Source organism: Pogona vitticeps, chromosome 2, assembly GCF_051106095.1.
Source record: "Pogona vitticeps strain Pit_001003342236 chromosome 2, PviZW2.1, whole genome shotgun sequence".
Taxonomy (NCBI): Eukaryota; Metazoa; Chordata; class Lepidosauria; order Squamata; family Agamidae; genus Pogona; species Pogona vitticeps.
In genome coordinates, this window is record NC_135784.1 from 1,769,116 (window position 1) to 1,911,653 (window position 142,538).

The 142,538-nt window shown below is 46.1% G+C and overlaps 5 protein-coding genes and 1 pseudogene across 12 annotated transcripts; 2 read left to right on the forward strand and 4 right to left on the reverse strand.

Annotated features, from left to right (window-relative positions):
• Positions 1 to 1,879: 1,879 nt before the first annotated feature.
• LOC144587219 (uncharacterized) lies at positions 1,880 to 30,068 on the reverse strand. Of its 4 annotated transcripts, none has more exons than XR_013542407.1 (4): positions 29,891 to 30,044; positions 27,093 to 27,214; positions 6,935 to 7,221; positions 1,880 to 3,191 (listed from the first exon to the last, which is right to left on the reverse strand). XR_013542407.1 is itself a non-coding variant. In XM_078387076.1 (3 exons), the coding sequence occupies exon 3, from the start codon at positions 6,743 to 6,745 to the stop codon at positions 4,889 to 4,891; it is 1,857 nt and encodes a 618-aa protein (XP_078243202.1). In that variant the 5' UTR covers positions 6,746 to 7,221; positions 27,093 to 27,214; positions 29,891 to 30,068; the 3' UTR covers positions 1,880 to 4,888. The 4 variants fall into 4 exon arrangements, 2 of the variants coding, with proteins under 2 accessions (XP_078243202.1, XP_078243201.1); XR_013542406.1 differs by lacking the exon at positions 29,891 to 30,044 and adding an exon at positions 29,155 to 29,297; XM_078387076.1 differs by having other exon boundaries at positions 1,880 to 7,221; positions 29,891 to 30,068.
• Positions 30,069 to 37,662: 7,594 nt separating this feature from the next.
• LOC144587074 (uncharacterized) lies at positions 37,663 to 41,045 on the forward strand. Its single transcript, XM_078386422.1, has 3 exons — positions 37,663 to 37,793; positions 37,889 to 38,148; positions 40,447 to 41,045. Exons 1-3 carry the CDS (start codon positions 37,663 to 37,665, stop codon positions 40,959 to 40,961), a joined length of 906 nt encoding a protein of 301 aa, XP_078242548.1. The 3' UTR covers positions 40,962 to 41,045.
• A 463-nt stretch (positions 41,046 to 41,508) lies between these two features.
• On the forward strand, positions 41,509 to 73,609 carry LOC144587201 (uncharacterized). 4 transcript variants are annotated; one of them, XM_078386978.1, is made up of 4 exons: positions 41,509 to 44,656; positions 45,319 to 45,434; positions 49,637 to 49,730; positions 63,672 to 73,609. In XM_078386978.1, exon 4 carries the CDS (start codon positions 63,787 to 63,789, stop codon positions 65,902 to 65,904), a length of 2,118 nt encoding a protein of 705 aa, XP_078243104.1. In that variant the 5' UTR covers positions 41,509 to 44,656; positions 45,319 to 45,434; positions 49,637 to 49,730; positions 63,672 to 63,786; the 3' UTR covers positions 65,905 to 73,609. The 4 variants fall into 4 exon arrangements, with proteins under 4 accessions (XP_078243104.1, XP_078243105.1, XP_078243106.1 ...); XM_078386979.1 differs by lacking the exon at positions 45,319 to 45,434 and adding an exon at positions 45,490 to 45,807; XM_078386980.1 differs by having other exon boundaries at positions 44,624 to 44,671.
• A 7,067-nt stretch (positions 73,610 to 80,676) lies between these two features.
• Positions 80,677 to 97,858, reverse strand: LOC144587297 (uncharacterized). The gene is made up of 4 exons (XM_078387371.1): positions 97,735 to 97,858; positions 96,238 to 96,353; positions 90,138 to 92,212; positions 80,677 to 83,409 (listed from the first exon to the last, which is right to left on the reverse strand). The coding sequence occupies exons 3-4, from the start codon at positions 91,790 to 91,792 to the stop codon at positions 82,707 to 82,709; spliced, it is 2,358 nt and encodes a 785-aa protein (XP_078243497.1). The 5' UTR covers positions 91,793 to 92,212; positions 96,238 to 96,353; positions 97,735 to 97,858; the 3' UTR covers positions 80,677 to 82,706.
• Positions 97,859 to 102,233: 4,375 nt separating this feature from the next.
• LOC140703861 (uncharacterized) lies at positions 102,234 to 109,492 on the reverse strand (annotated as a pseudogene). Its single transcript, XR_013542423.1, has 2 exons — positions 107,869 to 109,492; positions 102,234 to 104,419 (listed from the first exon to the last, which is right to left on the reverse strand). The product of XR_013542423.1 is annotated as an uncharacterized LOC140703861 (transcript).
• Positions 109,493 to 131,916: 22,424 nt separating this feature from the next.
• Positions 131,917 to 136,803, reverse strand: LOC144587205 (uncharacterized). The gene is given in 2 exon segments (XM_078387013.1): positions 131,917 to 135,018; positions 135,021 to 136,803. Coding segments are annotated over 2 exon segments (1,980 nt in total). The 3' UTR covers positions 131,917 to 134,821.
• Positions 136,804 to 142,538: the final 5,735 nt, after the last annotated feature.

The following is a 142,538-nucleotide window of genomic DNA, read 5'->3' on the forward strand; positions in this document are numbered from 1 at the left end:
GTTCTTCCTAACGTTTCGCCAGTCTCTGTGGCCGGCATCTTCAGAGGACAAACTGTGCTCTGGTGCAGTTTGGCTAGGGTGTGGAGTATTTATGGCTGTGAGATGGGATGATTAGTGTGTATTGTTGTGGGTGTATTGTTTTCTGTGGATGGGTGATTAGTGGGTGTATTGTTGTGATAAGGAGATTGTCACTGTGGTTGATGGTAGTGATCCCCTTGACCTTGTGGTTGGGTAGAGTTCGTGACCTTTTGCCTGCTGTATTTTTGAGAGCTGGGAGCCAAGTTTTGTTGAGTTTCGAACTTTCTTCTTTTTTGTTGAGGTTTTTCTGGTGCTTGTGGATTTCAATGGCTTCCCTGTGCAGTCTGGCATAATGATTGCTGGTGTTGTCCAGTATTTCTGTATTTTGAAATAGAATTTCATGTCCAGTTTGTTTTAGGGCATGTTCAGCTACTGCAGATTTTTCTGGTTGTTTTAGTCTGCAGTGTCTCTCATGAGACACTCTCATGAGACACTCTCTCAGACTGCACAGGGAAGCCATTGAAATCCACAAGCACCAGAAAAACCTCAACAAAAAAGAAGTTTGAAACTCAACAAAACTTGGCTCCCAGCTCTCAAAAATACAGCAGGCAAAAGGTCACGAACTCTACCCAACCACAAGGTCAAGGGGATCACTACCATCAACCACAGTGACAGACAATCTCCTTATCACAACAATACACCCACTAATCACCCATCCACAGAAAACAATACACCCACAACAATACACACTAATCATCCCATCTCACAGCCATAAATACTCCACGCCCTAGCCAAACTGCACCAGAGCACAGTTTGTCCTCTGAAGATGCCGGCCACAGAGACTGGCGAAACGTTAGGAAGAACCACCTTCAGAACACAGCCAAGAAGCCCGAAAAACCCACAACAACCAATATTGTTTTGGAATATCGTCAGTGGCAAAAGAACAAAATGGTGGGTGGTCTCAGTTTGTTGGTGTCTTAACTGAGGCTCTGGAGGTAACTTTGATGCCATTTCCCATGTTGAAGTCAGTGCCACTTACATATTCATCTATTTAACACTATAATTCATCTGGTCCCAAAGCCTAATCACTTCGATTACTGTTTATTTATTTTTATTTATTTATTTATTTATTGTATTTATACCCCGCCTATCTAGTCATTTGCTTAGTCATTTAGTGGTGTCCAACTCTTTGTGACATCTTCATTGATGACCTGCAGAGAGAATTTCGTCATTCCATCTTTCTAATTTTCCCGAGCTTATCCTTAATGTGTGTTACTGTATATCTAAATTATAATGGATCACTTGTTGAATTGCCTGCTTTTGTAGCTTGTCGAAAGTGCTGTAACCATGGTTTAGGTTTCTGGCTATGAAGCCAGAGGTCACGAGTTTGATTCCCCACTTCGCCTCCTTGACGGGTGCTGGACCTGATGATCCCTAGGGACCTCTTCTGGCTCTTAAGGAGTGGTTTTACCAGTTCCACACCTTGCATGGCTCAGCAGGAAGGGATTCAAACCATGGTCTTCAGTCCAGTCCATCACTATCCACTATACCACACAGGGTTCCTAAATCTCAATTGCCAATATCAGATCATGGCAATCCATCAATCAATGAACAGCCAGCCGACTGCCGTCCTCGGAGCAACCCCCGGGCAGCCAGGAATAGGGTCCTTCTGGCTGCCTCCTCTCCCCTTGCGGCCCCTAACCTGGTGACAAAGAGGCGCTTCCCCCAGCCCATCTGTGGGGCGCTCTTGATGATGGGGTCTGGCTAGAACTGCCAGATACATGGGTACCAAAAGGAGGACATAGAAAAATAAAAAAAGATGACAGAGGATGTATTAAATATTCATTTGAATTGTTCTGGATTAATCCCACAATCAATACAATTTTATTACAATAGCTGCCAATAAATGTCTCTTAAGAAACAGTAATGGTAAAAATAAATATAAATTCAGTGGAGGCTTTTTTTCAAAATACAAAAAAAATTTATACAGCCAATTGTACAATTATTACCTTAAAAATCTTTATTAATTATACCACATATTTCTCGGAGGAGCCAAATTTTCACAGATCTTCATTAGCAATCACATATGCATCAAACAGTTCACAGATAATATTCTTCAAATTGGACTTCCAAGTGGGAGCAAAGCAAATAAACCTAAATCCACCCTGGCCTGGCTGCACAATCCCCCAGCCAGTCACACTCTGCACAGGCTCAGAGGCAAACTTGCTAATCTGGATACCCAAATAGGCTCCAGTGCAGTCTGAGAGAAAACAATGCTGGGGAAAGCCAAACAAGGCAGCCTCCCCTCCCCTGAGGGTCATCAGTTCAAGCCTGGGGAGTGTGGGAGTTGGAGTCCCCAAAAGGGACTTTGAACACACCCAGTCCGGGCGCTTGCCTTCCTATTGATGCCCTTGGGTGCTGCTTGCTCCTGGGTGGTGCGCCACTTGCACTGCCTTTCTGGTCTCCATGTGGGCTGGACGGGCATGGCGGATCGCAGTGCAGCAGCCACCACAGTGGGAGGGGCCGAGGGCTGCACTCCAGCACCAGCGGCAGGTAATGGGTGGATGAAGGTGGGAAAAGACAGGGGGTCCTTCCACCTCTCCCCCTCCCATCCAAAAGTATAACATAAAATATACAAAAGCCAGACATTTTAAACATTTTTATCTTTGCCTGCTGGACGGAGGACATTAGGTTAAATGGAACACATGTCCTCCTTTTGCCGGACATTGGGCAACTCTAGGTCTAGCCTGTTTGATCTAGGCTCATAAGCCGCCTGGCCAAGAAGACAGCGTGTCCTAAAAGGCGGATTAAAAACAAATGGGCTAAATCACAAGCAGGATCAGTCTGGCCCAGTGGGAGAAAGGTCCAGAGGGGCCTTGTGGGGCCAGGACATATCTGGGAAGGGGGTCCAGCTTGTCCCACGGGGCCTCCCAACAAGTGGGGTGAGGCGCTGGCTTCTGTTTCAGTGTGTGTCAATTTGTTAAATAATATATATCTATATATTTAGAGAGAGCCTGATGGAAGAAAGCACGAGAGCCAGGCGCTTTCCCCCTCTCACCTTCCCCAGAGAGCACGCCAGAGGAAGGCATGGGCTGAAGGGTGTGCTGGCCTTTTCCCCACTTACCTTCCGCGGATCTCGGCCGTTGTGTCGCTGGAGAGGCAGGCCAGTGAAGCTGTGTGGTGGAAAAAATGACGATGAAGGCAAGCGAAAGAGCGGCTCCAGCTGCTCCCTCCTTCTTGAAGGGGGTGTGTGAGGGGCTCTTTCATGCTCCTTGGTCGCTCTGGGCACCCTTCCCCAAGTGTCCCCCCTCAGTTGAAAAGCCCCCTCCTTGGGATCATGCAAGGGAAGATTGGGGGCTCCCAATAAAAAGTGGGTTGGGGGAGGGAGGACTGGAAGGGGTGGAGCCTCAAAGGGGGGCAGAAACAGGAGAGGGGAGACCCACATGGGGGTTGCAAAAGCCTCCTGATTCCTCCCGCCCTCCAACTGGGTCTGCCAAGCATTTCACGAGCCATTCACATGTTGGGATATGTCCAAGGAGCCATAATTTCTAAGAACTCAAGAGCTGTGCCTGTGGCCCCAGCCTCAGCCCAAACATTAGAATCTCCCAGGACAAGAACCCTCAGGGACCTCAACGCCAATGCTGAGACAAGGCCTGTCTCTGGACAGGAGAGTGCTGGGTTGCAAGGAACATGGTAAGCCAGCATCCTCTCAAAGCTGTCTCTGGCTCACACTGACACATGGAATGTGTAGGATCTTAGTTTAGGGCTCCATCTTGTGGCTATTAAGGGGTACAACAGTGGTGCTTAGCCTAACCAAACATTGTTCTGTGATTCTCTCTCTGCGCATGTGTGGAATTTCTGGAATGTGTAGAACACGATGTTTCATTGGCTATCTCTTATCTTTTATTTAAATGATGATACTTAATAAAAGGACATGCCTCTGGGGAGGAGGAGGAACACTTTGTTAACAGGATTCGTTGTTAACAGGCAGACATCCTCCTCACCGGTGATATGCTTCATAACTAAAGACTGCAGTCTGCCTGTTTTATTCTATCAGAGATCTCTCCCTGGTATTTAATTCAACTGTTGCCTGAGGATGGTCCTCAAGTAACGGTTCCCTGGGAATTATTAATTATTCCCTACAGGAATGCAGGGAATGCTTGTCAGATTTGTGGATGAGATTAAATTTGGTAGAATCAGGAATACCTGGAAAGACTGAAACAAATGATCTTGATATGCTGGAGCACTGGGCTGAAATCTCCAAAATTGGAACAGATCGTAAAGCGGGCATTGTGCTAGCACCTAGAAAACAAGGCAGTAATAACTAGAAGCCAACATGGATTTGTCAAGTCCAAATCCTGCCAAACTTATTCAATCACTTTTCTTGATCATGTCACCTCCCTGATATATACTGTAGATGTATTCTATGTTAACTTCAGCAAAGCTTTTGACCAAGTGCTCCATAATCTTCTAATTGATACAGTTAGCTACAGAATCGTACTCAGAGGATGATGATTAATGGCGCCTTCACTAACTGGGAGAAGGTCACAAGTGGGGTACCCAAGACTCTGTCCTGGGTTGGGGATGCAGATAATGCTAATCAAATCTGTGAATATCACAAAATTGGGTGGAGTAGTTATTATCCTGGAAGACAGAAAAAAATTCAAAATGAGCTTCATAGGCTGGAGCCCTGGGCTGAAAGCAACAGAATGAAATTTGAAGATGAGAAGTGCAAAGTACTGCACATAAGAAAAAGAAACCAATTGCAGTTACAAGATGGGGGATACATGGCTCAGCAAAACTATGAACGAGAAGGATCTGGGAATTGTTGTGCATCACAAACTAAATAAGAGCCAACAGTTTCATGTGGCTACAAAAAAGGCCAGTGCATTTTATGCTCACTGTGAGTTCGTTGATGGGAACTCAGATGACTTTTCTGAGTGAAGTTCTTTCCACATTCCATGCATTTATATGGTTTCTCCCCTGTGTGAGTTCTTTGATGGGAACTCAGGTGACTGCTCTGACTGAAGCTTTTTCCACATTCCATGCATTTATATGGTTTCTCCCCAGTGTGAGTTCTTTGATGGGAACTCAGGTGAACTCCTTGACTGAAACTCTTTCCACATTCCATGCATTTATATGGTTTCTCCCCAGTGTGAGTTCTTTGATGTGAACTCAGGGCACTGCTGTGATTGAAGCTCTTCTCACATTCCATGCATTTATATGGTTTCTCCCCAGTGTGAGTTCTTTGATGGGATCTCAGGTGACTGCTATGACTGAAGCTGTTTCCACATTCCATGTATTTATATAGTTTCTCCTCAGTGTGAGTTCTTTGATGTTTACTCAGGGCACTGCTGTCAGTGAAATTCTTCCCACATTCCATGCATTTATATGGTTTCTCCCCAGTGTGAGTTCTTTGATGTATACTCAGGGCACTGCTGTGACTGAAACTCTTCCCACATTCCATGCATTTATATGGTTTCTCCCCAGTGTGAGTTCTTTGATGGGAACTCAGGTGAACTCCTTGACTGAAACTCTTTCCACATTCTATGCATTTATATGGTTTCTCCCCAGTGTGAGTTCTTTGATGTAAACTCAGGGCACTGCTCTGACTGAAGCATTTCTCACATTCCATGCATTTATATGGTTTCTCCCCAGTGTGAGTTCTTTGATGGGAACTCAGGGAACTGCTGACAGTGAAACTCTTCCCACATTCCATGCATTTATATGGTTTCTCCCCAGTGTGAGTTCTTTGATGGGAACTCAGGTGAACTCCTTGACTGAAACTCTTTCCACATTCCATGCATTTATATGGTTTCTCCCCAGTGTGAGTTCTTTGATGTGAACTCAGGGCACTGCTGTGATTGAAGCTCTTCTCACATTCCATGCATTTATATGGTTTCTCCCCAGTGTGAGTTTTTTGATGTGTACTCAGATGAGTGCTTTGACTGAAGCTCTTTCCACGTTCCATGCATTTATATAGTTTCTCCCCAGTGTGAGTTCCTTGATGTTTACTCAGGGCACTGCTGTGACTGAAACTCTTCCCACATTCCATGCATTTATATGGTTTCTCCCCAGTGTGAGTTCTTTGATGTAAACTCAGGGCACTGCTCTGACTGAAGCATTTCTCACATTCCATGCATTTATATGGTTTCTCCCCAGTGTGAGTTCTTTGATGGGAACTCAGGGAACTGCTGACAGTGAAACTCTTCCCACATTCCATGCATTTATATGGTTTCTCCCCAGTGTGAGTTCTTTGATGGGAACTCAGGTGAACTCCTTGACTGAAACTCTTTCCACATTCCATGCATTTATATGGTTTCTCCCCAGTGTGAGTTCTTTGATGTGAACTCAGGGCACTGCTGTGATTGAAGCTCTTCTCACATTCCATGCATTTATATGGTTTCTCCCCAGTGTGAGTTTTTTGATGTGTACTCAGATGAGTGCTTTGACTGAAGCTCTTTCCACGTTCCATGCATTTATATAGTTTCTCCCCAGTGTGAGTTCCTTGATGTTTACTCAGGGCACTGCTGTGACTGAAACTCTTCCCACATTCCATGCATTTATATGGTTTCTCCCCAGTGTGAGTTCTTTGATGTATACTCGGGGCACTGCTGTGATTGAAGCTCTTCCCACATTCCATGCATTTATATGGTTTCTGCCCAGTGTGAGTTCTTTGATGGGAACTCAGGTGACTGCTCTGACTGAAGCACTTTTCACATTCCATGCATTTATATGGTTTCTCCCCAGTGTAAGTTCTTTGATGGGAACTCAGGTTACTGCTCTGACTAAAGTTCTTTCTACATTCTATGCATTTATATGGGTTTCTCCCCAGTGTGAGTTCCTTGATGGGAACTCAGGTTACTGCTCTGACTAAAGCTGTTTCCACACTGTAGGCTTTTCTACTGTCTCTCACCTCTCAGGGATGTTTCACGTGAAATACAATCATGATGCTCTTTCCTTGTTCAATGCATTGGCTTTGTTTCTCCTCTGGGTGGACTTTGTCAGGTCTATTGTTATATGAGGTTCCCTTGAATGTTTTTTTCTGCCCAGGGAACCTTTTCTCTTTTATTTCCCCCCTGTTGATTTTTTCAGATGATCAGAAGTGCATCAACCTATATAGCAGATGCTGGAGATTTCTTTTTCCCTCTTGTTGTCCAGCCTCCTTTTTTTCAGTTTTTCGCCATTTGTCCTCTTCATCACCTGATGGAGAGAGAAAAAGAGATGAAAGAAGATTCCTATCTTTCAAAAGAGGAACCAGGGACCTGCAGACCTCTCAGCTTGACATCCATCTTAGGGAAAATTCTTGAGGAGATTACAAAGCAGACACTCTGCAAGCAACTGAAAAACAATGCAATGAGAACTAAAAACCAACATAGAAAGAAGGAAAGAAATCGATGTATTTAGCTTTGAGAAAAGAAGCCTCAGGAGAGAGACATAACAGAACTCTTTCCTAAAGATGGGGCTGAATTAATTTGGGCCCCAGCTGACAAAATTCATGTGCGCAGAGAATTAGAGATGCAGCACATAAACTCTCCCACACATTGGGTCTTTCTTCTTCAGTAGTGCGCCAATCCAGAACGGAGCTCTGCTGGCCTTTCCTTGCCTCTTCCTGCAGTCAGCCAATCATTTGCTTAGTGGGGAGAATCCTTGTCTTGCTTCCTCATCAGAGCGGTCAGCTGCTGGAGGAGGCAGAGAAGGGCAGTGCCACTTTGCAGACTGGATCACCAACAGAGAAGAAGGACCCTGGTAGTTCATGACAAATTGTGAGTGGCTCGGCCGACCTAGGGCATATGAAGAGGTTATGAATTTTGTTGGCGGTTGGAATTAATTTGGGCCCCTCTCTCCTTTCCAGACATGATAGCATTGAGCAGGGGATGGGACTTGATAGACTGATAGCCTCCTTCAAAGTAAAATGATTCTATCATTTGACACCACGGCTAGGGGACTTGTAGTTGCATAACGGGGAATGTCAGCAACGTCCTCTTCATTCCTAATCATCTTTATTACTCTGTCTGGCTAAGCAAAATAACACAGGGGGAAAGTTTCCACTGTGCTCATTAACCTTAAGAACAGCACCCTTCCAAAATGCAATTACAGCCTCTTCCATGTGCCACTTCGGATGGAAACTGTGGCAAGTTCTAAAAACTTCAAAAAAAAAAAAAAACACACTAAAACTCAACAAGATTAAGTGCTAAAATGATTCCACCACTCCCACCCTGTTAAAGGTGCTATTCCACTAGGGGAAGGGGCCAGTGTGAGTTCCCAGTTTCACCAGCCTTTGGACTCTAGGCTGAAAACTAGAAGGTGCGGAAATGGACAAAACTTCTAACCCTAGATTCCCACTTATCCCCTTATTTGGGGACAAAATACTGTTGACTGTGTACTTTAAGCCCTGCACACCATCCTGACCAGGTTAAGACACCCGAAGAGCAAAAATAGCCCACATCGCTCTGTGGCTAAGGCAGTTTCTTTAGACACTCAAACTCTTGTTTCCCCGAATATCACACTTGGGTAAACTATAAAAAGAATCATGGAATTATAGAAAAGTGAAGTTGGAAGGGGCCTAGAAGGCCATCAAGTCCAACCCCTTGCTCAATGCAGGAATTCAAACAAAGCATATCTGCCAGGTGATGATCTAAGTTTTTCTTGAATGCCTCCAGTGTTGGAGCACTCACCAACACCCAAGGTAACTGACCCCACTGTTGTACTGCTCCAATAGTTTTTTCGATATTCAAATGAAATCTGGCTTCCTTTCACTTGAGCCCATGGTTGCATGTCCTGCTCTCTGGGAAGACCGAGAACAGATCCTGCCCCTCCTTTGTATGACAGCCTTTCAAACATTTGAAAAATGCTATCATATCATCCCTCAGGCTTTTTTTCTCAAGGCTAAACATGCCCAGTTCTTTCAGCCTTTCCTACCAAGGCTTGGTTTCCAGCCCCCCGATCATCCTTGTCGCTCTCCTCTGAACTTCTTCCAATTTGTTAACGTCCTTCCTGAAGTGTGGTGTCCAGAACTGGACACAATACTCAAGGCCTCACCAGTGCTGAATAGAGGGGGGCTAGCACCTCACGGGATTTGGAAACTCTACTTCTACTAATGCAGCCTAAAAAAGCATTTGCCTTTTTTGTAGCCACATCCTGCTGTTGGCTCATATTTAGCTTGTGATCTACAATTCCAACATCCTTCTCAGTCGTAGTTTTGCTGAGCCTGGTCTCTCCCATCTTGTAACTTTGCAATTGGTTTCTTTTTCTGAGGTACCGGGCTTTGCACTATAAGCAAAAATTATTCATGATAGATGTAAGCTTTGTCCTTCTCCTAAGAGAATAAGACAGCTCAGAATAGAGAGAGTCCAGAGTTCAGTGTACTCTTATTTAGGATGAGATGAGTCCTTTTTCCCATCCAGGCTGTCCCACTGCCCAAAAATTAACCATGAGTCTTAGAGTCATTTAGATCTCTCAGAACTCAGGAAAATATTGGACTCAAGGTATTTATTTATTTATTTGATTTATTTGATTTATATCCCACCCAACTGGTATATTTATACCACTCTGAGCGGCTGAGGTAGTTAATTCGTGGCCAAAATGTTTAGTAGCAAGTCTGGTAGCAGCTTGTTCTGTTCAAGAGGCCAATCATAAGTTCTTAAGTATAATTGTTTTTTATTAGAAAAATAAAGATTTTTAAAGAATTCAGTTTATTGCAAAGCATAGCATTCAATAACATTTCCAAATATAAGTCTTTGGAAACCTAACAAACTCCAGCTATAAAAATAACACAATAAAAATAGCTAACCTAAGTAAAATTAGGAAAGGCAAGGCCTCCTCTCCATCTTCTATGAAAAACTACATCCTAACAAATTTCTGGAACTCCAAAGTCCTTCAAAAACCCATAGTCGAAATAGGCATCTCTCAAAAATCCATGATGTAAAAAAGCATCTCTGTCTCTCAGAAATCCTCCATTTTCACTCCTGTGCTGTCATCCCCCTTTTCTTCTTCTTTCAGCTGTTGACCAATCAGGATGAAGAAAAAGTTGTTTCTCCCCGCCTATATTTCTCCTGGAACCCAGGTGTTGTTTTATTTTCTTTGCAGGAATGTTTAATCTTCAGAGGCCCTCTCTGTAGTATCATAGCAACGAGATAACGGACTGGGAGCTAGGAATGAAACAGCATCTGGCTATTTCTAGAACAGACTCAAAAATGGATTCAAAATGGATTCCTTCTTCATAATTGCATAATTACATATCCCATTTAGAAAACACACTCTAACTTCAATAACACATATGATCACAATAGACACTTAATATGAGCCAGCAGTGTGATGCAGGTACACTATTTTAGGCAGGATTAACAGGAAGAGAGTCTCTAAATCCTGCGAAGTCCTGGTTCACCTCTATTCAGCATTGGTTTGGTCTCATCTACAGTACTCTGTCCTGTTCCGGACACTGCACTTCAAGAAGGATACTAACAAATTGCAGCAAGTTCAGAAGAGGCCAAGAGTGTTCCACGAATGGAGGCATACAAGGGAACATAAAAACGTTAAAAAGAGCCCTGCTGGATCAGGCCGAGGGCCCCTCTAGTCCAGCTTCCTGTATCTCACAGTGGCCCCAAGAGATGCCTCTGGGAGCCCACGAGATCCCTGTCTCCTGATCCCACCCTCTTGCATCTGGCCTTTGCAGGGGCCTTCCTTTTAAGCCTGGAGATTGTACATCCCCATCATGACTTGTCCTCCTGGAATCTGTCCAGTCTCCTTTTTGAGGTAACTAGGCCAGATGCCATCAACCGCATTATGTGACAAGGAGTTCCAAAGACTAATAACACGCTGGGTCAAGAAATATTTTCTTTTCTCTGTTCTCAGTCTCCCAACACTCCATTGGAGGGGTGTGGTATCTGGGATGAATTTTTTTTTTGCAGAAAAAGCCCCCCCCCCCAATGGATGGCTACCTTGTTGTGGCAAGGACACACAAGATGGGACAGGTCATAGTCGAGAGTTCTGAGTAAACTGCAGCAGGACCTTTGATAGCTCTGTGTTTTCCTGAATGAAAAGGGGGGAGGGGAGGCCGCATAAAAATGCGGGTGGGGGAGGAATGTTTTCAAGAATATCTCCTCACTGGGAAGATGGTGTTTTGTCAGCTGTAGGGGTGGTGCGGCCATGATGTGGAAGTGTTTCCTGGAAGGCTGGGAAAGGGGACTTCTTTTTGATACTACGGTGAAGCCTCCCTGACCTTGTCTAGATTTCCTCATGCCTGCTTGTGTTCACTCCTTGCCGAGGTGGCCACTCACTCCTTCCTTCCTTCCTTCCTTCCTTCCTTCCTTCCTTCCTTCCTTCCTTCCTTCCTTCCTTCCTTCCTTCCTTCCTTCCTTCCTTCCTTCCTTCCTTCCTTCCTTCCTTCCTCCCTCCCTCCCTCCCTCCCTCCCTCCCTCCATTTTCTCTCTTTCTTTCAACAAAAGAGCGGGAAAAGCTGTCCTGGGATACAATATCAAAAATAATAGAATGATTTCAATACGAATCCGAGGCAGATCTTTCAACATCACAGTCATCCAAGTTTATGCACCAACCACCGATGCTGAGGAGACTGAAATTGACCAATTCTATGAAGACTTACAACACCTTCTAGAACTGACACAAAAGAAAGATGTTCTTCTCATTATAGAGGACTGGAATGCTAAGGTAGGGAGTCAAGAGATAAAACAAGCTCTTTTCCAACAACCCAAGAAGCGACTCTACACTTGGAAATCACCGGGTGGACAATACTGAAACCAGATTATATTCTCTGCAGCCAAAGGTGGAGAAGCTCTATATGGTCAGCAAAAACAAGACCTGAAGCTGATTGTGGCTCTGATCATTAGCTTCTTATAGCAAAATTCAAGCTTAAACTGAAGAAAGTAGGAAAAAACACTGGGCTAGTCAGGTTTAATCTAAACCAAATCCCTTATGAATACACAGTAGAAGTGGAGAACAGATTCAAGGAACTCGATTTGGTGGACAGAGTACCTGAAGAACTATGGCTGGAGGTTCGTAACATTGTATAGGAGGCAGCAACAAAAAACATCCCAAAGAAAAGGAAATGCAAGGAAGCAAACTGGCTGTCCAACAAGGCCTTACAATAAAACCAGAGATTTGTTCAAGGAAATTGGTGATATTAAAGGAACATTTTGTGCAAATGTGTTTGCCAGTGTTTTGATTCTTAGATGTCATGGTCATATGCAAAACTGACCTCCTATTGGGACACAGGGTCTACAGAAAATCCACCCACACAGACCGGTACCTACACAAAAACACCAACCACCACCCACGACAGAAAAGAGACATAATCAAAACACAAATAAGGTATTTCTGCGATACATCAAAGGGGTCACGGACCGCATGGGGAAACTTCTGAAAAAACACAACCTACAAACAGTATTCAGACCCACCACAAAATTACAACAAATGCTACCATCAATAAAGGACAAAAGAGACCCCCTCACTACTGCAGGAGTATACCGGATACCTTGAAGTTGTGGACAGGTATATATCGGGACCACAAAACGCAGCATTCACACCAGGATCAAAGAACATGAGAGACACTGCAGATTAAAACAACTGGAAAATTCAGCAGTAGCTGAACATGCCCTTTAGCTGGACATGAAATTCTATTTCAAAATACTGAAGTACTGGAAGGCCTAAAACTAAACATGGCCTGGCACCCCATTCTGAAAAATACAACCTGCAAAAGGTCAATGAAATCTACCCAGCCACAAAAAAGACCAGCTAACGACACCCATCAATCACAGTGACAGATAATCTCTTCCACCCCCCTTATCACAACTAAAACATGCTGATCACCCCATCTCCTGAAAAAAGACTAAAAGCCATTCCCACAGTTATAAATACTATCAAACAAACACCAACAGAGCATGGACAGAGTTCCTACTCCAGTCCTCTGAAGATGCCTGTGGCGATCCCCCTTGGAGTCCCTTATTTCTTTGGGCTCCACAAAGGTAAACTCGCCCCTTTTCCGCTGCCACCAGGTATTTTCCTAATACCACTTTGAGTCCCACACACAGGAGTTGCCAACCAAAAGGGTCATGTTACTTAGGAATCATGGGTTTTGATCAAATATTCTTTTATTGTTGAACAAATCATAAGGAAAATCAATATATAACTCTTTCAGGTGTGCATAGATCATGTATTCAATCACTGGTTTTCAGAACTATTATAAGTTTTAAATCAATATATATCATGTTATGCTTAAATGTTCATTCCTGCTTCTTCAATATGATGTAAATTGTTCTATTTCATTTCCTAACTCCTTTAATTAATTCCTAAACCCTAACACTCTCTCAACATCTTCTGGTCGCTGACTCTCTATATCCCTATGTGACTCCAACTGTCTCTGTCTCTTCCAACTCTCAAACTGTCATTCTGGCTCCGCCCCTCCTGCTCTATCCATCATCTCCCCCTTAGCTGCTATGATAGACAGGCAGAAATGACGTCACCTTTGTGGGTTCCACTACAATGCCGGCCACAGACTGGCGAAACAGCAGGAAAAACAACCTCCAGAACATGGCCAAAGAGCCCGAAAAACAACAACGAAAACAGATTGATTATGTTCTCTGCAGCCAAGGATGTAGAAGATCTATCGTTTTCGTTTAGTCATTTAGTCGTGCCCGACTCTTCGTGACCCCATGGACCAAAGCACGCCAGGCCCTTCTATCTTCCACTGCCTCCCGGAGTTGTGTCAGATTCATGTTGGTTGCCTCGATGACACTGTCCAACCATCTCGTCCTCGGTCGTCCCCTTCTCCTCTTGCCTTCACATTTTCCCAACATCAAGGTCTTTACCAGGGAGTCCTCTCTTCTCATGAAATGGCCAAAGTATTGGAGCCTCAGCTTCAGGATCTGTCCTTCCAGTGAGCACTCGGGGTTGATTTCCTTTAGAATTGATAGGTTTGTTTTCTTTGCAGTCCAGGGGACTCTCAAAAGTCTCCTCCAGCACCACAATTCAAAGGCATCAATTCTACGGTGGTCAGCTTTCTTTATGGTCCAGCTCTCACTTCCATACATCACTACAGGGAAAACCATAGCTTTGAATATTCGGACTTTTGTTGGCAAGGTGATATCTCTGCTTTTTAAGATGCTGTCAAGGTTTTTCATCGCTTTCCTCCCAAGAAGCAGGCGTCTTTTAATTTCGTGGCTGCTGTCTCCATCTGCAGTGATTATGGAGCCCAAGAAAGTAAAATCTGTCCTTGCCTCCATATCTTCCACTTCTATTTCCCAGGAGGTGATGGGACCAGTGGCCATGATCTTAGTTTTTTTGATGTTGAGTTTCAGACCGTTTTTTGCACTCTCCTCTTTCACCCTCATTACAAGGTTCTTTAGTTCCTCCTCACTTTCTGCCATCAGAGTGGTATCATCTGCATATTGGAGGTTGTTGATATTTCTTCCGGCAATCTTAATTCCAGTTTGGGATTCCTCCAGTCCAGCCTTCCGCATGATGTATTCTGCATATAAATTGAATAAGCAGGGGGACAATATACAGCCTTGTCGTACTCCTTTCCCAATTTTGAATCAATCAGTTGTTCCATATCCAGTTCTAACTGTTGCTTCCTGTCCCAAATATAGGTTTCTCAGGAAATGGATAAGGTGGTCAGGCATGCCCATTTCTTTAAGGACTTGCCATAGTTTGCTGTGGTCCACACAATCAAAGGCTTTTGCATAATCAATGAAGCAGAAGTAGATGTTTTTCTGGAACTCTCTGGCTTTCTCCATAATCCAGCGCATATTAGCAATTTGGACTCGAGTTCCTCCGCCCCTTCGGAATCCTGCTTGTACTTCTGGAAGTTCTCGGTCCACATATTGCTGAAGCATAACCTTGCTAGCATGTGAAATGAGTGCAATTGTCCGGTAGTTGGAGCATTCTTTGGCACTGCTCTTTGGGATTGGAATGTAGACTGATCTTTTCCAGTCCTCTGGCCACTGTTGAGTTTTATTTATTTATTTATTTTTATTTATTTATTTGATTTTTACCCCGCCCCTCTAGACCATGTCTACTCGGGGCGGCTTACAAAATAAAACAAAACAGTATAAAAATATATAAAATCATAAAAATTACAACTACAGTTTTCCAGACTTGCTGGCATATTGAAAGTAGCACCTTAACAGCATCATCTTTTAAGATTTTAAATAGTTCCACTGGAATGCCATCACCTCCACTGGCCGGTCAACAACTACTTTATTTGGCTTGTCCGGGATATCCAAATCTTTCTGATATAATTCCTCTGTGTATTCTTGCCACCTCTTCTTGATGTCTTCTGCTTCTGTGAGGTCCCTTCCATTTTTGTCCTTTATCATGTCCATCTTTGCACAGAAGGTTCCTCTGATATCTACAATTTTCTTGAACAGATCTCTGGTTTTTCCTTTTTTGTTATTTTCCTCTATTTCTTTGCATTGTTCATTTAAGAATGCCCTCTTGTCTCTCCTTGCTATTCTTTGGAAGTCTGCATTCAATTTTCTGTAGCTTTCCCTTGTATTTAGTTTCCCTTCTCTGCTATTTGTAAGGCCTCGTTGGGCAGCCACTTTGCTTTCTTGCATTTCCCTTTCTTTGGTATGGTTTTTGTTGCTGCTTCCTGTATAATGTTTCGAGCCTCTATCCAAAGTTCTTCAGGCACTCTGTCCACCAAATCTAGTTCCTTAAATCTGTTCTTCACTTCCACTGTGTATTCATAAGGGATTTGGTTTAGATTATACCTGAGTAGCCCAGTGGTTTTTCCTACTCTCTTCAGTTTAAGCCTAAATTTTGCTATGAGTAGCTGATGATCAGAGCCACAATCAGCTCCAGGTCTTGTTTTTGCTGACTGTATAGAGCTTCTCCATCTTTGGCTGCAGAGAATATAATCAATCTGATTTCGATGTTGCCCATCTGGTGATTTCCATGTGTAGAGTCGCCTCTTGTGTTGTTGGAAAAGACTGTTTGTGATGACCAGCTTGTTCTCTTGACAAAACTCTATTAGCCTTTGTCCTGCTTCGTTCTGAACTCCAAGGCCAAACTTCCCTGTTGTTCCTTTTATCTCTTGGCTCCCTACTTTAGCATTCCAGTCCCCTAGAATGAGAAGAACATCTTTCTTTGGTGTCAGTTCTAGAAGGTGTTGTAAATCTTCATAGAATTGTTCAATTTCAGTCTCCTCAGCAATGGAGGTTGGTGCATAAACTTGGATTATTGTGAGGTTGAAAGGTCTGCCTTGAATTCGTATTGACATCATTCTATCATTTTTGAGATTATATCCCATTACAGCTTTTCCCACTCTTTTGTTGACTATGAGGGCTACTCCATTCCTTCTACGGGATTCTTGCCCACAATAGTAAACATGATAGTCATCTGCGTTGAATTCACCCATTCCCGTCCATTTTAGTTCACTGACGCCCAGGATGTCAATGTTTATTCTTGCCATCTCCTGTTTGACCACCTCCAGCTTCCCAAGGTTCATAGATCTTACATTCCAGGTTCCTATGCAGTATTTTTCTTTGCAGCATCGAACTTTCCTTTCACTTCCAGGCACGTCCACAGCTGAGCGTCCTTTCGGCTTTGGCCCAACCACTTCATTAGCTCTGGAGCTACTTGTACTTGTCCTCCGCTCTTCCTCAGTAGCATGTTGGATGCCTTCTGACCGGAGGGTCCCATCTTCCAGCGTCATATCTTTTAGCCTTTTGTTTCTGGTCATGGGGCTTTCTTGGCAAAGATACTGGAGTGGAATTGCCGGTTCCTACCCCAGGTGGATTGCGTTTAGTCGGAACTCTCCACTATGACCTGTCCGTCTTGGGTGGCCCTGCACGGCATAGCTCATAGCTTCTCTGAGTTGCTCAAGGCCCTTCGCCATGACAAGGCAGCAATCCGTGAAGGGGTTAGAAGCTCTATACGGTCAGCAAAAACAAGACCTGGAGCTGATTGTGGCTCTGATCAGCAGCTTCTTATAGCAAAGTTCAAGCTGAAACTGGAGAGAGTAGGAAAAAACACTGGGCTAGTCTGGTATAATATAAACCAAATCCCAGAGGAAGTGAAGAACAGATTTAAGGAACTCAATTTGGTGGACAGAGTGCCTGAAGAACTTTGGATAGAGGCTCATAACATTGTACAGGAGGCAGCAACAAAAACCATCCCAAAGAAAAGGAAATGCAAGAAAGCAAAGTGGCTGTCAAACTAGGCCTTACAAATAGCAGAGAAGGGAAACTAAATACAAGGGAGTTGTACTCATCATAATTTTTAATTAATTCCAAAGGCATCTCAGCGTAGATCTCTGCTAGTCCTCCACTAATTTGAGATCTCAGCACTATCATTCTTTCAGATCCCCTCACATCAAAATCTTCACATGCACTCTGAAACATCACCATAAATGATTCAGTGTCATCCCCTTTTCTAAATACTGGGAATCTTTTCAGGTCTGCCTTTGACAAATGCCTCTCCTTAGAATTAGATTGGCCATCGTTATTATTAGCCTGCACTGCCAGCTCCAGCCTCCTAATTTCAAATGCCATTTGCTCTTTTTCTAAGGCAATTCTTTCTAGTTCCAAATTCTTATCTATCTGTCTCATTTCCAGTTGTCTTTCCTCAGATCTGGCTTTTATTTCTAGCTGCAATTTCCACTTTCTGAATTTTATAGAGTCCTCCTCCCTTGAGGCCCTCATACCTTGATCTGAGGTACTTTCTTCCTCAGAATCCCCATTTCCTTTATCTGACCCAACTGCCAATTCAATGGGTACAATTTCAGCTTTCTTTCCTCTTGTGGAAAGCATGTTTCTTTACTCAGGCTTATTATTCAGTTTTCAAGCCTCGATTTAAAAAGCACACTTTTTTCCTGTCAGTGAGAGTCAGTGTTATAAAGTTGCTTCCAGCCAGGCCTTTCACCAAAGACAGAGTTTCTCTCCCTGCCTCATGCCCCAAAATAACTCAAAATAACAGCTTCACCCTTTCCTAGGTTTAGCTGACTTGAGCTCCCTCAGCTTATCTGCCCTTGGCCTCCGCTTTGTTCCCTCAGAACTCTCTCCTTTGAGCTCAGGACAAGCTAGACAACCAGCCACAGATTCTGCTTGGGGTAACTCTTTCCAGAAATGGTTTCCACAGACCCATTCCCTATCTTAGCCACCCCAATCTGAGTTTCAGAGCCTTTCCACTGGACTTTCTCCCCTTGAGAAAAGTCCTAGGAAGTTACCCACTCGTCCACTCAGATTCCCTGACTAAAGATCTTTTCTGCTCTGGGCACCTTTCTGTTCTCAGGCTTTAATGGATCAAGCACGCATCCCACTCGCTGGACACCAGTTTATGTAGCGGGCACGCTGGAGCCTCTATTATCTCAGGCCTCCAATATGTGCTCACTCCTCTTCTCAAGTAGCTGCCACCAGGTATTGCTGCTTCAATACCAAATATTCACTGACACTTATATTTACTTTAAAACTTAAACTTATTTGATTACATAAAAGAAATAAATAAATCACAAGTAGATAATCAATTTCTTTCAATCACTGAACTCTCTAATACACAGACCCTGCTCTCACTGTTAGCCTGGCATACAGTGTCTGTGCTCCTGCCATTCCCATGGTAACAGACTAATGTCTGAAGCGTAGGGTTATTGAATAACAAGAGTACATTAAAGGGATGCTAAGATTCATATTTTCAGCCGCTCTCACATTGGGGCAGACCTCAGAGGAATGGCCTTAGGAGCAGATTCTTTTTCCAGGAGTGGTCCGGACACCCATAACATTTGCAAAAAGAGAGGCATATAGGCATCCCCTTCTCCATCTTCCCCACCCCCTTCCAAGGGATGCTTGGCAGAAAAGGCCTAATGGGGTGTCCTTCAGTCGGCAGTCTGTTGCCATGGAAACTTAATCACGGATGTATCGTGACTTCATCCCAACAAGGAGCCGGAGTGTGTGTGGAGAAAAGAGAAGGGTTCAGTGATCAGATCCTTTGTAAAATGATAGTGTGGGACCAGCCCTTGAAAGTAGGCAGAGGGAGTGGATTTTATGGTGCAGTGGAGGAGAGTAAGGTATGGAAACCATGTGCCTGGCTTCCTCATGAGGAGTCACTGGATTTCCCTCCCCCTCCCCCCCTTATAATTTCATGAAGTTGGTGGCTTGTGATGAGACGCGGCCTTTGAAGCTTCTTCCAGCTGCTGGGTTTGTGAGGTTGAAGTGGAAAGCCATGAAGGAAAAAACAACAACAAAATGGTGGCAATGAGGTTGACTTTTGAGACATCCAGTCTCTTGTTGGCTGTTTCGAAAGCCAGATGGAAAAACTGCACCTTGGTGGAACACAGAATGGCAAGAACTTTTGGGGCCACCTCTGTAAAGGCCCTGCTTTTGTTGAGGGTGGGTCTTCTTCACCTTACGTGCTGTTGGAGAGGGAAGCTGTGCGTGATCCGGAAGCGTCACCCCAGGGGTGTGTACATGTTGGGAGAAGCACCTTCCACCGCCTGGGTTTAGCTTTCCACGGTTTGCCTCCATTCCTTCAACGGCCACCTTCCAGCGCTGCCTGGTTTGAATATTTAGAGGTTACGGGTGGGGTGGGGTGTGTACCGTGGGAGATATTTGCTTCCCTTGCTACTCACCCAAGCAGAGCCATTTTTCTTTGTGCTAATTTATGGGCAAGGCCCCTGCAAGGCTATATTTGTGTGATCTGCTGAACAGTCCATCTTATATCAGTGATGTTGCTTTATGGAAGGTAGGCATTTTGTGGAGGAGTCTGTTTTTTTCTCTCTCTCTTTGTTCTGGCTCGTCACATGGCCTAGTGGGAGGGCCTTATAGTTTGAATCCTGATTTTACTGGAGCCTGTGTTCCTTTTCCCTAAGGGTTTTTGGCTAGGAAGGAAGAGGAAGGTAGGCATTTTGTGGAGGAGTCTGTTGTTTTCTCTCTCTTTGTTCTGGCTCATCACATGGCCTAGTGGGAGGGCCTTCTAGTTTGAATCCTGATTTTACTGGAGCCTGTGTTCATTTTCCCGAAGACTTTTTGGCTGGGAAGGAAGAGGAAGGTAGGCATTTTGTGGAGAAGTCTGTTTTTTCTCTCTCTCTCTTTGTTCTGGCTCATCACATGGCCTAGTGGGAGGGCCTAGTAGTTTGAATCCTGATTTTACTGGAGCCTGTGTTCATTTTCACTATGAGTTTTTGGCTGGGAAGGAAGAGGAAGGTAGGCATTTTGTGGAGGAGTCTGTTTTTTCCTCTCTCTTTGTTCTGGCTCATCACATGGCCTAGTGGGAGGGCCTACTAGTTTGAATCCTGATTTTACTGGAGCCTGTGTTCATTTTCACTATGAGTTTTTGGCTGGGAAGGAAGAGGAAGGTAGGGATTTTGTGGAGGAGTCGGTTTTTTCCTCTCTCTTTGTTCTGGCTCATCACATGGCCTAGTGGGAGGGCCTACCAGTTTGAATCCTGATTTTACTGGAGCCTGTGTTCATTTTCCCTAAGAGTTTTTGGCTGGGAAGGAAGAGGAAGGTAGGCATTTTGTGGAGAAGTCTGTTTTTTTTCCCTCTCTCTTTGTTCTGGTTCATCACATGGCCTAGTGGGAGGGCCTAGTAGTTTGAAACCTGATTTTACTGGAGCCTGTGTTCATTTTTCCTAAGAGTTTGTGACTGGGAAGGAAGAGGAAGGTAGGCATTTTGTGGAGAAGTCTGTATTTTTTCTCTCTCTTTGATCTGGCTCATCACATGGCCTAGTGGGAGGGCCTTCTAGTTTGAATCCTGATTTTACTGGAGCCTGTGTTCATTTTCCCTAAGAGTTTGTGGCTGGGAAGGAAGGGGAAGGTAGGCATTTTGTGGAGAAGTCTGTTTTTTTCTCTCTCTCTTTGTTCTGGCTCATCACATGGCCTAGTGGGAGGGCCTTATAGTTTGAATCCTGATTTTACTGGAGCCTGTGTTCATTTTCCCTAAGAGTTTGTGGCTGGGAAGGAAGAGGAAGGTAGGCATTTTGTGGAGAAGTCTGTTTTTTTCCTCTCTCTTTGTTCTGGTTCATCACATGGCCTAGTGGGAGGGCTTAGTAGTTTGAATCCTGATTTTACTGGAGCCTGTGTTCATTTTCCCTAAGAGTTTTTGGCTGGGAAGGAAGAGGAAGGTAGGCATTTTGTGGAGAAGTCTGTTTTTTCCTCTCTCTTTGTTGTGGCTCATCACATGGCCTAGTGGGAGGGCCTTCTAGTTTGAATCCTGATTTTACTGGAGCCTGTGTTCATTTACCCTAAGAGTTTGTGGCTGAGAAGGAAGAGGAAGGTAGGCATTTTGTGGAGAAGTCTGTTTTTTCCTCTCTCTTTGTTCTGGTTCATCACATGGCCTAGTGGGAGGGCCTAGTAGTTTGAATAGTCTTTTTTCTCTCTCTCTAACTCTATCTCTAACCCCAATATGCTGAATATGGATGGCCTGAAGGAGGGCAGAATTTCAGCATTAAAAAGAGAATGAGGAGGAGAGTGTGTCACATGAAATTCCCTAATCCTATCTCTTACTTAATTTGGTAAAAGAGAGCAGGCTGGGTAGGTGGGGCTCATCAGCCCTGGAAGGCAGCCCATCTAGGAGAAGGAAAACTCCAAATTTAAACCTCCACTGCCTTGTGGCTATATCCACTTATGGAAAGGGCTTCAGGAGATAACCTTGAGGCAAAATCCGGAGCCGGAGTCCCGGAGGCATTTTCTTTCATTCTGCCAACTCCTGCGACATTGCTGGAACCAGTTGTATTGGCTCTTGCCTTTCCACTGGACCATTTCAGCGATGTGGAGAGGGGGGATTTGCTGCTTGGGTAACAGCCTATCCTCCATATTATTTTACCCAGGCTTCGTGCTCTGGAGAGGACACTCCAGCTTCGCATACAACGTCGAAACAACACGGGAAGTAGCAGTTACCGGTTATAAGTCTCTGCTCAATTGGCGTACAGCAGGACGCCAGGGGCTACTTCTGACGGCGGGAGAGGTCATTGCACCTCACTAGGTAGATACCGCCCGCCTTAAGCTGGGCAGCCCCCAGCCAGTAAGGTGCTACCTCGCCACGGTCTGTTAACCTCACGGGGTGCGTGGGGTTTAGGGTGAAACCCGACAAGCAGATCGACAACTGTGCACCATGCAACAATCATAAGAAAACTTCTGCCCTTAAGCTGGGCACCTGAAATGTAGGGACAATGACCCCTGGCTTTCCTGACTACGGCTTTCCTAACGACCTGCAAGAAATAGACGATGTGCGCAAGACAGCTGTCATTGACATGGAACTGAGTAGACTGCAGATGGACATTGTTGCCCTGCAAGAGACAAGACTGCCAGACTCGGGATCTGTCAAAGAAAAAAACTTCTCCTTCTTCTGGCAGGGAAAACCATCGAATGAGACAAGGGAGTATGGTGTTGGCTTTGCAGTCAGAAACAACCTTCTGAGATGCATTGTTCCACCCACTGTGGGGAGTGAAAGAATCCTGTCTCTGCAGCTCCACTCATCAGCAGGTCCAGTAATCCTCATTAGTGCATATGCACCAACACTGTCATCTACTACAGAAGTGAAAGACAAATTCTATGACGATCTGGCAGCTACTATCAAAAAAGTCCCTGAAAGAGAGTCACTGTTCATTCTTGGAGACTTTAATGCTAGAGTTGGTGCTGATCACAATTCTTGGCCCACTTGTCTAGGCAGTTTTGGCATTGGAAAGATGAATGAAAATGGCCAACGCTTACTGGAGTTTTGCTGTTATTATGGTCTCTGTGTCAGCAACACATTCTTTAATACGAAGCTGCAACACAGTTTCCTGGAGACATCCAAGATCCAAGCATTGGCATCAGCTCGATTTGATCCTCACTAGACGTTCTATCCTTCCTAGTGTTACGATCACACGCAGCTACCAGAGTGCTGATTGCAATACTGATCACTCCCTGGTGTGTAGTAGAGTAAAACTGCGAACAAAGAAATTGTATCACACGAAAAAGGAAGGAAGACCACGTATTGACATCAACAAGACTCGCGATCAAAGAAAAGTGAAGGAATTTGCCCAAGCACTCAAGGAAACCCTTCCAGGTTCAGCTAATGTAAATGCACCTGAACAATGGGAACACTTCAAGAACACTGTCTACAACACCGCCTTGTCCACCTTTGGCAAGAAGACCAGAAAGATGGCTGACTGGTTCAAAGCCCATTCGGAGGAATTAATGCCAGCCATTGAGGATAAGAGAAGAGCTCTAACAGCATACAAAACCTGTCCTAGCGAGTACAACCTGCAAGCTCTTCGAGCCGCTCGTAGCCAAGTCCAACAGGCTGCCAGGAGATGCTCCAATGACTATTGGGTTCAGCTCTGCTCTCAGATACAGATAGCAGTGGACACAGGTAACAACAAAGGAATGTATGATGGTATCAAGCAGGCCTTAGGTCCATTACAGAAGAAATCTGCTCCCTTGAAGTCTGCTATAGGTGTGATCATCCAGGACCAAGCACAGCAGATGGAACGCTAGGTGCAGCACTACTCCGAGCTATATTCCAGAAAGAATGTAGTAACCGAAGAAGCATTAAATAACATTGAGTGCCTGCCTGTCTTGGAAGAGCTGGACAGTGAACCAACCCTAGCAGAAATAAATATGGCCTTGGATTCCCTCACCTCCGGCAAGGCACCTGGAAGGGACAACATCCCTGTTGAAGTGCTGAAATGCGGTAAGGAGATCATCATCACCGAACTGTATGAAATCTTTTGTCTTTGCTGGAGGGAAGGTGGAGTCCCACAGGACATGAAGGATGCAAACATCGTCACACTGTACAAGAACAAAGGTGACAGGGGTGACTGCAATAACTACCGTGGTATCTCTCTTCTTAGCGTTGTAGGGAAGCTGCTTGCCCATGTGGTGCTGAAGAGGCTCCAGGTGCTTGCAGACAGAGTCTATCCAGAATCACAGTGTGGATTTTGAGCTAATAGATCCACCACTGACATGGTATTCTCACTCCGACAGTTGCAGGAGAAATGCAGGGAACAACAACAGCCACTCTTAGTGGCTTTCATAGACCTTACAAAAGCATTTGACTTGGTTAGCAGGGATGGCCTTTTCAAAATACTTCCCAAGATTGGATGTCCACCTCGTCTCCTTAACATCATCAGGTCCCTCCACGATGGAATGAAAGGCACTGTAGTTTTTGACGGCTCAACATCAGATCCCTTTGACATCCGAAGCGGAGTGAAACAGGGCTGTGTCCTCGCACCAACACTTTTTCTTTTTTGCTGTCATGCTGAAGCATGCCTTTGGAACTGCAACGGAAGGTGTCTATCTCCGGACTAGATCAGATGGAAAGCTCTTTAATCTCTCTAGATTGAGAGCGAAGACCAAAGTCCAACTGAAATGCATGCGGGACTTCCTCTTTGCAGACGATGCAGCCATTGTTGCCCACTCTGCTGAAGACCTCCAACAACTCATGAATCGTTTCAGCAAGGCCTGCCAAGACTTTGGACTAACAATCAGCCTGAAGAAAACACAAGTCATGGGCCAGGGTGTGGACTCACCTCCCTCTATTACCATCTCCACACAAGAATTGGAGGTTGTTCATGACTTTGTGTACCTTGGCTCAACCATCTCTGACACCCTCTCTCTAGATGCCGAGCTGGATAAACGCATTGGGAAAGCAGCCACCATGTTTTCTAGACTCACAAAGAGAGTATGGCTCAATAAGAAACTGACAACACATACCAAGATCCAGGTCTATAGAGCCTGTGTCCTGAGCACACTCCTGTACTGCAGCGAGTCCTGGACCCTTTGTGCCCGGCAGGAGAGGAAGCTGAACACCTTCCATATGCGTTGCCTACGACGGATTTTTGGTATCACCTGGCAGGACAGAGTTCCAAATAGAGTAGTCCTAGAACGAGCTGGAATTTTCAGCATGCATACATTACTGAAACAGCGACGTCTACGCTGGCTTGGGCACGTTGTGAGAATGGCTGATGGTCGGATTCCAAAGGATCTCCTATATGGAGAATTAGTGCAGGGAAATCGCCCCAGAGGGAGACCACAGCTGCGATACAAGGATATCTGCAAGCGGGATCTGAAAGCCTTAGGAATAGACCTCAACAGATGGGAAACTCTGATATCTGATCGTTCAGCCTGGAGGCAGGCGGTACATCACGGCCTCTCCCAATTTGAAGAGACCCTTGTCCAGGAGGCCGAGGCAAAGAGGAAGTCACAAAACCAGGGAGCTGGACAGGGGACAGATTGGATTTGTCTTCAGTGTGGAAGAAATTGTAACTCTCGAATTGGCCTCCTCAGCCACACTAGACGCTGTTCCAAGTCCTCCATACAGAGCACGCTACCATAGTCTTTCGAGACTGAAGGATGCCTACTGCTGCTCTCACTGTCTCATTAACACACTGCCTTCTCACTCAGATCTCTACACTCTCTCTCCTCTCTCACATTCTCTCCCTAAACATCATACACGCCCCTTTTTATCCCAGCCCCTCCCCCTGTAGCATCACCTCCCGTTCACTTATTGGCTCTTTTTACACTACTCAGCTGTGACGGACAGGTGAGGGCAGGGCTGAACGCCACAGGAAGGAACAGATAGAACTGGATATGGAACAACCGATTTGTTCAAAATTGGGAAAGGAGTACGAAAAGGCTGTATATTGTCTCCATGCTTATTTAAATTTTATGCAGAATACATAATGAGAAAGGCTGGAGTGGAGGAATCCCAAAATGGAATTAAGATTGCCGGAAGAAATATCAACAACCTCAGATATGCAGATGATACCACTCTGATGGCAAAAATTTAAAAAACTTTTCAATGAGGGTGAAAGAGGCGACCCCAAAAAATGGTCTAAAGGTCAGCATCCAAATAATCTAAAATCATGGCCAGTGGTCCCATCACCTCCTGGCAAATAGAAGGGGAAGATATGGAGGCAGTGACAGATTTTACTTTCCTGGGCTCCATGATCTCTGCAGATGGTGACAGTAGCCACACAAAATCCTGAAACTGAGGCTCCAGTACTTTGGCCATCTCATGTGAAAGGAGGATTCCCTGGAAAAGACTCTGATGTTGGGAAAGTGTGAAGGCAAGAGGAGAAGGGGATGACAGAGGATGAGATGGTTGGACAGTGTCGCTGAAGCTACCAACATGAACTGGAGCAAACTCCGGGAGGCAGTGGAAGACAGGAGGGCCTGGCGTGTTCTGGTCCATGGGGTCACGAAGAGTCAGACATGACTTAACAACTAAAGAACAACAAAGTATGGATCAGTTTCTTAATGATTTAAGTATTAATGTAACTGAGCTGAAACACAGCATGTTTCAATTTATATGTGAATGCAAGTGTAATAGGTAGAAACAAACACATATGTACAAAATACTATGATGGAAGGCAGGCTGTAAAAGAGGGAAAAGTAAAAGTAGAATTTTGCCCCAGTAAAGACCATATTGCTGACCTATTCAGAAAACCTCTTCCAGAAGGAAGACATGTAGTTTTGTCAAGTAGAACGGGAATGTTCAAAACCAACGCAGAAATGAAAGAACCTGCCCGGGAAATAAAGTGCTGGAGAGCAAATGGAGTCGATGATCCAGAGGGTCCCTTCCTGCTCGGCAGTTCTAACAGGATGGGTAGACTCCAGAAGCGACATCTCCCACCAGTGAAGTTACAATTTCTAACGCACCTCTCTAGTGGAAAAAGAGGTGAATTTCAAGATTTCTGAGGGCTCTGGAAGAAACCAGAGGCATTTTGGGATATTTAATGAAACCAGAATGATTGCTAGGCAAATCTACTTTTTAAATTTATAAAATCCATGTTAGATGGCCAGAATATCACACTAGAGGAAAAATTAACAACAACAACAAAAACCTTCAGGCAGCCAAATGAATGAAAGCTCCCCAGCCCCCCCTTTAATTTATTTATTGAGGAGGGGGAACCTTTCATAGTTATTGATGAGTAGCAAAGCGAATATCAGCCTCTGAGGCTCTTGCTTTTGGGGGCATCGAGAGCCAGGTTGAAATGTGAACATTTTAAGAGCATGTTTCGAAGCTCTTATATCCCACGTCTGCAACGGGACAGAGAGTGGGGTGGGAGGAGGGAGTAAGTAATGAGAATGGCTATTGCTTTGTATATGTACTAGACATTTTTTTTAAAAATTAAGTTACCTGGAGAGACGTCGTTCCCAGAAATCTCCAGCAGGAGGTCCTCGCGCAGAGATCTCAAGCCTCGAGCCAGAAGATCCCAGGCTCTGTTGGGGTCAATACGAAGGTCACCTCCTCAAAGGCCACTGGAAGGAGGAAGGAGAAAACAGTCTTACTAGGTGGAAAAGGTCCCACAACATCCCAACTCCGTTTGTTTAAAAGGTTTGAAAATAACAGGCATTCTCTGAAGTTCAGCTTCAGTAACGTGAGTCCCAGTTTTCTGACAAACAGGACAATTATGTCTGACTGATTATGAAACACTGGCCCAGTAGAAACGAGTAGTAATTCTATTCAAGGTCCTTTGGAGGCGAAGGTGGCCAGAAAAAGCAGCAGGGTGGGCTAAGGCGAACACCTTTTCTCGGTAAGGCTTTGGCACTGTGTTGGGGGAGGCAGGAGCTCCTCATAAGAAAGTCCCAGACCAACCTTGACACAGCCAACCACATTTATTGGGGGGGGGCTGTGGTGAGAGGGGCTCCCCAGCCTCATTGCAAGGAGAGAAGGATGTGGGGTGAGTGGGCAGGAGAAGGGAAGGAAGAAGAGTCTAAGCAAGAGACAGAGATGCCCCACCCACCCCAAGGCTCCTCCTCCCAAGGGGTGGGGCATCTCCTCCTCCTCCTGGATCCTCCCCCCTCAAAGGGAATCCAAAAGGCACCACAGTCAGGTGTGGGCAAAGGAAGGCCTTGGGGGGGGGCTCATCAGGAGAGTCGCCATCGCTCCTTCTCTTTGGACCACCCCCCCAAAAGAAGGAAGGAAAGTAAAAAAGGAAAAGGGAGGTCTCTATGCACAGGAGAGAGAAAAAAACAACCACTACCGGAGAATGATTCCCTGTATGCTCACACACACACATGCATGAAGGAGATCCCAGCAAGCTTCCTGCCCCCTAGGGTGGGATTGTGACCCTCCCCCTCTCCCTCCCCCCTGTAAATCATCCCTGTAAAATCTACATATGAGAAAGACATGCTCTCATGTTTCAATTTCTTTATTATTACAGGGGCATAGTCAATTTTCATACGGTAACATCCCTCTAAAACTGCAGATGGAAGGGAGTTAAATCCAGCTCCTGGAAAGGCCTGCCGGTATTTTTGGGATGGTTGTTTTCCAGGCATAGTTCACTCTTTGGTGGAATTTGAAATTTAGACCAAAGATGCTTTTGAGACGGAGCCCCCTTCCTCTTCCTCCTTGCAACCCCATCAGGCTCGCTTCCCACCCCCACCCTCACGCCGGAAGACTTGCAGCCTTGACCAAGATTTGACAGAATGGGGTGGGTGGGTTGGGGGGGGATGTTGAGTTTGGGTTTCCCTCTCCCCTTGGGGGTCCCTTGAGGTTTTGGCTGGAGTGGGGGTAGGGAGAGAGCCAGGCCCCTTCCCCTCCTTCTCCTTTGAAACCCCACCGGGAGAAAGTGTGGTTTTTTTGGTTGGGGGGGTGGGGTGTCACCATGCAGGAAAACCCAGGACCGACCCCCACCCCCAAGGGTGCCTTGCTCAGAGGGGGATCTGGGCTTCTTTCCCCCCCCCGAAAACAACCCCCCTCCCTCCCCTCAAGACAGACACCCGCCTCTCCCTCCACACAAAGGGGGGGAGACCCAGAAGAAGCAAAAGGCCAGCCTTGGGGGAGATTTGCCATCTGGGTTCCTTTTCCCTTTTTGTTTCGGGGAAATGACCCCACCCCTCTCTGTCTCTTCCCCCCCCACACTGCTTTCCCTCCCTCCCTCCCTCCTCCCACCCACCCCCCGCGCCATGCCCACCTCCTGCCCAGACCCAACCGGGGGGGGGGGGTAAGATCTTCGGAGCCCCATAGAGTGGGGGGGGGCAGGAGAGGGAGAGAGGAGGGGGGGCGACCTCCGGGGCTTCCGCTTTTTGTTAGAACAGCGCCTCTTCCGTCTTCATAGCTGTAAGGTCCTCTCTTCCTTCTCCCCCCCCCCGCTCTCTACCCCCCAAGAATGGAGAGAGAGATAGAGATAAAGAAGAAGGGGTGGGGAGGTCATGAGTGGCCTGCGATCTCTCCCCCCCCCCCAGTTTGTGCATACCTCCTCTTTTCTCTCCAAAGGGCCGGAGGAGGCCATCGTCTTCCCCCCCCTCCAGAGTTCCCCCCTTCCTTCCTTCTCTCCAACCGCCGGCCTTGAAGGGGGGAGGGGAAAAGGGCGGGAAGGAAGAGAAAGGCCCCAAAGGGCGCAGGCGCGTCAGGGACCAACCGTCCTCTGGTGGGGGAGGGGGGAGAGCAGGGGGGAGGGGCCTGGAGGGGGGGTTTGGTCCCTATTTTCCCCCCAGGAAGGGTAACTGAGGCGAGCGCGGGGGGGGGGTCTCTCCCTTCAGGCTCTTCCCCGTTTGGAGCCTCCTCTGAGGGGGATTCGCCTGAGGTGTTTCCCTCCAGGAGCGAAACGAGGCGCTTCCTTTGCCAAGGATTTTTTTTTCTGCCCTCACCGTCAACCTTTTGAGATCCCCCTCTCTCCCCCTTTGAATCCCCCCTCCGCCCCTTCCTCTGGAGGAGACCCAGAGGGGGGAAAAATTGCCTTCGTTCCCACTGGAAAAAACAGGCCTTTCTCGAGGAGGAGCTCAGCCAGGGGGAGAACCGGGGGGGGGGCTTCCACAACGGGGGGTCCCCCTCCTCCCCCCTCTCCTCCCCCCCTCCGGGCCAGGCTCTCCCTTGAGGGACGTTTTAAGCCTCCCGCCTTGCCCGCGATCCTGAAACCTGTTGGGGAAAACTCAGCCCCCCAAACGCCACTCTCCTGGGGGGGGGGACGGGGGGGAGGGGTGGCTACTTACCTGAAGGGCCACTAAAACCGCCTTCTCTGAGGGGAGACGTTCTGGCCGCCTTCTCAACTGCGCACGCGCCACACTGGCTAACCCATGCTCCCCCTCTGTGGGGGGAAGAGGAGCGCATGCACGGGAGGGAGAGGGAGCGGCGCAGCCTGTGAGAGGATCTCGCGCGTGCGCAGAGAGGAGCCGTGGGTGGGCTTGGAGGGCAGCCTGTCAGTCAGTCACTGGAGAGGGAAGTGAGGGGGGGGGGAATGGCGGTTCTTCCCCAGAGGGATGGGCTTCTGCCCAGAGACAGGTGACGTGTAAGAAGCAGGAGGAGGAGCGAGCTCTCATTGGGTCTCTCCCTTGTCTTCTGGACGGAAACAGAACCTCCTCCCCTGTGCCTGGCAGGGTTGCCAGGCAACCCCCTCATAGACGTCATAAAAACGGCAGGGGGACTCCCAAGGAGACCAGCTCTGGAGGGCTTCCGCCCAGCAACGGGTGACGCGGGAGAGGAGCGAGTTCTCATTGGGTCTCCATTGTTCTTCCCTGGGTGGAGCCGGAGGAGGAGGATGGCAGCCAGGACGACCCCTCAGAAAAGGAAGCAAGGAGGGGGAGGAAGGTTTTCAGTTAGGGATGAGTTAAGGTCAGAGTTAGGATTTCAGTTAGTCAGGAGTTACAGAAACAGCTAGAAAGTCAAAGTTAGATGTGAGACTAGTAACGAGTAAATACACAAGTTGGTTAAATGGCAAAGTAAACAAAAGAAGACATTTCAATGATTGTGATTAGGAGTAAATAAATAAATGAACATCTGTAACTTTAAAAAAAGTTTCAATGGTTGGCAGCCAGTGTTTGAGTGAAATAATTTACATAGTGGATAAAAGAAATCCACTGGTGGCAGCGAAAAAGAGTGAAAATTAAATGTCATGTTAGCACCCAATTTTAGGTTTCAATTCTCCGGCAGGGAATAACAGATAAAGACAATTCATCGGTTCAGTCCATATATAAGCCAATTTTATTCATACATATGGCTGGGCCTCGTTCCTAAAAAGGTGGATCGGGAGCCCTCATCATACATAGGTAAAGCCTTTTATAAGTTTAGCACAGCGTCCCCTTGTTGGTCCCTTGAACCCTAATCTTAAAGCTCATTGGTTAATAAATACCCGTATTGGGTCATTCTACTAGATGTAAGAAAATATCTAACTTGTATCTCAAAGATCCCCCTTTGGACCTGTGAGTTAGATGAGTTAAAAATTTGTGACCTATTTCTGTATTTGGAAACATCACCTTATCTTTTAATGACAGATTATGGGCCATCTGAGTTAGGGTAGTTAATCTGTGTTCCCTGCTTGAAGGCTGTTAATTAGATTCAAACTTGGGCTTGAATAGACACTTCACACAAGGGTTACAAAGGCAGGCTTGTGTTAGATTTCCCCAAGCGTGAAGGGTAGATGTTAGGAGTGCCAATTCAGCTTCACCAGCACAAAGTATAATCATTTTGTGGTTGTTGTGCTGCCCAGAGTGATAGAATATACCAGATGGGCGGGGTATAAATCAAATAAATAATAAATAATAATAATAATATATAATAATAATTGTGGGTTTCTTGGGCTCTTTGGCCGTGTTCTGAAGATGGTTCTTCCTAATGTTTCGCCAGTCTCTGTGGCCGGCATCTTCAGAGGACAGCAAACTGTGCTCTGGGTAGGCTTGGGAATATGGCTGTGAGAAGGCTAGTTTGTGAGATAGGCTATTGTCCTAATCAGGAGATGGGTGATTAGTGTCTTTTGTTGTGAGTGTATTGTTGTGATGAGGAGGGGAGATTATCTGTCCCTGTGGTTGATGGATGTCATTAGCTGGTCTTTTGTGTGTAGTAATTCCCTGTCCTTGTGGCTGGGTGGAGTTCATTGACCTTTTGCACTCTGTGTTTTTGAGAGCTGGGAGCCAGGTTTTGTTAAGTTTCAAACTTTCCTCGTTCCTGCTGAAGTTCTGTCCATGCTTGTGGATTTTATAATCCACAAGCACATATAATCATTTTACATTTGAGTAATGGTAAGGCATCATTATTTTATAATCATTTTACATTTAAGCTATAGTATTCTATAATCATTGTACTTTCAAACAAAGTTAAAACTTAGATTCATTGTGCCTTGGTAACAGTCATACCTGCAAGGGAACCTGGATGTGTCGAAGAACAAACAGGGGAACTGGGGGTATGTGACATAAACTGTTCATGCTGTTCAACATGCTGTTCAACATCTACATGAAACCACTGGGAGAGGTCATCAGGAGGTTTGGGCTGAGGAGTCAGCAATATGCTGACGACACTCAGCTCTACCTCTCGTTTTCCACCAATCCAGGTGAGGCGGTTTCTGTGCTGAACTCGTGTCTGGACCTGATAATGGACTGGATGAGGGTTAATAAATTGAAACTCAATCCAGACAAGACGGAAGTGCTGTTAGTGGGTGCTTCGCCGGACAGGTTGGAGGGCCATTTCCCTGTCCTGAATGGGGTTACACTCCCCCTAAGGGACAGGGTCCGCAGCCTGGGGGTGCTCCTGGACCCCAGTCTAACTTTGGAAGCTCAGGTGGACTCAGTGGCCAGGGGCGCCTTCCTTCAGCTGCAGAAATTATACCAGCTACGGCCCTACCTGGACGAGCGGAGTCTCATGACAGTTACACACGCACTGGTAACATCTCGTATTGATTATTGCAATGCACTCTATGTGGGGCTGCCTTTGAAGACAGTCCGGCAACTGCAACTGGTCCAGAATCGAGCTGCGCGGCTGGTGAGTGGTGGGGCCGCCAGAGAGCACATCAAGCCGATTCTGTACAATTTACACTGGTTACCAGTTGCTGTCCGGGCCCAATTCAAAGTGCTTGTTTTGACATATAAAGCCCTAAACGGCTTGGGCCCTGGATACTTGAAGGACCGCCTCCTTCCATATGAGCCTACCCGGCTATTAAGATCTAGCCAGGGGGCCCTTTTGAAAGAGCCATCCCTCAAGGAGGTAAGAGGGATGGCTTGTAGACAAAGGGCAGCTGCCCCCAGACTATGGAACGCCCTCCCAACTGAAATTCGCCTGGCGCCGACACTGATGATATTTCGGCGCCAGGTCAAAACCTTCCTGTTCCAGAAGGCTTTTAATTGAAATAACATTAACTGTGGGACTTGATGATGGCAATTTAAATTTTAATTTGTATTTTAATCGTATTTTAATCATTTTATATTTTATTGTGTTGAATTTTGGTTGTTGTAAGCCGCCCAGAGACCTTTGGGTAGAGTGGGCGGCATATAACTTAAATAAATAAAATAAATAAATAAATAAACTCTAATCACACCTCAGAATCCCCCAAACTCCCCACACTCTCTATCCCCTTCTCTCTCACACACACTCCACTCTTATAGCATCTCTCTCTCTCTTTCTCGGCTCCACCTCTCAGCAACAGGAATATGCATGAACCATTACATAAAACATGCTTCTCAAGATGGTTGCAGTGGTTTCAAAATAAGGTAGGGCGGCAACAGAGACAGGGAAGAAGGAACGAACCATAAAGTTTGTTTAGCAGATAATTTTAATCTTTTCCATGTTTTAATCTTTTAACTTTAGTTTAAACTATATTTATTTAATTTGCCTTTTAATATTTAGCGTTTTGTGTTTTAATTGTGTTAATTTTAATGCTGTGAGCTGCCTTGGGGCCCTTTGTTGGGAGAAATGCAGCATACAAATAAAACTGATAATAATAATAATAATGAACCATTACATAAAACATGAACCATTGACCAAATAAATGGGGACCGCTACAGACCTCCCCCTTTAAATATGTTTGTTTGGGAGGGGAAACAAGTTTTTCCTCCTAAACAAGCAGGCACAATTACATAACTTACGTAACAATTCAAAGTTTTATAGGTAACATCACATCACATTATTACTCTAAACATTTTGCATTATTAGTCCTGCCTCCCCCCTTCCTCGCCCCTCCCTGGGAGTAGGGGGGTGGGATCTGGGCCCCAGAGATCTCCTCTCCCCTTTGAATCCCCTCCCTCTGGAGGAGATCCAGAGGGGGAAAAATCCAAACCGATTCAGGGTCCAAAACGGGGGGGGGGAGAGCCCCCTTGGGTGGGGGTGGGGGGGCAGGAAGCTCCCCTGGAGAAGGCAGGCTGGGGGGGGTCTCACCTCCGCCCCACCCAGGGCCCCACGCGGAGGGGAGGAAGTAACGCGTTGCCCGCCCTGCCCTGGCTTTCGGGTGTCCCAGGAACGGCTCGAAGTTCCTTTTCAAGGACGTTTGAACCGCTTTGAGGGACATTTTGGCCAGGCTCCCGCATCCCCCCCCTGGTCCCCTGAGTGGTTCTTTGGCTTTTTTTCTTTTGCCACCCAGTCATACAGCCAGTTTCCCCGAAAATTGAAGGGAAACAAGAGGAAAGGAACGATTGTTAAATCAATACAATTACTTTTTCCCTTATGCAGAGTTACTGTAAGGAGCCTTCAGAGGATGTGGTGATGGGAAGGAAGCTCCTTTTTGCAATCAATCAATAAATAGCTTTGCCACGCATGGCCCTCCAGAAAATACCTCCAAAATCAAAAGACTGTTCCCTTATAAAACACACAAACACACACACACAGCAGAAAGGGTCTCTCCGACCAGCGTTGGGATCCCCTTTCCCCTCGTTCCTTCTCAACCATTTTGACCGGAGCTTTTTACTTTAACAGAACAAACCCCCCCCCGCCTCCCTTTTTCTCCTTGACAAGATTATTCCCCAGGCAGGGCTGGTATTGCTTTCTCTCCTTGTTGTGTAAACGTTCCCGTGTGTTTCACTTCCCCTTTTCTTGTCATACTTCCAAGGTTTATTTTCAGAAGTCCAAGAATGCGTCACTCTTCAGCTCTTACAAATCTTTTAAAAACTGCATTTAGTTAGGGGAATATGGGTGTATTTACAGCTCTATCTATGTATCTATGTATGTATCTATGTATGTATCTATGTATGTATGTATGTATGTATGTATCTATCTATCTATCTATCTATCTATCTATCTATCTATCTATCTATCTATCTATCTTTCTTTCTTTCTATCTATCTTTCTATCTATCTATCTATCTATCTATCTATCTATCTATCTATCTATCTATCTATCTATCTATCTATCTATCTATCTATCTATCTATCTATCTATCTATCTATCTATCTATCTATCTATATCTATCTATCTATCTATCTATCTATCTATCTATCTATCATCTTAATTAACCCACTGTTCCATCCTTCAAGAGCTGGAACACCAGTTTCACCTTCCCGAAAGAAAGAGTGTGACTACACCATGAAAGAAATGCTTGTTCACTCGCTGTGACGTTCACACAGGGAGAGTTCAGATTTCCTGGGGGTCAGTTTGTGTTAGCCGGCCACTCAAGGAGAACAAAGTTGGTTAAACAGCTTTGTTGGCAGCTTGTCGAGGCAGCTCTCTTAGAGGTGAGGTTCCAGGAGAAGCTGTAAACAAGGGTCGTGTGGCCGTTTCCTCTTCTTATTCTGTTTTGTCTTGGTGCGCTAGCGCAGCAGTGCAGGCACCACGTTGGGCTCAGTCTTTGCTCCTCCAACACCCACTGCTGTCTTTGTAAGCTCTCAACTCTCCTAAGAGAATGCTGAAGGGTGAAATAGAGAGGTTCCAAGTCCAGTTGACCCCTATTTAAGTTGAAATGAGTCCTTGTCTCAACCAGGCTGTCCCACTGACACCCTTCTACCAAGTCTATTCCCACTTAAAAATCACCGAGAAACCAAGTTAAAATCGTGAGTCTTAGAGTCATCCAGAACTCTCAAAACTCAGGAAATTACTGGACTCAAAGTAGCGTAATTCATGGCCTTAAAGAAAAACCAGTTAAGTATGATAGCAGGCTATCTGTTCAAGAGACCAAGCATAGGTTTTAAGTATTATTGTTTTATTAGAAAAATACAGATTTAGATATATTCAGTTTGTTGCAAAGCATAGCATTCCATTAACTAAGGTAGTTAGAAATCTAGCAAATCCCAGCTAACAAAAAAAATAATAATAAAACTACTAGCTCAAAAAATAGGTAAGGCTGAGCCTCCCTTTCTATTCTCCTACTATGAACTACATCCTAGCAAATCAATGGGAACTCCAAAGTCCATTCAAAAATCCATAATCCAAGGTAAAGTCCAAAAAATCCATAAACACAAAAAAGTCTCTCTCTGTGTCAGCATTCCTCCATTTTCTTCTCATGCTGGAATTACCCTCCTTCTTCACTCTCCACTGACATACGCCAATCAGGACGAAGGCTTGCTCGTCTCTCTCCACCTCCTTTTCTCATGAGATTGCAGGTGTTGTTGACATTCCTCCTCAGATGTTATGGCTCGCCTCTTCGTCTTCGGTCTCAGCCACACTACCTACATGATAACATTCCTAACTAGCTGCAAGAGAAAACAGCTTCTCGATGCTTCTAGTAAAATGACACAGACCAATATGGATTCCTTCTACACAATTCCATGACTACAATTCAGAAATTACATTTTAGCCTTAATAACCTAAACCATGACAGGACTATGGTGTTGAGAGAGGTCAACTGGTGGCCAGTGTAAAGGAGAGAACATGTCGTGGGCCTCAGGCTAGTGAAATAATATGGGCACACGTAGTGGCATATCACAATTAATATTAATATCTAATATTAATATTTAATTTAAATATGAATCAATTAATTAATTTTACTTATTAATTTAATATTTCAACAATTACTCAATCATCCTATCCTTGCAGGGACTTGCAAAAGCAGCCTTTACCTTCCTCCTTTTCTCTCGCCAGATTGGTCCATGCACAGATATATGTGAAGGCTTGGGGTGTGGCAGATGTTTAGGTTGCCTAGGTATTTATACCCCCTTTTACCTGTTCTATCTTGTCCCCATTCAGATTCCATTGAAGTTGCTTACATGACTTTGAGAAAATCAAAATCTTGGATTCATCCTAATTTAGTTGCATTTTGTTTTTGTCCAAGTATTCCACAGTTCTGATGATTAAACATTTCAAACCTGGACTGGAGCACGAGATGATAACAGCATCATCCGCGTCCCCAATTTTGGTGGTGGCCCTCCACACTGACTAGAAAGGGGGATAGATAATTCGTAAAGAGGTTGAATAGAGAGGGAGCAAGAATGCAGCCTTGCTTCACTCCCTTGTTGGTTGGAAATTGATTAGATAACTCCACTTTCCAAGAGACACAAACTTGGCATGTTGTGCCAGAGTATGAAATTCCTATGAGGGAAAGGAGTCTTTATGCTCATATTTTTGAGTTTTTCCCAGAGAAACTCTCTGTCTACAGAATTGAAAGCTGCCTTTAAGCTGAGGAGGCTCTTGAGAGTCCCCTGGACTGCAAGGAGAACTAACCTATCAATTCTAAAGGAAATCAACCCCGAGTGCTCACTGGAAGGACAGATCCTGAAGCTGAGGCTCCAATACTTTGGCCATCTGATGAGAAGAGAAGACTCCCTGGAAAAGACCTTAATGTTGGGAAAGTCATGGAGGAAAGTATAGCCAGTCTGACCTCTCTGGGTGAGCGTTGTGTTTCAGCTCCCTTTGCTTCATAAAACCCATTTTGCGAATAGGATCAAAGAATAAATCCTTTGTGCCTAAATGCTTTCTCCCTTTACTTCGGTTCATTCCCTGATTGAGGAAGTGCTTTTTTCACTTCGGTTCCACTTTGATTATTTTTCTCATTTCAGTTTCCGGCATGAAAGAAAAGAGGAGTGAGGAGGAAGAAGAAGAAGAAGAAGAAGAAGGCACCATATTATTGCAAGCTGTGATGGACAAAAGATGGGGAAACCCCATAAAAGGCAGTACGATCTTCAGTGGTGGAAGCCTTCTTGCTTCCCATCAGCAGCTCCATGCGGGAAAGAAGATGTTGACATGTTTGGATTGTGGAAAGAGCTTCAGGTAGTGTCTATCTCTTGCTTCCTACAAAAGGATCCACACAGAGGAGAAGCCATTTCAGTGCCTGGACTCAGGAAAAGACTTAATTGTTTGGATAGCGGAAAGATCTTCAGTCACAGCACAGATGTTGTGCAACATGCTAGCATCCACCCAGGGGAAAAACCATTTAAATGTGTGGAATGTGGAAAGGGCTTCCTTCAGAGAGAAAAGCTTGATTCTCACATGAGAATCCACGCAGGAGAGAAACCGTATAAATGCATAGAATGTGGGAAGAGCTTCAAGCACAATAGTGATCTTAGTTCACATCAAAGACGTCATACCGGGGAGAAACCATTTCAATGCATAGAATGCGGAAAGGGTTTCTTTTTATTTTATTTTTTTGGTATTTTTATTTTTTATAAGGAATAACAAAAAGGAAAAGGGAATTGGGATTGATGAGGAAGAGGGGAGACAATAACATACTTTCATCCATTCTGTACCTATTGCCATATCAAGATTTTAAATTATTCTATTTACTCTTTTCTGCCTTCTAGATTCAGTTCTCCTTTCAATATGTACTGTTCACAAGCTGCCTGTTGATTCAGTCCACTTGTTAAATAAATCCCATCTTTCTGTTGCCTTTTGGAAGGGATAGTCCTTCATAACTTCTGATAAAATGTCCATTTCGGCTATTTCCCGTATCTTTTCAATAAGATCTTCTTGTTTCGGTACCGTTGATCTTTTCCAATTTTTAGCATATAAAATTCTAGCTGCCGTAACTATGTATATAACGATATAATTCTTTGACTTATCTATATTTTCAGGTATCATACTCAATAAAAACAGTTCTGGGGTTAATGGCACTTTACAGAGCAATATTTGTTCCAACATTACATGTACTCTTTTCCAATATTGTTTCGCTACTCCACATGACCACCACATATGATAATAGCTTCCCACTTGTGATTCACATTTCCAACACTTATTTGATACATCTGTATACATCTTTGACAATTTTTCTGGGGTCATGTGCCATCTATAAAACATCTTATATATATTCTCTTTAAAGTTCACCGATCTTGTAAGCTTTATATTATTTTGCCATATTTTCAGCCATTGATCAATATCAATGTTATGCCCTATATTTTGTGCCCACTTAATCATACATTCCTTAACCATTTCATCTTGCATCTTAATTTCCAACATATAATTATACATTTTCTTAACAGTTTGTTCTTTTGAACCTAATAAAAGTTTGTCAAAAATCGTTTGCTCTAAGTAGATGCCTTCTATTTTATCTTTTGTATATCTAGATTCTAGCTGTGCTCTAGGCCACCACTCTATATATATATTCTGTGACTCTAGCTCTTCTTTAGACTTTAGTTCACCATCCTTTTTTAATAGATCCTGATATTTTAAAAAGTTTGTTTTTGTCATAAGACTGGGTTGGATAAAGGCCTCTAACGGTGACACCCATACAGGTATTTTGTAATAAATTTGTTGTACAATTTTTCTCCACATTCCCAGTAAAGCTCTTCTTATCATATGTGAATTAAAATTTTTTTGTTCTTTGTCCTTTTTATACCATAAATAGGCATGCCAGCCTAATTGCAAATCATGTCCCTCCAAGCTAAGTAATCTATCATTTTCTAGAGTTATCCATTCTTTTATCCAATCTAGAATACAAGCTCTATAATACAGAACCCAGTCAGGAAGACCAAAGCCACCCCTCTGCTTAGCATCTTGCATTGCCTTAATTTTAATTCTTGGTTTTTTACCTTGCCATATAAATCTCATGATTATCTTATTAAATTCTTTGAAAAATGACTGTTTTAATATTATAGGGATTGACTGAAATAAGAATAGGATTTTTGGTAAAATAGTCATTTCAAATGCTTTTTCCGCATCCAAGAATATCATAGCCATCTGTTTCTCCGGGTGTACTTCATAGTATTCCAGGGCATTTAAAACTATCCTTATATTATTCTTCATCTGTCTTTTAGGGAGAAACCCAGACTGGTCTTGATGTATCAAGTGGGTTAAAATTCTTTTCAATCTAGTTGCCAGGATAGTCACATATATTTTGTAGTCCACATTCAACAATGAAATTGGCCTATAATTTTGTATTTCTTTACCTTCCGTGTTTTCCTTATGTATAAGAGAGATTGTTGCTTCAGTCCATGTTGCTGGTATTTTCCCTTCTTCTTCAATGCATTCTAGAAGCTTTTTAAATGGCTGGAGAAGCACCTCTTCCAGTTCTTTGTAATATTCTGCTGGTAGTCCATCTGGGCCTGTTGCTTTCCCATTTTTTTGTTTTTTAAGGGCTTCTGTAATTTCTGCATACGTTATAGGCTCATTTAAGGCCTGAATTTGTTCTTTAGTCAATTTCATTTTATTGTGCTTCAACAAATATTCTTCCTGGGCTTCTCCATCCACTTCTTTTTTCTCATATAACTTCCTATAAAAATCTTCAGCAATTTTCTTTATTTCTTCCTGTTTGAATTTTTCTGTTCCCTTTTCGTCTTTCAAAGTTTGGATTATTGTCTTCTCCTTCTCTTTCCTTAATTTGTATGCTAACCATCTTCCTGGTTTATTTGCATTCTCAAAAAAATTTTGCTTTGCAAATTTGAACTTCTTTGCGGTTTCTTCAGTGAGCAATATATTTATCTGATGTTAGAATGCGGAAAGGGTTTCAGTCATAGCGGAAATCTTACTTCGCATATGCGAATCCACACAGGAGAGAAACCATATAAATGCTTAGAATGTGGAAAGGGTTTCTGTCATAGCGGAAATCTTACTTCGCATATGCGAATCCACACAGGGGAGAAACCATTTATATGCTTCGAATGTGGGAAGAGCTTCTGTCAGAGAGAAAAGCTTGATTCCCATATGAGAACCCACACAGGAGAGAAACCGTATCAGTGTATGGAATGTGGAAAGGGCTTCACTCAGAGCAGCAGTCTTGCCTCTCATATGAGGGTACACAAAGGGGATAAACCATTTATGTGCCTGGAATGTGGAAAAAGCTTTAGCCATAGCTCAAACCGTTTGAAGGCAGCGAATGTGGGAAGAGCTTCAAGCACAATAGTGACCTTAGTTTACACAAAAGATCTCACACGGAGGAGAAACCGTACAAATGCACGGAATGTGGGAAAGGCTTCAATCGGAGTGGAAAGCTTTATTCCCATATGAGAGTCCACACAGGAGAAAAACCATTTAAATGTCTGGAATGTGGGAAGGGCTTCACCCAGAATGGAAACCTTTCCTCCCACATGAGAATACACAGAGGGGAGAAGCCCGTTATGTGTTTGAAATGTGGGAAGAGCTTCAATCAGAGCTCAAACCTTGTTTCCCATATGAGAAGGCGCTCACAAGAGAATCCCTTTAAATGCATAGAATGTGGGAAGAGTTTCAAGCACAAGAGTCATCTTAGTTTGCATCAAAGAACTCACACTGGGGAGGAACGAAGAGCTTCAGTCAGAAGGGTAACCTGAATTCCCATCAAAGAACTCATACTAGGGAGAAACCCTATCAATGCATGGAATGTGGAAAGAGCTTCAGTCACAGCAGTATCCTCCGTTCACATAAAACAACTCACACAGGGGAGAAGAATCGAACCCACAGAGAGAAAGGATTCAAATATTTGGAATGTGAAAAAGACTTCTGTCCATTGGACAACCTTAGTTTGTATGGTTTCTCACACCAGGGAGAAACCCTATGAATGCATGGAATGTGGGAAGTGCTTCAGTTGTAGCAGTTACCTTCACTCATATTTAAAAAAAACACCTACAAAGGAAACTGTTTAGATCAGAAAATTTGGCAAGGGCTTTCATAGAGATCTCGGACATTTCTTGTCATCAAAGAAGCTACACAGAGGAAAAGCATGTAGATTAGGAAATCTGAGAAAGGTTCTTGGTCACTCATCCGGCATCTCATCAGAGACTTCATGGACCTATGGTGAAACTGTCCTCATTGCTTGGTACATAGAAAAACCTTTAGGCAGAAAAGATATTTGATGTCACTTCATGAAGTTCACCATGGTGTAAATACGTGGATCTTTTTCCGTAGTCTGAGTGTTGTTTTTCTAGATCCGGGAGGAAATAATGAATTTTGTAGAGGTAGGAAGAACAACGAAGAGAAATGCAGGGAGCTTCTGGACAAAGGCACTGATAGCCATTTGCTTATACAATCATATAAAGCTCATTGAGTGGGAAATATACCAAACATCCTTACTAGAAATGGGCATAAACCATGTCTTGGCAGTTCAGCCTGGTTTGGCTCAATGTCCACACAGGTTTTCTGCAGGCCCCACATTCTTCCCTCCCTGCTTCTTTGTTAGAGTTTAAAAAACTGATTTTATGGGGTACAGAGGAATTGCCTTAAAATTGAAAAGTTCAGAGACATACGTGAAAAACAAACGTATTATTGAAAAACTACAGCTGGGGACAATTGTTTACAAAACAGCCCATTTTGGGGGCAACATAAAAGTGATACGATAACAAGGCAGTCATCACTCATTCAGTTTTGTGCCAGTTTCATAGTGAAAAATGTAAACAATAGAGGTTTTACGCTGTTGAAAAAGCTAAACTCTAAACAGAGACAAAAACGGTGGGAAAACAGAAAAAATTAAAATTATAGATTGCGTTGTGTTTAACTATAATGTTAATTAGCAAAGAGGCATCACAAAATACATGTGTAACCCTGTGTTGAATTAGAATAACCACGTATTGTATAAAAGAAGTTTCTACAGAAAAGTGTAAAAGGAGAAAAGGATGAATGTTATTTAAAGCAGTTTTAGTAATAAGGAAGTAAAGGGAAAGAAGGCGTCATTTGTTTCAAAAGGTTTTAATCTTGTGTTTAATAGTAACGTAAAGTCTGAAAAGTTCTACCCGTGACACTCGCGCGAGAACCTTGTAATGAGGGTGAAAGAGGAGAGCGCCAAAAATGGTCTGAAGCTCAACATCCAAAAAACTAAGATCATGGCCGCTGGTCCCATCACCTCCTGGCAAATAAAAGGGGAAGATATGGAGGCAGTGACAGATTTTACTTTCCTGGGCTCCATGTTCACTGCAGATGGTGACAGCAGCCCCAAAATTAAAAGACACCTGCTTCTTGGGAGGAAAGTGATGCCAAACCTCGACAACATCTTAAAAAGCAGAGACATCACCTTGCTGACAAAGGCCCGCATAGTCAAAGCTATGGTTTTTCCGGTAGCGATGTATGGAATTGAGAGCTGGACCATAAAGAAGGCCGACCGCCAAATAATTGATTCTTTTGAATTGTGGTGCTGGAGGAAACTCTTGAGAGTCCCCTGGACTGCAAGGAGAACAAACCTATCCATTCTGAAGGAAATGAACCCTGAGTGCTCACTGGAAGGACAGATCCTGAAACGGAGGCTCCAATACTTTGGCCATTTCATGAGAAGACTCCTTGGAAAAGACCCTGATGTTGGGAAAGTGTGAAGGCAAGAGGAGAAGGGGACAACAGAGGACGAGATGGCTGGACAGTGTCATTGAAGCGACCCACATGAATTTGACCCAACTCCGGAAGGCAGTGGAAGACAGGAGGGCCTGGTGTGCTCTGGTCCATAGGGTCACGAAGAGTCGGACATGACTTAATGACTAAACAACAACATGGAGAATTAGTGCAGGGAAATCGCCTCAGAGGGAGACCACAACTGCAATACAAGGACATCTGCAAGCAGGTTCTGAAGGCCTTAGGAATGAACCTCAACAGATGGGAAACCTTGACCTCTGAGCGTTCAGCCTGGAGGCAGGCGTTGCATCACGGCCTCTCCCAGTTTGAAGAGACCCTTGTCCAGCAGGGCGAGGCCAAGAGGCAGTCCCTAAAGGGAGCTGGACAGGGGACAGATTATATTTGTCTTCAGTGTGGAAGGGATTGCCACTTTCGAATTGGGCTTCTCAGCCACACTGGACGTCGTTCCTCTTTGGAGCACATTACCATAGTCTCTCAAGCCTGAAGGATGCCTACACACACTTCCCCATGGTCTGAGTAGGCTCCTTAGATGGACAAAGGACTGGGGGTGAGGGACAATCCCCACTTGGGTAAGTAATGAAACGTTTCAAACTAACAAGAAAAAAAAATCCAGTAGCCATGACTCTAGTTCCAGATTCTTATTCAGATCTTGTTTCGGAAACCTGAAACACCAGGAAGCCCATAGAAATCTTGGGTCTGGTTTTATTGTTGATTTCAATGGGATAAGAGAGCAATCTTTTTTTTTCTTTCCTGTATCTGAATTTCTGGATTCACAAAGAGCCCTGTCTGTCCTGATGAACATGTTATGGTGGGAAGGGAAAAGAGGGTGCACTTTGGAATCAGCGGAGGAGGAGGAGGAGGAGGAGGAGGAGGAAGAAGGAGAGAGACGCTCTAGGAATCAAGATGTCCCTTCCCTTCTTTCTTTGGTACTCTAGGAACGGCGACTCTATCTATCTTTTATTTCCAAAGAGGCCCCAGAGAATATTTGGCTTTTATTTTCTTGGTTTCAACATCTTTCTCTCTGAAAGAGATTTTTTTTTAAGGCAGAGAGGCTTTTGGAAAAAAGATAAATAAAAACAACTCCTCTTCCTATCCATTCCAAATAGTTGTCCTCCTTACTCTATTCCTTAATTCATTCCTAGAACGCCCCCATAGGAAGGCTAGAAGAGAGGCAACGACCGGCCCCTTCCTTCATTCCTGGAATGGACGTCAGAAAGGCAGCGTCCTTCCTAGAGAGGCATCCCAAGAAAGTGAGAGAGGTGGGGCTGCTTCCCTCCTAGAGTGTCCCCCTCAGGGAGAAGATGAGCCGTGGAGAGGAAGTGGGTCCTAGAGCGTCCCCACACACAGGCGGAAATACATTTCTTCTTCCGCTGAGGGAGCCTCTTTAGAAGGTGGGAAGCCTCCAGGTGGGGAGGAAGGAAAAGGGGCTCCTGGTTAGGATTTTTTTGGGGGGGGGGGAAGGAGCGTTGTGGGGGAAGTGGGGCGGGTGCGGGTGGGGAGGCCTTGGAAGAGCCTGGGATGGGCAAGAAGGGGGGGGAAGGGGTCTGGCTAAAGGAAGTCTGTCCTTCCCCTCCCCCCCCATCCTCCTCCTCCTCCTCTCATCTTGGCAGGGGGGGGGGGAAAGAGAGGCCCTCTGTATTTCATTGCTTTTTATTTTCCTCCCCCCCAACTTCTGGAGACCCCCCCCCAAATATGTGTGGTGTGTGTGTGAGAGAGCGCGAAGGGGTTTTCCTCCTTCTCTCCCTGCCATTCAAAGGTGGTCTTTAAAACCACCCCTTTCTTCCTCCTCTTGAGGAGACCCTGGCAGGCTCGAGGGGGTTCTTCAAAAGGGGGGGGGGAGGAATTCTGGGCTGCTTCAGGTCCGACGGAGGAGCTCCCCCACCCCACTCTCCATCTTTTAATGCTCTCGGCTCTGAAACCAGGCCTGAGGGAAGGGGCTTCGGCGGGTGGGTCTCCTTGGACAGCTGAGGGGGACCCCTTCTCCCGGGAAGGGTGATGTTCCTGGGGAGCCTTTCAAACTAGCCTGTTTGGCATCTTCTGCCTTTATTTTCAGACGTTTGGGCTGTCACTCACCTTTGCCATCAGGCCAGCCATCTTCTTCCTGTTGTGATCGAAGGCAACTCCTATCAAGCACAATTTTCGTAACTACTGAAGGGATTCACAGCAAAAGTAAGCCTGTGGGATGATCTCACGGGTAATCCATTTCTTTGGTTTGTTTTTACAGAGAGAGTCTCTGGAGTCTCAGTTTGTGTCACCCTCAGATCATCACCGGCAAGAGAGTCCTCGGAACGTCCTCCAGGCATCGCCTCTTCCACTCTGCTGTGGGTCTCGCCGGCTGGGTTGGCTGGTGCCACCCAGGGTGGAGGGAGGTGAAGGCTGGTGGCCCACCGGATTCTCGATGTGTTGAGGATCCAACTTCTGAGAGGCAGAAAGATCCGCATGCCCTGCTTTGGAGGCCAACGAAGACCACTCTCCTGTCAAGCAGCGGGCTTCTAATGACCTTAACGCATCGGCACCCGCTGTTCGGCAGGCCCAGTGGCAGGTAAAAGGTTTCCATCTGAAAGTGTGCTCCTTTTGACACTTCAGTTGTTGTCCTAGAATTGGCTTTCCCCAAATGGCCCACAAAGATTCAAGATTTTGTGTGTGTGTGTGTGTGTGTGATATGAGACAGCTACAGACATTTCACTTCTTAGTATAGAAGATTATGGAAATAAGGTACATATTAGAAGGTTGAGAAGTGTTCTTCTTAAGCAGAGTGGTTAAATCACAGAATTGTTGAGCTGGAGGAGACCCCAAAGCTTCATCAAGCCCAGGTCCCTTGTTGGCCTGGCGTCCTCCAAGCATCGCCTCTTGGCCCCTCTCCTGCCGAAAGAAGAACCGAAAGGCCGGTTGGGGAGATGTCAGGAGTGGCTTGTTTGCCCCCTTTGAACTCCGTGGCTCCTCTTTCTTTCCTGCCCTGATGGTGAGGCTGTTCTCCCTCAGGCTCTCTCCGCACCATGAGTATCCCAAGAGCCTGTTTGGTAAAAGGGAAAAGCAGCGTGGTGTAGCGGATGGAGTGTCAGGCTAGGAATCGGGAGACGTGGGTTCAAATTCAGGCTTAACCAGAGAAGCTCACTGGGGAGGTTTGCAAGGACAAATAACTCTTCGCATATTTCCCATAAGGGTTCCTGTAAGGTGGAAGAGGTAGGCTTGTGTGTAGGTCCACTCTGGGTAGTTTAGAACAAATAACAAGAAAACAACCAAGTAACAAAATAGCAAATAGCGACATTAATACATAGGGGTGAAAATCAAAAATAAAGTCAAGTGAGGATAAAATTATAATACAATAAATACAATTAAAAGCATAGAAGGAAATAAAAACATGGAGTGTGGCAGTATGATAGAAGTTGTATTATTGGGCATTATTTATCAGAGGTTTGTTCAGGGAAGACTTGTCTAAATAGCCAGGTTTTAAGTAGCTTTGTGAAGGGGCTGGACGGACTTCGGGTAGAAGAGAGTTCCATAATTGTGGGGCTCCTGCCGAGAAGGCCCGGTTTCTAGTGGTTGTTTTCCGGTCTTCTCTCGGGGTTAGAAATCTCAGCCGTTCTGCTTGTGACGATTTTATAGGATGGGCAGGCCTAACTGGGAGGAGGCGCTCAGCCAGATATCGAGGTCCATGTGAAATGGGGAGACATGGAGAGTCCTAAGGAAAGGAGGGAGCCAACTTGAGACAGGTAGCTTTACGTACGTGGTTGGTTCTAGCTTTGTTTTTTTTTTTAAGAAGCCAAAGTGGTTTGTATCCCCAGATGTTCTTGAATGACAGCTCTGAAAACTCCTGGATATCACCGCTTGTGGTGAAGGCTTCCAAGCGTTTTTGTCCAAGAGCATCTGGGGACACAAAGTTGAAAACCACCGGGATGATCAGAGGGATTCGTCCTGGAAAGCGGCTGAATCCAGGGATTCGCTGCAGGCTTCTCTCTCTCTCTCTCTCTCTCTCTCTCTCTCTCTCTCTCTCTCACACACACACACACACACACACACACACACACACACAGAGAGAGAGAGAGAGAGAAAGAGAGAGAGAGAGAGAGAGCTGTAGCAGGCTGTGGTTCACACAGGTATCCTATGTCTTATCCTGGAGCGGAAAGAGTGACGGCCTGGCCCTCCAGAGGGCTCCCTGACCCACCCTGGCAGATGTCTGCCACGACCCTTTGGGGTCCTCCATTTATGATTTTTCTATCCTAGGCCTGAGGAAGAGATTTTTATCCATGTCTTTTGCGGTGGGGAGCATGCCAGCCATTGCACAAAGGCACAGGGACACTCCACCCTCACCACCCCACCCTTATGATTCCGGTTCCCATTCAAAGAGAACCCTTGGTTCATGCATGGGGTGGGGATGGAAAGAGTCGTTCTGCCTCTTTGTCCCCCTTCCTCTTCCAAGGGTGTGGAAAGACCTTCTTGTTGTTGTTTAGTCATTAAGTCGTGTCCGACTCTTCGTGACCCCATGGACCAGAGCACACCGAGCCCTCCTGTCTTTTACTGCCTCCCGGAGTTGTGTCAAATTCAAGTCGGTCGCTTTGATGACACTGTCCAACCATCTTGTCCTCTGTCGTCGCCCCTTCTCCTCTTGCCATCACACTTTCCCAACATCAGGGTCTTTTCCAGGGAGTCTTCTCTTCTCATGAGATGGCCAAAGTCTTGGAGCCTCAGCTTCAGGATCTGTCCTTCCAGTGAGCATTCAGGGTTGATTTCCTTTAGAATTGATAGGTTTGTTCTCCTTGCAGTCCAGGGGATTCTCAAGAGTCTCCTCCAGCACCACAATTCAAAGGCATCAATTCTTCGGCGGTCAGCTTTCTTTATGGTCCAGCTCTCACTTCCATACATCACAACAGGAAAAACCATAGCTTTGACTATTCGGACTTTTGTTGGCAAGGTGATGTCTCTGCTTTTCAAGATGCTGTCAAGATTTGTCATCGCTTTCCTCCCAAGAAGAAGGCGCCTTTTAATTTCAGGGCTGCTGTCTCCATCTGCAGTGATCATGGAGCCCAGGAAGATTTGTTCTCCTTGCAGTCCATAATTCAAAAGGATCCATTCTTCGGCTGTCAGCCTTCTTTATGGTCCAGCTCTCAGCAGAGGATGTTACAGTAGTCAAATTTTGAGATTACCATACCATGAACCACTTTGTCTCTGTCCCAAATGAGCCTGCAGCTAAGTTGCATGTAAACGTGAAAGATGTTTTTCTGAAAGGAAACTGGAGCAGAAACAAGCCTGAGAAGCGGATTGCCTTCTCTTCATGGGGTGCTTTTCAGGAAAAAGCTTGAATAGATCTCCCCAGGAACAAGATCTTTTGCAGGTTCTCCTAGCTGTAACAAAGAGTGTTTTCTGGTGTGGGTTGGGGCTTTTTGTGTGTGTCCTGAATGCACAGTTAAGGGCCATCCATTTTACAGAAGGCCTGATTTTCATATGTTAATATGGATCTTTCCCCCCCCCCCCCACACACACACCGCTTACATTTTGGAGTTCTCCTTTGGGCCGAGGGAGGGCAGAAGGACAGAAACACAACCCATCAGGAGTCTGTTCTCCCTGGGTCACCTTGGGTCTCCACCCTCAGCCTTCGCCTTGAGGGGAGGGTTTCCTTCTCCCAGCAAGTGAATGGCTCTGAAGTCTCCATTCTAGACCAACTCTTGCGACGTGACAGCAAGGGAAGCCAGATGCAAGACTCCCAAAATCGGTGTCTGTTCGATGCAACCACTGGAAATCTCTCGTGGCAGTGGGAAGGTGCCTGTTTCTTGTTCTAAGCAGACAAGTTGGCAGAGGCAGGAGATTGCAACGCAATAGATTTGGGGGTGGGAGGTGGTGTGCCGTGAAGTTGCTTCTGATATTTGGTGATCCTAAGAGGGAAGGGAGATGTTCCATCCTGGCTGAACGAGGATTTGAACCCAGGTCTCAATGATCCGACACTCTAAACTTGACACAACACTGCCTCCCTGAGAGGGTTTTCGGGTTGGAAAAAAATTGCTTCCTACCCCCAACTACCATTAATGGAAGATTTTTGTCTCAGAGTTCGTGAGATGCCCTTCCTTTTGTCCATCACCAGCTCCTTCCTTCCTTCCTTCCTTCTCTCCTTCCTTCCTCCCTCCCTTCCTACCTTCCTTCTTTCCTTCCTTCCTTCTTTCTTTCCTTCTATCCATCATGAACTCCCCCCTCCCTCCCTCTGCTGTTCCTTTGTTACCAGCCTTTTAAATCATATTTTTCTGCTCACAGAAGAAGCAAGAGACATATGGAGATGTAGCCGCACCCCCACCCATCCAAAAAAGCATAGGGGCAAGTACTGTTCTTGGTTTCCTTTGTCCAAGAAGCCTCTGGGCTGATCCTTTTTCTTTTCCCCAAAGGAGGCGGATGAAACTGCAGTGATCTCTCTTGGCTTTGATGAGGACCAACCATGAAGAATCAAATTCTAGATCCTTCCCAACACGTGCAAGGCAGGTGAGATCTTTCTTTCTTTTGATCAGAAGCCCCACGGTCCAGTTAATAGGATGCAAGAAGTTGTAACACTTCGGTAAATATGTTAGCTGAGTAAAGGTCTTGGGGGGCGCTGCGGAAGCATCCTTTAATAAACTCAGACATTCACGTTCACAGGGGAGAGCCTTCCTCCTGCCCAGGGAGGCCGCCCCCTCTGCCAGCCCGCGGCAGCTGGCTCACACTGATCTCTCTCCCCCCCCCAGCTAAATATATTATATATTCATTGTCAGAGTACCCCCCCCGGTCCTTCCAAAACCTAAAGGGTCGATCATGTGCCATCAGCCCCTCCATCACCGATGGTAGAATCAGGACTTTCATGGGAAACCGGAAAGGCGGGAAGAGTTCTTGCAGGCCGTGTGGGGTGCTTGGGATTCCTTCCTTTCCTTGAGGCAAGAGCAGAATTTAATCCAGGGCTGCATCCTCTGGGGCCCAGCTGCCCTTCCAGGCCCTCTGCCCCTCCCGGGATCCCCCTTCTCAGGTCCGACCAGGACCTCCGGCTCCCTCCCAGCCCCTCCTCGGGTCACGAGAGGCTTCCTTCTCCTCCTCCTGCTTAACGAGAAATGCCAAGGGTGGGGGGTCCTGCCAAGGGTCCGCCTGTTCATCTTCCTCCTCCCCCCAAAAAGCTCTCCCCTCCCTCTTGCTAGCCCTTCTCCATGGGTCCAGGAGTCCAGAATATTGGGGAGGGGGGGAGCCTTCTGCCCAGGGAGGGCGGGCCACTCTGCCAACCCGCAACAGCTGGCTCACACCCATCTCTCTCTCTCCTTCCCCACTAAATATATCTATATCTACATATGCATTAATTGGCAGAGAGTATTAATATATTATGTGTTAGTGGTTGTTCTGGGTTTTTCGGGCTCTTTGGCTGTGTTCTGAAGGTTGTTCTTCTTGATGTTGTTCTTCCTGACGTTTCGCCAGTCTCTGTGGCCGGCATCTTCAGAGGACAGCAACATTTTGGCCCAGAGGTTGAATAAATTTGCAACAAATTCTGTCCCCACAGATCATGAGGTCTTTGTGCCAGGCAGAGAAAGGTCAGGTGCAATGATGCCACCATTTGGACTTATGCAATACCCATGGCAATTTGCATAGAGGAGAAGGAGATCTACTCCTGACGATGCTGTGTCCTTTGTACTTCCTACTGTATTGAGTCACTTAGAACAACAGGGAACTTATGCAAGGCTGTTGCTTGTGGATTATAGCTCTGCTTTTAATACCGTTCTACCCACTAGGTTGTTTTTTTTAAATGCTCAGCCTCTGATTACCTCAGAAGATTTGCATGCGGGTAAAGGACTTTCTGACAGAGAGGCCAGAGTCAGTAAGGATGGGATCCCACCATTCTTCTACCCTGGTCCTCAGTACAGGAGCTCCCCAGGGCTGTGTGCTAAGTACCTTCCTCTGTTCCCTGTACAGACATGATTCCACCCCACTATATATAACACTAACACAGTTACTAAATTTGCAGACAATAGGACAGTGGTGGGGCTCATAAACAAGAACAATGAGTCTGCTTATAGAAAGGAAGTACAGTGGTGCCTCGCTTGACGATGTTAATTCGTTCCAGCAAAATCGCTGTACAGTGAAAACATCAAACGAAATTTTCAAAAACCCATTGAAATGCATTGAAAACCGTTGAATGCTTTCCAATGAGCTGAATACCTGCTCGTCCAGCAAAGATCCTCCATACGGTGGCCATTTTCGGTGCCTGTAAAGCAAGAAATCCGTCCTAGAAAACAGCAGGGGGGCATTTTCTTCAGCCAGCGGTCATTTTGAAACCCGATGATCAGCTGTTTGCTGATCGTCGTAAAGCGAAAATCAGTTCCTGAAGCAGAAAACCAATCATTGTTAAACGAAAAAAAAACATTTAAACCATCATTTTGCAATTGTAAAAACCTAATCGTACAGCAATTTCCTCATTAAGCGAGGCAATTGTTAAGTGAGGCACCACTGTACAAGGGCTGATACTCTGTTGTAAAGAAAATAATCTTATACTTAACTTCAAAAAAAAACCCTAAAGAACTCATAATTGGTTTTAGGAGGAAGAAAAATGTACATTTACCACTGTACATAAATGGCGAGGAAGTGGAGAGAGTTGGTCGTTTTAAATTTCTGGGCACTGACATCTCAGAGGACCTCTCATGGACTATAAATGCCAACATGCTAGTAAAGAAGGCACAGAAGAGGCCGTATTTCCTGAGAACGCTCGAGAAGTTAAAGTTATCTCGTCCGACTATCGTAGCACCATTGAGAGTGTCCTCCTAACCCAGTGGTCAGGGAACAGGGGTAAATTACCCCAAATGGGGTAAGAACGAAAATCCTGGGGGTAATGAGGACGCGACTCTAACCTCCATCCCTCCTCTTCCTCCTCCTCTGCCTGGAAGGGGGGGTTCCCAGATGCCCAATTGCCCCCGTCCCGCCCCCTTCAGCCTGGCTGCAACCGAGCCATGGCGGATAGCAACCGGCAACAGGCCTGAGCCAGCGACGTACGGCAGCCATGGTGGCGGCAGCAGGGCTGGCCATGGCGGGGAGGGCGATGCCGGGACAAGTGGCCGGAGCACCCCAGCCATGAGGAGCCTCTCCTTCCAGTGCCTGGAGAGGTGGGTTGCAGCGGAGAGGGGCGGCTGCGGTCACAACAGCAGCCTGGGCCAGGCTCAGCCTCCTGGCTCCAGGACGCCACCAACGTCTGAGTTCAGCAAGGTGGTCCTTAAGTGAAGAATGGCCGGAGTGCTTTTAAGTACTTGGACATGAAAGAGGCTCGTGGCGCAGAGGTTAAACTGGAGCCAAAACTCTGCTCAAGACCCGGGTCCAATCCCAGGGAGCTGGCTCGAGGTTCGCTCAGCCTTCCATCCTTTCAAGGATGGTCAAATGAGGACCCAGCTGGCCCTGGGAGTGGGTCGGGCCAAAGGGTAGCCAATGTAACGACACCACCCAAAGAGTGCTTTAAGTGCTATGGGGTGGACTAGAAGCATAAGCATGCTTTGTTTTTTAAAAAACTTCTGAAATTGGTCCTTTTTAAATAACTTCTGAGAATTAAGAAAGGACCTCTTTGCATAGCCTCGCATTCTGGCCAATCAGAACAGGCCTCCAGTCGCCCCGCCCCCAGGGTGGGTGTCAGTTTTTCTCTTTTAACCCTTCCATGGCCTTCAGTGGGAAGGAAAGCATTTCACTCCTCCTGAGGCACTCAATCTTAGTCGTGCCCATGGGAAAAAACATTTAAAAGTTTTAAAAATACATAATAATTAATTATCTTACATAATTAATTATGTGTGTGTGTGTTTAGTCGTTTAGTCGTGTCCGACTCTTCGTGACCCCATGGACCAGAGCACGCCAGGCCCTCCTGTCTTCTACTGCCTCCCGGAGTTGTGTCAGGTTCATGTTGGTTGCTTCGCAGACACTGTCCAGCCATCTCATCCTCGGTCGTCCCCTTCTCCTCTTGCCATCACACCTTCCTAACATCAAGGTTTTTTCCAAGGACTCTTTTCTTCTCATGAGATGGCCAAAGTACTGGAGCCTCAGCTTCAGGATCTGTCCTTCCAGTGAGCACTCAGGGTTGATTTCCTTTAGAATTGATAGGTTTGTTCTCTTTGCAGTCCAGGGGATTCTCAAGAGCCTCCTCCAGCACCACAATTCAAAGGCATCAATTCTTCGGCGGTCTGCTTTCTTTATGGTCCAGCTCTCACTTCCATACATCACGACAGGAAAAACCATAGCTTTGACTATTCGGACTTTTGTTGGCAAGGTGATGTCTCTGCTTTTCAAGATGCTGTCAAGATTTGTCATCGCTTTCCTCCCAAGAAGAAGGCGTCTTTTAATTTCAGGGCTGCTGTCTCCATCTGCAGTGATCATGGAGCCCAGGAAGATAAAATTTGACACTGCCTCCATATCTTCCCCTTCTATCTCCCAGGAGGTGATGGGACCAGTGGCCATGATCTTAGTTTTTTTGATGTTGAGTTTCAGACCATTTTTTGCGCTCTCCTCTTTCACCCTCATTACGAGGTTATTTAATTCCTCCTCACTTTCTGCCATCAGAGTGGTATCATCTGCATATCGGAGGTTGTTGATGTTTCTTCCGGCAATCTTAATTCCGGCTTGGGTTTCTTCCAGTCCAGCCTTCCGCATGATGTATTCTGCATATAAGTTAAATAAGCTGGGGGACAATATACAGCCTTGCCGTACTCCTTTACCAATTTTGAACCACTCAGTTGTTCCATGACCAGTTCTAACTGTTGCTTCCTGTCCCACATATAGGTTTCTCAGGAGACAGATAAAGTGGTGAGGCACTCCCATTTCTTTAAGAACTTGCCATAGTTTGTTGTGGTCCACACAGTCAAAGGCTTTCACATAGTCAATGAAGCAGAAGTAGATATTTTTCTGGAACTCTCTGGCTTTCTCCATAATCCAGCGCAAGTTAGCAATTTGGTCTCGAGTTCCTCTGCCTCTTCGGAATCCAGCTTGTACTTCTGGGAGTTCTCGGTCCACATACTGCTGAAGCCTACCTTGCAGGATTTTGAGCATAACCTTGCTAGCGTGCGAAATGAGTGCAATTGTTCGGTAGTTGGAGCATTCTTTGGCACTGCCTTTCTTTGGGATTGGGATGTAGACTGATCTTTTCCAATCCTCTGGCCACTGTTGGGTTTTCCAAACTTGCTGGCATATTGAATGTAGCACCTGAACAGCATCATCTTTCAAGATTTTAAATAGTTCAACTGGGATGCCATCACCTCCACTGGCCTTGTTGTTAGCCAGGCTTTCTAAGGCCCACTTGACTTCACTCTCCAGGATGTCTGGCTCAAGGTCAGCAACTACATTGTCTGGGTTGTCCGGGATATCCACATCTTTCTGATATAATTCCTCTGTGTATTCTTGCCACCTCTTCTTGACGTCTTCTGCTTCTGTGAGGTCCCTCCCATTTTTGTCTTTTATCATGTTCATCTTTGTGCAAAATGTTCCTCTAATATGTCCAATTTTCCTGAACAGATCTCTGGTCTTTCCTTTTCTGTTATCTTCCTCTATTTCTTTGCATTGTTCATTTAAGAAGGCCCTCTTGTCTCTCCTTGCTATTCTTTGGAAGTCTGCATTCAATTTTCTGTAACTTTCCCTATCTCCCTTGCATTTTGTTTCTCTTCTCCTCTCTGCTATTTCTAAGGCCTCGTTGGACAGCCACTTTGCTTTCTTGCATTTTCTTTTCTTTGGGATGGTTTTCGTTGCTGCCTCCTGGACAATGTTACGAGCCTCTATCCAAAGTTCTTCAGGCACTCTGTCCACCAAATCTAGTTCCTTAAATCTGTTCTTTACTTCCACTGTGTATTCATAAGGGATTTGGTTTAGATTATACCTGAGTGGCCCAGTGGTTTTTCCTACTCTCTTCAGTCTAAGCTTGAATTTTGCTATGAGAAGCTGATGATCAGAACCGCAGTCAGCTCCAGGTCTTGTTTTTGCTGACTGTATAGAGCTTCTCCATCTTTGGCTGCAGAGAATATAATCAATCTGATTTCGATATTGCCCATCTGGTGATTTCCATGTATAGAGTCGCCTCTTGTGTTGTTGGAAAAGAGTGTTTGTGATGACCAGCTTATTCTCTTGACAAAACTCTATTAGCCTTTGTCCTGCTTCGTTCTGAACTCCAAGGCCAAACTTCCCTGTTGTTCCTTTTATCTCTTGGCTCCGTACTTTAGCATTCCAGTCCCCTAGAATGAGAAGAACATCTTTCTTTGGTGTCAGTTCTAGAAGGTGTTGTAAATCTTCATAGAATTGTTCAATTTCAGTTTCCTCAGCAATGCTGGTTGGTGCATAAACTTGGATTATTGTGATGTTGAATGGTCTGCCTTGGATTCGTATTGACATCATTCTATCATTTTTGAGATTGTATCCCATTACAGCTTTTCCCACTCTTTTGTTGACTATGAGGGCTACTCCATTCCTTCTACGGGATTCTTGCCCACAGTAGTAGATATGATAATCATCTGAGCTGAATTCGCCCATTCCTGTCCATTTTAGTTCACTGATGCCCAGGATGTCGATGTTTATTCTTGCCATCTCCTGTTTGACCACCTCCAGCTTCCCAACGTTCATAGATCTTACATTCCAGGTTCCTATGCAGTATTTTTCTTTACAGCATTGGACTTTCCTTTCACTTCCAGGCACGTCCACAGCTGAGCGTCCTTTCGGCTTTGGCCCAACCACTTCATTAGCTCTGGAGCTACTTGTACTTGTCCTCCACTCTTCCTCAGTAGCATGTTGGACGCCTTCCGACCTGAGGGTCCCATCTTCCAGCGTCATATCTTTTAGCCTTTTGTTTCTGATCATGGGGTGTTCTTGGCAAAGATACTGGAGTGGCTTGCCATTTCCTACTCCAGGTGGATTGCGTTTAGTCGGAACTCTCCACTATGTCCTGTCCGTCTTGGGTGTCCCTGCACGTCATAGCCCATAGCTTCTCTGAGTTACTCAAGCCCCTTCGCCACGACAAGGCAGCAATCCATGAAGGGGTAATTAATTATAGTGCAGCAATAATTAATGGGTCTTTCCTTGAGGGCAGGGTTTGTCCTGCCCTCAAGGAGACACTCATTAGGCCCATAAGGACGAAACCTAATTTGGCAGCGGACAAAATTGGGAATTATAAGCCCGTTGCCAATGTTTCATCAGCAAAGTGGTTGAGAGGGTGGTGGCTGACCAGCTTCAGGCTCTTTGGAATGAAACAGATGCCCTGGAACCATTTCAGTTGGGCTTCAGGCCGCGCCACAGTACAGAGACGGCATTGGTTGCCCTATACGATGACCTGTTGAGCAAGGCTGACAGGGGTAAAATCTGTTGGTCCTCCTTGACATCTTGGTGGCCTTCGATACCGTCAACCACGGTATCCTCCTGGGGAGGCTCTCTGGGTTGAGAATTGGTGGCCTTGCCCTTGCATGGCTCCGTTCCTTCCTCGGGGACCGTCCTCAGAAAGTACAGCTTGGGGAGAATGTGTCGGCCCCGTGGACCCTCAATTGTGGGGTTCCGCAGGGCTGGATATTTTATTAATCAACTGTGCTTTCATAAATAACGTATTTGCTTAGATAGAATCATTTTAATCAAGGTATTTATTCATTTCATATCATATTCTCTATCTCCCTGTTCTTCTCTAACACAAGACGGGTCCTAAGTGTCTAAACTACTTCTCTCTAACTGAGGTCCCTAACTCATCCCTAACTGAAAACTTCTCTAACTGCTAACTGAACTTTTTAAATATCCTTAGTTCTGCCTCTTCTGTTCACCCATTGGTTGATATGTCAAGGTTCTATTGTAATGGACAGGAGTGGTTACTGACCTGTCTGTCACAGCCACCAATTTCCAACTCGGAGAGCCTCCCCAGGAGGATACCGTGGTCGACGGTATCAAAGGCCGCTGAGATGTTGAGGAGGACCAACAGAGACGTTTTATCCCTGTCAGCCTCCCTCAACAGGTCATCATACAGGGCGACCAATGGCATCTCTGTACCGTGACGCAGCCTGAAGCCTGACTGAAATGGATCCAGGGCATCCGTTTCATCCAAAAAGCCTGAAGCTGGTCAGCCACCACCCTCTCAACCACTTTGCTCATGAAAGAAACATTGGCGGCAGGGCTATAATTGCCAATCTCGTCCGCTGCCACATTAAGTTTCTTTCTAATGGGCCTAATGAGTGTCTCCTTGAGGGCAGGTGGGAACCTGCCCTCAAGGAAAGACCCATTGTTTATTGCTGTGGCCCATTCCATTGTTATCGGCCTGGTTGCTTTGATTAGCCAGGCCAGGCAAGGGTCAAGAGAGGAGGTGGTGGCACAGCAGCTATCAAGTGCCCTGGCCACAGTATCCGGCGTCACAGGCTGAAAGAGATCGAGAGTCACCGGGCAAGACGGAGCACTGGACATCTCAGTTCAACTCACTGTATTCAAAAAAGGAGAGAGCTCCCGGCGGATGGCCTCCACTTCAGATTTTAAAAATGTTGCAAATTGGTCCGGTGAAAACTAGGGGGAGGCCCATCACTCAGACCTATGCCGAATAGGTCGTGCACTATACAGAATAACTCCGCCTGCTGATTTGAGGCTTCGCTTATCCGGTTAGGGAAGTATGTACGACAAGCAGCCTTTACCTTAATCAGGTAAAGGTTAGTTGCGACCCTGACAGCTATCCAATTGTAATCTGCCGGGTTCTTCCCCCACTTGCTCTCTAGCCTTCTCCTAGTTTGCTTCATCGCTCGTAGGTCCTGGTTAAACCAGGGTGCTGGACGAGCTCTGCATTGGGGAGGGCATTTAGGAGCGATCGCATCAACAGCCCTAGTGGCTGGCTGGGCTGGCTACCTCGATACTGAGAGTTGATCACAGCCCCAGAACAATGAACAGCCTTCAAACATCTGTTCATCATTCTTCTAACATGAGTAGGAGCTGTGTCAACGCCATATCTCCCTCTATCCATAATCACCGAGATGTTCAAAGGCCCCTCACTGGGCAAACAGACCTTCCACTCCATATCAAAAAGAAAGGAAAAAGAGAAAAAAGACAAATCAAAAAGAAAGCAAATACCTTAATTAATACAACTTAAACAGTAGAGTAAGTGCATTAATCAAATACAGTGTTATCAAATAAAAAATATCCCAGTTTGCAAAAAAAAACCCTAAATATATAAAATAACTTCTAAAGAACACCCAGTGCTTAGCCTCCACATGTAGTCCTGTTCTGTCCTCCTCCGCTACCTAACCTTGTCCTTTTAGATATCGCTGGTCTTGATGTTATTGTCAGTGTTGTTAATATTGATGTTAGTGGTAATAGAAGTGCTGGAGTGAGGATGTTACTCACGGGGTATGTCACAAAGGTCTCAATAGTGAGCATAGGAAACGTCAGGAATAGTAAAATCCAAACTGAAAGTGACTCAGTCACTGACATTTCCCTCCCTTGGGAAAGAAGTAAATCGTCACTGTAGCTAGACCGAGGAGAGCAAGCTGAACAAACCGGTCTTAAGAAAAATACTGCCATTCGAAGATCCAGCATGGCAACCAGCCAGCTGAAATCCTTTCCTTGCTTATCAAATATTGCTGTGATCATCGTTTTCTCTCTAGCTATCTTCCCGGTTTGTTTGCATTTTCAAAGAATTTTTGCCTTGCAAATATGATTTTCTTCTCCATCTCTTCCTGTTCTAGTAGATTAATTTTATGCTGTAAAATATTTATTGGTGCCTTCTTTAGCTCTGCTTCCTCTTTTTTTAGAGATGTTATTAGAGTTTGATATTGTTTATTCCTTTCCTTTTTTTCTTTATATATAAAATTCTATTGCGTAGCCTCGGAAATATGCAGCTTTGGCTGCATCTCATACCATTGTTATCCCTGATCTTGAGGTTTATTGATTTGGAAAAAAAATTCATCTGATTTTAAATTTTATTCAAGGTCTCTTCTCTCAACAATTGCGTGTTGAGTCTCCGAAAGCCACTCTTTGTCTTCTGTCCTAATGTCATCAATATTGGATTATGGTCTGCATAAGTATTTGGTAATATTTCAATGTCCTCTACTTGATGTGTAGCTTCCGCTGATACCCAACAATTATCAATTCTTGACCATGATTTATGTCTGAGTAAAATGTATAGTCTCCTCTGTTCGGATTTCTGAGTCTCCATAGGTCAGTTAGGTATCATATTCCTTGTCTTTTTCCTCCCATTTTCAATTTCCTTGGATGTATCCTTCTCTTTGTCCGTTATTGCATTGAAGTCTCCCATAATACATATTTTTTTATTCTGACCTTTGTAATAATTGATTCTTCAAAGCCACTTCTTTTTTCTTTTGTTTGCTTGAGGCTATGAAGACTTTAACCAATTTTAGATTTTCTAACAGGTTTTTTTTATCTTTTTCTCTAATATGGGTCTCCTGAATAAATATGATATCTACTTTGGCTTTAAGGAGTTTGGTGAATATTTTTCTTCTTTTTGGGGGGGTGAGTTAAGTCCTTTAACAGTCACTGATTGTTGCATGTTATCTTTCCTAAGACAAGGTCAGATCATAAATGGTTATTTGTACCTCCAGACCCCACCGGAGAAATCATGGGTCTTTCACCTGTTTTTCCACAGGATCGCCCTCAAACTACCCTCCAAACATAGGCCCCCTCTGTGCCCATAGACTAACTGAGAGAAATGACGGGTCCCCCAGCGCATGGCTTTGCAGTGGTGGAAAACATTCCCCCAACCACTGTCCAACCAGAAGTCTCATCTCTGCTTGCAGAGGACCAGAGGGAAAGCAGGGGGGTCCAGTGGTACAAAAACATGTGTCTGAAGCCCAGATCCTCCTGGATCCCCCCCCAATTTTGACACAGGATCCTCCTGAGACCCCCTCTTCCCACCCTCTCTCTGCCCACAGATCACAGATGAGAGGAAGCCCAGGGGCTCCCCCAGTGCTTTGCTCTTGGCCATGGGGGGTGAAAAGGGGGGCGGGGGCTCTCTCGGCTTCTCCTCCTCCGGACCTTTCTCCAGCGGAGGGAGGGAGACGACGGGGGCAAAGGAGGGGGGGCTGGGAATCTGGGGGGGCGAGGGGGAGCTGAGGTTCCCCCCAATGTGAGATCTCCCCCTCTCTCTTTTTTTGCAGGAAGACAAAAGCCCCCCTCTTCTCTTCTCCCCCCTTTTGTTTTGTTTTAACACTTTCACACCCACACCCCCGCCCCCCCTTTCATTCATTCAGGCTTCAATGCCGGGGTGGGGGAACCTAGAGCTAGAAAAAAGTGGGAGGTGGGTCTATTCGTAGCTCTAGGCGCCTCCGGGAGTGGAAGGAGGGGGCTGGCCTCTCTTTCCCTCCCTCCCCTTGTCTCTATGGTTGGTGGAGGAACATTATTCCAGGTTTTCAACCCTCAGGACCTGGAAGTAGGTGGGCCGGGTGGATGGGGGGGAGAGATATGGGGTGGCGAAAAAGGAAACCCTATGCTTGTCTGTGTGTTGGAGGGAAGAATCTTTTCTGGGCTATGAGGTTTGCAATCCTCCCCCCACAAACACCTGGTGCATTTGTCCCTCCCCCACCCCCCGTTGCCCCCCATGCATTTTCAGGGGGATCATCCTGGACTTGCCTGCGAGGAGACCCCTTGTCACACAAATGGGTGTCTGAAGGGAAGGAGGGGGGTCCCTGGGCTCCAGGAGAGGCTGCCAAGGGGGGGGGCGAGGGTTGGGGGTCCCAGATATGGGGGCTTTCGGGGGTGAAGACAGGGGGTGTCAGCTGTGAAGGAGGAGGAGGGGCCTGATCCGGGCCACTTCCCTGGGTGCAGGAACTCTTCTGACAGCTTCCCCAAAAGAGAGAGAGAGAGTTGATGATGAAGATGATAATCCTGATCCCCCCAGGAAACCGTTGGGCAGCTCTTGCCTTCTCTGGAGCCCCAGGTGGAAAGAAGGGCAGCCCTCTAGCCAGGATCCGCATAGAAAGTCGGAGCCCCTTCCTCTCTGGCTGGGGGACACAAACTGGGGGGTCTCCGGGCCCCTCTCTCCATTCAGGAAGGGAAACTAATAATAGAGATCTCGGGGTTTTTTTTGAGAGGCGGCTTCTTCCAAAGGGGTCCGAGGGTGGGAGGGATCACCAAAGAGGAGCCCCTGAGAAGACCCCACCGCCCCTCCTTTGAGGGCCCCCTAGGAAGAGGCAAGAAAGGGAAACGGGTACTGGACCCCCTCCTCCTCTCAGGTAAGCTGCACGAAAAGGAAAGGACAGGAGAGGAGGAGGAGGAGGAGGAGGAGGAAGAGAAGAAGGCCCCCCAGGACATTGCAGGGGGTGGCCTCTTTCAAGGCTCTGGGGAGGGGTCCGACACATGCCATTTTGGGGGGAATCCAGGGATCAGTGAAGGGGCTCCTCGAGGCCAAGAGGAGAGGCCAGGAGCCGCGAAGGAGAAGGGGTGACACAACGCCCTCCAGGGACCGACCCGGCTGGAGACAGAAGCCCAGAGGCCTCGTCTTCTCCTCCAGGAATCCAGGCTTCTTGTCCTGCCTTTGTTCTTTTTTTCAATTCACCCACTGCCCAAAACTGAAGATTTCTTACTTCTCCACATTAAAAAACTGACTTGTGGCAGAGTGGGAGAGCAAGGCCAACGGGGGCCCAATTTTGTTTCAGGAAAAAGGAGATAAATGGCGATACCCCTTCTCCCTGGCCTGCAGGGTTAAACTCCTCATCCTTGGAACATGGAGAAAAGGGAAATGAACTGTCAATTTTTCGTCAGGATTTTCCAGGGAATGCTGTCCTTTGGGAATGAAAAAGGACACCAAAGCCTGGGCATTCAGGCTCGGGGATGAATCCAGGAGGACCCCCAACCTGTGCAGCTGAGTTTTCAGAGAGAGCGAAAATCCATCCAGCGCAGGCTGCCTCTCTGTTTCTTAGAATCCTAGAACAATTTAAGTTGGATGGGGGCCTCCAAGGCCATCCTGTCCACACCCCTTGCTCCCTGAAGGAATCCAAACCAAAGCTGGCCGGACAGAGGGGGTCCAATCTCCCCTTGAAATGGCTCCAGCCTTGGAGCGCTCACCGCCTCCTCCTGAGGCCGCAGGTTCCGTTGTCATTCTCCTGAAACTGTTAGGAACTTTTTCCTGATCTTCAACCAAAATCCAGCTTCTCGTCGCTTGAGCCTTAAAGGGGTGCTGCTGAAGGAAGGCTCAGAAAACCAGCCAGCTCTGTCCTTTTTTCACGACCCAGGTACCTCCAACCTGGAGGGAGGGCTGCCTGTTTTTCACAATTTATTCACTGCCCTCAGGAGAACAGCCCTGAAACTGGAGGCCACAAATCCCCTTCCTTTGACTAAATGCTCTGCCTGCTTCATCAGTCCCTTGTAGCTGATGTGGCTGGTCTGCCTCGGTCCAGTCTTTTTTGTAGGGCCTCACAGAGGAGAGCAAATCCTCTCCCCAAAAACCAGCTCTTGGTAAGGACCTATGGGAAAGAATTTATGTTAAATTTAACAGAGGATCATTGCATATTCTGCTGAGACCTTTCTCCCCCCCCATGCAGACCAAAGCATTTGAGCTCAAATTAAACCTTCATGAGCCTCCTGTCTGAGATCAGTGGGTCGAACATGGGGAGAAGCTCCATGTTTTGATGTAAAACTCTTAAAACACAGTTGTTTACATTTGAAATATCTAACGATTATAAACCACTTACCTTAGCTGATCTACTATGAGAGTGATTAACTGGGCATGCAGATAGCATGTAGAGTTATATAGAAGCCTTTGAGAAATCCTTGGTTGTGTCAGTAAGGTACAAAGTTATAAAACCAATAGGATATGTAACCTTTGCAGCTGGGGAGAAGATGACTAAAAGAGCACAGTAGCACCCCCATATCCACGGAATCAATTATCAGCTGATTCAGTTACCACGAGCTCTATTGTCTTAGAGTTCCATGACGTTGTTCAGGGAATTAGGATTCAGCCCAAGAAGCAAGAAGAGGGACATGGTAGTGCTGTGGGCTAAACCGCAGAAGCCTATGCTGCATGGTGAGAAGGCCAGCAGTCGTAAGATCGAATCCACGCGACGGAGTGAGCGCCTGTCGCTTGTCCCAGCTCCAGCCAACCTAGCGGTTTGAAAGCATGCAAATGCGAGTAGATAAATAGGGACCACCTCAGTGGGAAGGTAAACAGCGTTCTGTGTCTAAGTCGCACTGGCCATGTGACCACGGAAATATTGTCTTCAGACAAACACTGGATCTATGGCTTGAAAAGCGGGATGAGCGTCGCCCCCTAGAGTCGAACACGACAGGACAAAAATTGTCAAGGGGAACCTTTACCTTTAGCAAGAAGCAAAGAGTTTAGTTTGGGGAAGAGTATCCTATTCTGAAGGAAACAACAAGTTAAGCTGAGGGTACAAAGAAGGAAGGACCCTTGGGGATAATGAAACTGGGTATAATCTCCGATATCTTCCATTTCTGTTCTTAACTAGGAATGAGATTTCTTTCTTCCTTTTCTCTCAGGTAAAGAACAGTACGATACGAGCAATCCGGAAAGAACTGAGTCGGAAACAGGAAAAAAGACGTTTGGAAATCAAAGAAGACCAAAAACGGGCACCAGAGAAGTCCCGGAATCAAAATGCCTGAAACAGGGGAGAAACCATTTAAGTGCATGGAATGTGGAAAGAGCTTCAATCAGAGTGGTAGTTTTAATTTACATCAAAGGGCTCACACAGGGGAGAAACCCTTTAAATGCCTAGAATGTGGGACAAGCTTCCGTAAGAGTGGAGATCTACGTACACACGAAAGGATCCACACAGGGGAGAAACCTTTTACATGTGAGGAATGTGGGAAGAGCTTCAGTCAGAGCAGTCACCTGAATACACATCAAAGAAGCCACACAGGGGAGAAACCATATAAATGCATGGAATGTGGAAAGAGTTTCAGCGAGAGTGGAGCATATAGAAAACATCAAATGGTCCATACAGGGGAGAAACCATTTAAGTGCATGGAATGTGGAAAGAGCTTCAATCGGAGTGAACATTTAAATTTGCACCAGAGGATCCACACCGGCGAGAAACCATATAAGTGCACGGAATGTGGCAAGAGCTTCAGCTATAGTGGATCATATAGATACCATCAAAGAATCCACACAGGGGAGAAACCATACAAATGCATGGAATGTGGAAAGAGCTTCAGTGACAGTGGATCATATAGAAACCATCATAGAATCCATACAGGGGAAAAACCATTTAATTGCAAGGAATGTGGAAAGAGCTTCAATTGGAGCAGTAGTTTTAATTTACATCAAAGGATTCACACAGGGGAGAAACCCTTTAAATGCCTAGAATGTGGGACGAGCTTCCATGAGAGCGGAGGTCTACGTGCACACCAAAGGATCCACACAGGGGAGAAACCCTTTACATGTGAGGAATGTGGGAAGAGCTTCAGTCAGAGTGGGTACCTACATCGACATCAAAGGATTCACACAGGAGAAAAACCTTATCTCTGCATGGAATGTGGAAAGAGCTTCAGCGACAGTGGATCATATAGAAAGCATCAAAGAATCCATACAGGGGAGAAACCATTTAAGTGCATGGAATGTGGAAAGAGCTTCAATTTGAGCAGTAGTTTTAATTTACATCAAAGGATCCACACAGGGGAGAAACCCTTTAAATGCCTAGAATGTGGGAGGAGCTTCTGTCAGAGTGGAGATCTACGTACACACCAAAGGATCCACACAGGGGAGAAACCTTTTACGTGTGAGGAATGTGGGAAGAGCTTCAGTGAGAGTGGGTACCTACATCGACATAAAAGGATTCACACAGGAGAAAAACCTTATCTCTGCATGGAATGTGGAAAGAGCTTCAGCGACAGTGGATCATATAGAAAGCATCAAAGAATCCATACAGGGGAGAAACCATTTAAGTGCATGGAATGTGGAAAGAGCTTCAAACATAGCAGTAATTTTAATTTACACCAAAGGACTCACACAGGGGAGAAACCCTTTACATGCATGGAATGTGGGAAGAGCTTCAGTCGCAGCGATCATCTGCATACACATCACAGAATCCACACAGGGGAGAAACCCTTTACGTGCATGGAATGTGGGAAGAGCTTCAGTCACAGCGGTCAGCTGAATACACATCACAGAATCCACACTGGGCAGAAACCCTTTAAATGCCTAGAATGTGGGATGAGCTTCCGTCAGAGTGGAGATCTACGTGTACACCGAAGGATCCACACAGGCGAGAAACCCTTTACGTGCATGGAATGTGGAAAGAGCTTTGGCCGGAGTGACGTCCTACATTCACATCAAAGGATCCACACTGGGGAGAAAACACATCAATGCATGGAATGTGCGAAAAGCTTCAGTTCGCGCGGTAGCCTCATCAATCATAAAAAAACTCACATTGGGGAGAAACCCTATAAATGCATGGAATGTGGAAAGAGCTTCGGCCGGAAAGACCATCTACATTCACATCAAAGGATCCACACTGGGGAGAAAACACATCAATGCATGGAATGTGCGAAAAGCTTCAGTTCGCACGGTAGCCTCTTCAAACATCAAACAACTCACATTGGGGAGAAACCCTATAAATGCATGGAATGTGGAAAGAGCTTCGGCCGGAGTGACGTTCTACGTTCACATCAAAGGATCCACACTGGGGAGAAACCCTATAAATGCATGGAATGTGGAAAGAGCTTCGGCCGGAGTGACCATCTACATTCCCATCAAAGGAGCCACACCAAGTGAGAAGCCTCATAAATGCATGGAACATGGGAAGACCTTCAGCTGCCTTGAAGTTCAGGGCTTTCTGGTTGTGGAATAACAAACATGCCTATTCGTTTATATCCATGTGCAGGAAGGCGGGTCATGAGAGTGGGGAGGGTCCTTTCCTTCCAAGCATTGCTTTTTGCCTCTGCGGTGTATTTTATTTATTTATTTAATTTAATTGATTTCTATCCCGCCCATCTGGTATATTCTACCCATGTGGAACAGCCCAGTTGTAGGAGCCAGAGGCTAGGTTACCTCACTACTTTTGGTGGTGGTGGGGAAATGAGGTTGGGAAGGGAAGGGGGGTCGGTGGTAGGTAGAGGAGGCGGGGAGTGGGAGGGAATAGGGCAACGTTTGGGGCAAATCATACAGAAAATCCTATTTTATAACATTCTCTTAATATTTTTCACAGGAATAAGATGAATACTATAGATAGTTTAGAACAAATTGTTGCCGGAGAGGGGCGGAGCTAGAAACAGCAAAGCAGCAGGAAACTGGGCTCCCCAGAAACCTTGAAGCTGCTTGATGAAAGTTGATGTCTGGGCTAGCAAATTACGAGCTGTACTGAGACTTTTATTACTTAATTATTTTATGGGTTTTGGCTGGAAGAAAGAACAAACAAGCCGATTTGGTGGCTATTCTCTCTATGACAGGGAACGTTTCTTTATGCAAGACTTACACAGAGGAGCCGCCACTTCACACTCACATACACTTATCAAGCTGCCACCAACCACACACATATATCTGACTCCTCAGACAATAGTATGGATTTAAAAATAAAATGGTTGTTTATTAATAGAACATAAGAGATAGTAAATCACAGTATAAACTAAATAAGGCAATCAATATCATAAAGTATCCCCTCATATACTCTCTCACTCAGACCTTCACTAACACAGTACCTCATAACCTGCACATGCCCTAAGTCCCTAACAAGACCCTAACCAAGTCCCTATCTGACTCACACCTCATTCACTCCCCCCTTAAATACCATGGCTCCACCCTTTGAAGTCCCAACTCCTGTCCTGCTATAGGCAGATAAACTCAAGCTACAGCAGTGACGGGCGGATGACATCATCGCAGCCGTCACATACCTCCCCCCTTATAAAGTTGTTTTGCGGTGAAAAGCTAAAGTGCTTTTCATCCCAAAACAACTGCACATCAATTATAACAATACACACCCCATTACGATACATAACATAACCTCAAAATATTTTTACGCATAAACATATCTTTTTAAATATACTTACTTTCCAAATAACATTTCACAGATAACAATGCAATCACACTAACATTATACAACCTTTTACACTTAGTTATAATTTTTAAGAGTTCATGTTTATTCAGCCTCCGTCTTCAGGTCTTCAGGATAAGGTGTCAGTAACATAGTTCATTGTCCATTTGACAACCTTACCCTCCAAGTCATAGTCCTGCAAAAGGAGCGCCCACCTCATCAGTTCACTGTTCTGGGCTTTCATAGTCTTTGGCCATATAAAAGGTGAATAGTCCACGCCCCAAATGAAGTGTCTTTTCCAGATGTAGGCCCTCACTCTCTGGATCATGTAAACGATGGCCCAACACTCTTTTCCGATGGTCGACACATGCTTTTCTCTCAAAGTTTCTGGATCAGGTAGGACACAGGATGCTGGTCTCCGTTGTCATCACACTGGTACAGTACAGCTCCTACCCCGGCCTTCGAAGTATCGGTGTGGGCGATGAATTCTTGTTTTAAGTCTGGAGCATGCAACACAGGGTGGTTGGTAAATGCTTCTTTTAGCTTTCCAAAAGCCACCTTGCAGTCTCTGGACCATGGAACGAGGTCCTTGCTCCTTTTCTTCATCAGCTCTGCATCAATCTGATGTAACATTCCTTTGGCTACATTAGGTTTGCTGTAGAAAACCTGCTGATACTTATTAACTAATGTTAAATCACTCTGCTGTTCTATGAATAGAGCAGGGCTGATCTGCACCTCCTCTGAGATGAACTTTTGCTGACCCCTCCCTTTCCAGAAAGGTAACTCATGTTCTCTTTTATCAGCTGCTTTCATTTCAAACAGCACAATTTTTTCTTCACTATAAGAAGGCTTAAGGGCATTTACATGAACAACCCTTTTGTCTAGGGGTTCAACTCCCTCAAGAATGTAATTGAGGTTACTCATTTCATGAATAACTCCATACGGACTGTTCCAGTTCAGTTGTAACTTGTTCCCCTTAATGGGCCTCACCAGAAAGACCTCATCTCTAGGAATAAACTGAAGTTCCCTAGCCTTTTTGTCATACCACAGTTTTTGTTTGACTTTTTGTGGTTTTAGATTCTCATCAGCCAAATCTAAATTTCTTTCGAGGTTGATTACCACAGAGTCTGCACATGTGATCACATTTTGGGGTCTTCTTTAACAATCTGATCCCAATTTTGCTTAATTAGATCAAGCGGACCCCTCACATGTCTCTCAAATAATAGCTTAAAAGGGCTGAAACCAGTACTCTCTTGTGGGACTGATCTGTAGGCATATAAAAGTAACTGTGGGTTTTGGTCCCAGTTATTATGGTTCTCAGCTAAATAGGCTTTAATCATCCTCATGAGGGTCACATTGAATCTCTCTGCCAACCCATCACTTTCCGGATGATAGGGAGAATTCTCTAAGTGTTTTACTCCACAAATCTGCCACACTCTAGTTATAAGCCTGGATGTAAGAGATGTTTCTATAAGGTCTGATTCAATACTTTTAACAGGTGTAGAGATTTCTGGTAAAGGGCACAGCTTAACCTCAGTCTGGTAACTGTTATAACTCTGTATCTGGCACATATCAACTTTCTGACAGAAATTTCTAATCTGTTCTTCTATTTCAGGCCAATAAAACTTCTGGGATATTCTCTGGTTGATTTCACTCATACACAAATGTGTATCAACTATGATCGAATGTCCCTTTTCCAAAATTATTGAACCATATTTATCAGGTACAACCAACTGACTTTTAACCTCAGGTCCCCCTTTTGAAATGTTGATCAGTTTTTCTTTATAAAGCAACCCATGTTTCATAATGAAACGTTCAGGACATTCAAGGGACAATTCTTTGTCATCCACTTTTTCAAAACAAATCTTCAAAGTGGGGTCTGCTATCTGTTCTTTGGCAAATATATTTTTCTGAGGTATTTCTAAAGAAAACGCCTCAGCTTGGGGTATATTTTCCTCTTTCTCTTGAGATTCAGTATCATCTCTTGCAGCCTTAATTTGTTCTGACTGAGATCGTGTAATCACCAAGGCACTTTTGACATGTTTTGATAAATCAGTACCAATAAGGACTGGTGTAGGAATTTGAGAAGAAACCCCAACCTGCCAATTACCCTGCCATCCCTGGTAATTAATTAAAACTTCCGCCACAGGCAAAACCACTACCTCCTTCCCAATCCCTTTGAGAGTCAGGTGCTGATTAGGAATTAGACAATTCTGAGGTACAATGTCAGAGTGGCAGATGGTAACCTGTGAGCAAGTGTCTCTTAAGGCAGTATAGTTGTTTTCAAATATTTTTATTTTGTTACCGGCTGATTCAAGTAACTGAGAATTAGTCTGAATATATAAGCAGTGTCTAATCTCAGCTATAGGCAGATTTTCATCATCGCTTGAAATCTGCTCACTCAAAGTATCAATTTCAGAGTTCTTAGCTGCCTCTGTTTTCGTTTCCATGGTTACAGAGCTACCTCTAGAGGGAGTCATCTGACTGTTCTGTATGCAATATACAGACTTGGCCTCTTTTAAATTCACTTTCTGGGGAGAAATTTCTTTATTTTGTTTTGTATTAAAACACTGGGAAGCAATGTGTCCCTTCCCCTGACAAGCGAAGCAAATTTTCTCTCCCCATGAGCTTTTGCCAGCAAATCTTTCTGATTTTTCTTTTCCCTCCAAAACCTGGCTCTTGGCCTGGCTCTGTCCTGAAGGCTTTTCAACAAAATGGCCGCCCATTTTAGGCTGACCCTGAACTAGCTCTTTGGAGTACTTAGGGTCCCACGTCTTGCTTATGTATTTTCCCTCAGAATTTACAGACCCACTTATTTGAGAAATAAAATCAGCAATCTGAGCAGCCTGTTTAAGGTCTGAAGGTTTCTTTTCCTGTACCAAATATTTAAGTTCACCATGGAGTAAGGAATAGAACTGCTCCAATCCTATAACATTTTTTAATTGTTGAAATGTCTGAACATTCTCCTGTGCTAGCCACTGCTCCAAACATTTTTCTAAATTAAAACCAAGCTGAGTGTAAGATTCATCTGCTTTCTTTGAAATTTTTCTGAATTTCTGTCTTAGGTGTTCCGCATTAATGCAAATCTCGTAAAAACCATATTTTTAAACTCTGAATAATCTTTACTGAATTTGATTGGCATATCAGCATAGACTTCAGCCATTTTCCCACTAATTAGAGACCTTACAATTATCATTGTCTCTGATTGCCTGACAGAAAAATCTGAGCATGTTCTTTCAAAAATCGTAAGGAACGATTCAGGAGAGTCCCCTTGTTTATAAGAAGGAAATTTCTTTAAATCTGCTTTTGATAATTGGCCCTCTTCTAGACTAGAATTTCGGTTGTTGTTATTATTCTGGTTCATCAATTCCAGCCTTCGAATCTCAAAGGACATACGTTCTTTCTCCAGTTCAAATTGTCTCTCTCTCTCTCTTTCCTCCTTCTCCCTGTCCAATCTCTCTTTCTCTAATTCTAATTGCCTCATTCTTTCCTCTTTTTCTAATTGCCTCATTCTTTCCTCTTTTTCTAATTGCCTCATTCTTTCCTCTTTTTCTAATTGTTTCATCCTAAATTCATGTTCCTGGGCTAGTTTAATTTTCCTCAGTTCTGATAACTGTTCACCAGTAAATTCTTCCTCCTGCACTGAGGCAAAACAGTCCCTTTCACCATCAAACTCATCTCCAGACCTTTCAGACATCTCTGGAGATTTTGGCTCACTTTCTGCCATTTTACTGCGCGTTAAAGGCATGTTACTTGCACTAAAGGCTCCTTACTATTTCCAAGCCTCTGTGTAAAACACTATTTTCCTTTCCTGTGCTAAGGTCTGATATTTATTAGCAGTGTATTCCAGCTGATCTAACTGGTCTAGTAACTGTAACTCCGCTTCTTTGGCGTCTTCTGCCCCTCACACTGGGCCCCTTGCCCAACTAAGGATACTTTATATTTCTCTTTATATTCCTGCCTTTGGCACGACTTTAAATTTTATTACAGCTCTACCCACTCACTTAGGTTCTGCTGTTTACAATGGAGATCCCTCAGCTTTGCTGCCCTTGGTCTGTGTCCCCACAGAGTTCTCCTAACTCTGGACACGCTGACCAAATCACCACAGCCTCTGCTTTTGGGCCACTCTCCCTCACAAAATGGACACCACTGAGCTCATATATCAGTTCTTCCACTCTGAAGCTTAAGCGCCTCTCCACTAAATTTGCTCCCCTTGAGTCAAATTCTAGAGAGTTACGCACGCTTTACACTTCAGGTGACCCTAACTGAAATCCTTTTGCTCTGGTCACTTTGGCCAAGGCTTTACTGGACAGGTCGTATCCCACACGCTGGACACCAATTTTATTGTGGCCACCTCCTCCTACGTCACAGAGGAGCCACCACTTCACACTCACATACACTTATCAAGCTGCCACCAACCACACACATATATCTGACTCCTCAGACAATAGTATGGATTTAAAAATAAAATGGTTGTTTATTGATAGAACATAAGAGATAGTAAATCACAGTATAAACTAAATAAGGCAATCAATATCATAAAGTATCCCCTCATATACTCTCTCACTCAGACCTTCACTAACACAGTACCTCATAACCTGCACATGCCCTAAGTCCCTAACAAGACTCTAACCAAGTCCCTATCTGACTCACACCTCATTCACTCCCCCCTTAAATACCATGGCTCCACCCTCTGAAGTCCCACCTCCCGTCCTGCTATAGGCAGATAAACTCAAGCTACAACAGTGACGGGCGGATGAGATCATTGCAGCCGTCACAATAACGTTCTCTTAATATTTTTCACAGGAATAAGATGAATACTATAGATAGTTTAGAACAAATTGTTGCCGGAGAGGGGCGGAGCTAGAAACAGCAAAGCAGCAGGAAACTGGGCTGCCCAGAAACCTTGAAGCTGCTTGATGAAAGTTGACGTCTGGGCTAGCAAATTACAAGCTGTACTGAGACTTTTATTACTTAATTATTTTATGGGTTTTGGCTGGAAGAAAGAATAAACAAGCCGATTTGGTGGCTATTCTCTCTACGACAGGGAACGTTCTTTATGCGAGACTTATATTTAGTAATCAGAAAGCACCTTTTGCCCATCAACTTTACAATGGAGGAGGACCTAATAGAGGACTTAATGGACGTGCAAATTAATATTGTGAATTACATTTTGACCCAGATCTCCGAACGTAAGACATTGTTTTGAGGTTTGAATGGAAAAGAAGAGCATCAAGAGACGTCAGACCATCGAAATGGAGGCAGCACCAGAGAGAGAGAGACTTTATTTGTTTTTAGAAAGGAGGGTGAAACCCCTAAAAAGGAGGCCAGAAAAAATTAATTTGTATGGTGAGAGAGAGGAGAAGGTGGATGAAAAAGAGATGTGTATAAAGGAGAAGATCGCTCCAAAAATAGACTCTTATCCGATGGGAGAATATTCAAAATAGGGAAGTGGGAATGTGAAGCTGAAAGGGCAACAAAATGTTGATTACAGACTAGATATCAACTCGCTTCAAAGGCAGAATACGATTGATAGAGGAATATCAATCATATTCTAATTGATCAGAGAGTTCAGAGGAAAATCAGAGAGAAAATGGCTTAAAGAAGTTCTATAGATGGCATTTTAAAACTAGTAAAAAGGATGCAAGAATTTAATTCTAGGTTTATAATGCTATAAGTGATTTGGGATTCCTGGCCTGTGCATGGAGCTAAGATACATAAATTAAAAAGGGGGAATGTTACTTGCTGAATATATAACAATAGAAATTATGGATTGAGAGGCACACATTTATACATAAAATTGATGTGGGTTATATACTGTAAGCAATTCCGGTTATGTTTGGATTCAAATGGTAGTTAAGAATTTCTAACTATGTAATCTGAAAAATGCTTATGATGAATATAATATTAGAAATTGTTGATTGTAAGGCACTTACTTAGAGAACTGAAGTATATATGAATTGTAATATGATTAAGTAAACTCTGTCTTCTGAAATGCTGATAATATTTGAAACATTGATATGTATGCATAGATGTTTATTAGAATGAACACAATATTGGAGATTATTATAAGGCACTCACATAGAGATATTAAGCATATATGAATTATAATATGATTGTGCTGTTAAGTTTATATCTTTTGGTTTTTTGGAATGTTGATTTCTTGTGATTGTAAAGCATTGATATCCTGAGATATAATTGGTTAGCTAAGAATGCAGGAGAAAGAATCTATAAAAAAACAATCACTGGAATTATTATACTTTTAGGCTGGTTTATATTGAACTAAATTTTTAAGAGCAATGAGGTTGATGCAGTCAGATTTATATAATGGATACTATTGTATGGAAATGCCCCCCACCTATATGTTTTTGCTTGTTTTGTATGTTTTTTGTTGGTTTTGTATGTCTATATGTGTTATAAAATAAAATAAATCTTTAGAAAAAGAACAAATTGTTGCCTAGTTTAATATAAAGCAGGACCCTTGTATCAGTGGGATTGTTATCCACTGTTTCACTTATCTGCTGTCTGAAATATTATTTATTTATTGAATTTATACCCTGCCCATCAAGTCAACTGACTTTAAAAGAAAAATCCCTGAAATACCGATTTCTATGGTCCAATTATCAGAACTGGCCACTAAAGGGGATTCCCTCCAAATATGCCTTTTTCCTTAAAATACAAAAAAGTATAAAAGGAAGACAAGGGCAAAAAATATAAACAACACCAAATACATTCAAAGAAGGAAGGTACATCATTTTGAATTATGCCCGCAAATCTATGAGCAGCTTCTGGAGCCATAACAGGGTGTCTGTGTGTGTTTTATTTGTTGTATTCTGGACCCTCTGAAGGTCCCGGACCCTTTCCAGGGGCTGTTCCCACATAGAGTGCAGCACCAGAACACGCTCAGAGCAGGGAGGTACAACACTTTGAATCCAGACTGACATTTGAATCCGGATGCACTGCTATAACAAAGATGGCATTAGAGTCAATTTGCCGGGATGTGACTAAGGCAAGTGTCAACGTGGCCTGCCAGGAGGAGGCGCCGCTGGTGCCCTCATTTTAAGGGTGCAAAGGCACTCCTGGCCACTGCAGAATCCTAGACATCTGGACTTTGAGACTCATCCAAGAGGACCCACCAAGCTTCGCACCTGGGTTGTCATCAGGGTCAAAAACAAAAGAAAGTGTCTCCTCCATTTTGGCCCAAAGGTTGAATAGATTTGCAACAAATTCTATCCACACAGATCACCAGGTCTTTGTGCCAGTCAGACAAAGGTCAGATGCAATTGAAAGGCTGATAAATCTTCTATATAGACTGTCTATAAAGAAACCGAAAAGGGCAGAAACCCCACTGGATGCCTTTGACCTCCTGGAAAGGGTGAACACAGGAGAAACATTTCTTAGGGTTTCAAGAAACCTGATACAAAGAGGGAAGATGCCACCATACGGACATGTGGAACAGAATCCGTTAAATGTGGAAGGACTAGGCAAGGGAATCCTCGAAGGTCCCATCTGTACCTGCAGATGACAAGACAAAGCAGGGGGTTCCCCAGGTTCAGGGCTCTCCAGAGGTACAGAAACAGGTGTCTGAAGCCCGGACCCTCCTGGATCTCCATGATTTTTATACAGGAGCCTCCAGAAACCCTTTCTCCCACCCTCTCTGCCTGCAGGTTGCCAGAGAGATACTGGGGGTTCCTCCAACGCCGGGCTCTGAGGTGAAAATGGGGTGAAAATGGGGGTGGGCTTGGCTTCTCTTTTTTGCAGGAAGATAAAAGCCCTCCCACCTTTTCTCCCCCTTTTCTTTTCTACAATTTCACACCCACACCCCCTCTCCCTTCATTCCAGCTTCAAAGATTTGCGAGGGGAACCCAGAGCTAGAAAAATGGGAGGTGGGTTTGGTCGTAGCTCTAGGCACCCTCCCCTCATCTCTATGGTCTATTCCTAGGACAGTATCAGATCATAAATCGTATTTGTACCCACAGGCCCCACCCTAGAAAATAATGGGTCTTTCAGCACACAGCTTTCAAGCGGCACAAAAAGATGAATTGAAGCATGGATCCTGATATATCCACGTGGTTTTTACACAGGAACACTGTAGCGAACAGCCCTGCCCTCACCTGTCCGTCACCGCAGAACATTGAAGAGGGAGCCAATGAGTGGATGGAAGGCGGAGCCAAGGGGGGAGGGAGCTGGATATAAAGGCTGGTGGATGGAGTCTGAGGAGAGAATCTGGGAGAAAGAGACTGTGTATACTTTGAAAGTGACTAAACATAAATAGGAATAGAGGGTTCAAAGAGTTTTGAAGTTGTATCTGATTAGATTCAAATATAAGTGATTGGCAACCTTTGATTGATCTAATGAATATTTATCATCTAATAACTTCCCTGATCAAATAAAAGCCTTAAGTTTTTAACAGCACACTTGTCTCTATACGTACTTGATATTAAAGCATTAATATCTCGTGGCAATGAACAAGAAAGAAGAGTGAGATCCTTGTGAAGGCCAGGGGAACTGAATCTTTGGAGGAGATCGCCACAAATTGGTGACCAGCTGCAGTATTAAATGTAATCCACTGAAGCCTTAAAAAAAAGAAAAGGTTCCCAGAGCAAGGGATCTGTGAAATAAAATTAACTTGAGAGCAAGAAAAGTTTCCAGTCAGGGGAGCTGAAGTGGGAGGAGTGGATAACTTCCTAGTGCTTTTCAGGGGGGAAAAGCTTAGTGGGGAGGCTCCTAAGCTCAGATCAGGGGGCTAAGATAGGGACAGTCTCTGAGGAAACCATTTCTGGAAGGAATTTGCCTCAGGCAGCGAAGGGACCAGTTGGCTAGCTTGTCCTGAGCTCAAAGGAGAGAGCTCTGAGGGGACAATATTGGCAGGGAGGCAACTTTATTACAGAGACTATAACTCACAGGAAAAAAAGAGAGAGAAAAGTGTACCTTTTAAATCTGAGGCTTGGAAAGTGAATCAGAAGCATAAATAAATAAACATGCCTTCCACACAGGGGAAAAGGTCTCAGATGCCTCAGATCAGGAGGGGGAAGAAATTCAAGAAGGAATTACCTCAGAGGGAGGAAGGGAGACTTCAAGGGGGGAAGACTCCATAGAATTCAGAAAATGGAAATTGGAGCAGGAACAAGAAAGAGAATTCAAGCTAAAACAGATGGAGCTACAAAAGCTAGAAATTAACGCTAGATCTTAGGAAAGACCTTGAGTAATACAAATGGAGCAAGAAAAGATAGCTCTGGAAAAGGAAAGGATGTTATTTGAACTGAGGCGGTTGGAGCTAACAGCCCAGAGTAATAATAATAATAATAGCCAGCCTAATTCAGGAGAAAGACATTTGTCCAAGGGAGACCTTAAAAGATTCCCAGTACTTAGAAAGGGCAGTGATCCTGAATCTTTCATTATTCTATTTGAATGTGCATGTGAAGATTTTAAAGTGAGGGGATCAGAACGTATGATTGTGATGAGGTCCCAGATAAGTGGCGAGTTAGCGGATACATACGCCCAGATGCCATTGGACTTAGAGATTTCAAATACAGTGGTGCCCCGCATAGCGACGTTAATCCGTTCCAGGATTAACGTCGCTATATGGAAACATCGCTAAACGGAACAAAAAAAGCCCATAGAAACGCATTAAAACACAATTAATGCATTCCTATGGGCTTAAAACTCACAGTTGAGCGAAGGTCCTCCATAGGGGCGGCCATTTTCAGTGCCTCTTAAGCGAGGAATCTGTCCAGAAAACAGCAGCGGCCATTTTGAAACTGCCGATCAGCTGGCTTCCCCCTACCCCAGTCCCTGCCGGCAGCGCAGCTGGGGCTTGCATTTCCTCCCGGCTCCCACCCACCCCCGTTACCGATGCCGGGAGGAGCGCGCAGCCCGGGCTTGCCTTTCCTCCCGGCTTCCCCCCACCCGTCCTTCTCCAGCGGTTTTTATTTCTGGGATGGGACTGTCTTCCAATGGCTCCCGGTCATCTTTTGAGGGGAGGGCCCAGCGGCTGGTGCTGGGGGGTCCCCTGCTCAACGCCCATGACACCGGCCTGTGGCTTTCCATCGGCTGCCCCGATGTAAAACATGTTACAGTAATCCAACTGGGATATAATTAACAACTCATGTGTCACTGTGGCCAGTAAAGACTTCTCTATGAGTGGGCATACCTGGTGCATCCGTTTTAATTGTGCAAAGGTGCAAGAGACCTGAGTTCAAATTGTTTCTATAAGCAAATGTACAACACAGTAGGAGTATATTTTCACAGTGAAGTATTCTGACCAATCAGAATGTGTCTGGCTCAGATGTTATACATATGTTATATCACGGGTGTCAAACACAAGGCCCGCGGGCCAAATCCGGCCCGCCAGACCTCGTCTGATGGCCCGCGGAGCCGCCGCCAGCCTTGCAGCCTCCCGGATCGCCTTTGGAACTCCCCCCCCTCTGTTTTCTTTCCCCTCCTTCCTTCACAATCTGGGGGCTCAGCTTGCACGCCAGCCTCTTCTCTTCTCTCCCCCCCTCGTCACCTTTCCTCTTCCCCCACCTTCTTCCCGGCCTCCCATCACGTGGGCGCTCCCGGCAGGTCCTCCTCAGGGAGGAGGCGTCCCTCTCTCGCCTTCAGACGTGCGTCGGGCAGTAGGTAGAGAGTTTGCTTCGCTCGCTCGCTCGCCCGTTGGAGAAAGAGAAAGCGAGAGGGGTTGGGGGTGGCAGCTGGTTGTGGGGAGGAGAGACTTCCCGGTTGCTCCCCTCAGCGCCGGGGGGCTGGTCTGCTCGCTTGCCGGGGGTGGCGGGTGGGGTGGGGAGAGAAGTGTCTCATGCGGCGCCGCCACAGAAGACAGACACACACGCTCTCGCTCTCTCTCCAGCCTTAAGAGAGTCCCAGCCGGCAACACTTGCAGGAAGTGGCCGGACTTCCTGCAAGCAGGGCCGCCAAAGTTGGATGGGGAGAGAGAGAGAGAGAGGAGGAAAAAAACAGAGTGAGCCTAGTCGGGGGAGTTTGTTTTGCTTCCGGCCAGCAACCAGCCCTTCGTCACCTCGTGAGTAAGGAAGGGAGCGGCTCCCTTCGCACCCCGCAAAAAGGATTCCTTCTCTGAGGCGAGACCCGAGTCTTCTCTAACCCCACCCCCCGGGCGCCGCCGCCACCACCACCGCCCCAGTTTGGGGCCTGGCCGCATCCTGGATACGGCCCTGTATCTTATTGACAGCCTCCTCTTTCTTGTCAGACAGCCTTGCGCTTCAAAGCCCTCTGAAGGATGATGACACGAGCCTTGGCGCCCTGCTCTTGTAGGCTTGCCCAGGCGGAGGTGTAATTTTTCCCTCGAAAAACCTTGCTTGCCCCGACACTTGAGTCTTTGGGTTTGGGAGCGTTTCTGTGGGAAAACGGTGTTGGGACCCTAACGAAGGGTTTGCCAACACTGACCTCATCGCGTATCCAAAATAACGAGAGAGAGAGAGAGAGAGAGAGAGAGAGAGAGAGAGGAGAATCAGTTGTTATGTTTCGGTTTCATTTCCCTTCCGCTTTTAAAATAAGTTTTCAGGTATCCTGCTGACTTGTCAGTGTCCCTGCCAGCTAGGAATTCATGAATACAAAGACAGCCATGGTCAAAACACTCATATTTGTAAATTCATCAGAGGATGTAAATAGGCTGAATTTTGATTAAGAGTAATTTCTGTGGCTGTAGTAAACTAGAAGTCACAGATATTTACAAAGTAAATTTATTAAGTATGCTGAGCCTAGCTCTGGTATTCAAAGCAAACGCAGAAACAAATTCCTGCTTCTTTATGGCACAAGTATGCAATTGCTCTGATTTTTTTCTCACATCCATTCTGAAGTTTCCTTACTTTATTGCAGTTCAGCCAGGTTTGTGGGGCCTTAGTAATGCCCCTAGTGATTGACAGAGTGATCATGTGTTTCAAAACACCTCTGGGGTACAAAAGTTACTTTGCACATGTTTGCTGGCCTGTGGATTGTAAGGGTTGTAGTCTAAAAATATAACTTTTGCAAGCTCTGCAGATTACAGGGGGCAGGATGACATGTTCTCCTTTTAAAATGGTTCATCTCTTGAAACAAGTTTTATTGAAGGATGTATTGTACATTTCTGGGGGACTTTAGTGGATTTTTTTTAAAAGCCACTAGTGTGAACATGTGTTTTTTAAAAGAAGGAACCAAAAAAAGAGTAAGCAACAGTTTTGTTAACTGAATTAAAAAATCATTATGTGAGTTAAACTGGACAGAAAGAATAGATGAAATAGTTGAGCTACACAGATGTTAAATTCAGCTTCTGCATGAAGTGTTGTTTTAAAATGTGTGTTAGTCATATTAACAAACGATTGCTAGCCCCCATGACAGTTGTGCAGTGATGCGAAGTAGAAAGGAAATAGTACCTACTATGGAGCAGTTTTATTACCACTATTAAAGCAAAGTGCAAAGACCAGTAAGAATTGCTCTTTAAAAAACGCTTGTTTCTGGTTTAAGAGTTATAAGGTGAAAAGACTAACGCTGCCATTACTTCTGAATGATTTCAGCAGTTTAAAAATTCTCAAAAAGAGGAAAAATATGAAACTGATACTTGAAGATAATTAATACCACTGCCAAAACTTCAGATTAGGAAGAGATTTAATCCCCCCCCCAGCCAGTCTGTTAGAAGTGCTTTCTTTTTGATGATATTTCCCAGCTGAGTAGGCTCCTTAAGTGTTTCTAGGTTAAATATATTTGCATTTCTGGCTTGGTTGTAATATTGATATGTAGAAAACATTTTTTGTTCTTTGCAGCTGACTTCTTAAGAATATTGATCCGGATGCTTTTGCATTTGATTCTGTCTTCAGCCTACACCCCCCCTTTTTTTCCCAATGAATTTACTCCGTGCCTGCACGGAGTAAATTCATTTTAAAAATGGCTCAAGTTAACCCGGCCCTTTGATGGGGACCAAACTGCTGATGCGGCCCCCGATGAATTTGAGTTTGACACCCCTGTGTTATATGATATGAGTTTGTTTATTAGAGTAACTAAGCCTGTTAAGTTTTAATGAGGCGCAAACACAACTAAGTCAAGTACAATTTTTATGTAACAATAGTTACATAAGTCAAGTACAATATGTCTAAGCACTGTGAGTTTATTCTACTCTACATATATTTTGAACAGTGAATGTTCTTCAATGTTTTTAACAAAGGCCAAGTGATCATTTTACTTACTATCATCTGCTGGCAAAAACACACCCAAGGGGAGATTATGAATTTTTGCTCTGCAAGTGTTTTTTAACCACAACAATTGAAGCTGCTGTGCGCAAACAGTTGCGTTTTATGATTTTAAAACTAGCCTAGGTCAACAAAAACCCTGTTGGCCAAGGAAAATGATCAGGAGACTGGTGTCAATAAAGAACCACTTCTGAACACCTTACATTTCCTAAAAACCTTCATTACAATTGCGGGGGTGGGGGGAGTTGACAGCAATATTGTGTTTCCCTGAAAATAAGACAGGGGTCTTGTAATATTTTTTGGTCCAAAAAATACATTAGGGCCTATTTTCCGGGGATGTTTTATTTTTTTCATATACAAGCATCTACATTTATTCAAATACAGTCATATTGTCTTCCTCTGATTGCTGCACAAGGGTGGAGGGCGGGCTTTCACTTAACCCGGGCTTATTTTGGGAAGGGGGATTATATTACGATCATTCTGAAAAATCATTCTAGGGCTTATTTTCAAGTTAGGTCTTATTTTTGGGGAAACGATAGTATTCTCACTCAGAAAGCATATTAAAAATACAGTGGTGCCTCACTTAGCGATGTTGATCCATGCAGAAAAAATCGCTGCTAAGTGATAACATCGCTAAGCGATATTAAAAAGCCCATAGAAATGCATTAAAACGCGATTAATGCGTTCCTATGGGCTAAAAACTCATCTTTAAGTGAAGATCCTCCATAGGGGCGGCCATTTCTGGTGCCTCTTAAGCGAGAAAATACAGCGGGCGGCCATTTTGTTTACCCGGTGGCCATTTTGAAACCACTGATCAGATGGCCGAAAATGGGGGCTTTGAGATGATCGCTTCCCTGCGATCATCGAAAAGCGAAATTCACCCATAGGGACCATCGCAAAGCGATCACTTTTGCGATGGCAATAAGTCCATCGCAAAGTGATTTCATTGCTATACGGAGCGACAGCTATGCGAGGCACCACTGTACTCTTGTCACCCCTGTTTTACCTTTCTACTACTATATCCTTAATAAATCTTTGGATCCCAAATACAACATTAACAGAGGAAACTGGATTCCTGTTCACTCTGAAATGGATATCTCAATCTATAAAGTGCCCCTTTTACATTCATGATATATGCTGAAAATGACTGTTTTCGGTTACCTCCTCAAAAGGTGGAATGTTGCCAGAGAGGTTTCCAACTTTCTGATGGCCAGGAGGTCTGTGATTCCTTAAGGAAGTGATTCAGTTATAACCAATTCTATAAGACATTTATTCACCTCTTTCAATGGCAAAGGAAAATTTTAAAAGTCAAATACAGGACAAAGTTTCAGACCAATGGACTTCCACTCTCACTGTGGGCCTCACTTTTTTCTATGATATTTCCCGAGGCCCCACAGAGCACAAGATCAGCACAAGACAGAGGCTCATTTTCCAGAGCAGATACTGAAAGCACAGGATGTCTGCAAAGAAAAAAAAATCTCATCTCATCCCGCACGTGGAAGAAGGTTTGGTTAGAGTGAACTGTTCCGTGAACTTCATCCTGGAGCTTCAGCCACCAGATGGATGAAAGAATATGAAAAATTGTTTTGCAAGATTCTCCCTGCTGTCAGTTCTTGAAGGCTTAACACACAACCCACTGTTGTGAAAGCTGTTTCCACATTGTATCTTTTGGCCAGAATCCTTGACATTACATTGGAAGCATGTGACCTGATTGTGTATAGTGCAGTGGTTCTTAACGTGGGCGATAATGCCCCCCAGGGGGCGATTTCATTTTTCAGGAGGGCGGTAGAACGAAAAGGGGCAGCGTGGGGGCGCTGGAGCAGAAGGGGGCGGTAGGGGGGCGCTGGAGCAAGCCAAACCTGTGAAGATGGCTGCAGCCTTTTTACATTGTGCATGAATATATATTTTCCTACAATTTTAATTTAGTTTCAGACTTTTTGTCTTGAAATTTTTAGTTCCTGCATTTGTTTTTATGCCCTTTTTATATTTTATCTTGCGTTTTAAAATTCACTTGCAACTAAATCATTAAATGTTACTTTTTGGGGGGCATTTCATTTTCCTGGAATTTAATTTTGTTTTCAAGGGTCATTGGATTTAAGTGTCTTAAATAAATAAATAAATAAATAAATAAATAAATAAATAAATAAATAAATAAATAAATAAATAAATAAAAGATATCATCACCGCCGGGAGGGGGGCGATGATAACTTCTTCAATGGCTCAAGGGGGCGTTTCTTTCAAAAAGGTTAAGAACCACTGGTATAGTGCATTGCCTGGGTATAAAACCTGACAAAGTTACTTCAGGAGATCTGATTTCCAGTCATTGTATACTTAGCAAGGCAGTGTTATACTTCCAAATGAAGGTCTTCTCATATTTCATGCATTCCGTGTTCCTGTGTGATTTCTTTGATATTGCCGAAGGCTACTCCTGTGACTGAAAGACTTTCCACATTCCATGCATTGATGTGGTTTCTCTCCCTGTGGGTTCTTTGATGGGAACGCAGATTTCCATTGTGACTGAAGCTCTTCCCACATTCCATGCACATATATGGTTTCTCCCCTGTGTGAATCCTTTGATGTCGCTGTAGATGTTCACTCTGCCGGAAGCTCTTCCCACACTCCATGCACTTGTATGGTTTCTCCCCTGTGTGGGTCCTTTGATGTGAATTGAGGTCACTGCTACGACAGAAGTTCTTCCCACATTCAAAGCACATATATGGTTTCTCCCCTGTGTGGATCCTTTGGTGTGACTGGAGGTACCACTTCTGACTGTAACTCTTTCCACATTCAAAGCATTGATATGGTTTCCCCCCTGTGTGGGTTCTTTGATGTCTAGTAAATGTTCCACTTTCACTGAAGTTCTTCCCACACTCCATACACTTGTATGGTTTCTCCCCTGTATGTGCCCTTTGATGTGATTGTAGGTACTCCCTCTGACTGAAACTCTTTCCACATTCAAGGCACGAATATGGTTTCTCTCCTGTGTGGGTCCTTTGATGTCGATATAGATGTCCACTCCAATTGAACTTCTTCCCACATTCCAGGCATGTATATGGTTTGTCCCCTGTGTGTATGTTGCCCTCCACCGAGCCCAATGACAAACCTCAACAGCATCTTAAAAAACAAAGAAATTGCCTTGCAGGCAAAGGTCAACATCATCAAAGCTATGGTTTTTCCAGTTGTGATGTATGGAAGTGAGAGCTGGACCATAAAGAAGGCTGACTGCCGAAGAATTGATGCTTTTGAATTGTGGTACTGAAGGAGACTCTTGAGAGTCCCCTGGACTGCAAAGAGAACAAACCTATCCGTTTTGAAGGAAATCAACCCTGAGTGCTCACTGGAAGGACAGATCCTGAAGCTGAGGCTCCAATACTTTGGCCATCTCATGAGAAGACTCCCTGGAAAAGACCCTGATGTTGGGAAAGTGTGAAGACAAGAGGAGAAGGAGACCACAGAGGACGAAATTATTTATTTATTATTTTATTTATTAAATTTATACCCCGCCCCTCTAGACCATGTCTACTCAGGGCGGCTACTCGGGGAGATGCATGGATACTGTCATCGAAGTGGCCAACATGAATTTGACCCAACTCCGGGAGGCAGTGGAAGACAGGAGGGCCTGGGGTGCTCTGGTCCATGGAGTCACGAAGAGTCGGATGTGATTTAACGACTAAACAACAACAAACCATCAGTGTAGTGCTGACACCCAACTCTTATCTGCTTTTAAAGAAATTGCAGGAGAAAATTCTCTCATTCTCTTAGGCCCCAGTGTGTGAAAGGTTCTTGAAGAGATGGACCTTTGGAAGGTGGTGAGAAAGTAGGAAATCTTCTAGCCCGGCAAAGCAAGAACTGCTTTGGGGATCCTTTTAAGGGAGAGAAATGGACAAGGGCCTTCTCACCTTTTTCTGGAATGGCAGTTCCGCCTAAGACAGGTCTTGCTCTCATTCAGATTTTGCGTTTTGCAAAAGAGGTTGGTGAGGCTTTTCTAGAGCCTTCTTCCGTGTTGACTCTGTCCCTCAAATTGCCACTCTGGAACTGAAAGAGGTGATTTTTGAAGTCACATGATCCCTGGGAAGAAGCAGTTTAGAAAGATGAATGGAATCTCCTTATTGGTATGCTTGTAGAACACAACATTTCTGATTCTTTGAATATCTTTTCCTAGCGCCTTCTTCTGTGTCCATTCTCTCCCTGAAATCGCCAGTCTGGAACTGAAAGAGGGGAGTTTTCCTGTTCCTCCATCCCAACTCATTTCATTCCAGTCATCCAGCAGGGATGTCACCAAGGTGTGTGTCACCCCATCGAGATCAGACCTCTCCAGGGATGGGCCCAGTTGCTGTGCAAAGCTTCTGCTGGCCACCCCTTGAGAAACCGGGGGGGGGGGGCTCCAGGCTGAGAGATGAATCCGGGACCACCACCCCAGGGACCGCCCTGTGCTTCCAGAAGGAGGGAGATCGCCCCTGGAGGAGGAGCCCACTGGGAGTTGGGGGGGACACCCCTTTTCTCCCTCCCTGGGATCTCTCTCAGAGGGGGACCTTCCTCCTCTCCTCCTTTCCCCCCAAAAAGCACATTTTGGGATCCAGTCTCAATGCAGACCCTTTGAAGTTCAAGAAAAGAAAAAAAAGGTGGAGGGGAGCAGGGGAGGGAGGGGGGTCTCCTCTAGCACGAAGGCTGCCCTGCTCTACCCACTGAGCTCTCCTTCTCCCACCCACACAGGCTTCTTCCACGTAGAGACGGAAACTTCCCGGAAAGTCTTAACATCTGGAGCTGGGGGGGACCTTGGCATCTGGAGTCAAGAGGGTCCAAACTGTCTGGATCAGAAACAACGATGGGGGGGGTTAAAATAAATCGCGGGGAGAGATTGGCAGCAGAAGGAGCTCCGGGAGGCTTCTCGGAGGGGAGGGGTCAGCGCTCTGGACGGGGGGGCGCTCCTGGGGGGGTTTCCTCCCCCTTCGAGGGCATCTTCGCCCTCCCTTCCTCAAGGCAGACTCGCCGGGGGGTGGAGGCCTTGCCCCCGGAAGGGAGGGGCCTCAAACCCCGTTTTTCAGCGTCCCCCCCTCTCGACCCCCCCAATGCCCATCCGGTCTTCTCCTCTTCTTGGGGGGGGGAGCAAAGAGTCCCGGAGAATTCCCGGGGGTGGCGGGTCCTCCTCTCCCTCCCTCCGGCGCTGCTGCCTCTCGCCTCCCTCCCGGTCCTCAAAAGCGACAGGGCTCCCCCGTGGGGGGGGGGGAAGGAGGAATCACCCTCTTCTCTCTCTCCTCCCTCAAGGACCTGTCTCCGCTGCCTGCCTCCCCATCGCGCAGGGGCTCAGCCGAGGACGGGGGGGGGGCTCCGGAGGGATCCTCCTCCCCTCCCCCTTCGCTTTCCACCTGCGGACCCCAAACCCCAAGGGGGGGCGACTCCATCCCTCCTCTGCCCCCCTCGACTTGCCCTCCCCCCTCCACACCTCGGTCTCTCTCTTCCCCCTCATTCCCCCCCCAGGGAGTCCCTCCACCGAGCGTACCTCGGCCTTTCCTGCACGCCCGCCACGTGTGGATGCAGCTCCCTTTCTTCCCCTTTCCAGGAAATCGTGGGGGGGGGTACCCTCAAGTCGCTATGCAGAACCTAGAATTGGCAGGCTCCATTCCCTGTGAATTTTCCTCTTCACAAGGGTGTGGCCTTTTCCATCAAACCAAAGGACTTCCAGAGGAAAAACACTCATTCTAGATAATCTTTGGCTCACAGAGCAACCTAAATCTGACTAGATGTTTATACATTTCCTTGCCGGTCTGGAAAAAGAGGATCTTGCGCAGCGCCTACTCAGGAAATCCCAACTGGGAGCGAAGGCGATGTACGTACACCTTAGTGCTCTGCATTTACCCCAAATGTAGAGGAAAGCTTTCCCAAAATGAACATAAATGGCACTTAGTCAAAATATTAATTGGCGATTTACTTACCACATCTAAAATTATGAAGGTAGAACACATGTTTTATGACTACACCCACACACGTCCAGTTGGGACCTTGAACGACAGCCTTTCAGCAAAACAGAGATGTGTGATCTTGCCGCTTGCCGTCCACCTCCCTTTCCTTCTCTTTGCTCAAAGAAGAATTCGGCACACCCAATTCTTCTAATAAAACCGGTTTATTCTTTAACATGGGTTCTTCTTGTTTTGTTTTTTTTTGGTCCTGTTTGTCATCATCCAACTTCAACAACCAACCATAAGTCTTCACATCAATAAAACTGGGTATCTCTTCATGGTAAGACAACAGGGGAATGAATAACTGTTAATGTCTTGAGACCATTTGGATCTGACCTCCATGAACTCCGGTGTGTTCTCCAGCCACTTCAAGTTTTTGGATGAGACGCCCTCGTTCCCTGCTGCTCCCCCTTTGTCGAGCCATATCTCTTTCTCTGTTGGGGGGGGTGTTGAGCCCACGGGATGTCTCTGGACTCACTGTACACTCTTTCCTTTCTCTCCTTTGTTCTTCTCTCTTTACCCACGCCCTAGATTCCTTCCTTTGTTTTCGCTCTTCAGTCTCCCCCCCCCCCCAATATGGTGGCCTTCTACACATTGGTCGCCTCCGTTCCCTTTCAGCGTCTTCCTGGATCAACTCCACTAACTCTTCTTTTTCCTCTCCTTTCTCCTCTCTTCCCCAACATGCTTCTGTCTTTCCCCCTCCTTCTTTCTCCCTCTTATCCTCCTCCTTCCCCACCTGATTTGCGCCTCCTTCAGCCTCTAATTTTCTTAATTCTTTTTCTATCGCTCCTCTCCCTTGCGCTTCTGCCTTGATTTGAGAGGCGGACGGTACACTCTCCGGATCCTGGGCATTGTAGCTCGTCCCCTCACAATCTTTAACAAGAGGAACTGCGTACTTACTTTGGGCTTAGCCGTGTCGATTTCCTTAGCACAACCTAGTTACTGGTTATTAAACAACTAATGAGGAATGTCTTATTATACCAGAGAGCTCTCTAGACCTAACCCCGGATTCTAGGGGGGAAGAAGACTGGAGGATATTTTTGGAAGAACCAAGATCTGGCTACAGATCAGCAGGGAGGGAATCAGGTACTCATGGATAATCCCAGTTCAAATATTAGGATTGGATTAGACAGTTTTTGCACTGACCCTCGTCCAGCTAAAATTGACAGCACAGAAAAATTACAAAACTAGGACAAGTCTAGAGAGGGAGGCAGTTGGGCCATCCTCCGAAGATGGAACTGGGCTGCCCAGACCACAGATGCTACCTACGTTTCCATGGTGAGATCCAGGTCCACGCAGATGCCCAAGCTGGCATAAAAGGATGATGAAAAGGATGGCAGAAAGGGTGGCAAAAGGGAGGCTGAGATCAGGGAAAGCCTGGTGGAAGAGCCAAGCCTTCAATACTCCTTTGAACCCATCCAGCGAGGGTGCCAGGCAGATCTCAATGGGCAGGTTGTTCCACAGGCAGGGGGCGACCCCACCAAGAAGGCCCGGTTTCTTGTTCTTTTCCTCCAGGTCTCCTATGGGGTCAAGGCCCTCCACCCCCCTGCCTGTAAAGAATGGGTATTATGGCCTTGAATGTTATCATCATAACCTTGAAGTCGATGCAGAAATGAACCGGGAGCCAATGAAAGGCAGCCAGAGTGGGGGAGATGTGGTGGAACTTCTTCACCCATTATTAATCTGACCACCAAATTTTGGACCAGTTGAAGTCTCTACATCAGCCTGAACGGTAGCCCCACGTAGAGAGCACTGCAGTAGTCTATTGAGGGGGGAACGCTTCTCCCCAAAGTTGCTAAGCTTTTCGCTGATTCTTGAGTGCAGAGAACGCTCTCCTGGATGATGTCACAGCTGCTTCTGAGAGGAGGCATGGCCACTACCCATTCTTCCTCTTTCTCATAGCGATAGGGAGCTAACATCAAAGCCTTTCTATGGGCCAATCCTAATGGCATTATGTAACCACTGTCCTATCTGAACTGTCAATAATCTGTATACTGTCAACCATCTGTGAGCTTGCTAAAGTAATGAGTCCTCCTGGGGGCATAGCATGACTAGTCACCCACGAGGAGCACTGCTGCCAGACATCCTTGTGTGCATGGCTGACTTCTTTAACTTCTCTCTCTAAGACTATTAGCCACCCTGATCACATAAACTATCAGCCTTCTCATTTCGCTATCGCGACAGACTATTCTTGAGATGACGAGTGTATGAATCAGCGTTGTGAGTGCCCCCCATGTCTAGATAGGGACGCAGCTGAGCCATCCTCCGAAGATGGCGATGGGCTGCCCGGACCACAGAGGCCACCTGGGTTTCCATGGTGAGATCTGGGTCCAGGCAGATGCCCAAGCTGCGAACCTCGCTCTTCGTGGGAAGAGTCACTCCCCCAAAGGAGAGGGGGTTTCCAAACCCACTGATGCCAGGGCCACCCGTGCGCAAGATTTCTGTCTTGTCCGGATTCAACCTCAGTCCATTTGTCCTCATCCACTTCCTTTGTGAGGAACTAAATAGAGATCATGAATCCTTCTTCCATTTCCTTGTTTTCAGTTATTTTTGTCCCTTTTTTTTGAGCCAAGTTCATCTTAACTCAAAACAATACAGCGTTTCCCTGAAAATAAGAGAGGCATCTTGTGTTTGTTTTTTTGCCCCCCAAAACATATTAGGGCTTATTTTCAGGGGATGTTTTATTTTTTTCATGTACAAGCATCTACATTTTTTTCAAATACAGCCATGTCATCTTGCTCTGATTGCTACACAAGGTGGACGGCGCAATTTCACTTAACTGGAGCTTATTTTGGGTGGAGGGCTTATATTATGAGCATCCTGGAAAGTCATACTAGGGCTTATTTTCAGGTTAGGTCTTATTTTTGGGGAAACAGGGCAGTATTCTAACTCTGAAAGCACATTAAAAATACCCTTGCCACCCCTCTATCTCATATAAATCTTTGGATCCCAAATACAACATTAACAGAGGAAACTGGATTCCTCTTCACTCTGAAATTTATATCTCAATCTATAAAGTGCCCCTTTTACATTTATGATACATGCGGAAAATGGTTGCTCGCGGTTACGTCCTGAAAAGGTGGAATTTCTGCCTGCTCCAGCCTGAAAGGTTTCCAATTTTCTGATGGCCGGGAGGTCTGTGATTCCTCAAGGAAGTGATTCACTTAGAGCCAATTCTATAAGAAGACATTTATTCAACTCTTTCAAGGGCAAAGGAGATTTTTAAAAGTTACATACACAACACAGAACTCTCACTGTGGGCCTCACTTTTTTCCATTGTATTTCACAGCACAAGAAGACCAGCAGAAGAGAGAGAGGCCCATTTTCCAGAGCAGATACAGAAAGCAAAGGGTGTCTGCAAATATATATACCAGACCCCCACATGGGAGAAGGTCCGGTTAGAGTGAAGTGTTCCGTGAATTTCATCCTGGAAGCTTCAGCCACCAGATGGATGAAAGAATATGAAAACTTTGAAAGAGGATTTCTACGTGTTGTTTTGCAAAATTCTCCCTGCTGTAAGCTCTTTAATACACAACCTACTGTTGTGAAAGCTGTTTCCACATCGTATCCTTTGGCCAGAATCCTTGACGTTACATTGGAAGCATGTGACCTGATTGTGTATTGTGCATTGCCTGGGTATAAAACCCGACAAAGTTAACTTCAGGAGACCTAGTGAAGAAATGAAGTCCAGCATTATCTTCTGCAAGGCAGAGTTATCCTTCCAGATGAAGGTCTTTCCATATTCCATACATTCCGTGTTCCTACGTGAGTTCATTGACGTGGCTGGAGACAACAACTGTGACTGTAACACTTTCCCCATTTATGGGGTTTCTCTCCCTGTGGGTTCTTTGATGGGAAAGCAGATTTCCGTTGTGACTGAAGCTCTTCCCACATTCCATGCACATATATGGTTTCTCCCCTGTATGAATCCTTTGATGTGATTTTAGGTGACCACTCCGACTGAAGCTCTTTCCACATTCCATACACATGTGTGGTTTCTTCCCTGTGTGTGTATTTTGATGTGAACTGAGGTCACTGCTACGACTGAAGTTCTTCCCACATTCAAAGCACGTGTATGGTTTCTCTCCTGTGTGGATCCTTTGGTGTGAATATAGATCTACATTCTGACAGAAGCTTTTTCCACATTCAATGCATTTATAAGGTTTCTCCCCTGTGTGGGTTCTTCGATGTTTAGCATATGATCCACTGAGACTGAAGTTCTTCCCACATTCGACACACTTGTATGGTTTCTCCCCTGTGTGGGTCCTTTGATGTGATTGTAGGTACTCCCTCTGACTGAAGCTCTTTCCACATTCAAGGCACGTATATGGTTTCTCCGCTGTATGGGTCCTTTGATGTCGATATAGATGTCCACTCCTATTGAAGTTCTTTCCACATTCCAGGCATACATATGGTTTGTCTCCTTTATGTGTTATTTGATGTGAACGAAGGCCACTGCTCTGACTGAAGCTCTTTCCGCATTCCATGCATACATGTGGCTTCTCTCCAGTGTGGATTATTTGATGTGAACGTAGATGCCCACTCCGAGTAAAGCTCTTCCCACATTCCAAGCATTTATATGGTTTCATCCCTGTGTGGCTTCTTTCATGTAACCACAGGTCTCTACTCCAAGTGAAGCTCTTCCCACATTCCATGCATTCATATGGTTTCTCCCCTGTGTGGGTTCTTTGATGTGAAAGCAGTTGGCACCTCTGACCGAAGGCTTTTCCGCACTCCATGCACGTATATGGTTTCTCCCCTGTGTGGGTTCTATGATGTGTGCCATATGATCCACTGTCACTGAAGCTCTTTCCACATTCAATGCACATATAAGTTTTTTCTCCTGTGTGAATTCTTTGATGTCGATATAGATGTCCACTCCGATTAAAGCTCTTTCCACATTCCTTGCACATGTATGGTTTCTCTCCTGTGTGGGTCCTTTGATGTGAACTAAGGTCACTGCTATGACTGAAGCTCTTTCCACATTCTTTGCATTCATATGGTTTCTCCCCTGTGTGGATCCTTTGATGTGAATTTAGATTGGCCCTCCGACTGAAGCTCTTTCCGCATTCCGTGCATATATGTGGTTTCTCTCCGGTGTGGATTATTTGATGTGAACGTAGTTGCCCACTCCGACTAAAGCTCTTCCCACATTCCAAGCATTTATATGGTTTCATCCCTGTGTGTGTTATTTCATGTGAACTCAGATGTCTACTCGAACTGAAGCTCTTTCCACATTCCATGCACATGTTTGGTTTCTCCCCTGTGTGGGTTCTTTCATGTTTTTCCCCTGTGTGAATCCTTTGATGTCGGTATAGATGTCCACTCCTATTAAAGCTCTTTCCACATTCCATGCACGTATATGTTTTCTCTCCTGTGTGGATCTTTTGATGTGAGATAAGGGTACTATTACGATTGAAGCTCTTCCCGCATTCCATGCATGTAAATGATTTCTCCCCTGTGTGGACCCATTGATAGGAACTAAGCTTACTGTTCATGCTGACGCTCTTCCCTATTCTATGTATTTATACAGTTTCTCTTCTGTCTGGGTTCTTTCATGTGAAAGTTGATGTCCACTCATACCGAGAATCTTTCCACTTGCCCTTCAGTTTTTAGGACTTCTGCCCCCTGGGTAATTTGAATCTTTATACAAGATCCACCATACTGCAGGTGTCATTTGCAACCTCTTTAAAAGAAAGACTTCCACCTGTTATTTCCCCACCGACTGTTCTGTTCCCTCTTATTTTTTCTTTTGTGATGATCACTGGATTTATGGTCTCTAAAACATCAAAGAAACAGAGGATTTCTTTTCACTGTTTTTTCATTCACTCCTCCCGTCCCCTTTCTGGTCCGTTTTATTTCCAAACTTCATTTTCCCTCTTTCAAGCTGATTTGTTTTCTTGTTGTCTTTTTTTAACCTGAAATAAAAGGGGAAAGGTTCCTCAGTTCAGTACAGAAGGGGAAGGGATCATTTCCACCTTTCCAAAGTAACCCTCCTCGACTGAATCTCCTTTAAGATTCACGCCCCATGCAGAATAGGCCAAACGTATGTCTAGAGGAGTTCTATACAGTGCGACATCAACCAACGGCTCTGTTCACAATAATGTACATAAGTTCATCTTAGGTCAAAAGAAGAAGAAAAAATTTAAAAAATGCTCCCCCTAGTGGTTAACTGGCTTTGCGTTAGTTCCTATGGGAACTAATGCCTCTACCTAAGAATGAAAAACAGTAGATACAGATTAAGTGGTGTTAATGCATTCCTATGGGACTTCGACTTAAGAACGTTTCAACTTAAGAATGCAGTCCCCATACGAATTAAGTTCTTAAGTCGAGGTACCACTGTATTTCATTGTTTATTCAACGTCGATGTATTCAAACGAAGTAGAAAAGGAACATAGTAACTGTTTCTAGTAACTGTTTCAAAATCAAGTATCAAAAACTTAGCAAGAAAGTTTCAAATATGTAGCAATGAAACCATGTCAATTTCATTTTTTAGAATAACAAAACAGCTGTTTATATTATATCAGGAAAATTGTAACATTTTTGGGTCCCACCTCTAGCAGAGCAACCATAATCCATCATCTCCGGTTGTTTTTCCGTCTTCCTTTCCTATTTCAAATTTTAGGTTAATTCAGTTCTTTAAAAAAACTTCAGTTTATGACTGTGGGCTATTGTGCTTCTGTATGCTTGGGACCTCAAGCATATGACTGTGGGCTATTGTGCTTCTGTAGGTTTGGGACCTCAATATCTGGCAGATCGTCTTCTCCCACCCAGATCTACCCGAATCACCCGACATAGCCAGCAGGGACGGCTGAGGGGTCTGATGCTGAGGGAGGTCCAGAAGGAAAAAACGAGAACACGGGCCTTCTCGGCAGTGGCCCCTCGGCTGTGGAACATTCTCCCTACTGAAATTCGGCTGGCACCCTCGCTGGGCGTCTTCAAAAGCCAACTGAAAACTTGGCTGTTCAAGCAGGCCTTCCCTCCAGTCAATTAAGTGATGCTTATTTCTTATTTCTTTCCTTTTAACTCATACAATCTTGGGACTGTTTGCTTTAAATAAATTGTAAATTTACAATATTATTTTTATATCGTTTTGTTTTTTTAAAATGTAAAACTGCGTATATTTTAAATTGTTTTTATCTTGTATGTTGTGAGCCGCCCAGAGTAGACTATGTCTAGATGGGCAGCATATAAATGCAATAAATAAATAAATAAATAAATAAATAAATAAATAAATAAATAAATAAATAAATAAATAAAATATGCATGATTCAAAAAGCCAGAAAATGGCCCAATATTGGAGCATAATGTGATACCCTTGCTGCCAGCAGGAAAAAGGATGCCAAGCCTTACATAGCAGAGGTCAGCCTGAATGCTGACAGCATCAATGGCAGCAATCAAGATGGTTTACAGGATCCCCTCTTGTGCTCACTACCATTTGCACTGGTTGAAAAGCAGTCCTGACAGTTACTTTGCATTTGGGTGAAAAGAACAAATTTAAGGAACTAGATTTGATGGACAGAGTGCTTGAAGAACTTTGGATGGGGGCTCGTAACACTGTACAGAAGGCAGCAAAAAATCCAGAAAATGGAATGCAGACTTCCAAAGAATAGCAAGGAGAGACAAGAGTGTCTTCTTGAACAAACACTGCAATGATTTATTTATTTCTTTATTTATTCTATTTGTACCCTGCCTATCTGGTCGGCTAGAGGAAAAGAATAGAAAGCCAAAACCAGAGATCTGTTCAAGAAAACTGGAGATATTAAAGGAACCTTTTGCACATAGATGGACATGATAAAGGACAAAAATATACACAGTTTTACATTTTAAAAAAAGCAGAAGACATCAAGAAGAGGTGGCAAGAATACACAGAGGAATTATACCAGAAAGAGTTGCATGTCCCGGACAACCCAAATAGTGTGGCTACTGATCTTGAGCCAAACATCCTAGAGAGTGAAGTCAAGTGGGCCTTAGAAAGCATGGCTAACAACAAGGCCAATATAGGTAATGGCATTCCAGTTGAACTATTTAAAATCTTAAAAGATGATGCTGTTAAGGTGTTACACTCAAACTCTACAGTGGCCAGAGGACAGGAAAAGATCAGTCTACATCCCAGTCCCAAAGTAGGGCAGTGCCAAAGAATGCTCCAACTACCGTACAATTGCACTCATTTCACACGCTAGCAAGGTTGTGCTCAAAATCCTCCAAGGTAGGCTTCAGCAGTATGTGAACCGAGAACTCCCAAATAGTACAAGCTGGATTTCGAAGGGGCAGAGGAACTAGAGACCAAATTGCTAACATGCACTGGATTATGAAGACAGAGAGTTTCAGAAAAACATCTACCTCTGCTTCATTGACTACGCAAAAGCCTTTGACTGTGTTGACCGAACTATGGCAAGTTCTTTAAAAAATCTATCTCCTGAAAAATCTATATATATGTGGGACAGGAAGCAACAGTTAGAACTGGATATGGCACAACTAATTGGTTCAAAATTGGGAAAGGAGTACGAAAAGGCTGTATATTGCCTTCTTATTTAACTTATATACAGAGTACATCAAGTGAAAGGCAGGACTGGATGAATCCCAAACTGGAATTAAGATTGCCGGAAGAAATATCAACAACCTCAGATATGCAGATGATACCACTCTGGTGGCAGAAAGTAAGGAGGAATTAAAGAACCCCTTAATGAGCGTGAAAGAGGAGAGTGCAAAAAACGGTCTGAAGCTCAAAATCCAAAAAACCAAGATCATGGCCACTGGTCCCATCACCTCCTGGCAAATAGAATGGGAAGATATGGAGGTAGGGACAGATTTTATTTTCTTGAACTCCCTGATCACTGCAGATGGGGACAGCAGCCACGAAATTAAAAGACACCTGCTTCTTGGGAGGAAAGCAATGACAAACCTCAACAGCATCTTAAAAAGCAGAGACATCACCTTGCCGACAAAGGTCCACATAGTCAAAACTATGGTTTTTTAAGTAGCAAAGTATGAAAGTGAGAGCTGGACCATAAAGAAAGCTGATTGCTGAAGAATGGATGCTTTTGAATTGTGGTGCTGGAGGAGACTTTTGAGAGTCCCCTGGACTGCAAGGAGAACCTATCAATTCTAAAGGAAATCAACCTCGAATGCTCACTGGAAGGACAGATCCTGAAGCTGAGGCTTCAATACTTTGGCCATCTTATGAGAAGACTCCCTGGAAAAGACCTTGATGTTGGGAAAATGTGAGGAGTCCTCTCTTCTCATGAGATGGCCACTACTGGAGCCTCAGCTTCAGGATCTGTCCTTCCAGTGAGCATTCGAGGTTGATTTCCTTCAGAACAGATAGGTTTGTTCTCTTTGCAGTCCAGGGGACTCTCAAAAGCCTCCTCCAGCACCACAATTCAAAAGCAGTTGAAATTCTACTAATAAAAATAACAATCAATACGTGCTTTCTCTTTCATCAGTTTCAACATTCAGTGTGAAAAACAGCAGTATACTTGCATGAACACCAAATCAATTGAGTCAAATATTTTGACTCTAGCTCCAAGCTTCTCTGCCCAGCATAGCCAGCAGTAGAGACTTATAGGTATTATACACATGAAGTAACTAATAAATGTAACATTAATCTTTGTGCCAATGACATGGCCATGAAAGATCTCATCACTTCTTGACATATAGCACTTCTAAGGATGTTTGAAATCACATGATCCCCGGGAAGAAACAGAGAAAGATGAATGGAATCTGCTGATTGGTATGCTTGTAGAACACAACATTTCTCATTCCTTGAATTTGTTTTATAAAACCTGTGAGGGGCTGGGGACCCTTGTTTCCCCCACACCCACTCTTGAAGAGACGGACTTTTGGAGGGTGGTGAGAAACTAAGAAATCTTCTAGACCGGCAAAGCAAGACTGGCTTTTGGGGATCCTTTGAAGGAGGAGAAATGGACAAGGACCTTCTCACCTTGTTCTGGAATGGCAGGCCTTGCTCTCGTTCGATTTTTGCGTTTTGGAGAAGAGGTTGTTTGAGGCTTCCCTAGCGCCTTCTTCTGTATCGACTCTCTCCCTCGAATTGCCACTCTGGAAATGAAAGAGGGAATTTTTGAAGTCACATGATCCCTGGGAAGAAGCAGTTAATGGTAAAGCCAAAGGAAGATGAATGGAATCTACTCTTTGAACATCTTTTCGTAGTGTCGCCTTCTGCACCCACTCTGTCCTTAAATTGCTACTCTGGAACTGAAAGAGGGGAGAAGTTCAAGTAAAGAAAAAGGGGGGTGGGGTGCACAGAAGGGAGGGGGGGTCTCCTCTGGCAGCCCTGGAGCAGGACGGCTGCCCTGCTCTACCCACTAAGCTCTGCCTCCCCCCACCCCACAGGCTTCTTCCACGTAGAGATGGAAACTTCCCGGAAATCTTCACATCTGGAGCTGGGGGGGACCTTGGCATCTGGAGCCAAGAGGGTGCAAAGTGTCTGGATCAGAAATGACGATGGGGGGGGGTAAAATAAATCGCAGGGAGAGATTGGCAGCCGGAGAAGGAGCCCCGGGAGGCTTTTCGGAGGGGCGGCTCCGCGCTCCGGACGGGGCAATGGAAGGAGATGCAGGGGGCCTTTCCTTCTTCCTCCCCCCCCCCCCCGCAGGAGCCCCTCTGGAGGCTCGCCTCGCCCCCCCCCGTCGGGACCCGAAGGGGCGCCTCCCTCCCCAATCTCGGCCTGGGGGAGTCCCTCCAACCTCCCAACCTCCCCCACCCGCAGCCCCCACTGTCTCCTTCCCCCCCCCGCCCGGCGGTCCCCCTTCCGCCCTCCTTCCCTGCAAGTCCGGCAGCGGCTCCCACCGTCTCTGCCTCGGGACCCCCTCGGCTGCCCGGAGGGGGTGGGAAGCGCTCCTGGGCGGGGGGGTTTCCTCCCCCTTCGAGGGCATCCTCGCCCTCCTGGTCCTCAAGAGAGACTCGCGGGGTAGGGAGGCTTTCCCCTCGGAACGGAGGGGCCTCAACCCCTGTTCTTCCACGCCCCCCCCTCGACCCCCCCCCCAAAAAAAGAGTCCCGGAGAACTCCCGGGCTTGGCGCATCCTCCTCTCCCTCCGCTCCGGGTCGCGCCTCTCGCCTCCCTCCCGGTCCTCAAAAGCGCCACGACTCCCCGGGGGAATCACCTTCACATCATCCCCCCCCCGCCCCGACATGGATCTGCCTTCCCTTTTGCCCCCCCCCCGCCTCCCCGTCGGGCAGGGTCTCCGCCGGGGGGGGGGGGCTCCGAAGGGGGGGAGCCGGAGGGACCCTCCTTCCCTCCCCCTTCGCTTTCCACCTGCGGACCCCTGGCCCCAAGGGGGGGGGCTCCATCCCTCCTCTGCCCCCCCAACCTTCTTGCCCTCCCCCCTCCACACCGGGTCTCTCTTCCCCCTCATCCGCCCCCCCCCCCCGGCAGGGATCCTTCCACCGGGCCCAGGACCCGCCACGTGGGTCACCTACCTTGGCCTCTCCTGCTCGCCCTCCACGTGTGGATGCAACTCCCTTTCTTCCCCTTTCCAGGAAATAGTGGGGGAGGGGCCACCGGCTTGGCCCCTCCTCTTCCCCCCCCCCCCCGTCCTTTGCCTTGTCCGCTTGTATGGGACTTCTCCCCTCTGGCCCTCCCTCCTTTCTTGCCCTCCCAGGTGGGGTCCAGGTGTCCTGCCTCCAGGTGATCCATCAGGTTTCAAGGGAGGCATCATCTCCCCAGGAGCCTCTTCCTCTTTCTTATAGGGAAGACAAAGCCGGTGGGGGGGGGGGTCTGGGGCCCTCCCCCAGTTCTTCTCAAGCAAGGAACTCCTTTCTTGGGGGGTCAAGGAAAGGATGGTTCTCTCCACCACCACCACCCCCACCACCACCCCCGCATAGGCATGCCCCCGTCCAGGCGGCTGAGGACACCTGTGGCCCCCTTTTAAACCAGTAGGCGGATGAAAAGGGCTAGAGCCCTCATTTTCCAGAACTTTCTTGGGGAACTTGGGAGTGGCCTGTTCTCATGGACCTGTCTCTAGTACCAGTTCTACACCATCTGTACTCGAAGAAAAAACGGTGGTGGGGGGGAACTTTTATGGGGACCCTCTCCTTCACCCTGTCAGCACAGCTGCGACCCACTGGTGGGGGAATGATGAGGGGTGGCCTGCAAGGGGACACCCCAATAGGGCAACGGCCCTTTGGCATGCCAGTCCAGGAAAGAAGGTGACCCAATCATAGCACGAGTGCGAGTCCCTCCCTGTGACTTTCTGTTCCCTCACGATCCACTGGAGGAGAGACCTGGGGTTCTAGACGGGCCCCTTTTCTCTTTGCTCTGGAGACCAACGAAGGCGACGAATGAGGCTTCTGAGTCACAGCTCAATGAACAACGGCTCCCCCATCCCCAATCTATTCATGATTGATTGATTGATTGAATTTATATCCCACACCATCTGGCGACCAGGCCCCTCTGGGCAGCTGACAACATTATAAAAAACAATGTTAAAACATGATAAAAAAATAAATTAATTAGCACATAAACAAATAGGGTAAAATAGATAACAATAAAGGTGGTCAAAAGGGTGATGGAGAGGATGGCAAAAGGGATGGTAAAAAGGGAGGCCGAGATATTAGTGCTCCGGGAAAGCCTAGCCGAAGAGCCAGGTCTTCAATGCTCTTTTGAACCCGTCCAGCGAGGGTGCCAGGCGGAACTCCATGGGCAGGTTGTTCCACAGGCGGCGGGCGACCGCCGAGAAGGCCCGGTTTCTTGTTGTTTCCCTCCGGGCCTCCTTCGGGGTCAAGGCCCTCAACGGCCCTGCTCGTAAAGAACGGGTATCACGGACAGATCTGGCTGAGAGCAGGCGTTCTGATAGGGAATGAGGTCCTAAACCATTTAGGGCTTTGAATGTTATCATCATCACCTGGAAGTCGATGCGGAAATGAACTGGCAACCAATGAAGGGCGTCCAGAGTGGGAGAAGATATCCTGGTATTTCTTCACCCCAGTTATTAATCTGGCCACCAAATTCCTTTAACTCTTTTTTCCCTCTAGTTCATCCTCTCTTCCCCAACACGCTTCGGTCTCTCCCCCTCTTTCTCTCTCCCTCTTATCCTCCTCCTTTCCCGCCTGATTTGCGCCCCCTTCCGCCTCTTCTTTAATTTCTAGTTTTCTTAGTTATTTTTCTATCACTCCTGTCTCTTCTGCCTTTATTTGAGAGGCAGACAGTACACTCTCCGGATCCTGGGCGAGGTGGCTCGTCGCCTCATAATATGTAGCTTTTGTATAAGTCCCCTGGCCTTGAAGAGAGAAAGCGGAATGGGGAAACCACCGTACAGAAGTCACTCCGTGTGAGAAAGAAAAGGAAAATAACCACCTAAGCAGGCAAGCAAAGTGCCTCGATCAATTAGGCCAAGGAGCAGAACCCTAATGAGCCAGGCAACAATCAAATGGAGTAAAGAACCTAGAGACTGACGAAGTAGCCTTGAGGAACTTTCCATCACACTCGATGGCAAGTACCCTCAAGTCGCTATGCGGAACCTAGAACTGGCATTTGGAAAGTTTGCTCCATCCCCTGTGAATTTTCCTCTTCGCAAGGGTGTGGCCTTTCACATAAAACCAAAGGACTTACAGAGGAAAAACAGTCATTCTAGTTAATCTGTGACTCACAGAGCGACCTAAAGCTGACTAGATGCTTATATATTTATCCTGGAATTCACTGGTGGGAAAGCAACTACAAACCTGATGTCAAAAGTCAACACGCTATGATGGCAGACAGTGTGTGCCACAGTGGATGGTTTCAGAGAAGGATGCAAGAGACCTGGGTTCAAATTGTTGGTATGTGTAGTTGTACAACACAGTAGGAGTATACTCTGTGTGTGCGCATGGATGCGCATGTGCGGGTTTGCATGGGAAGGACTAGAATGTCATATATTCACAGTGAAGCTTTCTAACCAATCAGAATGTGCCTGGCAGTCAGATGTGTTATACATGTTATGAGAGTTTGTTTATTAAACTAAGTCTGTTAAGATTTAATGAGATGCAAATATAACTAAGTCAAGTAGAAATTTTATGTAACAAGTACCAATATGTCTAAGCACTGTGAGTTCATTCTACTCTCCATGGATTTTGAACTGTGAATTTAACGTTTTAAACAAAGGCCAAGTGACCATTTTACTTACTATCACCTGCTGGGAAAAAAAACACACAAGGGAAGAATGTTAATTTTTGCTCTGTAGGTGTTTTTTTAACCACAGCGCTTGAAGCTGCTGTGCGCAAACTCAACAATTGCATTTGATATGATTTTATAACAAAAACCCTGTTGGCCATGAAAACAGATCAGGAGACTGGTGTCAATTAAGAACCACTTCTGAAGACCTTTCTGTGGCGATCGCCCACGTCGCTCATGCTATTCCTATTCATGAGCTGATTTGCATGAACCTATGAGAGAACGGGAGAGGCGGAGTCAGCAGCTAATGAGGCTTGGCTGGAGAAAGCAGAGTCCGATAGGGCTGTTTAGTCAGAGAGACCGAGAACAGATATTGAGAGAGAGAGGGTTAATCAGAGAGATGGAGCTGATTAGGAAAATAGGTAGAGAAGGTGGTAATGATATTGGGAGAGAAAAGAAGTATGTACTGAGAGGACCGTTGATGAATTGCTTATGTATAATGTGTATCTGTAGGACTTCTGTTATTATTCAATCTGCTTTTCTTCCATAAATAAGTTCTGTTTCTGTTCACAAGACAAGTGTTCAGGCAAACATGATTTATATTGTGGATTGAAGTAATCCACTGGTGGCAGTAAGAAGAAAACACGATGTGAGCCTTTGTGAGGGAAAAAAAACAAGCAGGGGCCACAAGGGCAAACACCACACTTAGTATTTCGGGGGCGGGGGGAATTAACAGTAATACCGTGTTTCCCAGGAAATAAGACAGGGGTCTTTTATTATTTTTTGCTCCAAAAACACATTAGGGCTTGTTTTCAGGGGATGTTTTATTTTTTCCATGTACAATTATCTAAATTTATTCAAATACAGTAGTGTCATCTTCTACTGGTTGCTGCACAAGTTTGGAGGGCAGGGTTTCACTTAACTGGGACTTATTTTTGGGGTAGGGTGTCTATGACGAGCATCCCGAAAAATCCTACTAGGGCTTATTTTCAGAATTAGGTCTTATTTTCCGGAGAACAGGGTAGTATTCTTACGCTGAAAGCACATTAAATTATACTTGCCACCCCATTTCTACCTTTCCACAACTATATAGAGTAGTCCTAGAATGAGCTGGAATTTTTAGCATATATACATTACTGAAACAGGGACATCTACATTGTCTTGGACATGTTGTGAGAATGGCTGATGGTCGGATTCCAAAAGATCTCCTGTTTGGAGAATTAGTGCAGGGAAATCGCCCCAGAGGGAGACCACAGCTGCGATACAAGGATATTTGCAACCAGGATCTGAAGGCCTTAGGAATGGACCTCAACTGATGGGAAACCTTGACATCTGAGCGTTCAGCCTGGAGGCAGGTGGTGCATCATGTCCTCTCCCAATTTGAAGGGACCCTTGTCCAGCAGGCCAAGGCAAACAGGCAGTCCTGAAACCAGCAAAACCAGGGAGCTGGACAGGGACAGATTTTGTTTGTCTTCAGTGTGGAAGGGATTGTCACTTTCAAATTCATCTTGTCAGCCACACAAGATGCTGTTCCAAGTCCTCCATACGGAGCACGTTACCATAGTCTCTTGAGACTGAAGAATGCCATTGTAGTACTATATCCTCAATAAATCTTTGGATCCCAAATACAACATTAACAGAGGAAACTGGATTCCTGTTCACTCAATCTATAAAGTGTGCCTTTTACATTTATGATATATGCTGAAAATGACTGTTTTCTGTTACCTTCTCAAAAGGTGGAATTTCTACCTGCTCCAGCCAGAGAGGTTTCCAATTTTTTGATGTCCAGGAGGTCTGTGATTCCTCAAGGAAGTGATTCACTTAGAGTCAATTCTACAATTAGACATTTATTCTCTTTCAAAGGCGAAGAAAAATTTTAGAAGTCACATACAGACCACAGCTTCAGACCAATGGACTGACACTCTCACTGTGGGCCTCGCTTTTTTCTATAATATTTCCCGAGGCCCCACAGAACACAACAAAAAACAGAGGCCCATTTTCCAGAGCAGATACTGAAAGCACAGGGTGTCTGCAAATATACATATATATCATCCCATCCCCCCTGAAAGCTTCAGCCACCAGATGGATGAAAGAATATGAAAACTTTGAAAGAGGATTTCTACATGTTGTTTTGCAAGATTCTCCCTGCTATAAGCTCTTGAATGCTTAACACACAACACACTGTTGTGAAAGCTGATTCCCCATCATAACTTTTGGCCAGAATCCTTGACGTTACATTGGAAGGATGTGACCTGACTGTGTATTGTGCATTGTCTGGGTATAAAACCCAACAAAGTTAACTTCAGGAGACCTGGTGAAGAAATGAAGTCCAGTCATTGCATACTTTGCATTCTGTGTGCGTTGTCTTCTGCGAGGAAGAGTTATACTTTCAGATGAAGGTCTTAACATATTCCATGCATTCCGTGTTCCTGTGTGAGTTCTTTGATGTTGCCGAAGGCTACTCCTGTGACGGAAACTCTTTCAACATTCAATGCATTGATGTGTGTTCTTTGATGGCAACACAGATTTCCATTGTGACTATAGCTCTTCCCACATTCCATGCACATATATGGTTTCTCCCCTCTATGAATCCTTTGATGTCGCTGTAGATATCCACCTCGCTGGAAGCTCTCCCCACATTCCATGCACTTGTATGGTTTCTCCCCTGTGTGGATCCTTTGGTGTGAGCTAAGGGTACTATTATGAGTGAAGCTCTTTCCACATTCCATGCATTCATATGGTTTCTTCCCTGTGTGGGTCCTTTGATGTGCACTAAGATGGCCTCTCCAACTGAAGCTCTTTCCGCATTCCATGCATAGATGTGGTTTCTCTCCAGTGTGGATTATTTGATGTGACCGTAGATGCCAACACTGACTAAATCTCCCCCCACATTCCAAGCATTAATATGCTTTCATCTCTGTGTGTGTTCTTTCATGTAAACACAGGTATCTACTCGAACTGAAGCTCTTCCCACATTCTATGCACGTATACGGTTTCACTCTTGTGTGGGTTCTGTGATGTTTACTATATGATCCACTGTTACTGAAGCTCTTCCCACATTCCATGCACATATAAGGTTTTTCCCCTGTGTGAATCCTTTGGTGTCGATATAGATGTACACTCTGACTGAAGCTCTTCCCACATTCCATGCATGCATATGGTTTCTCTCCTGTGTGGGTTCTTTGATGTTTACTATATGATCCACTGTCTCTGAAGCTCTTCCCACATTCCATGCTTTTATACGGTTTCTCCCCTGTGTGGGTCCTTTGATGTGTACTAAGGTGGCCCCTCTGAGTGAAGCTCTTCCCACATTCCATGCATATGTATGGTTTCTCTCCGGTGTGGGTCCTTTGATGTGAACGTAGATCCCCACTCCGACTAAAACTCTTCCCACATTCCAAGCATTTATATGCTTTAATCTCTGTGTGTGATTTTTTATGTAAACACAGATCTCTACTCGAACTGAAACTCTTTCCACATTCCATGCATATATAAAGTTTGTCCCCTGTATGAATCGTTTGATGTGAATTTAGATGGTCCCTCTGACTGAAGCTCATTATGAATGTAAACCATGTACCCACTGATGGGAACTAAGCTTACTGTTCATGCTGAAGCTCTTCCCTATTCCATGAATGTATACGTTTTCTCTTCTCTCTGGGTTCTTTCATGCAAAAGTTGATGTCTACTCATACCGAGAATCCTTCCACGTGCCCTTAAGTTTATAGGATGTCCGCCCGCTGGGTGATTTGAATCTTTGTACAAGATCCAGCATACTACATGTGGAGTTTGCAAACTCTTTAAAAGACAGGATTGCACTTCCTATTCCCCCACAGACTGGTCTGTGTCCTCTTCTTTTCTTCTTTTGTGATGATTACTGGATTCAGGGTCTGAAAAACATCAGAGGCCAAAGAAGCACAGGATTTCTTCTCTTTTCATTCCCCTTTATGGTCCATTTTAGTTCCAAACTTCATTTTCCCTATGTCATGCTGATTTGTTTCCTTGTTGTCCTTTCTTTACCTGAAATAAAAGGGGAAAGATTCCTCAGTTCAGTACAGAAGTGGAAGGGATCATGCCCTGTTTCATCTTCAAGGCTCCTACCCTCCTAAGCACCCTACGCTAAATCTGTTTTTCTTTTAGAGTAGGCTTCCCTTCCCAAGCTAAACTACTTCTCTTGGACTGAATCCTAATTCCTTGATAGATGGAACTCCAAGATGATTGAACTTACTTGATAGATGAAACTCCAAGATCAGAGAAGCTTGTGGGTCTATCATGATTTCCCTAGTCGGGGTTTTATTCCGAGTGACATCAGGCAACTATTTCCAGCTTTCCAAAGTAATCGTCCTCTACTAGATCCCCTTTAAGAGTCACACCCCTTTCAGAAGAGGCCAAACATTATGTCTAGAGGAGTTCTCTATTTCATTGTTTCTTGAACAAGTCAATGCATGCAAACGAAGTAGAGAAGCGGCATAAGATGAGTTCTATCTAGTGACTGTTTCAAAATCAAGTATCAAAAATTGAGCAAGAAAGTTTCAAATACTGTATGTGGCAATGAAACCATGTCAATTTCTATTATATCATTAAAATTCTAACATTTTTGCGTCCTACCTGTAGTAGAGCAACCATAATCCATAATCTCCAATTGTTTTCCCTCTTCCTTTCCTATTTCAACTTGTAGGATAATTCAGTTCTTAAAAACAACACCTTCAGTTTATGAATGTGGGCTATTGTGCTTCTGTACACAGATTCCAAAAGCTAGGGAGTAGCCCAGTATCGATGACTATTGCAGTACAACACCATGCCCTCATTGCCAGCAGGAAAAAGGATTCAAACTCTCACATGGCAAAGGTTAGCCTAAATGTTGACAACACAAACGGCAGCCATCAAGATGGTTTACAGGACCCCCTCTTGTGCTCATTACCATTCAGACAGGTTGAAAAACAGTCCTGACATTTGCTTTGCATTTGGGTGAGAAGTGTGGTGTCATTTTGTAAATGGTAGTGTTTCTGGGGGACTCCTCTTCAACCCCTCAACCATTCACCTGTGGTGTGTCTCCGGGTTCCATGACTCCCCATCCTATTTCACAGAGACATTAAAAACCTGGAAGAGACTGTCCAGGATTTTGTGGTCTGGAACCATCAGTGTGCTGATGACACCCAACTCCATCTGCTTTTAAAGATCTTCCAGGAGAACCTTCTCTCAGTCTCTCAGACCCCAGTGTGTGTGGTCACCCAGCTTCTCTCCCCACCATAGAAGCTATAGTAGAGATGGGGGTATTCGTACATGAATATCCCCTCACAGTTGCAGATAGTGAGGGTCTGGCCCTAGGGGGCCAATCAAACATGATTCCACCACTGCCACGAGCCCCCGCAGTGCCTATCTATCGCTTAGTTACTTACGATGGATTACCAGAAGGCGGGATGGAGAGTCTCTCTGCCACGTCGAAGAACAACAATCATTACATGCTCTCTCTTTCATCAGTTTCAACATTCAGTGTGAAAAACAGCAGTATTCTTGCACGAACACCAAATCAATTGAGTCAAATATTTTGACTCCAGCTCCAAGCTTCTCCGTCCAGTAGAGTATTATAGGTATTATAGACATGAACTAATAAATAATATGAATCTTTGTGCCAATGACATGGACATGAAAGATCTCATCACTTCTTCACGTATAGCACTTCTAAGGATTTCTGAAGTCACATGATCCCTGGGAAGAAGCAGTTTATGGTTAAGCCAAAGAAAGATGAATAAAATCTGCTGATTGGTATGCTTGTAGGACACACCATTTCTGAATCTTTCAATGTGTTTTATAAAACCTCTGTGGGGCTGGGAACCCTTGTTTCCCCACGCCCAATATTTAGTGGGCTGCAGGACAACTCAATTTTTCGCATCTCTCAGAAATCTGGGGGGAATTAAATGCATTTAAATGCAACACATACTCCCTGGCTGGTCAGAAATAGGAAGCGAGGCGCAGATCACTTCCAGTTTTTTTAAAAAGGCTAACACTCGATTCAATGAGGCCTGAAGAGAAAATTACATTGAAGAAGCATGTTTTGTCCCTTGTCGATTTTTGCATCAAATCATGGAGCTTTCACCCCACCCTTGATCCCATTTGATCTCTCACCTTTCTGACTCTCAAGAGCATCCTCCAGCACCACAATTGAAAAGCCGTTGAAATTCTACTAATAAAAATAACAATCATTATGTGCTTTCTCTTTCATCAGTTTCAACATTCAGTATGAAAAACAGCATGAACACGAAATCAATCGAGTCAAATATTTTGACTACAGCTCCAAGCTTCTCCGCCTAGCATAGCCAGCAGTAGAGGTATTATACACATGAAGTAACTAATAAATGTAACATTAATCTTTGTGCCAATGACATGGCCATGAAAGATCTCTCCTCCCTCCCCCCCCCCCAAAAGCACATTTTGGATCCAGTCTCAATAGAGACCCTTTGAAGTTCAAGTACAGAAAAAAAAGGGGGAGAGGCGCATGGGAGGGAGGGGGTCTCCTCTGGAGTCCCTGGAGACTGCCCTGCTCTACCCATTGAGCTCTGCTTCTCCCACCCCACACGCTTCTTCCAGGTCGAGATGGAAACTTCCTGGATGTCTTAACATCTGGAGCTCGGGGGACCTTGGCATCTGGAGCCAAGAGGGTCCCCATCCGGTGTGGATCAGAAAGGACGATGGGGGAGGGTTGGTTAAACAAATCGGGGGGGGGGGCCAAGAGGTTGGCAGCCTGAAAAGGAGTCCGGGAGGCTCCTCGGAAGGGAGGGGTCAGCGCTCTGGACGGGAGGGGGCGATGTCGGGAGATCCAGGTGGTCGTTCCACCTTCCTTTCCTCCCCCAGGAGCCCCTCTGGAGCGCCTTGCCCTCCCCAACCCCTGCCTGGGGGATCCCTCCAAAAGCCCCCCCACTGTCTTCTCCGCACGCTCGGCGATCCTCCTCACCGGGGGGGGGGCTTTCCCCTCGGAAGGGAGGGTCCTCAACCTCGTTTTTAAACGTCCTCCTTCTCTATACCCCCCCATCCCATTCGGTCTTCTCCTCCTCTTGGGGGGGGCGAAAAGAATTCCCGAGCTTGGCGGGTCCTCGTCTCTATCCGGCTCCGCTGCCCGCTTTGGCTCGCGCCTCTGGCCTCCCTCCCGGTCCTCGAAAGCGGCAGGGCTCCCCGGGGGGGGATCACCCTCTCTCTCGCCCCCCTCCCCACCAAGGACCCGTCTCTCTTCCCCCCCGCCCCGTCTGCCTCCCCTTCGCGCAGGGGCTCCGCCAAGGGGGTTGGTTCCCTCCCCCTTCGCTTTCCACCTGCGGATCCCGGATCCCAAGGGGGGGCTCCATCCCTCCTCTGCCCCCCCCTCGTCTTGCCCTCCCCCCTCCACACCGGGGTCTCTCTCTTCCCCCTCATCCGCCCCCCCCCCCCCGGCAGTAGTCCTTCCACGGAGCTAAGGACCCGCCAGGTGGGTTGCCTACCTTGGGCTTTCCCGCGCACTCCACGTGCGGATGCAACTCCCCTTTCTTCTCCTTTCCAGGAAATCGTGGGGGAGGGGCCCCCGCTTGGCCCCTCCTCTTCTCCCCCAACATTCTCCCCCTCCTTTGCCTTTTCCGCTTGGTAGGGACCTCCCCCCTCAGCCCCTCCCTTGCCCTCCCCCCATTTGTTGCCTTTTTCCCAGGTGGGTTCTGCCACCAGGTCTCCCCGGGATCCCTCCGTTTTCCACAAAGGCATCATCTGCACAGGAGCCTCTTCTTCTTTTTTAGGCATCCTTCAAGTCTCGAGAGACGATGGTCCCATGCTCTGTATGGAGGACTTGGAACAGCGTCTAGTGTGGCTGAGGAGGCCGATTCGAGAATGACAACAATCCCTTCCACCCTGAACACAGATACAATCTGTCCCCTGTCCAGCTCCCTGGTTTGGCTGCTGTCAGGACGGCCTCTTTGCCTCGGCCTGCTGGACAAGGGTCCCTTCAAATTGGGAGAGGCCGTGATGCCCCACAAGATAGGCTGAATTTCTACTTCCCACATGGCTGTTACCGCCTCTAAAAAAAGGAGAGGCATGCCTGTCACATCAGTTGCAGGGGACAGCAGCCATCCCATGGGCCACCTGGATGAGGGGCTCATATCATGATGCATTCCTCAACCAATAATAATAATAATGATAATGATGATAACAACAACAATCCTTACACACAGAACCTAAACATAAACGAATATCTAGATCAGCCTGGATGCCAAACTGCAATTCTAAGCTATTTCAACAACCACGTCTCTCTTCCTCCATGATGAACCATCCAAAATGGATCAGAAATAATTTGATAGTAAAATCAAATTCCAATGGAGGGGAGAATTTGCAGCGGGGGGGGCAAGCTTAGTTTCCCATGGAAGGCAATGCATGGGTGTGGGAGTGTTATATAGCTCCAGGCGCATTGACTCCTAGGCGGGATCATCATCCTTTCTTCTTTCTGCTCTTCCTCCAAAGATGGAGCCCCCCCCTTCCCACGTCCTCTTATCTCTTTCCCAACCCCCCATCGCAGCCCCACCCTAGGATGCTCTCCCTTCCCTTTCTTCCTTCCCTCTCCGCCTTCGTGTGGGATAAACGGCTCCCGCCTCAGCCGCGGAGGCGCCACTGCGCAGGCGCCCCCTGGCGATTGCGGTTGGCTGGCCCGGCGGAGATTGGCTGGCGGAGAAGCACAGCCTCTTCACCTTCCCTCCTCCTGGCCTTGGAGGCGGGCAGTGTGTGTGTGTGTGGTGAGGGGGCCGGCAGTGGGGCTGGGGATGAGGTGGGGTTGGATAGGGTGTCCCGCCTGGCCTTCTCCCCCCTTCCCCGCCTCAGTTTTACCTCAGAGGCCACCAAGATACAGATAATGTGTGTGTGTACACATTCACCCACCCCACCTCAAGAGGCCAAATGGTTTCTTGTTGCCTTAAAAAAATAAAAAAAAAATAATTAATTAATAAAATAAGTAAATAAATAAATAAAGTAAATAAAATAAATAATTACTCCCGAAACATAAGGAGGCTAAATGCTTGAGAGAAAGGAAACTAAGAACAGCCCCTCCACCTCCTGAGGGAAAACTTGCTAATCCTCCCAGAGCTCCCCCTTCTCCACTCAAAAGCACACCTGGCCTCTTATCCATTCTTCTGTACAGAGAAAGGCACCCGGCGAGTAAGAGTGGCGGCGTCCCTCTTTGGAGGATGCCCGTGAAGGGAAGGTACATCCTCTTTGAATTCTATAGTTTATGTATCCAGACAGCAAATATTCAAGTAATATTTTCTGTATGACTTTATCAGTCTCTCACACCATTATGGAGGAATTCTGGCCGACTCTTCTTTACAATGTTGCTTCAGTTTATTGAGGTTTGCGGGCATTTGTTTAAGGTCCTACCACAACATTCCTATCAGGTTGAAGTCTGGACTTTGACTGAGCCATTGCAAGACCTTGATATATATATATATATATACATTTGCAGGCGCAACTTGGGATTAAAGATGGGCATGAACCAGAAAAATACTAGTTCATGGGTCTGCATACCACAAACCACAAATCTCTGAACGTTTCCCTGATGAACCACGAATTGGTTCATCAGTTTGTCGGCCTATAAAAGGGCCCACCAGGGCAACTAAGAACACCCCCCTCCCCACTGTCCCCTCTTGAAAGGCAGCCCAGCCAGCTCCCAGTCGGCTCCCTCGTCACTCAAATAAAAAGTTTTAATTTTTTTTAAGTTTTAAAAATTCAAGAGGCAGTCCAGGGCTGTCACTGTGCATGCACTGGCATCTCAGGTGAGAGGTGAGTACACAGGCAAAGGCATACCCAGCCTGTGGAAGCCAGCCAGGCTGCATCTGATTTTTATTTTTTAAATTGTTCTTTTTGAGAGATAGTGGTTGCCTCTTGGCATGCACCCACCTGTCAACTGAGAGGTGGGTGTATGCTCAGAGGAACTTCTGCCTGTGGGTGCTATTGGAGCTTCCTCTCGAAAAAAAGAAGAAATTAAGAGGAGTCTAGACTGTTGCCCCCAAATTAAAAAAAATAGAGCCAGTCTGCGGGCACATACAGAGGCAACCCAGCTTGCAGGAGCCACTGGGCTGCCTTAAGATGGTGACAGTGGAAGACGTGGGAGCAGCAAAAGATAGGGAGCCTTTGGGACAGTGGGAAAGGGGTGGGGAGCAGGAGGAAGGGGGCACAGGCAAGCCATTGGGGTGAGGAGCAACGAACCAGGAAATTCAGGAAAACTCTTAAAACGTTCATGGTTTGGGTCAGTTCAGGTTCTCTATTTCAGAACCAACAAACCAGCAATTTTCCACAAATTCCCTAGTTCTTTTCTTGGTTCGGGCCAAATCATGACCCCTCCAGCACCATGCTTGACAGTGGATATGAGGTGTTTGTGCTGATATGGAGTGTTTGATTTTTGCCAAATGTGGACCTATGCATTATGGCTAAACATCTCCACTTTGGTCTCGTCTGTCCTACGGACCTTGTTGCAGAAGTCTTGTGGTTTGTCCTGATGCAACTTTGCAAACCTAAGCCATGCTGCCATGTCCTTTTTAGAGAGAAGAGGCTTTCCCCTGACAACCTTTCCAAATAAACCATACTTCTTCAGTCTTTTTCTAATTGTACTGTCATGAACGTTAACGTTTAATGTGCTAACTGAGGCCTGTAGAGTCTGAGATGTAACTCTTGGGTTTTTGGCAATTTCTCTGAGCATCGCACGGTCTGACCTTGGGGTGAATTTGCTTGGACGTCCACTCCTGGGAAGATTGGCAACTGTCTTAAATGTTTTCCACTTTTGAATAATCTTCCTCACTGTAGAATGATGGACTTCAAATTGTTTGGAAATGGACTTATAACCCTTCCCAGATTGATGGGCAGCAACAATTGCTTCTCTACAATCATTAATGATGGATTTCCTCCTTGGCATTGTGTTAACACACATCTGAATGCACCAGACCAGCAAACTGCTAAAACGACAGCTTTTATAGAGGTGGTCACACGTGTTGATAATCAGTTACTCAAGGGCATTGGGTTAGCAGCACCTGCCTGCTACTTAGCCTCTTAATTCCTGTGGAACCAGTAAAGGTGTACTTAGGTTTTCACACATGGCTTCTCCGTTTTGGCTTTACTTCTGAGAAATAAGTAATGACACAGTGTAAATATGCCATGGGTTGTTGTTTATCTAAGGTTCTATTTACTCAATTTTCAGACCTGCTAAGGACCAGTTTATGATGATGATGTCCTGATATGCAAAACCATAGAATTAAAAGGGAATGCACTTTCTTTCCCACATGACTGTATCTGTTCTAATAGGATGCTATCTTCTCTTCCTTTTTCTTGGTGTCCTTTTTTCTATAGTTAGGCATCCATGAATACTAGAGCCCTAAGAAGCTGGAGATGTATTTTCCTTTGTCCTGGGACGGCTTCCCTTCTGCCTTTCCCCTCCTTTCTGGTGTCTAATTTTGTTCTTTTCCGCCTTCACATTCGGTTCTTTTCTATAGCAGAAAATGTTGTTCCATATAATTCTTGTTGTTCTGTTTATACCTGATTGAGAAAAGAGAGAAGAAGGTGTGGCATGGAGGTTAAACTGCAGTACTGCAGCCAAAATAGTTTTTGGCTCATTAGTTTTTATCCCAGAGCTATAATTGCAATTAATAATGAGCTTAAAGACCACCAGTAGTGAATAATTAGTTGGACTGTGTTACTTGGCCTGCGGTGTAGATGTTTGTATTTTTAGAGGGGGACTTTAAGTGGGTGGGGAGTGTTTGGGGAATTTTATGTGTGTGCATGTGTCTGGTCTCTGGGTGTCTGTGAATTTCGTTGTATGTGTATATACTTACAATGACAATAAATTATTATTATTATTATTATTATTATTATTATTATTATTATTATTATTATTATTATTAAAACTCTTCTCACGATCAGGGTTCAATGCCAGGTAGCCAGTTCAAGGTTCACTGAGACTTCCATCCTTCTGGTATATATAGACTAATTAGGCATACTAATACATATAAATGTGCATAGGAGAATCTGTGGGATCACATGATTTGAAATCACCAGTCTCATAAAATAAGAGAAATTTTTTTCAGCCTGCTGATAACAAGAGGAAGGAAGTTTTTTTTTCACAGCTATCTTTCTCTTCTCCTGCCACCTGCACAGCCCCATCAGTGACTTTTTCAGAAAGGCATATACAGTGGTGCCCCGCATAGTGACGATAATCCGTTCCAGGAAAATCGTTGCTATCCGGAATCGTCGCTATACGGAATAAAAAACCCCATAGGAACACATTAATGCGTTCCTATGGGGAAAAACCTCACCGCTATGCGGAAATCCTCCATCTGGTCACCATTTTCCTTGCCCGGTAAGCGAGGAAAGGGCGTGAAAACTCTGCGGGCGGCCATTTTTTCCCGGTGACCATTTTGGAACCACCGATCAGCTGTTTTCTAAACATCGCAATGCGAAAATCGGTAAGCGATATTTAGCCATTAAAACCATAGCAATGCGATCGCTTTTGTGATCGCAAAATCCACATTGCTATGCGGATTCGTCGTTAAACGGGGTGCTCGCTATGCGGGGCACCACTGTATGTTTATTTCAATGTCAGGGCCAGCATCAAGAAGAATGTGTTTCTCTTAGGCCACAACCGATTCGGAGAACCTGAAACTGGGAGATTAAAGTGCTACCACCTTGCCCATTATTCAAATGCTTTGGCGACATGCCTCGGATCATTTTACCGATTTGGCAAAATGCCCTGATGGGTGCTACTACACACCTACGTAGGTGAGAAACCATTCACAGCCCTAATCTAGGTGTTTCCTCAAAGAATCATGATTTTTGGCCCTTAAGAACCCTTGGTGGCCTTGAGTGTTTTCTTGTTACCTCCCCCGTTTAAGGAAGAATCATCCACCGGCCTTCTCTGAGTTGGAGTCTATGACCAACCATGGATTGACCTGAGAGTTGTTCTATCTAGCCCACCGTGAGATACCTTGAGCATAAGTTTATCATGTATGCATGTCTTCCATTTTCTGTTCCCTTAAAGCAAGAGGCATGTTCTCTGAAATTCATGGCTGACAGCACACGACACCCACTCCCCAACACCATCTCCCCGTGTCTTATTACAGTATTTTGCAAAAGGTGGGGGAAACTCCCCTCTTCCCCGTGCAGGAGCCTTTCCAGAGGAAGAAACCATGTGCCTTGTTTTCTCCTTGGTTCTCCCCTTCCCTGCCTTGCAAAGGCATCTGGGGATCCACTGCCGGCCAGATTGGTGTCCCCCCCCCCCCGACTTGGTCATCTCAGGAAGAAAGCCAAATCCTGCAACAATCATAAGGTCACACCCATCTCCGAGCCCTCTCTGTCTGTCCCTCAATATGGGCCATGGAAGTTATCTGGGGGAAGATCTCGGGGTGACCTGCCTCTGGGTGAAACGTCTGTCACATAATTATCTCCTCTTTACAGCATATTATGTTCTGTTAATTGCACGGGGGTACTTCTGATCCAAATAAAGGAAATCTCACCTACCTTGCAAATGTTTGGACTCTTAATTCTTCTCTTTGGGTTCCGAATAGAGGGAAGAAAGGTTAGCCTTCGTGAATATAGAGATTAGCTCACTTTCCTATCTGGGGGGGGGGGGGAGAAGAAAAAAAGATAAGTCTTGAACAAAGGAAACCAAAAGCTTTTCTCTTAGGGCAGATGCTTTTGTTCTTTCTACCTCCAGTGGGCTAGAAAAAGAAGGGAAAGGCGGCTCAGAAATAATAGGGAGGGAAGCGGGAGAAGAGGAAGGAAGAAGGAAGGGCCGCTCAAGGACAACCCATGAGACAAATGCTCCCTGATTTGGGGCTGTCCCTCCTCAAGGGCAGCTGCCACAGAAGGCAACAGGACCCCTTGAGCAAGCCGTTCACGCCACACCCTCCCCTGCAGAACCTTTGAGAATTTTTTTTTAATGGGATTTCCCAGGACCATTTTAAATGGTTTTTCCCTTGAAAACCTGTGAGCCCTTCCCCTCCCTGCCCTTCACTCTGTTCCTCGTCTAGGCAGATCCTGGGAAGGTTAGACGGCTGGTTCCTTTCGGCGGAGGGTCTTATGCCTTTTCTATTTATATGACTCTCTATTATATTTCTTGGTTTTGGCAGGTTTAATTTGGTTACGTTCGCTCCGGGGCAGCGTAAAAGAGGCAAACTGGAAACGGTCCCCAGCCTGGAATCTGGCCCTGAGATGGATCCGATTGTTCCCCTTGTCCAGATCCTCTGCACAAGAAGCAGGTGAATCGTGGCCTCCTTAGGCATTCCTGAAGGGCAATCGCTCTATGTGTGTTTGTGTGTGTCTGCATGCAGAAGGCAAGGGCATTCAGAGTCGCCTGGACCAGCTTCCTCCCAGGCAGGGGATCCCCCATCCTCTCCCCCCCCAAGCCCATGGGTTACCCCCCTTGCCCCCCACCCACTGCCACTTTGCAGCCTTACTTCCTCCTCCTCTTCCTCCTCCTTGCACCCGCCCTGAGGCCAATTCTCCCCCCCCAACGTGTGGCGAGGGATTTCCTGGGGGGGGGGCTGGAGACTTTGGCTGGAGAAGGGGGAAATAAAATGGGGAGGGGGAAATCAGGAGATGAGACCCACAGACCCCCCCCCCACACACAGGGACAGCCCCTCCCGCCAGGTAGGGCTGGGATCTGGACCCTCCCCAGACATCCCAGGTCTTGAAACTCCCCTCCCTCGCCCAAGATCCCCCCCATGGAAGAGACCCGGAAAGCAAAAAAGAAAAGGGGGGCTGCCTCGATTCTTCCTCGGGTTTCCTTCTTTTTTTGGGGGGGAGGAGGCCTCTCTCCAGCCCCCCTTCTCTTTCTCCAGCCCCCCCTCCCGACCCACAGCGTCTCGTATCTCCCTCCCACCTCCAGCCCCCAATTTCTTTGCCCACCTCCTTCCAGGTCTTGATGCGGGAAGACTCCCGAGGAGGCCCCCCCTCCCAGCAAGCGCCTCTTCTCCCCCCCCCGGAGAGCCATAGAGGTGGAGGGGGAAAGAGAGGCCGGCGCACCGCTCCCACTTCCGGGTCGACGCAGAGCTCCTCTCCCAGCCGCCGCTCTAGCCCTCCGTCGCTCTTTTGTTTGCCTCCTCCTTTTTTTCCCCTCCCCCAGGAGAGAGAGAGAAGAAAGCGGGGGGGGGGGAGAGTGATTGACAGGAAGTGGGCGGAGCCAAGGGCGAGGTTTCTTCCCGCCTCCTCCTCCCCCCCTTTCGAAGGACCCCCCCCTTCTCAAAATGCACAAAGCGGGGGGGGGAGAGGGAGGCTCCCCTGCACCTCCTTTTTTTCCTCCCCCCTCCCAGGAAGGCGCTGCTGCGGTTGGGGTGGGAGGGGGGCGGGAAGGTGTTTCCCCCCCATGCAAAGAGGGGAGGGGGAAGAATCCCCAAGGCGTGTCGGGAGGGGGGGCAATCCCTTAGAGAAGGAGGGGAGTGGGATCCTTGGGGTGGGGTGGGGGGGGTCTTGCCAGGGTGAAATCCAGCCTCTTGGGGTCCCCTGGAAGGAGCCTCTTAAGAGCTGGGGAAGCCCGGGGGGGGGCAACAGCGGCGGCTGCCCCCTTGCCATCCCTCTCGGTGATGGAGGGGCCGGCAGCACACGGTTGACCCTTTAGGTTTGGGAAGGACCAGCTGAGGGTGGTTTTTTTTTTTGGGGGGGGGCGGAGTGCCCCCCCTCCGTGGGCAGGAGGAAGGCTCTCTTCTTCCCCATACTCGGGGCTCTTGGATCCATGGAGAAGGGCTCGGAAGAGGAGGGGGAGGGGAGAGCTTTTTGGGGGAGGGGAGGAGGAAGATGAACAGGCTGACCCTTGGCAGGACCCCCCCTCCCCACCCTCGACATTCCTCGTTGAGGGCACCAGGGAGCCCCCCCCATCCCGATGCCCCCTCGTCGGGTCCCCAAGCCGCCCCCCCCCAGACGACCCCCGCCCTTCCCGGCGAGGTTCCTCGAGGGGAAAAGAAGGAAGAAGGTCAGGGGGGGCCAGGAGGACTCCAGGGCCCGATCCAACACCCCCTCCCCAAGGTCTGATGAGCCATCCATCATCCTTCCATCACCCCTTCCACACATAACACACACGCCCTGTTCGTGCGGGAGGGGGAGGGAGGGGAGGAACCTAGAGCTACGAAGGGGGGGGGGAGAGGAAGGGCTCCTCCTCCTGGACGCGCTTCGAACGGGATCCGGAAGAAGCGGGATCTGCAGCAGCGCCTGCCTGCCTGCCTCCTCTCCCCCCCCCCCCCGTTTGGCCCCAAGGAGGCGCTCCTGGAGAGAAAAAGCGGGGATCGGGACCGGGACGGAGGTGGGGAGATGGGGGGGGGAGGTGAGATGGGCGGGGAGGGGTGTAATGTGGGGCATTTGCAAGGGGAGGGTGTAAGATGGCCAGCTCCCCTCCAGTCTGGGGGGGAGGCTGGAGGGGGGGCTTCTCCGAGCATCGCCGGGGGTGCGTGCGTGCCCCGTGGTGGTTTGCGTTTGCACGACCGGCTTGCAAGGCAGTTCCCCCACGTCTCGTCTGGAGGGAGGAGGGAGGGGATGCTCCAAGGGGACAGAGGATCTCTGGGGTCCAGATCCCATCCACCCCCCAAGGGGCAAGGAGACGCGCCACCCCACCCCGCCCCATGCTACCTCCCTGCAAGGCAGGCGGAGCCCTCTCCGCGAGGGGCACGCAGGGATCAACCCCTCCTGCCGCCGCCAAACCTCGGAAGCGGCAGGGATCTTCGACAGCCGGTTCTTCTACCTCAGTTGTTTCGGAGATGGCACCGCTTTCGTGTTTACTCCTGTGCAAGAGCCCGACTGCAAGCCGGGGGGAGGGAAGGCAAGGAAGGAAGGGGGCAGAGATGGGGGGGTATTCCTCCAGGTCGTTTGCATGGAGGGAGAAGAAACCGGGGCCTTCTGGGCTGATGCCACGGATGGCAGAAAATTTTGTGTGTGTGTGCGTGTGTGTGATAAAAGTGTAGGCATCCTTCAGTCTCGAGAGACTATGGTATCGTGCTCTGTGTGGAGGTCTTGGAACAGTGTCTTGTGTGGCTGAGAAGGCCAATTCGAGAGTGACAATCCCTTCCACACTGGAGACAAATCCAATCTGTCCCCTGTCCAGCTCCCTGGTTTTGCTTGTTTCGGGACTGCCTCTTTGCCTCGGTCTGCTGTACAAGTGTCTCTTCAAATTGGGAGAGGCCATGATGCACCGCCTGCCTCCAGGCTGAACGCTCAGATGTCAGGGTTTCCCATCTGTTGAGGTCCATTCCTAAGGCCTTCAGATCCCGCTTGCAGATGTCCTTGTAACGCAGCTGTGGTCTCCCTCGGGGGCGGCTTCCCTGCACTAATTCTCCATACAGGAGATCTTTTGGAATCCGGCCATCAGCCATTCTCACGACGTGCCCAAGCCAACGTAGACGGCGCTGTTTCAATATTGTATACATGCTGAAAATTCCAGCTCGTTCTAGGACTACTCTATTTGGAACTTTGTCCTGCCAGGTGATACCAAAAATGCGTCGGAGACAACGCATATGGAAGGTGTTCAGCTTTCTCTCCTGCCGTGCACAAAGGGTCCAGGACTCGCTGCAGTATAGGAGTGTGCTCAGGACACAGGCTCTATAGACCTGTATTTTGGTGTATGCCGTCAACTTCTTATTAAGCCATACTCTCTTTGTGAGTCTAGAGAACATGGTAGCTGCTTTCCCAATGCGTTTATCCAGCTCGACATCTAGGGAGAGAGTGTCAGAGATTGTTGAGCCAAGGTACACAAATTCATGAAAAACCTCCAGTTCTTGCATGGAGATAGTAATAGAGGGAGGTGAGTCCACGCCCTGGCACATGACTTGTGTTTTCTTCAGGCTGATAGTTAGTCCAAAGTCTTGGCAGGCCTTGCTAAAATGATTTATGAGTTGTTGGAGGTCTTCAGCAGAGTGGGCAACAATGGCTGCATCATCAACAAAGAGGAAGTCCCGCATGCATTTCAGTTGGACTTTGGTCTTCGCTCTCAATCTAGTGAGATTAAAGAGCTTTCCATCTGATCTAGTCCGGAGATAGACACCTTCTGTTGCAGTTCCAAAGGCCTGCTTCAGCATGACAGCAAAGAAGATCCCAAACAGGGTCGGCGCAAGGACACAACCTTGTTTTACTCCACTTCGGATGTCAAAGGGATCTGATGTTGAGCCATCAAAAACTACAGTGCCCTTCATTTCCTCATGAAAGGACCTGATGATGTTAAGGAGTTGAGGTGGACATCCAATCTTGGGAAGTATTTTAAAAAGTCCATCCCTGCTAACCAAGTCAAAGGCCTTTGTGAGATCTATGAAGGCCACAAAGAGTGGCTGTTGTTGTTCCCTGCATTTCTCCTGCAACTGTCGGAGGGAAAATATCATGTCGGTGGTGGATCTATTAGCTCGAAAACCACACTGTGATTCTGGATACACTCTGTCTGCAAGCACCTGAAGTCTCTTCAGCACAACACGGGCCAGCAGCTTCCCTACCACGCTGAGAAGAGAGATACCACGGTAGTTATTGCAGTCACCCCTGTCGCCTTTGTTCTTATATAATGTGACGATGTTTGCGTCCTTCATGTCCTGTGGTACTCCACCTTCTCTCCAGCAAAGACAAAAGAGTTCATACAGCTCAGTGGTGATGATCTCTTTACAGCACTTCAAAACTTCAACGGGGATGTTGTCCTTTCCAGGTGCCTTGCCAGAGGCAAGGGAATCCAAGGCCGCTTTTATTTCTGCTAAAGTTGGTTCACTGTCCAGCTCTTCCAAGAGAGGCAGGCACTCAATGTTATTTAGTGCCTCTTCCGTTACTACATTCTCTTTAGAATATAGCTCAGAGTAGTGCTGCACCCAGCGTTCCATCTCCTGTGCTCGGTCCTGGATGATCACGCCTGTAGTAGACTTCAAGGGAGCGGATTTCTTCTGTATTGGACCTAAAGCCTGCTTGATACCGTCATACATTCCCTTGATGTTACCTGTGTCCGCTGCTATCTGTATCTGAGAGCAGAGCTGAAGCCAATAATCATTTGAACATCTCCTGGCAGTCTGTTGGACTTGGCTACGAGCAGCTTGAAGAGCCTGCAAGTTGTACTCACTAGGACAGGCTTTGTATGCTGCTAGAGCTCTCCTCTTATCCTCGATGGCTGGAATCAGCTCCTCCAAATGGGCTTCGAACCAGTCAGCCGTCTTTTTGGTCTTCTTGCCAAATGTGGACAGGGCAGTGTTATAAACAGTGTTCTTGAAGTGTTCCCATCGTTTAGGTGCATTCGCATCAGCCGGGCCTGGAAGGGTTTCCTGAAGCGCTTGGGCAAATTCCTCCACTTTTCTTTGATTGTGAATCTTGTTGATATCTATACGTGGCCTTCCTTCCTTTTTAGTGTGATACAATCTCTTTGTTTGCAGTTTTATTCTGCTACATACCAGGGAATGATCAGTATCACAATCAGCACTCTGGTAACTGCGTGTGATCGTAATACTAGATAGGCTAGAACGTCTAGTGAGGATCAAATCAAGCTGATGCCAATGCTTCGATCTTGGATGTCTCCAGGAAACTTTGTGTTGAGGCTTTGTATTAAAGAACGTGTTGGTGACACAAAGACCATAATAACAGCAAAACTCCAGCAAGCGTTGGCCATTTTCATTCATCTTCCCAATGCCAAAACGGCCTAGGCAGGTGGGCCAAGAGTTGTGATCAGCACCAACTCTAGCGTTAAAGTCTCCGAGAATGAACAGCGGCTCTCTCTCAGGGACTTTTTTGATAGCAGCTGCCAAATCATCATAGAATTTGTCTTTGACTTCTGTTGTGGATGACAGTGTTGGTGCATATGCACTGATGAGGGTGACCAGTCCCGCTGATGACTGGAGCTGCAGAGACAGGATTCTTTCACTCCCCACAGTAGGTGGAACAATGGATCTCAGCAGAGTATTTCTGACCGCAAAGCCAACACCATATTCCCTGGTCTCGTTCAATGGTTTTCCCTGCCAGAAGAATGAGAAGTTTTTTTCCTTGACAGATCCCATGTCTGGCAATCTTGTCTCTTGCAGGGCAACAATGTCCATCCGCAGTCTACTCAGTTCAATGTCGATAACAGCTGTCTTGCGCACGTCGTCTATTTCCTGCAGGTTGTCAGAAAAGCCAGGGGTCATTGTCCGAACATTCCAGGTTCCCAGCTTTAGGGCAGATGTTTTCTTCTGATTGTTGCATGGTGCAGGGTTATTGATCTGTTTTTCGGCTCTCCCACCATCAGAAGTAGCCCCTCGCATCATGCTCTATGCCAATCGAGCAAAACGTATAACCAGTAACTGCTAGTTCCTGTGTTATTTCGACACTGTATGCAAAGCTGGAGTGTCCTCTCCAGAGCACGAAGCCTGGGTAGAATAATATGGAGGATAGGCTGTTACCCAAGACTCCAACTCAAATCCCCCCTCTCCACGTCACTGAAATAGTCCAATGGAGAGGCAAGAGCCAATACAACTGGTTCCAGCGACGTCGCAGGAGTTGGCAGAACAACACGAACTGTCTACGGGACTCCGGCTCCGGATTTTGCCTCGAGGTTATCTCCTGAAGCCTTTCCCATGAGTGGATATAGCCACAAGGCAGTGGAGGTTTGAAATCAGAGTTTTCCTTCTCTTAGATGGGCTGCCTTACATGGCTGACGAGTCCCACCTACCCGCTCTGCTCCCTAATAGTGTGGAAGTATGACCCTACTCCTGAAACATTCCTGCCACCATGTGTATGAAATGCTATTTGGCTATCCCATTTAGCAGATTAGAGTAAAAAATAGAATGAGAGCGCTTCTGCTGGCACTAATTTAAAGGCAAAGCCACGCCCCCTCAGACCATGCGGTCAAAGGGTCAGCCTACCAGAAAAGATCACACCAACTAAAATGGCCCCCAAGCACAGCTCCCTCCTACCTCCGCTTCCTCTTCAGGAAAGGGGCTTAGAGCTTCTGCTGGCACTAATTTAAAGGCAAAGCCACGCCCCCTCAGACCATGCGGTCAAAGGGTCAGCCTACCAGAAAAGATCACACCAACTAAAATGGCCCCCAAGCACAGCTCCCTCCTACCTCCGCTTCCTCTTCAGGAAAGGGGCTTAGAGCTTCTGCTGGCACTAATTTAAAGGCAAAGCCACGCCCCCTCAGACCATGCGGTCAAAGGGTCAGCCTACCAGAAAAGATCACACCAACTAAAATGGCCCCCAAGCACAGCTCCCTCCTACCTCCGCTTCCTCTTCAGGAAAGGGGCTTAGAGCTTCTGCTGGCACTAATTTAAAGGCAAAGCCACGCCCCCTCAGACCATGCGGTCAAAGGGTCAGCCTACCAGAAAAGATCACACCAACTAAAATGGCCCCCAAGCACAGCTCCCTCCTACCTCCGCTTCCTCTTCAGGAAAGGGGCTTAGAGCTTCTGCTGGCACTAATTTAAAGGCAAAGCCACGCCCCCTCAGACCATGCGGTCAAAGGGTCAGCCTACCAGAAAAGATCACACCAACTAAAATGGCCCCCAAGCACAGCTCCCTCCTACCTCCGCTTCCTCTTCAGGAAAGGGGCTTAGAGCTTCTGCTGGCACTAATTTAAAGGCAAAGCCACGCCCCCTCAGACCATGCGGTCAAAGGGTCAGCCTACCAGAAAAGATCACACCAACTAAAATGGCCCCCAAGCACAGCTCCCTCCTACCTCCGCTTCCTCTTCAGGAAAGGGGCTTAGAGCTTCTGCTGGCACTAATTTAAAGGCAAAGCCACGCCCCCTCAGACCATGCGGTCAAAGGGTCAGCCTACCAGAAAAGATCACACCAACTAAAATGGCCCCCAAGCACAGCTCCCTCCTACCTCCGCTTCCTCTTCAGGAAAGGGGCTTAGAGCTTCTGCTGGCACTAATTTAAAGGCAAAGCCACGCCCCCTCAGACCATGCGGTCAAAGGGTCAGCCTACCAGAAAAGATCACACCAACTAAAATGGCCCCCAAGCACAGCTCCCTCCTACCTCCGCTTCCTCTTCAGGAAAGGGGCTTAGAGCTTCTGCTGGCACTAATTTAAAGGCAAAGCCACGCCCCCTCAGACCATGCGGTCAAAGGGTCAGCCTACCAGAAAAGATCACACCAACTAAAATGGCCCCCAAGCACAGCTCCCTCCTACCTCCGCTTCCTCTTCAGGAAAGGGGCTTAGAGCTTCTGCTGGCACTAATTTAAAGGCAAAGCCACGCCCCCTCAGACCATGCGGTCAAAGGGTCAGCCTACCAGAAAAGATCACACCAACTAAAATGGCCCCCAAGCACAGCTCCCTCCTACCTCCGCTTCCTCTTCAGGAAAGGGGCTTAGAGCTTCTGCTGGCACTAATTTAAAGGCAAAGCCACGCCCCCTCAGACCATGCGGTCAAAGGGTCAGCCTACCAGAAAAGATCACACCAACTAAAATGGCCCCCAAGCACAGCTCCCTCCTACCTCCGCTTCCTCTTCAGGAAAGGGGCTTAGAGCTTCTGCTGGCACTAATTTAAAGGCAAAGCCACGCCCCCTCAGACCATGCGGTCAAAGGGTCAGCCTACCAGAAAAGATCACACCAACTAAAATGGCCCCCAAGCACAGCTCCCTCCTACCTCCGCTTCCTCTTCAGGAAAGGGGCTTAGAGCTTCTGCTGGCACTAATTTAAAGGCAAAGCCACGCCCCCTCAGACCATGCGGTCAAAGGGTCAGCCTACCAGAAAAGATCACACCAACTAAAATGGCCCCCAAGCACAGCTCCCTCCTACCTCCGCTTCCTCTTCAGGAAAGGGGCTTAGAGCTTCTGCTGGCACTAATTTAAAGGCAAAGCCACGCCCCCTCAGACCATGCGGTCAAAGGGTCAGCCTACCAGAAAAGATCACACCAACTAAAATGGCCCCCAAGCACAGCTCCCTCCTACCTCCGCTTCCTCTTCAGGAAAGGGGCTTAGAGCTTCTGCTGGCACTAATTTAAAGGCAAAGCCACGCCCCCTCAGACCATGCGGTCAAAGGGTCAGCCTACCAGAAAACATCACACCAACTAAAATGGCCCCCAAGCACAGCTCCCTCCTACCTCCGCTTCCTCTTCAGGAAAGGGGCTTAGAGCTTCTGCTGGCACTAATTTAAAGGCAAAGCCACGCCCCCTCAGACCATGCGGTCAAAGGGTCAGCCTACCAGAAAAGATCACACCAACTAAAATGGCCCCCAAGCACAGCTCCCTCCTACCTCCGCTTCCTCTTCAGGAAAGGGGCTTAGAGCTTCTGCTGGCACTAATTTAAAGGCAAAGCCACGCCCCCTCAAACCATGCGGTCAAAGGGTCAGCCTACCAGAAAAGATCACACCAACTAAAATGGCCCCCAAGCACAGCTCCCTCCTACCTCCGCTTCCTCTTCAGGAAAGGGGCTTAGAGCTTCTGCTGGCACTAATTTAAAGGCAAAGCCACGCCCCCTCAGACCATGCGGTCAAAGGGTCAGCCTACCAGAAAAGATCACACCAACTAAAATGGCCCCCAAGCACAGCTCCCTCCTACCTCCGCTTCCTCTTCAGGAAAGGGGCTTAGAGCTTCTGCTGGCACTAATTTAAAGGCAAAGCCACGCCCCCTCAGACCATGCGGTCAAAGGGTCAGCCTACCAGAAAAGATCACACCAACTAAAATGGCCCCCAAGCACAGCTCCCTCCTACCTCCGCTTCCTCTTCAGGAAAGGGGCTTAGAGCTTCTGCTGGCACTAATTTAAAGGCAAAGCCACGCCCCCTCAGACCATGCGGTCAAAGGGTCAGCCTACCAGAAAAGATCACACCAACTAAAATGGCCCCCAAGCACAGCTCCCTCCTACCTCCGCTTCCTCTTCAGGAAAGGGGCTTAGAGCTTCTGCTGGCACTAATTTAAAGGCAAAGCCACGCCCCCTCAGACCATGCGGTCAAAGGGTCAGCCTACCAGAAAAGATCACACCAACTAAAATGGCCCCCAAGCACAGCTCCCTCCTACCTCCGCTTCCTCTTCAGGAAAGGGGCTTAGAGCTTCTGCTGGCACTAATTTAAAGGCAAAGCCACGCCCCCTCAGACCATGCGGTCAAAGGGTCAGCCTACCAGAAAAGATCACACCAACTAAAATGGCCCCCAAGCACAGCTCCCTCCTACCTCCGCTTCCTCTTCAGGAAAGGGGCTTAGAGCTTCTGCTGGCACTAATTTAAAGGCAAAGCCACGCCCCCTCAGACCATGCGGTCAAAGGGTCAGCCTACCAGAAAAGATCACACCAACTAAAATGGCCCCCAAGCACAGCTCCCTCCTACCTCCGCTTCCTCTTCAGGAAAGGGGCTTAGAGCTTCTGCTGGCACTAATTTAAAGGCAAAGCCATGCCCCCTCAGACCATGCGGTCAAAGGGTCAGCCTACCAGAAAAGATCACACCAACTAAAATGGCCCCCAAGCACAGCTCCCTCCTACCTCCGCTTCCTCTTCAGGAAAGGGGCTTAGAGCTTCTGCTGGCACTAATTTAAAGGCAAAGCCACGCCCCCTCAGACCATGCGGTCAAAGGGTCAGCCTACCAGAAAAGATCACACCAACTAAAATGGCCCCCAAGCACAGCTCCCTCCTACCTCCGCTTCCTCTTCAGGAAAGGGGCTTAGAGCTTCTGCTGGCACTAATTTAAAGGCAAAGCCACGCCCCCTCAGACCATGCGGTCAAAGGGTCAGCCTACCAGAAAAGATCACACCAACTAAAATGGCCCCCAAGCACAGCTCCCTCCTACCTCCGCTTCCTCTTCAGGAAAGGGTGTGTGTGATAGACTCTCATAAAACCATGAGAAAGGAACTTTCCTCTCTCTCTCTCTCTCTCTCTCTCTCTCTCTGTGTGTGTGTGTGTGTGTGTGTGTGAGAGAGAGAGAGAGAGAGAGAGACTTGACTCTTTCATAAAACCATGGAAAACAAAGGAACCTTCCTCAGTTCATCTCCACTGCCTTTAGCTCTGCAGCATCTGTTGAGAACAGCTGAGTATTTCGAGATTCTGTTTAAGACTCTAAAAATGGAACTGGGCAGAACCGGAAGATTTAGCAGAGTCGGGCTTAGCAGCAAAACCCGGAGTAAAAGACAACCGACACACCTGGGATTAGAGGACTGGTCTGTGTAGCAATCCCGTTTCTCTCTTTCTCATCCCCAAAGGAGGCAAGAGTAACATAGTTTATCCCCCAAATCTGCATCCCAGTCTTTCTGCTCTTGGTCCTGCTTTGAGTTCATTTATTTATTTTTTTATTTGATTTATATCCCATCCATCTGGTCTGGTCGACCACTCAGCACCAAACAAAAAGGTCTTGCAAACAAAAGACTGTGGTTTTATTTATCTCCTGTGCAGTCCTCCTCTTTTCCTACTGCATTGGACTTTTTCCTGCCTTGCTGCCTTTTCCAGGGAGCTTGTCTTCTGATGCCACCGTAGTACAATTCCCTTTGTTTGATTATTTCTTTTAGCTTCTAATGAGAGTCCACACTTAATTTGCTTTACTTATCGCTCTTGACAAGTCATGATATCTTTAAATCTCTTTTCCAACAGTACATTTCAAATATGCGAAATGTGTGTATACACTTTATGTAGTGCATAAAATGTGGATATACACTTTAAAAGTTTGCACTCCTACCTAGCGCTGTTTTTCTGAAGGTGGCTTACTCTGGAGGAAACGAGTCCAGGATTTCAATGTACAGTGGTGCCTCGCTTAACGAGCACACTGTTTAATGACGAATCCGCATAGCGATGTCGCAATTGTGATCGCAAAAGTGATCGCATTGTGATGTTTAGATAGGGCAAAAATCGCATTGCGACAATCAGTAAGCGTTTCGCTTACCGATCTTCCCATTGCGATGTTTTTTAACAGCTGTTCGGCGGTTCCAATATGGCCGCCGGACGCCCCAAATGGCCACCACAAGTGTTTTCGCACCCTGCCCTCGCTTACTGAGGGCACGAAAATGGGGGCGCTATGGAGGATCTTCGCTGAACAGTGAGTTTAGGGCCCCATAGGAACGCATTAAGCTATGTTTAATGCATTCCTATGGGGATTTTCAATCCGTTTAGCGACGATTCCACATAGCGATGAACGGATTAATGTCGCTATGCGGGGCACCACTGTACTTAATAAATAGGGTGCATTGAATTCATTGTAGCATTCCGCACTTGCCTTTTTTTCTAAAAGAGCTGTCAGTTTGTGGAATCAGTAAAGAACCAGACAGACAAAAATGTGTAAATGTGACATATTTTTGGTAGGGACAGATTTGTGTTGGGTGCTTCATCCATCTTTTTTTAAAAATATACTTTTTTTTGTAGACTCCAAATCTTGAACACAAAAGAAATGAGTATACCAAAAACAGCAAAGCTGAAAAGAGATAGTGGGAGATCGTTCCAAGAGGCCTGGACAGAGTCATTTGGAATGACTGAACACTATGGGAAAGCGTCATGCATTCTGTGCGGTAAAAATGTTGTGTCTCGCACATCAAGTGTCAGATGTCACTTTGAATCCAACCACAAAAGTGTTGCCAAACTTGGAGAAGCTGAAAGGAAAGAGTTTCTTGAAGGGCGATTGAGGCAACATCGCTCCCAGCATCCGAGTTTTCCCCACTCTTCTAATCATCAAACAAAACATCTGACAGCTGCCAGCTTTCAAATTTCACTCTGCATAGCAAAACATGGCAGGCCCCTCTCCGATGGGGATTTGATCAAAACGGCCATGCTGGCTGGGGGTAATTCCCTTTTTCACGACTTCCCAAACAAGGATCAAATCATGCAGCGCATCTGTGAGATGCCACTTAGTAGAAATACCGTTAAAGATTGAATCCTGCGTATGGCAAGCGACGTTCATGAGCAACTCACCGCCGACTTATAAGAGGCAGCTTGTTACTCCATGTGCTTGGATGAAAGCAAAGATATAAATAACCATGCCAGTCTGGCAGTAATTTTGCGTTATGCGGTTGGTGACATCATGAGAGAAGAGCTGTTGAAACTGTTGTCTTTGCCTGGAAGGAGACAAGGGAGAGAGATCTACGACGCTGTGATGGAGGCATTTTTGTCACAAGACATAAGAGCAGAAAAAGTGGTTTCAGCGACTAGTGACGGGGTGCCTTGCATGGTGGGGGTCACATCTGGTTTCATGCAGTTCTTTGTTAAGGAAGCAAAACATCCGGTCATTCAGTTTCCTTGTATTATATATCAAAAAGCTCTTTGGGCCAAGGAAAGCAGCAAAAAAATAGTCAATATCCTCAGAGATGTCACAGAAATGGTGAACTACATCATGGCTCATGCTCTTCATTTTGGACAGTTTCAAGCACTTATCGATGAGGTTCAGGCACAGTATAATTCTTTACTTATGTGCAACAATATCCGGTGGCTGAGCAGAGGACGGGTCCTGGAGAGATTTGTCGCCTGCTTGGATGAAATTAGGCTGTTTATGACTGAAAAGGAGCAAGGACAGCCACAGCTCACTGATACGGCCTGGCTTACTGACCTCATGTTTTTTACAGATTTTACGGCACACTTCAATGTACTGAACGAGAAACTCCAAGGTTTAGGGAAAACGGCAGAAAGGATGTTTTGTGACATCAGAACATTTGAGAGAAAGCTGCGGGTTTTTGAGAGAGACCTTGAAAGTGGGCAGCTGGACTATTTTCCCAATCTAAAAATGTATTTGGAAAATTCCGCAACATTTACGGACGATCCTACAAGCCATCAGGAAATCTGCAAGGAATTTTCGAGCCTTGTAGCAGCTGCAATGGAGAATTTTAGTAACAGATTTTTACAGTTCCGTAAGATGGAGACAACTCTGTGTTTTCTTACTTCTCCAGATAAAGCGAAATTTGAAGAACTTGATCTTTCCTGCTTACAGTGGTTAGATTTTGGAACTCTCGAAATGGAGCTATTGGAATTTCAAGAAACCTCTATCTGGAAAGATAAATTCTATGACCTGCGTGCGACACTGGAGAAGATAGAGTGCGAGGGGATGACAATGGACAGTGCAGTTGGTCGTTCTGAAAATGTAATCCTTAAAGTGTGGAATTCTCTGCCAAATTGTTTAAGTCAATGAAAGCCCTTGGGATTGCTCTTCTTACTTTGTTTGGGTCGTCTTATGCTTGGGAGCAGCTGTTTTCAGCTTTGAATGAGATCAACTCTGATGCCAGAAACAGACTGACAGAGGACCTCAGCGCTGCCTGCGTTGCTCTCAAACTAACGGCCTATGAGCCAAGGTTTGACAAATTATCAGCATGCATACAACACCAAAAAGCATGCCAAATTCAACGCACTAGGAGTTGTAGAAACAGGGAAAGGACCCGGGGTGAGGCTTGTCCCCTACAATGTCAGTCTGGCATATAACCACAAGCTGAGTAACACTTATCCAAAAACACATGCACATAATTATTTTAAAAGTTTATATAAATTACCTGGCTTCGGGTTACGTGTACAATGTATAACTTTAAACATTTTTTTCCCATTTTACTAGAGTTGATGGTTATTTTTCAGTAAAAAAAACTGTTTGTATTATTGAAATCTCTGTTATTGTGTTTTTCTTTTAAGACCAAAGGTGTTGATTAGTTCAGACCACTGTATGAGCTGTTTTTTCTAAACCAAAACTGTTTGCCATCACTGCCCTAGGACTTAATCGTGTGTGTGTTCTGTGTTTTCATGGAAAATCTGGCAGAGAGGAGGGCTAACCCGATCCCTCTCCAGACCAGATCCTGAGTTGAGGATCAACTCCAGGAGGGGTTGGGACGACTCCTCTCCTCCCCCCCCGGCTTGGCAGCTTCCTTGTTGTGTTGCTTGTGAACACAGACCGTCTTTTTCTGAAGGACAGGCAGGAGAGAAGCAGGACAGAGAAGCTGGTGGACTTTCCTCCGTGTGATCTTTCATAGCAGAGGCTGAAAGGGAGATAAATCTCCCCAGGAATGGTCTTCTGTTGGAAGTTGTTCTTCCCGCAGGGCCAAAACTGTTCTGGTCTTTGGTTTCTGAATGCACAATTTAGGGCCATCGGCTGTGCAGAAGACCTACCCCTCGCTCCTTCTTCCTAGGGATTCGCCCTCCTGCCTCCCATTTGTGGCTCTCCATGGGGTGGAGCAAAAAGAGACTTTGGAAAGAGGCTGAAGGCGCTTCAGTCCTTCCACACGGAGGGCAGGAGGAGAGAAGGACAGGAAAAGGTGATCCAGCCTCTTTGGATCTGGGGAGTTTCCCTCTCCCAGCGGGTCTTTTGCAGAGTGAATGGGTCTGAAGCATCAGTTCCAGACCAAGGGATCATGAAATGCTTTACAGCAAGGACAGCTAACACCAAGGCCCCCCACCCTCGGTGGCCGCCTTTCCAAGCCCCTGAGAGGTTTGGAGTGAGCTCCAAGGGAAGAGTGAAACCTAAGCGAGGTTGGGGGGTTGGAAGACAGCAGGCGAGAAAAGTCCTGAGATCTAAACTGCTCACTTTGGGTGGGCAACCCCATGACACACAGGGACCAAAATAACGAAGGGTCCCATGATAATGGAAGGACATAACCAGCAGAAATCGATCGGGTGACTGGAGAGGAGAGGTCGGTCTGGGTGGGCTTTCTGGGCGCCGGTGGGCTCAGAAGGCTGCTTGGGTCTCCGTCCTCCTTCCAAGCTGAAACGTTCTTCAAGGCGGGAGAACCGGTCAGTCCATTTGGAAATACAAATTAAAAAATGGAGAGACATAACAGGTCCTGCAGTCTTCCCATGCTGTGAGATTGCTTCTGACCCACGGTGAGAGAAGTGAGATGATTAAAGAGGTGTTCCCTATGGCTATTAGGGATGTGGTGGTGCTGCGGGTTAAACCACAGAAGCCTTTGTGCTGTAAGGTCAGAAGACCTGAAGTCATAAGATTGAATCCACGCGAAGGAGTGAGCCCCCATCGCCTGTCCCAGCTCCCACCAACCTAGTGGCTCAAAAACATGCAAAATACAAAAATGTGAGTAGATAAATAGGTACCACCACAGTGGGAAGGTCACGGCGTTCCGTGTCTAGTCGCGCTGGCCACGTGACCACGGAAGACTGTCTTCGGACAAATGCTAGCTCCATGGGTTGGAAACGGAGATGAGCACTGCCCCCTAGCGTCGGATGCGACTGGACAAATTGTGAAGGGGAACCTTTACCTTTACCCATGGCTAACCCATTCCCACTAGTTTCCTTGGTTGAGAAGACCTTTGAACCCAGGTCCCAACCCGACACTTTATCAAGGACACTGCGGTGCCCCTCCTAAGGGGGCTCTCGAGGTATGGGAGCAGTTCAAGGTGGGGTTCTCCCTCATTCCCAACTGTCAAGTCAGCTTCTGTGGCTGGAGGGATTTGAACCCAGGTCTCACAAGGCCTGGTCCAACACACGGCGAACCTCACTATTCGTGGGAAGAGTCACTCCCCCGAAGGAGAGGGAGTTGCCCAACCTACTTATGCCATGGCCGCCCATTCACAAGATTTCCCTCTTGTCTGGATTCAACCTCAGTCCATTTGCCCTCTTCCACCCCAGGACGTTCTCCAAGCAGCGTTCAAGGGTCGGAATAGCATCCACATCAGTTGGAAAAAAGGAGAGGTAAAGCTGGGTGTCATCAACTTATTGATGGCACCGGGCCCCACAATTCCAAATGACCTCACCCAGCAGCCTCAGATAGATTTTAAACAGCATTGGCAAGATGATCGACCCCTGAGGAACCCCACAATTGAGGATCCACAGGGCGGAAGTCATCTCTCCAAGCTGCACTCTCTGGAGACGGTCCTCCGTGAAGGAAAGGAGCCACACCAAAGTGAGGCCACTGATCCACAGCTCGGAGAGCTGCCCCAGTAGGATACCGTGGCCAACGATATCAAAGGCTGCTGAGATATCAAGGAGGACTCACAAGGAAATATTGCTCATCGGCCTCCCTCAGGAGGTTCTCCTGCAGGGTGACCAATGCTGACTGGAACGTGTCAAGGGCATCAGTGTTCTCCAGGAGGGCCTGGAGCTGATCAGCCACCACCCCCTCGATCACTTTACTCAAGAAGGAAACATTGCTGATGGGCCTACAATCCCCAACTTTGTCCAACACGAAATTAGGTTTCTTTTGAATGGAACCATGCCCTTCTGGAGAAACCCATTAATTTTTTTGCAGTGGCATATTCTGTTGTTACCAGTTTGGCTGCTTTGATGAGCTAAGCTTGGCAAGGGTCTAAAGATGAGGTGGTGGCAAGAGAGCGCACAAGCACTCTGTCCACCTCCTTGGACATCACAGGAAGAAAGCAAGTTAACCTCGCCAGACAAGACGAGGCACTGGCCACCTCAGCTACTGTCTGTAAAAAGGGATCAAGGGCTTCTGACTGAATGGTTTCTGACTGAAGCTGTTTCCTCACTCCTCACATATAAATGGTTTCTCCCCATATGAGTTCTTTCATGTAAACCAAGGTTATTGCTGTGACTGAAACTCTTTCCAAATTCCATGCAGAAATGTACAGTGGTGCCTCACAACACAAAGGTAATTCGTTCCGCAGTTAACGTTATCTTGCAAAAAATTCTTCTCGCGAAAAGTGTTTTCCCATCAGAATTCATTGAAATCTAACTAATGTGTTCCTATGGACAAAAAAAGTCAGAACAAAGTCAAATTTGGTTTACAAAGGGTTTATTACGTGCTCTTTAAAGCCATACATATAGTGCATATGATTAAAAAAATGCAATCAAAAAACTAACTTTTAAAACATCATAAGAAAACATTTAAAAATCAGCAAACATGAAGCAGGAAGAAAAAACGGAAAACATTCTTCTTGCAAAGCACGGCCATAGGAACATCTGTCCTGCGCGTCATCAACCCCATTGCCAAAACCATTTGTCTTGCGAGTTTTTTGTCCTACGAGGCACTTGTCTTGCAAGGGACTGTAGTTTCTCCCTTGTTTGAATTCTTTTATGTGTGTGTGTGTGTTTAGTCGTTTAGTCGTGTCCGACTCTTCGTGACCCCATGGACCAGAGCACGCCAGGCCCTCCTGTCTTCCACTGCCTCCCGGAGTTGTGGCAGGTTCATGTTGGTTGCTTCGCAGACACTGTCCAGCCATCTCATCCTCGGTCGTCCCCTTCTCCTCTTGCCATCACACCTTCCCAACATCAAGGTTTTTTCCAAGGACTCTTTTCTTCTCATGAGATGGCCAAAGTACTGGAGCCTCAGCTTCAGGATCTGTCCTTCAAGTGAGCATTCAGGGTTGATTTCCTTTAGAACTGATAGGTTTGTTCTCCTTGAAGTCCAGGGGATTCTCAAGAGCCTCCTCCAGCACCACAATTCAAAGGCATCAATTCTTCGGCGGTCTGCTTTCTTTATGGTCCAGCTCTCACTTCCATACATCACGACAGGAAAAACCATAGCTTTGACTATTCGGACTTTTGTCGGCAAGGTGATGTCTCTGCTTTTCAAGATGCTGTCAAGATTTGTCATCGCTTTCCTCCCAAGAAGAAGGCGCCTTTTAATTTCAGGGCTGCTGTCTCCATCTGCAGTGATCATGGAGCCCAGGAAGATAAAATTTGACACTGCCTCCATATCTTCCCCTTCTATTTCCCAGGAGGTGATGGGACCAGTGGCCATGATCTTAGTTTTTTTGATGTTGAGTTTCAGACCGTTTTTTGCACTCTCCTCTTTCACTCTCATTACAAGGTTCTTTAATTCCTCCTCACTTTCTGCCATCAGAGTGGTATCATCTGCATATCGGAGGTTGTTGATATTTCTTCCGGCAATCTTAATTCCGGCTTGGGTTTCTTCCAGTCCAGCCTTCCGCATGATGTATTCTGCATATAAGTTAAATAAGCTGTTAAATAACTGTTGCTTCCTGTCCCACATATAGGTTTCTCAGGAGACAGATCAAGTGGTCAGGCACTCCCATTTCTTTAAGAACTTGCCATAGTTTGCTGTGGTCCACACAGTCAAAGGCTTTCGCATAGTCAATGAAGCAGAAGTAGATATTTTTCTGGAACTCTCTGGCTTTCTCCATAATCCAGCGCAAGTTAGCAATTTGGTCTCGAGTTCCTCTGCCTCTTCGGAATCCAGCTTGTACTTCTGGGAGTTCTCGGTCCACATACTGCTGAAGCCTACCTTGTAGGATTTTGAGCATAACCTTGCTAGCGTGTGAAATGAGTGCAATTGTACGGTAGTTGGAGCATTCTTTGGCACTGCCTTTCTTTGGGATTGGGATGTAGACTGATCTTTTCCAATCCTCTGGCCACTGTTGAGTTTTCCAAACTTGCTGGCATATTGAATGTAGCACCTTAACAGCATCATCTTTCAAGATTTTAAATAGTTCAACTGGAATGCCATCACCTCCACTGGCCTTGTTGTTAGCCAGGCTTTCTAAGGCCCACATGACTTCGCTCTCCAGGATGTCTGGCTCAAGGTCAGCAACTACATTGTCTGGGTTGTCCGGGATATCCAAATCTTTCTGATATAATTCCTCTGTGTATTCTTGCCACCTTGTCTTGACGCCTTCTGCTTCTGTTAGCTCCTTCCCATTTTTGTCTTTTATCATGTTCATCTTTGCGCAAAATGTTCCTCTAATATGTCCAATTTTCCTGAACAGATCTCTGGTCTTTCCTTTTCTGTTATCTTCCTCTATTTCTTTGCATTGTTCATTTAAGAAGGCCCTCTTGTCTCTCCTTGCTATTCTTTGGAAGTCTGCATTCAAGTTTCTGTAACTTTCCCTATCTCCCTTGCATTTTGCTTCCCTTCTCCTCTCTGCTATTTCTAAGGCCTCGTTGGAAAGCCACTTTGCTTTCTTGCATTTCCTTTTCTTTGGGATGGTTTTCGTTGCTGCCTCCTGGACAATGTTACGAGCCTCTATCCAAAGTTCTTCAGGCACTCTGTCCACCAAATCTAGTTCCTTAAATCTGTTCTTTACTTCCACTGCATATTCATAAGGGATTTGGTTTAGATTATACCTGAGTGGCCCAGTGGTTTTTCCTAATCTCTTCAGTCTAAGCTTGAATTTTGCTATGAGAAGCTGATGATCAGAACCGCAGTCAGCTCCAGGTCTTGTTTTTGCTGACTGTATAGAGCTTCTCCATCTTTGGCTGCAGAGAATATAATCAATCTGATTTCGATATTGCTCATCTGGTGATTTCCATGTATAGAGTCGCCTCTTGTGTTGTTGGAAAAGAGTGTTTGTGATGACCAGCTTGTTCTCTTGACAAAACTCTATTAGCCTTTGTCCTGCTTCGTTCTGAACTCCAAGGCCAAACTTCCCTGTTGTTCCTTTTATCTCTTGGCTCCCTACTTTAGCATTCCATTCCCCTAGAATGAGAAGAACATCTTTCTTTGGTGTCAGTTCTAGAAGGTGTTGTAAATCTTCATAGAATTGTTCAATTTCAGTCTCCTCAGCAATGCTGGTTGGTGCATAAACTTGGATTATTGTGATGTTGAATGGTCTGCCTTGGATTCGTATTGACATCATTCTATCATGTATGCTAAGGTAACTGCTTCTATAGAATCTTTTTGCATATTCCATGCATTTATAACATTTCTCCCGTGTGAGTTCTTTAATGTTTAGTATATGATCTCCTATCACTGAAGCTTTTTCCACATTCCATGCATTTATAAGGTTTCTCACCAGTGTGAGTTTTTTGATGGGAACTCAGGTGACTGCTTTGAATGAAGCTCTTTCCACATTCCATGCATTTATAGGGTTTCTCCCCTGTGTGGGTTCTTTGATGGGAACTCAGGGCACTGCCTGAGTGTAGCTCTTTCCACATTCCATGCCTTTATAGGGTTGCTCTCCTGTGTGAGTTCTTTGATGGGAACTCAGGGCACTGACCTGAGTGAAGCTCCTTCCACATTCCATGCATTTATAGGGTTGCGCCCCTGTGTGAGTTCTTTGGTGTCTACTCAGGTTACTGCCGTGAGTGAAGCTCCTTCCACATTCCATGCATTTATAGGGTTTCTCCCTTGTGTGAGTTCTTTGATGGGAACTCAGGCCACTGCTTTGAGTGAAGCTCCTTCCACATTCCATGCATTTATAGGGTTGCTCTCCTGTGTGTGTTCTTAGATGAGAACTAAGTTTAGAGCTCAGAGTAAAGCTCTTTTCACATTCCAAGCATTTATACGGTTTCTCCCCAGTGTGAGTTCTTAGATGTTTAGTATATGATCCACTGTCACGGAAGCTTTTTTCACATTCCGTACATTTAAATGGTTTCTCTCCAGTGTGAGTTCTTCGATGGATACTTCGGTGACTCCTGCAACTGAAACTTTTTCCACATACCATGCATTTATATGGTTTCTCCCCTGTGTGAGTTCTTTGATGGGAATGCAGGCTACTGACCTGACTGAAGCTCTTTCCACATTCCATGCATTTATAGGGTTTCTCACCAGTGTGAGTTCTTTGATGTCTATTCAGTTGACCGCTGTGACTGAAGCACTTTCCACATTCCATGCATTCATATGGTTTCTCCCCAGTGTGAGATCTTTGATGGGAACTAAGGTGGCTGCTCTCACTGAAGCTCTTTCCACATTCCATGCATTTATATGGTTTCTCCCCTGTGTGAGTTCTTTGATGGCAATGCAGGTTAGAGCTCCAACTGAAGTTCTTTCCACATTCCATGCATTTATAAGGTTTCTCACCAGTGTGAGTTCTTTGATGGGAACTAAGGTGAATGTTTTGACTGAAGCTCTTTCCACATTCTGTACATTTATATGGTTTCTCTCCTGTATGAGTTCGTTGATGGGAACTCAGGTGACTGGTGTGACTGAAGCTCTTTCCACATTCTGTACATTTATATGGTTTCTCTCCTGTATGAGTTCGTTGATGGGAACTCAGGTGACTGGTGTGACTGAAGCTCTTTCCACATTCCATGCATTTATAGGGTTGCTCCCCTGTGTGAGTTCTTTGATGGGAACTCAGGGTACTGCTGCGACTGAAGCTCTTTCCACATTCCATGCATTTATAGGGTTGCTCCCCTGTGTGAGTTCTGTGATGGGAACTCAGGTGAGTGCTTTGACTGAAGCTCTTTCCACATTCCATGCATTTATATGGTTTCTCCCCAGTGTGAGTTCTTTGGTGTCTACTCAGGTTACTGCCGTGAGTGAAGCTCTTTCCACATTCCATGCATTTATACGGTTTCTCCCCTGTGAGAGTTCTTTGATGGGAACTCAGGGTACTGCCCTGAGTGAAGCTCTTTCCACATTCCGTGCCATTATAGGGTTGCTCTCCTGTGTGAGTTCTTTGATGGGAACTCAGGGCACTGGCCTGAGTGAAGCACTTTCCACATTCCATGCATTTAAATGGTTTGTCCCCAGTGTGAGTTCTTTGATGGGAACTAAGGTCAGAGCTCTGATTGAAGCTCTTCCCACATTCCATGCATTTATACGGTTTCTCCCCTGTGTGACTTCTTTGATGGGATCTAAGGTTCCTACTCTGAGTGAAGCTCTTTCCACATTCCATACATTTATATCGTTTCTCCCCTGTGTGAGTTTGTTGATCGAAACTAAGTTGGCTGCTGACTTGGAAGCTGTCTCTACACTCCATGTTTTTATAGTCTTCCTACTCTGTGAGTTATTTGTCGTCTACTGACACTAGTGGTAAGGCGGAGGCTCCGTCCAGATTCTGTGTATTTATATTGCTTTTTTTCACACGAGTTCTTTCATGTAAATTTAGGCGAGTTTCTCCTCTTTTCAGTGGCAGAAGAAGTAGATCCATATAATTTTGATTCTCCTGTTTCTTACCTGATGGAGAAAAAAAGAGAGAAGATGCCATGAGGAGTGCAGAACAGAAGGAAATCTCTCTGGGGATCAAGTGAAGGGTTTGGTTGTCGTGGGTTTTTCGGGCTCTTTGGCCATGTTCTGAAGGTTGTTCTTCCTGACGTTTCGCCAGTCTCTGTGGCCGGCATCTTCAGAGGACAGCAAGTTGTCCTCTGAAGATGCCGGCCACAGAAACTGGCGAAACGTCAGGAAGAACAACCTTCAGAACACGGCCAGAGCCCGAAAAACCCACAACAAGCATTAGATCCCGGCTGTGAAAGCCTTCGCGAATACATTCAAGGGTTTGGCTCTGTCTGTCAGAATATAAAAATTTTGTAGGCCTGAACCTGAATAAATGTATTATTAACGAGCTGCCATTGTGCACAGATGTGAGTATGCTGAGTCACTCTGAAGATGATGCAATGTCTGGAAATAAGAAGACACCAGGTGCAGAAGATGAAGTCATGTGTCTTCTGATTGGACTAGAGATGCCATGTACATGTATATAAGAGAACAGTGTGTATCATTTTCTTTCTTCACCATTTGCTGCTATCCACTATGTCCGTTTGTGTAAAGAGTTCTGATGTGATGCCTGCCTGTAAATACTTGTAAATACTGTAAATACAACCGTCTTGCAAAAGAAGAACTTGTAAGTGTCTTCAATAACTCTGCATTTTCTTGTTGCCAAATCTGTGACACTGTCTACGACTGTCATGAGAAAGGAGGAAGGAGAGAGTCAAGTTCCTTGTGGCTTCATTTCAAGTCCTCACATGGCTTCCAATTTTTTTCTGAATAAAATATTAGGGGTAGAAAAGACTTCAGAATGCTTTGCTTTTTCTAAAGCAGGCAGACACTGCTACGAAAATGAAAAGTTTCTTTTTTCAAGAACTCAATAAGATAATTATGAGATTTGTATGGCAAGGTAAAAAACCAAGAATTAAAATTAAAGAAATGCAAGATGCCAAACAGAGGGCAGGTTTTGGTCTTCCAGACTGGGTTTTGTACTATAGATCCTGCGTATTAGACTGGATACAAGAATGGATAATTTTGGAAAATGATAGATTACTCAACTTGGAAGGACTTGTTCTGCAGAGTGGATGACATGCTTTTCTGTGGTATGAAAAAGACAAAGTACAAAACATTTGAATTCACATAAGATAAGAAGAGCTTTGGTAGGGACCTGGACAAAGATTATTCAACCAATCTACCAAAATACCAGTATGGGTATCACCTATAGAGGCCTTTACTCAACCCAATCTAATGACGAAAGTCAAGCTCCTAAGATATCAAGACTTATTGAAAAAGGACCGTGAGCTAAGGTCTAAAGAAGAGTTGGAAATACAGAATATATATATAGACTGGTGGTCCAGAGCAGTGGTTCTTAACCTTTTTGAAAGAAATGCCCCCTTGAGCCATTGAGGAAGTTATCTGCCCCCCTCCCTGCAGCGATATCTCATTCATTCATTCATTCATTCATTCATTCATTCATTCATTCATTCAATACACTTAAATCCAATGACCCATGAAAATAAAATTCAATTGCAAGAAAATGAAATGCCGAAAAAAACAGTAACATTTAATAATTTAGTTACAAATGAATTTTAAGATGCAAAAAGAAATATAAAAAGGGCATAAAAACAAACCGCGACCAAGAAGTAAAAATTTCAAAACGAAAACTCTGAAATTAAATTAAGATTCGAGGAAAACATATATTCATGCACACTATTAAAAGGGTTAAAAAAGACACAAAGAAAAATTGTACAAAAGAAAAGCAACAAAAATCAGAGCAACAATATATATATCTACACAAAAAGTTTACATGAAGAGCACACACACAAAATTGAAACCATAAACCCGAGAAACCAAAATATAATATCGAACTGGAGTGCACATTAAAAAGGTACAATACAAAGATACTCACAAAATGTTTTACAGAGCACAACAAGAATTCAAAAACGAAGCAAACATCATCACACTGTATAACAACAAAGGAGACAGGGGCGACTGCAATAACTACCATGGCATCTCTCTTCTTAGCGTTGTAGGGAAGCTGCTTGCCCATGTTGTGCTGAAGAGGCTCCAGGTGCTTGCAGACAGAGTCTATCCAGAATCACAGTGTGGATTTCGAGCTAATAGATCCACCACTGACATGGTATTCTCCCTCAGACAGTTGCAGGAGAAATGCAGGGAACAACAACAGCCACTCTTTGTGGTCTTCATAGATCTCACAAAGGTCTTTGATTTGGTTAGCAGGGGTGGCCTTTTAAAAATACTTCCCAAGATTGGATGTCCACCTCAAGTCCTTAACATCATCAGGTCCTTTCATGAGGGAATGAAGGGCACTGTAGTTTTTGATGGCTCAACATCAGATCCCGTTGACATCTGATTCCAAAAGATCTCTGTAGCGAGCAGCTCTGCCCTCACCTATCCGTCACAGCTGAACAGTGAAGAAGGAGCTTATGAGTGGGCGGAAGGCGGAGCTAAGGAGGGAGGGGGCTGGATATAAAGGCGGGTGTATGGAGTACGAGGGGAGATTCTGTGAGGGAGACAGTTTGAAACGTAAAAGTGAACTAAGAGTGAGTTAGAGGTCTGTAAGAACACTGAATGGAACAGAGAGTTAATAGAGTTTTAGAGTTAAAACAGAATTGATTCAAATACCAGTGATTATCAACCTATGATTTACCTATTGAATATTAATTATATATCAACTTCCCTGATCTAATAAATGACTTAAGTTTTAAAGGCACACAAGTCTCCATGATTTAATGATATTAAAGCAGCAATACCTGATGGCAGCGAAGAAAGAAGAAGGGCAAGAACCTCGTGAAGGCCTGGGGAAATAGGAGCTTCAGAGTTAATTGCCACAATCTCCTGTATGGAGAATTAGTGCAGCAAAATTGCCCCAGAGGGAGACCACAGCTGCAATACAAGGAGATCTGCAAACGGGATCTGAAGGCCTTAAGAATGGACCTCAACAGATGGGAAACTGACATCTGAGCGTTCAGCCTGGAGGCAGGCGTTGCATCATGGCCTCTCGCAATTTGAAGAGACCCTTGTCTGGCAGGCCAAGGCAAAGAGGGAGTCCCGAAAGCAGCAAAATCAAGGAGCTGGACAGGGGACAGATTGTATTTGTCTTCAGTGTGGAAGGGATGGTTACTTTCGAATTGGCCTTCTCAGCCCCACTAGATGCTGTTCCAAGTCCTCCATACAGAGCACGTTACCATAGTCTCTCGAGACTGAAGGATGCCTAATCAATCAATCACCCATGGGCAAAACACAAAAGAAGACATGAAAATGAAAAAAGGGTGCTGAGGTTTTTATGCAGTGGAAGTCACTCCACTGACAGAAGGCACTGTCCCATTTCAGAAGAGGGGACACTTTTCAGTGATGCCCCTCCCTCTTGCAGGCCAGATCTGCTGTTAAGTGTGAGTTGGGTAACTGAGCTTGGTGTGGTGGCAATGGAGAATGAGGGCAGCACAGGAGAAAGAAAATTGGGGTAGGGAGTCATGAGTGCAGCTGAAGACCTGGAACCAGAAGGGTTAACTGAGGCTGAAGAGAATGCTGAGCAATCAGAAACACCTGAATTGCCTCCAGATTCTCCTTCCCCAGCAGATAAGCTTCGGGCCAGGCTTCGGGGAAGACTTAAGGCAAAAAGGTCAGAGGATCGTTTGAAGGCTGTCCACAGAGACATTCATTGAACTAGCCTTGAGTACTGAAAGGATGGAAAGGTTTCCAGCAGCTCAAGGGGCTGTTTTGCTATAAAAGCAGCTCCTAGCCAGCTAGAATTCCATGGAAGCAACGTCAAAACCTCTGGCTTGCATCTATGCTCCTACAACCTTGAACTGTGTTTCCTGGACTCTTGACTCTGGACTCTGACCTTGGACTGCATTGTGTGTTTGACTCTGGACTCTGACCTTGGACTACATTGTGTGTTTGACTCTGGACTACGTTCTGTGAGTTGATTTGGTATTTGGATATCGGCTTTGCATTTCTAGTATTCCTGACTTTGGACTGGCTTATTGGACCTCGGCTGTTGTAGCCCACAGGAATGTGACAGATTGCTTCCACCCCCACACTTTCCCCCAAAATGGAGGGAAAAGCAAGCGAAGACTCAGGTCTGCTGAATGCTGTGCTTGCTCAAGTGCAAGTTCTCACCCAGACAGTGGCACAGCTTCAGCAGCAACAGCTACAATTCCAAGCTGATGCTGCTTCTCCGGCCAAGTGTCCTGTGCTTCCTCCCAAGAAATCTGAAGGAAGTATGGAGGAGTTTCCAGCATTCTTGGCACAGTGTAAGCTGTATATTGAGCTGCGCGCCAGAGACTTTCCCACAGACAAAACTAAGGTATGCTTTATAATCAGTCTACTCAAGGGACAGGCAGCTAAATGGGCAACTCCTCTACTCCTTGCTCCTTCACCCCTGTTAACTAATTACCAGGGTTTTCTGGAACATATCTCAGCCGCCTTTGCTAACCCCTTGCAAGCTGCTACTGCTAACAGAAAGATTTGGGCCCTGAAACAGGGAAAGGCTTCGGTCTCCCAGTATTCTACTGAGTTCAGATTCTTGGCTCAAGATCTACTCTGGAATGAGGCAGCTCATATGGATCAATATATGGAAGGGTTAACTGATGGGATCCTGGATGAGCTGGCACGTGTAGATCGACCCAACACGCTGCAAGAACTAATTACTCTATGCTTACGCATTGATGGCTGCCTGGAGAGCCGACGCTTAGCACAGGGTGGTTCCCGTCTCCTGCAGTTACCCTTGACAGCCCCCAATACTAGACCGGCGGATTCTGAACCTATGCAATTGGGAGCAGCTCGGCCCTGCCTCAGCCCTGAGGAAAAAACATGACGCCACTCCCAGAATCTTTGTCTGTACTGTGGGGGAGCAGGACACTTTGCTTCTGGCTGCTTGGTTAAGCAGCGTAACCTCCGCTCTGTGAAATCATTGACAGTAAAGAATTGCCCCATGTCTGAATGGACCCTCAGACGTAGGGCACTTAGCTGGGTCTCCTGAACCATACCTTAACATCCCGGGACCATTCCTTGTACTAGTTAAACTCTGCCTGCCGGATGGACGTTGTTTGTTTGTTCATGCCATGATCGACTCTGGGGCTGATCGCTGTTTCATCAACACAACTTTCGTGAAACAGCACCAGATCCCTGTACAAGAGATCCCGACCCTAGTCGAATCCATAGATGGACATCTCCTCCACTCTGGTCCTGTGACCCAAGAAACCGAACCGGTCATCCTCCAGGTTCAACAGCATCAGGAGCAACTACAGTTCAACATTGCCCGCATGCCCCGTTTTCCACTTATTTTGGGACTTTCCTGGCTCCGAACCCATAACCCCCTAATGGACTGGACACAAGGAGAGTTAAGTTTCAGGGACCCGTGTCCGCATCTAGGTCCACCAACTACCTTGGCCGCAGCAGGGTCAACCGACAAGTCAGTGATACCCTCGGATTATGAGGATTTTGCTGATGTCTTCAAGGAGAAGGGGGCTGACCAACTACCTCTGC

Coding starts and splice junctions, on each gene's coding strand:
- LOC144587074 (XM_078386422.1), top strand. CDS start 37,663: ATGGACAAAAGATGGGGAAACCCCATAAAAGGCAGTACGATCTTCAGT. Junction 37,794..37,888: donor GATTGTGGAAAGAGCTTCAG/GTAGTGTCTATC, acceptor TTGTTTGGATAG/CGGAAAGATCTTCAGTCACA. Junction 38,149..40,446: donor ATGCATAGAATGCGGAAAGG/GTTTCTTTTTAT, acceptor ATCTGATGTTAG/AATGCGGAAAGGGTTTCAGT.
- LOC144587219 (XM_078387076.1), bottom strand. CDS start 6,745: ATGGAATGTGAAAAGTGCTTCAGTCAGAGCAGTCACCTGAGTTCCCAT.
- LOC144587201 (XM_078386978.1), top strand. CDS start 63,787: ATGCCTGAAACAGGGGAGAAACCATTTAAGTGCATGGAATGTGGAAAG.
- LOC144587297 (XM_078387371.1), bottom strand. CDS start 91,792: ATGAACAGTAAGCTTAGTTCCTATCAATGGGTCCACACAGGGGAGAAA. Junction 83,410..90,137: donor CTGCTTTCCCATCAAAGAAC/CCACAGGGAGAG, acceptor GGAGGGCAACAT/ACACACAGGGGACAAACCAT.